Raw genomic sequence first — 131516 nt, 5'->3', positions numbered from 1 at the left:
GAAGGAGAAACTCACCTCTGGCTGTGGTTGACCAGAGGGACTGTGGAGGTCCTCCATCTGAGGCCAGAATTGTTTTACCCTGAGGTTTCCTCATTCATGGGAAGGCTCTATTCTATCCTATTCTATTCTATTCTATTCTATTCTATTCTATTTTCTTTCCCTTTCCTTTTCCCTTTCCTTTTCCTTTTCCTTTTCCTTTTCCTTTTCCTTTTTCTTTGACAGGCAGAGTTAGACCATGAGAGAGAGACAGAGAGAAAGGTCTTCCTTTGCCATTGGTCCACCCCCCAAATGGCCGCTACAGCTGGTGCACTGTGCTGATCCGAAGCCAGGAGCCAGGTGCTTCCTTCTGGCCTCCCATGTAGGTGCAGGGCCCAAGCACTTGGGCCATCCTCCACTGCCTTCCCGGGCCACAGCAGAGAGCCAGACTGGAAGAGAGGCAACCGGGACAGAACCAGAGCCCCAACCGGGACAGGAACCCAGAGTACTGGTGCCGCAGGTGGATATTTTCTTTTTTGCATTAAACTCTCCTGCCACTAGATCTCCCACATACCCACAGAGGGCAGATGATAACGACTTATTGAATGAACAGAATCTTGAGGTGTCAACTAAATAGAAGACTCATCTTATGAGTCAATACTCACCTTATGGGTATACTGCAATAGAAAATTGAGGCAGGGAATTTTGGTCACACTCAATCTAAGAGTCCTTAAAAATCAAAATAAATAGGAGCTAGTGCTGTGGTGCAGCAGGTTAAAGCTCTGGGCTGAAGCACTGGCATTCCATATGGGCACTGGTTCAAGTCCTGGCTGCTCCTCTTCTGATCCAGCTTTCTGCTATGGCCTGGGAAAGCAGTAGAAGATGGGCCAAGTTTTTGGGCTCTTGCACCCATGGGGGAGACCTGGAAGAAGCTCTTGGCTCCTGGCTTCAGATCAGTGCAGCTCCTGCTGGTACAACTCCAGCCATTGAGGCCATCTGGGGAGTGAACCATTGGATGGAAGACCTCTCTCTCTGTTTCTACCTCTCTCTGTAACTCTGTCTTTCAAATAAATTAAATATTTTTTTAAAAAAGCAAAATAAATAAATAAATAATCCCTTTCACAGCTCAGAAGTGCCCAGCTGCCAATCTCCTGAGTATAAGCTCCCAGAAAATGACAAATCCCCTAAGACTAGAGGTGGGCAAGCACTATCTTGACACTTTCAAAACCATGTGAGGAGAAAAAGCCCCACCCCACTAGAACCCATTTGTCCAGGGTACAGCAGAAGCCTCAGAGGCTGGCCTCACTGCACATTTGCCAACAGGCTAGGCAGGGCACAGAAGGCATGAAGATATTTGTGGCCTCATGGTGCTGGCTCTAGCTGTTGACACACAAAGAATGGGTGATAGCAGGAGCTTGAGCTAGCCCTGCCTCTGCCTGGCCAGCACTTCAGTACGCATGGACCAAATCTGCATCTGGAGTGCCTGCTGAGGCCAGGGGATACACAGGGACCTACAGTCAGAGGAAGTCTGAGGCACTAGCTTCAACATTGGAGAGTTGCCATAGCAACAACACTTTCAGGGGTTGATGTGACAGGGACAGCCCTGGGAAAGTGAGCTAGTCTCCTGACCCCATGTCTTTCCCTTTATGCTCCTCTGACCTACAACATGAATGAGGCTTTGACAGAGGGAGAGTGGGGCATGGGATTTGCAAGGCAGACAGGTGAGCAAGTGAAGCAATCTGACTTCTTACCTGGGACTACTAGAGAAGAGGAGAGATTTGCAGGCTAGAAACAGAGCAGAGACAGCAAAATAATACATCCTGTTGCCCCTTCCCCAAGATGCACAATTGACCTCTTCTTAAATCAGAATTGATGGTAGTAGTGATGTTGGAAGTTGCGAATGAAGGGCCCAATGTGGCTAAATTTCTGTTTGTCTTTCCTGAAAAAGGTATAGCAAATGATATTTACTTAAAACATGCACATAGCTTGAGGCCTGAGAGTTCTTGCAAAATATAAGTACACCTGTGAACTTGAAAGATGCTAACTGTGTGACCCCTCACTGGGGATTTGGAGTTCTGTAATTAGAGCTGGGTTTTGTCACTGGTGGTGCACACTGTTGTCTCTACTAGAGTCCACGGCCACTCTTGTGGCATTTACCCTGGCTGGACATTTCCTCAGATTCCCAGCTGAAAGGCACCAAACATGAATGCCTTTAGCTGAAGAGTGAAATCTATCTGAACTGCAGCAGATTGTGATTGGATACATTTTTATTGTAGAATTACTACCGGAAATCACCTTCATCAAAGCATGCTTTGTTCTGACTTTATCATACATGGTGATGGAGCAAGGACAAAGGCCTTGGATCCATGTTGACCTCCTACATAGCAACAAGCAGGCCCCCATTTTTCTGCCTTGCCAATAAGCTTCACCCTACTTTAACCAGGCCTGTTCTGCCTTGACTTTTGGACATCTTACTATCAGAAGACTCCTGCTGTCTGCCTGAGATCTCTCTCACTCCTCTCAAGCTATCTCCCCATATCTCAGCAGCTCAGCCTCACAGTCCAGCCTCAGCCTGAACCTCTCCCAGTTCACACTGTGATCTCAAGTGACCCTGAAATCTAGCCCAAATGCTCCCTCTTTCTCATCAGCCCAGCATTAGCTCACATTTCCAAGCCCTTTAAGTCCACTTTGTTCTATATAAACCACTGTTCTGTAAGGCAGGGGGTCTTCTCACTGCTGTATGCTCACTGGCAACTCTCTCCCATGCACTCACCCATGCATTGTCCTATATGAGGTCTAGAGCACTCTAGGGAGGGATACAGGAGACACCAAGTCTCTGCAGCTGCATGACGTGTTCATTGGGCTTATAAGCTCAGAATAGGGGAACTCAGGTGTGGCCCACTGGATACAATCTGATAGCACAGTAGTAGGAAAAATGGTAAAATAGTGTTCATTGAGTCATTATATGCTAGACATGGCTAGTAGTGTTTTAAAATATGTTGTCCCATTTCATTTTGCTTAAGCACAAGATACTATTATTATCATCATTTTCCAAGTGAAGAAGAATGGAGATTACCCAAGATGCTATTGCTAAGCAGTGGCAAAGCCAGAATTCAAACCTGGAAGCATTTCTTAATGATGATGCTTACTTTTTGGTTGGGTTTGTCAGAGTCTGGTTGATTATACACACTCTATATACTGTCTACACACTCCAGAAGGTTTTTCTTTTTTCTTTTTTCTTTTTTCTTTTTTTTAAATTTTTTGACAGGCAGAGTGGACAGCGAGAGAGAGACAGAGAGAAAGGTCTTCCTTTTCCATTAACTCACCCTCCAATGGCCGCTGTGGCTGGCGCACCACACTGATCTGAAGCCAGGAACCAGGTGCTTCTCCTGATCTCCCATGCGGGTGCAGGGCCCAAGCACTTGGGCCATCCTCCACTGCACTCCCGGGCCACAGCAGAGAGCTAGACTGGAAGAGGAGCAACCTGGACAGAATCTGGTACCTTGACTGGGATTAGAACCTGGTGTGCCGGCACCACAGGCAGAGCATTAACCTATTGAGCCATGGCACTGGCCCAGAAGGTTTTTCTTTAAAAAAGATTTATTTATCTTATTTGAAAGGCAGAGTTAGAGAGCACTTAGACCATCCTTCACAGCCTTCCCAGGTATATCAGTAGGGAGCTGGACCACAAGTGAAGCAGCTGAGACTCAAACTAAAGCCCATAGGGATGCCAAAGCTGCATGCAATGACTTTACCTTCTATGCTACAGTGCTGGGCCAAGATTAAGACCTTCAAAAGTCCTTATATATGACCTAAGTTACAGAGAGGCAGAGGCAGTGAGTGAGGTCTTCCATCTCCTGGTTCACTCTCATATGAATGGCTAGAGCTGTGCCAATCTGAAACCAGGAGACAGGAGCTTCTTTTGGGTCTCCTACACAAGTGCAGGGGCCCAAGGATTTGGACCATCTTCTGTTGCTTTCCCAGGCCACAGCAGAGAGCTGGATCTGAAGCAGAGCAGCTGGGACTCGAACCAGCACCCAATATGGGATGCTGGCATGGCAGGTAGTAGCTTTACCTGCTAAGCCACAATGCCAGATCCAATTGTTCTTAAATACAGGTTTTTGACTAATTTTGATAAAAATTTCCAGAACTCTGAAGGAAAGAAAAACAAACTTTTTTTAAAAAAGCACTAAGGGGCTGGTGCTGTGGCACAGTGGGTTAATGCTATGGTCTGAAGTGCTGGCATCCCATATGGGTGCCAGTTTGAGACCTGGCTGTTCCCTTCCTAACCAACTCTCTGCTATGTCCTGGGAAAGCAGTAGAAGATGGCCAAGTCCTTGGGACCCTGCACCCGTGTGGGACACCTGGAAGAAGCTCCTGGTTCCTGGCTTCAGATCGGGGCAGCTCTGGCTGTTGCAGCCAATTGGGGAGTAAACCATCGGATGGAAGACCTCTCTCTCTCTCTCTCTGCCTCTCCTCTCTCTGTGTAACTCTGACTTTCAAATAAATAAATAAATCTTTTTTTAAAAAACACTAAAATTCTAAAGGAGAGCAATGAAGAATTAGTTACATAATACTGAATAAATCAAACAAGTTTATGGATTTATGTTTTTATTTAAAATATTGTTGGTTCTGTATTTGGATGTTTCATCTAAGTTCTGGAATATTTCTGTACTTTCTATTATTTATTAAGCTTTGATATACTTTTGTATATAGATCGAGTGTTCACCTTTTCCCTAATTAATTCCTCTAAAATGTTAAACTTTTAGGAAGATTTTTGGTTTCTTATGACATTGTGATTGTGTGAGTTCAGTAAGAATCTGTACTCATGATATCATGTTATAACTGAGAACATTAGCATATCACAAATTAAGCACAGAACACATGGCTTCAAGTGTTCCTAGACTTTCAGTGAGTGAATAGAAGTTGTTACTTCTTAGTAGGCCTCCCAAACATCAAAACATTAGATACTGAAGGTAAAAAAGAAAACACAAGGGGCTGGCACTGCAGCAGAGCAGGTAAAGATGCCACTTGTGATGCCAGCCTCCCATTTGGATACCAGTTCAAGTCCTGTCTGTTCACTTCTGGTCCAGCTCCCTGCTAATGCACCTGGGAAAGCAGTGGAATGTGGTCCAAATCTTGTACCCATGTGGGACACCCAGAAGAAGCTCCTGGCTTCTGGCTTCAGATTGGCACATTGTAACCAATAGGAGAGTGATTTAGCAGTTAGAAGACCTCTCTCTCTCTCTCTCTCTCTCTCTCTCTCTCTCTAAGTCTACCTTTCAAATAAACAAAAATATGTAAAAAAGAAAATATAATTCCTTTTTGGATTGGATTTTTAGCTTGGAGAGATTCTGAATCATAGCTCATTATATATGTTTAATGCAAATAAAAAATAGATTATAATGCACTAGCTTTTTAATTGCAACTTTGTTCATTGTTTTTAGATTTGCTGATTTTAAAAGTTTTATGGGGGGCTGGTGCAATGGCATAGTGGGTAAAGCCATTGCCTACACTGCTAACATCCCATTCAGGCACTGGTTCAAGTCTCAGCAGCTCCACTTTTGATCCAGCTCTCTGCTATGGCCTGGGAAAGCAGTGGAAGATGGCCCCTGTGCTTGGGCCCCTGCACCCAGAGGGGAGAACTGGAAGAAGCTCCAAGGCTCCTGGCTTTGGATTGGCCCACCTCTGGCTGTTACGATTATTTGGGGAGTGAACTAGTGGATGGAAGACTTTCTCTCTGCCTTTGCCTCTATGTAACTCTGCTTTTCAAATAAATAAATAAATCCTTTTTAAAAAAATGTTTTATGGGGCTTATTAGTGTATGATTAATCAACATTTCTAGTTTCCTTATATAATGTCAATTATAGTATAATATTCTGCTATTAGCTTTTAACTCTGTTTATTGTTTAGGATGACAACTCAATTTGTTTTCTTCTTTGGTTTTGTTACATATTTTTCTTTTTTAAAAGATTTATTTATTTATTGGTATGTCTGAGTTACATAGAGAGAGAAAGAGAGTCAGAGAGAGCAAGCGAAGTCTTTCACCCACTGGTTCACTCCCCAGTTGGCTGTAATGGTTGGAGCTGTGCCAATCCAAAGCCAGGAACCAGGAGATTCTTCCAGGTCTCCCATGTGGGTGCAGGGTCCCAAGGACTTGGACCATCTTCTACTGCCTTCCCAGGCCATAGCAAAGACCTGGATCAGAAGTGAAGCAGCCAAAACATGAACCAGTGCCTATATGAGATACCTGCATAGCAGGCAGAATCTTTACCCACTACTCCACAGGCCAGCATTGTTATGCTGGGTCTTAGTCCACCCATACAAGGATGGACTGGGTCCGAGGAAAGGTGAGTGCGCCGCTCACCCATTCCCCAGCCTCCCGATCCCGGAGACAATCAGACGCAGCGGGGAGCCAAGTCTAGCAAGAACTCATTTACTTCCTGAGAAACAGAACCTTTTATAGCACAAAACTGCAGAGTCATTGGGGCAGGGCTAAGGACTAACCAATCACTTAAAAAATCACCTTACGGGGGGATTTCTATAGGACTAGCCATATGTCTATACACTTGTTACCAGTTTTGTTACCTCCCCTGATGTTGCGCAGCCAATCAGCTTCAGTGGTAAACAACTTTGGATTCCGCCCACCTCACCTCCCCTGGGCACCATCATGTAACTAATTTCCCCACATATTCCCCCTTTTTTGTTTTAGCACGCGGTCCCTGTCTTAGGTTGCCCCTGGCCGTCCTTGCCCTTACCCGTCATTGGTAACCCAGGCAGCTTGGCCATGAGCCTTGTCTTAGGTTGGTGCAGGACGCTGGGTGCTTTACCCGTCTTTGGGTGTCGCATGACTTGTAATTATGGGAACGTGGTGAGCTTTCTCCACCGCCTGTCTTAGGTTGTTCCGGTCCATCCGGAATCTTACCCGTCGTTGGCAATGTGGAGAGCACCGGGGACACTTCTCCAGTTCAGGGGATCATAGCCCTCTGTGGCTAGCAGCCTCTAGTAATGAACCTCAACCTGTCTTACCCTTGTTGCCTCTATGTGCTGTTGTATAAACTGTATAAGGCTATTCATTATGCATGGGCCAATAGCAAGGATTAAAAGCAGGGTGAGAAGCAGTCCAAAAAGAGGGAGGAGGTAGGGCAAGAGTCCATTAAGGCCCGTCCAAAGGGTGCTTTCTTGGAGTTCTCTTCGTCTTTTTCAGGTCTTCCTGAAGTGTTTTGATGATCACGTTTGGGTCATCGAATCCCCCGTCACTGGGCTGGGCACTTCAGGACCACAGCGAAGAGTAGCATCATCACCTGCCTCTGGATCTCTGTCCGTTTCTGGAAGAGGAAAGACAAGGGGATCTCCCTCAGGGGCAAACCGCTCCCTGGGTGGGTTGTTCTGTTTTTGAGCATCTTCCTGCATAGAGGAAACAGGCAGAAACTTAAGGTTTCTGGCTGGAAGCCAGATTGGGGCTGTCTCCCCTACGGGGAAGACGCATCCAAATCCTCTGCCCATGGTGATTAAGGGGTCTGGTCCCCTCCATTGTTGTGTTAGAGGGTCCTTCCATTTAACCTGAACCTGGGGCCTGGGGTTTAATTGGCCCCAGTGTCTTTGGAATTTTGATTCAGTTGACCCCTTGGAAAAATTAAAAATATTGATAGTGAACAAAGCCATTTGTAATTGGATATGGGGGCTAATTCCCCCTTTTTGTTTTAAGAGTTGTTCTTTTAGGCATTGATGATTTCGTTCTACAATTGCCTGGCCCTGAGGGTTGTAAGGTATTCCTGTGATGTGTTTGATATGCCATCTGCTAAAAAAGTCCGACATTGCTTTGCTAATAAAGCAAGGTCCATTATCCGTTTTAACCTGTGCTGGCAGGCCTAGAGTGGCAAAGCATTGAAGGAAATGTGATTGTGAATGTTTAGCCTTTTCTCCTGTATGTGCTGTGGCCCAACAAGCTCCTGAATAAGTATCGATGGAAACAAAAACATATTTAAGCTTACCAAAGGCTGAAAAATGGGTGACATCAGTTTGCCAGAGAGTGTTGGGTTTGAGGCCTCTAGGATTTACTCCCTGTGTCTGTAATGGGGGCACCTTCAGGAAGGGTTGACACGTTTTGCAAGTGTGGATGATTTTTTTGAGGTCCCATACAGGGACTTGGGGGAACCTGTATTGTAGGCCCCTCCAATTGATATGGGTTAAGTCATGTAATTGAGTGGCTTCCTGTAAAGTTAATGCTTGTGGGCCGGTGGCTAGTTGATCAGCCCAATTATTTCCGACAGACAGAAACCCAGGGAGCTTTGAGTGTCCCCTCAAGTGCTGGACATGAATGGGAGCCCCCCGTCCCTCTAATAAACCTTTGAGGGTAACCATGAGGGGGGAAATAGGGTTACCGTCCAGTCTAATATGTGCTTGGGGGACATGAGGCAGAAGGTTAACCATATACAGGCTATCAGAATATAAGTTAAAGGGCCCTTGAATGTCCTGAAGAACCATAATTACAGCAAGCATTTCTTTATATTGTGCTGACCCTTGGCAGGGTTGGAACCTTTGGTGGCTTGGGGTTTCCTGTTGACCCTCAAAGGCTGCATAGGCAGAGCCTGCTTGACCCCCATCGGTGAAAACATGAGGCGCATGGAGGATGGGTTTGGAAGAGAATAAAGAAAGCATTTTTAAGGGAAGTCGCCATAGCATGACGGTCCATTTGGATGGCCCATAATGGCAATCGATGTGTCCCAAAAACCCCTCGAGGGAAAGGGCAAGATGGGCATTTGCCCTGGTAAGCCATTCAACGTCTGACATCCGAAAGGGGAAAACAATGGAATGGGGGTCAGAGCCATAATGCCTCTGGGCCTGAGTTCTGCCCTTGATTATAGAATCAGCAAGCTGATCAGCCTGAGAGTATACCCAAGGTGTGCCCCCCAAGGGGGTGTGAATCCACTCCATTGGTTCCCCTTCCTGAATCAGGACTGCAGAAATCAGGGTAATCCCTGCAAACAGCCACAGAGAGAAGGGCTTATTGGCAGAATACCTTTTTAAAGAAACTTTGTCTAGGGCTTCTTGAAACTGTAGAAATATCACCCGATGACTATCTGTAAAGGTAATATTATCTTGTGGCGTTTTATTTTTTAGCAGTGTGAACAAGGGCACAAGACTATCCTTGGGGATGGGTACCCAGGGCAGTAGCCAATTAATTTCCCCTAAAAGACTTTGAAGTTGAGTTAGGGTCATGGTGGTTGGGATATCCAACAGAGGTTTAAGGGGACTGACTTGGGTTAGAGTTAAATGGGAACCAAGCACCTTAAAAGGGGGTACCCTCTGAATCTTACTAGGAGCCACCGTAAATCCTCCCTCTGTGAGTGTTGTAAGGACCTGAGTTAAAAGGCCCTCCAGGAGGGCAGGATCTTTGTGTCCAAGGATGATGTCATCCATATAGACATAGGCCAGGGAAACATCTGAACTTAATATGGGCTCCAAAAGTGTGGCCAGGTACTGTTGGCAGAACGCTGGACTATTAGCCATCCCTTGTGGTAATACTGTCCACTCATACCGTTGATCGGGTCGAGAAAAATTAAGGGAAGGGATGGAAAAGGCAAATTTTTCACAGTCATCCGGGTGCAATGGGATAGAAAAGAAACAATCCTTAATATCTATTACAGCCAGGGTATACTCTGAGGGTATGGCGGGGGTCCAGGGCATGCCTCTCAAGGGGGTGCCCACCAATTCCATCCTTTCATTTATTTTACGAAGGTCCTGAAGCATGCGCCAGGCCCCAGATGCCTTTTGGATAACAAACACTGGTGTGTTCCAGGGGCTTGTGGAAGGGCGTAAGTGTCCAAGGGTCATTTGTTCCTCCACCAGAAAGCAGAGCGCCACGAGTTTAGGTTGCGTTAATGGCCACTGCTCCACCCAGACGGGACTTCCCGGCCTCCACCTGATAGGTGGCACCCGGGGGGCAGTGGCCTTTAGGATTGGGGGTATACTCGAGTGGGTTCCTTGGGTTCCTTACAATTGGTGAGACAATCCTTTTGCTTGACCCCTTCCATGCCCCAGTCGTGGCCCTGAGCCTCTCCTTCCTCCGGAATACCCTCATAAAAGCTCTGGTGATCTGTGGTAACCACAGCATCCATTTGCCCTAGCATATCCTGTCCCAATAAATTAACTGTGAGGTTTTTCGCTACCAGGGGCCATATTTTTCCCTGTTCTCCATCAGGACTGACCCATTTCATGAGGGCAACTGTTTCCTTAGATCGAGAATTGCCCCCCACTCCTAATATTGATGGCCCATCTGCTAGCTCCCAGGTGGGTGGCACCTCCTCTTCCCGGAGTACCGTCCTATCCGCCCCAGTGTCGATTAGGCAGTGAAACCTTTTTCCACCTATGACAACACTCATTTTGGGATGGAGCCCCTCCATAAGGGGGGCAGTCCAGTGGGCTTGGATTGTTCTAGTACGGGTTACCCCCGGTTTCCCCTTGGATGGGGTTCCTCCTTGAGTTAACGGGGCTGGAGGATGCCCCCCCTCTAGTTTAAAGGCTTCCCTTCTATATCAAATTTGGACCTGCAATCCTTTTTCCAATGATATCCCTTCCTGCACCTAGGGCAGGGGGTATGGGGCAGCTTTGACCCTCCCAGTCTATTAGTCAGGGAGGCTTGAGGGCACTCCCGTTTAAAATGCCCCTCTTGCCCACACTTGAAGCAGGCTCCCTGAGTGGCCTGCCCGAGTGACTTGGAACTTTGGGTGGCCAGAGCCTGAGTAATAGCCTCTGTCATTGCCAATGTCTGGGCTGAGAGGGCCTGGGTCATGGCCGTCGTCTGAGCCTGTAGGGTCATGGCCAGGGATTGATTTTGATGCTGTTGCGTACCTACATCCTGTGAGGCCACTATCCATCGACTTATCGACACTTCCCTTAGGCCAGCACAGGCTGTCCTATGATCAGCATTCATTCCTTCCCAGACGAGCATCTTAACAAACTGATCCCGAAGGTCCCCAGCTGGCAACTTACGATGGAGACTGTGTTCGACCCTAGCTACAAAATCTGGCAATGACTCTCCTGGCTTTTGTCGCACCCCCGCGATGGGAGATTCAGTGGGCCCCTCATCCAGCTTGTACCAAGCATTAAGTCCTGCCTGCCTCACTTGTTCACGGTACGGAGCAGGTAGCGCAGCTTGCTGGATCCCCGTAGAGAATCCTTCCCCCGTCCCAGCCAGCATAGTGTATGTAATAGGGATAGCTGCCTGGGCTGCTCGGTTAGCTTCGGCTCTCACCCGGCACTCCTCCTTAAAGAAGGCACACCACTTTATGAACTGTGAACTCGTGAGGACTGCTTTGGCCACGTCCAACCAGTCCTTGGGGACGCATGGATGATAGGCTATATCTTGTAGTAATGTTTGGGCCCAGGGGGAGTTTGGGCCATCCTCTGCTACTGCCTTGCGGAGTTCTTTGAGGTCCTTGGCCTCCCACAGGTACCATTCCAAGGGCCTATTAGCCCCCGGAGCTAAATTAACAGGGTAGGCCTGAGGCGGCAAGTTCCCAGGCCCAGAGTTCAATTCCTTACACTGTTTTATGTCCACCAGACAAGCTTTCGCATAGGTTACCTCCCCAAGCCCCTGTCTTTCAGTGGAGGGCTGGTCATTGGGGTTTAGGTCACACAGGTCCCTCTGTGGGGCCACATAGAACGACGCTCCCTCCTTGCTCCCAAGCGCATATGGCGGGGGCCTGGACTCCTCCGAAATGTAGGCGGGGGGAGGAAATTTTACTTTTGTCCTAACCTCCACTGTCTGTGTCTCCTCATCTTTCCTACTGTCGATATCATCCTCTGTCTCTTCTATATCCCAGACTGCCTTAAAAATAGAATTACCCATAATAAGGGTTTCACTCACCCTGAGAGACCGCTTGGCCTCGGCCGAAAAGTAACTGCTCGTGCCCCACGTTGGGCGCCAGATGCTGGGTCTTAGTCCACCCGTACAAGGATGGACTGGGTCCGAGGAAAGGTGAGTGCGCCGCTCGCCCATTCCCCAGCCTCCCAATCCCAGAGACAATCAGATGCAGCGGGGAGCCAAGTCTAGCAAGAACTCATTTACTTCCTGAGAAACAGAACCTTTTATAGCACAAAACTGCAGAGTCATTGGGGCAGGGCTAAGGACTAACCAATCACTTAAAAAATCACCTTACGGGGGGATTTCTATAGGACTAGCCATATGTCTATACACTTGTTACCAGTTTTGTTACCTCCCCTGATGTTGCGCAGCCAATCAGCTTCAGTGGTAAACAACTTTGGATTCCGCCCACCTCACCTCCCCTGGGCACCATCATGTAACTAATTTCCCCACATTGTTATATATTTTTCTTTTGAGCTTTGTGCCTCTTGCCTGGCAGAATTTTTCAGAAGTATAATTCCCAGCAAAATACTCCTGGCCTGGCACTTTGAGATCGTGAATTCTGGCTACATAACAGATATAGCTAAGTTTATTAATGGGCTGTAAGTAAAGTTAGCCTGAAGACCACTCCTTCTAAACCCTCATTGTTGCTCAAAGTTGGCTAAAAATGTGCTCACACTGACCCCTTCTCATCAAATGTTTCTCTCTTACATGGGTCTGGATCAAAAACCAGGTCAAATAAAACCTGGAAAAATTGGAGCATGATCAGCCGCATTTTCAGAAATGGATTTTGTTCACAAGGAGGAAACAAAAATCAAGATGCAATGAGTCATTAGTGTCAATCCTAAATCAGATTCAATGAAGCAGAAAGGGTTTTTTAATGAATGTATTAATGAATTATTGTTTGATAGTAACTATAACAGAACATTCTGTCAGAATTATATCCTCTAGAGAGGGCTCCCATTTTGAAGGAGAGATGCTAACTTGATGTGATACTTAGTGTTCTCATACCTAATGCTAGAAATTTTGCACAGCACCCACAGTGAACTTCTGAGGAAGTTCTTTGACATTGTTGTTCCTGAGAAGCTGGGATTAAGATGCAAAGTACTAATTCAAACTTTGGAAAAATAAAATTACTGATGCTGTAAGATTGATCTGGGCATTGCCACGTGAGGCTGGCTGATATGTCTCAGAATAACAGTCACTTGTGTACTGCAGGACACAGAGTAGCTCACTTTTGGCCAACCCAGCACAATACATACAACTCACTGTGTGTGCTTCCACTCCTGAAGCAAAGGTTACTGGCTCATTTTGGGCTATTTGGAAGATATTAAGACATACTATTTGATAACCAAAATGTTACTCTGAAGCTATAATTTTTTTTGACAAGCAGAGTTAGACAGTGAGAGAGAGACAGAGAGAAAGGTCTTCTTTCCGTTGGTTCATCCCCCAAACGGCTGCCACGGTAGGCACACTGCACGCATCCGAAGCCAGGAGCCAGGTGCTTCCTTTTTGCCTCCCATGTGGGTGCAGGACACAAGCACTTGGGCCATCCTCCACTGCCTTCCCAGGCCACAGCAGAGCTGGACTGGAAGAGGAGCAACCAGGACAGAACCAGTGCCCCAACCAGGACTAGAACCCTGAGTGCCAGTGTTGCAGTAGGAGGATTAGCCCAGTGAGCCATGGCTCCGGCCTGAAGCTATAATGTTTAATCCAGTCACCTTGCCATGAGACCCCTCTGGGACACATATATGTGAATAATTTTATGATATTGAACAGGCTGGATCTGACCAATGTCCCTTTAGCAGAGGGGGGAACACCCATTCCATGTCATGGAAAGCCCATGGGTCTGACCTTGCTAAGGCAACTGCAAATGGGACTTGAAACTCAATAAACCTGTAGCAGGCTAAATCTTTTTTTAAAAAGATTTATTTATTTACTTATTTATTTGAGAAGCAGAGAGAGAGAGAGAGAGAGAGAGAGAGAGAGAGATATCGTCCATCCGTTGTTTCACTCCCCAAATGGCCACAATGGCCAGAGCTGGGCCAATCCAAATCAGGAGCCAGGAACTTCTTCCAGGTGTCCTGAGCAGGTACAGGGCCCCAGAACTTGGGCATCTTCTACTGATTTCCCAGGCCATAGTAGGGAGCTGAATTGGAAGTGGAGCAGCTGCAACATGAACCAGTGCCCATATGGGATGTTAGCACTGTAGGTAGTGGCTTTACCTGCTATGCCACAGTGCCAGCATCCCATATGGGCACTGGTTCAAGTCCTAGCTGCTCCACTTCTAATCCACTCTCTGCCATTGCCTGGGAGAAGAGTGGAAGATGGCCCAAGCACATGGGTTCCTACGCCTGTGTGAGAGACCTGGAAGAAGCTCCAAGGCTCCTGGCTTTGAACCGGCTCAGCTTCTACCATTGAAGCCATCTGGACAGAGAACCAGCAGATGGAAGACTTCTCTCTGCCTCTGCCTCTCTGTAACTCTTCTTTTCAAATAAATAAATAAATCTTAAAAAAAAAAGCTGCCCAGAAACTGGTTGTGCAATCCTTATAATGCAGAGAATCTCTACAGCTAAACCCGAGACTAGAAACTTTATCTGAAGCAATGACTACAGGGGCTGGTGTTGTAGTGTACCAGGTACAACTGCCAACTACTACTCAGCATCCCATATGGGTGCTGGTTTCAGTCACAGCTGCTCCACTTCTGATCCAGCTATCTGCTAATGGCCTTGCAAAAGCAGCAGGAGGTGACTCAAGTACCTGTTCCCCTACCACTCGTGGAACACCCTGAAGAAGCTCCTAGCTTTGTCATGATCAATCCCTGGCTTATGCAACCATCTGAGAATGAACCAGCAATGGAAAATCTCTCTCTTTCTCTGTTAACTTGACTATTAAGTAAATAAATAACTAATAAAAGAAATACCTAAAACTTTGTCTCCTTTCATTCTTACAATACCCCAGTCAGACAGCCATTGTTCCTTTTCCCTGAGGTTTGAGGAATAACAAGAAATAGGGGCAATTGAGACAAAACTTCCATAATACAAAATCAGGGCTCAGCCTCTTGTCTGTGTCTCTTAGCCCAAAGCATTCTTGCCTGTATGGTATCGAAAAAATTTGGGACCAATGCTGTGGCATGGTAGGCTAAGCCTCTACCTGCAGTGCCAGTATCTCATAAGGATGGTTCTAGTCCCAGCTGCTCCACTTTTGATCCAGCTCCCTGCTAATGGCTTTGGAAAGCAACAGAAGATGGCCCATGTCTTTAGGCCTCTGCATCCATGTGGAAAGAATCTCCTGGCACCTGGCTTCAGATCAGCTCAGCTCTGTCCATTGTGGCCATTTGGGGAGTGAACCAACAGATGGAAGACCTCTCTCTCTCTCTCTCTCTCTCCCTTCTTGTCTGTAAACTCTGCCTATGAAGTAAATAAATAAATCTTTTTTTTTAAAAAAGGGAGTGATACAGCTGGCTTGACAAGCTAGTAATCACTGGACAAAAGAAGTCATTTGTTTCTGCAATAGATAAAACCCTGTTAGCCAAACTTGTCTGGAAAGGATTATTTAGGGGAGTTTCAGATCCAGGTAAGAAAAATCCAAGTCTGGGAAGTAAATAACTACCATTTACATGTAAACCCCAGGCCAACTGAAGCCCACCTGGACATCATAAAAATTCCCTAATGAACATGTCATTGCCAACAATAAAAGGAAGATCACAAGCACCACTGAACAATCGGGAACTTGGCCAAAGCTCAACAATCACCTGTCAGCCCCAACTTTAATCTATAAAAAACTTTACTTCTAACTTCTTGGGAAGCCCTGAAATTAAGCAAAAGTTCTCATCTTACTTTGGACTTTGCCATAAATACCTCAATCTACCACCACTCAATGTCAGTGACTGGCTTACTGTGTGTTGTGCAAGCACATATAGGTTAGGGGGTTCTTTTTTTGTTTCTGGTTTAAAGATTTATTTATTTGAGACTCAGAGCTACACAGAGAGAGGAGAGGCAGAGAGAGAGAAAGGTCTTCCATCTGCTGGTTCACTCTAATTGTCTGCAATGGCTGAAGCTGCACTGATCTGAAACCAGGAGCTTCTTCTAGGTCTCACATGTGGGTGCAGAGACCCAAGGACCTAGGCCATTTTACACTGCTTTCCCAGGCCAAAGCAGAGAGCTGGATCAAAAGTGGAGCATCTGGGACTCAAAGTGGTACCCATATAGTATGCCAGCACTGCAGGCAGTGATTTTACCCACTATGCCATGGGGCAGGTCCTGGTTAGGGGGTTCTATAACAACATTGCTAATGAGTTTGGGGGAATTGTTGTGCAATAGGAGCAGCAATGGGACTTGAACTCAGGCATGCTGATATAGAATGTAGGCATCTCAAGCAGTGCTCCAATCACTATGCTGAATACCATTCCCTTAGTTTGTTAAATTAGCTTCCATTTGAATGCCAGAGACTGAGAAGACAGCAGAGATCATCCATCTGATGGTTCACTCCCAAAATGCCCAGAATATCTGGGGCTGAGTGAGGCCAAAGCCAGGAGCTAAGAACTCATTCCAGGTCTCCTTCATGGCTGGCATGGATCTGAGTAGTTTAGCTTCCAAGGGTGCCCATTAGAAAGATGATGAACTTAGGAGAAGAGCCAGGACTCTGTCCTAGACACTCTTGTAGCTGATGTGGGTGTCCCAAATGACAGCTTAATTGTTGTGCCAAATTCCAGCCCAGCTAACTTTGTTGAGATATTTTCCCTCACGAGTCTCTGTCTTTACTTAGAAGAGGGAAAACTGGCTCGGCGCCATGGCTCAATAGGCTAATCCTCCATCTGCTGGTGCTGGCATCCCAGGTTCTAGTCTTAGTCAGGGTGCCAGATTCTGTCCAGGTTGCTTTTCTTCCAGTCCAGCTCTCTGCTGTGGCCCGGGAGTGCAGTGGAGGATGGCCCAGGTCCTTGAAGGTTTGCTTTTAATAAATTCAGGAAAGTAAGAAGATAACAGATTGTGGTTTGGGTACAAATAATATATCTAAACTGAACATAATGTGAGTTTTAACACCTCTGCTTTCAAAGACATTTACAGCTACTTTGAAGTTGTGTAGAAGAGAATGATATAGAATTAATGAAAGCATGACTGCAGGAGGTCAGATTTTTCTTTTCACCTCAGGCTCCAATGCAGGACCATCAATCCTTTCTGCAATGTTCTGATACATTATGTATATTTTCACACTATTTTTGTCTGCCACTCTCTGAATCTATGTTGGGATTTCTTCCCCAAGCCCTCTTGAATCTGTAGAAATATCACACATTGATGTAGCTCCATCCCATTAAAACACTCAATAATGGATACATGACTCTTCCTTAAACTTTATATGAAGAAACACAGAATAACTCACCTGGAAGCATTTCAGAAAATGAGATAACCATTCAGGGAAAAAGCATTTGGCATGGTAGTGAAAAGACCCACATTCCATGTTATGGTACCTGGGCTCAAGTCCCAGTACTGATTCTGATCCAGCTTCCTGTTCATACAAAAGCAGGTGAGCAGCAAGCTCAATAGTTATCTCTCTGTAACCAGCATGGTGGATTCAGAATAAGATTCTGGCTTCTGACTGACCTGGCCAGTCCCAGCAGATGCAAAGTCAATCTCTCTCTCTCTCTCTCTCTCTCTCTATATATATATATATATATATATGTGTGTGTGTGTGTGTGTGTGTGAGTGAGTGTGTGTCTGTCTGTCTCTTAATCTGTATCTCTGCCTTTCAAATGAATTTTTTTAAAGATTTGTTTATTTGAAATGGAGAGTTACAGAAAAGATGCAGAGAGAGTTTGAGAGAGAGGTCTTCCATCCACTGGTTCACTTCCCAGATGACTGCAACAGCTGGAGCCACACCAATCTGAAGCCAGAAGCCAGAACCTATTCCAGGTCTCCCACATGGTTGCAGGGACCTAAGGACTTGGGCCATGTTCTACTGCCTTCCCAGGCCATAGCAGAGAACTGGATCGAAACTGGAGCAGCCAGAACACAAACTGATGCCTATACTGGATGCCAGCACTGCAAGCGGTGGCTTTACCAGTAACACTATGCCACAGTGCTGCCCCATGAAATGTTTTCTAAAAATGAGAAACATCATGGACAAGAAAAATATTTTTTCCTAAGCCACCAGGGTCATGTTCAGCATCTTTACCTACATGTGGAAACTGCCCAAGTCTTCCAGAAGCTGCAACCATATCTTAGCTGAGTCTTGAGGGGAAAATGCTCTTGTTTCCCTGTAGGTGCTGTGCATACATCACTGGTAGTAGCAAGTCTGTGCTTGGCTCCTCCAGGGTGAGTTTTGGTGCAAAGCTCACTGTTTAGCGGTGGCTTGCTGCCCCCTGCTGGCCCTCTGGTGGAACTAATAAAATGGCAGAGACTGATAAATTGTCTACAAACTTTAAAGACCCTACATAATGATGAATAGCAAAGTTAAAGTGCTCACAACTGGGCAGAGAAATACAAGGGTTCATCAAACAGTTAATAGGAAATTGACCCAAATTACTTTTTTATTTGAAGGACCCAAAGCTGGCGGGGTCCTGGGTAGCACCCTGGGGACCCAGAAATTCAGACTCCAGGACACCGGCGATGCAAACACAAGAGGCGGCTTATTTACGATTTGCGCAAAACGGACCCCTCCCTCCTGAGAGAGTGAGGTACTGGATGAGGGTTACAGGCATATTTAAAGGCAAAAACCACAAAATTATCTTAAGCAAGTGAATACAAAGGGGAATGGGGTTTATGTTTACAGCGATTTCACTTATCTTAGTATACAGCAGTTTTACTTATCTTAGTACACATCAGTTTTACTTATCTTAACCATTGCACAAGGGGGGTTTCCAAACTGGTATTCCCTGTTATCTGCTAAGTTGCAGTTTCCCAGAAACTGACCTTTCTTGAAACTTTCTAACTGACCTTTCTTGAAACTTCCTTGTTTTTCAGCAGGTTAGGCTCTGGTAAATTTTCACAATTTTTACAAGTACAAGTCCTTCATATTTTTGTGAAAAAGCATTGCAATCTATGCTTATAAGAAATCTTCAAAAAGTTCATAAAATGTGTAATATTCATGGATTTCAAAGACATCTGACACAAAAATAAATTTATCTCTTAATTTCAAAAAATAAATAAATAAATAAAATGCTCACAACTTCCCATTTTATAAAGCTATAGGAATGGAGAGACTGAGCCTCCTCTAGCCTCTGCTTCAACTGTATCCCATTACGCTTTTATGTGCATTTCACTTCCAATCATTTCACAATGTTTGCTAATGACCCTTATGATTTGTTTCTGTAGTTCCTAGGAGTGTGTTCTTATTTTCCACATATTTGTGCACTTCTCAAATGTTCTTCTGTTACTGATATTCCAGGTGAATCTATTGTGGTCATAGGATGTCCTTTTTTATTTTTAGTCTTTTAATTTTCTTTAGGTTCTTTTGTGATCTAGCAAAAGGTCCTCTGCAGACAATGTTCTGTGAGCACTTGAACAGAATGTGTATTCTTTTGTTCAAGTACATCGTCAAGTTGCTTTATGCTTTCCAATATATTGCAAACCTGTTCTGTTCATTATTAAAAGTGACATATTTATGTCTCCTAATATTAATTTTTTAAGAATTATTATATCTAATGCTGAACAAGAGAGAGAGAGAGAGAGACCTTCTTCTGCTGATTTTCTTTCAAAATTGCTACAAAGCTGGCCAGGGTTATGGCGTAGTAGGTAAAGCCATTGCCTGCAGTGCCAGCATCTCATATGGGTCCCGGTTTGAGTCCTGGCTGTTTCACTTCTGATCCAGCTCTCTGCTATGGCCTGGGAAAGCAGTGGAAGATGGCCCAAGTCCTTGGGCTCCTGCACCCAACTCCAGCCATTTTGGCAATCTGGGGAGTGAACCAGTGGATGGATGACCTCTCTCTCTCTCTGACTCTCTGTAACTCTGTCTTTCACATAAATAAATAAATCTTTTAAAAAGGTGAGCTAGCCAGGAGCTGGATCACTAGAACTGCCAGGACTAGAACAATGCCCCAACTGGTGGCTTTACTCTCTATGCCACAGTGCCCCTTCCTCACACTACTCTTGACCAGTCTTTTCTCTTTGATTGTTGCTGTCCCATCCCGTGGGACATCAACTAGGGCCAAGTACCTAGAATGGGGAATGAAAGGGACAGGAGACACAAAGATGACAGCAAGACAACATGGCTGTTCAAGCTGTGTCTTTATTTTTTTAACCACTCACTTATATATCGTGAAGGCAGGATGTTGGATGGGGGGAGGAGGGTAGTTTACCTTGCAGCTGCAATGCCTGTGCAAGCAGAGGGAGGTCACAAGGTTATCTTGCAACTGCAATGCTTGTGAGGTGGGGGAATGGTCATAAACACTTAAGACACAGGGTGGCGTTATCAGTACTTTCCAGCCTGGGCTGCTTAGTTCTACTTCAGTAGTTTACCGCTAAGAGGCCACATGTTGCTCAGTCCCCGACATGTTGTCATTTTCTTTCATTTATCTTGGGCTTCTTTGTTAGATACATGCATATCTAGAATTAAAATCTTATCCAGGTTGACTGACATTTTTATTACTTTAAAATGTCAGTTATCTGTAGTACCTTTATTTTAGAGTTTATTCTCTTATTAGAATGGTCAGCAAGTATATGCATCTCTTTTATAATTACCTTACATTGCATATCCACATTTCATGCCTCTACACCCATGTTGGATACTCAGAAGGAACTCTTGTTCCTAACTTAGGATTTGCTCAGCTATGGCCATTGTGGCCATTTGAGGAAGACATTTCTCTCTGTCTCTCCCTTTCTCTATAACTCTACAGATGGCCTGAGTGGAGGCTTCTTGGTAAGAGTTCAGTTGTTCACAGTCGATGGTTACATGTTTTCTCATGAGCTGTCAGTGATGTCTGCCTTCTGTCATTGCCTTTCAGTAGGCTCCTGAAACTTCCATGCAAACACCATTATTCATAGGTCACTCAAAACACCAGCAGCCAGTGAGTGTCAGCCAAAATATGAAAATTTTAACTAAGGTTAAAATTATGTTCTGTGTATTAAGTACAATGAATCAGAATCAGCCTTTTGAGTTTTCTTTTATAGGAAAATTGTTCAAAATCATAGCTTTAAGGAGCTGGCACTGAGTCATAGCTGGTAAAACCACTGCCTGCAGTGCCATTATCTCATATGGGCACTGGTTTGAGTCTCAACTGCTCCACTTCTGACCCAGCTCTGCTGTGGCCTGGGAAGTCAGTAGAAGATGGTCCAAGTGCTTGGGCCCCTGCACCCATGGGGGAGACCCCGAAGAAGCTCCTGGCTCCAGGCTTTGGATTGGCCCTGTGCCAGCAGTTGTGACAATTTGGGGGAGGTGAACCAGCCAATTGAAGACCTCTCTCTCTCTTTGCCTCTGCCTTTTTGTAACTCTTCCTTTCAATAAAGAAATAAATACATCTTTTTAAAAAAATGTTGCTGCTGGACACTCCCAAAACTGCCTGGAGGAATTGCTACAGCAACTTCAAATGGGTTCATTTGCCTGAGACATAGCAAGTCATTCACTGACTCTGGGGTAGTGAAAAAAAAATTTATAGCTCTAGTTATACACTATCTCAGTTTCTTAAGACATCCACATATTGCTGTTAAGTATAAACTGGGTAAAGCAAATGGCATAAATTTTTTTTTGACAGGCAGAGTGGACAATGAGAGAGAGACAGAGAGAAAGGTTTACCTTTGCCATTGGTTCACCCTCCAATGGCTGCCGCGGTGGGCGTGCTGCGGCCGGTGCACCACGCGGACCCCAAGGCAGGAGCCAGGTGCTTATCCTGGTCTCCCATGGGGTGCAGGGCCCAAGCACTTGAGCCATCCTCCACTGCACTCCCGGGCCATAGCAGAGAGCTGGCCTGGAAGAGGGGCAACCGGGACAGAATCCGGTGCCCCGACCGGGACTAGAACCTGGTGTGCCGGCGCCACTAGGCGAAGGGTTAGCCTGTTGAGCCAAGGTGCCTGCCCATAAATGTTTCTAAATATAAACTTAAGTGCTCTTTTTGTTTGTTTGTTTGCTGATAGATCAGGGTTTCTCTCATTTGTCAGTTTAAAATGGCTAATCAGAATAAAAAATGAAAAGGACTCTGTGAAGAGGCTGGGGTCTCCCCTCTTTTCCTGCTGGACCAGGAACAGTAAGATCCTCCTTCTTCTACATATCCCTCTGTCATTTTCCCATCCCAGGATAGATATATATTTCTTTCATATTTATACACACACTTGGTAACGCAGAAGAGGAAAAAATGGAATCTATAACAATAATAAAGAAATTGTTTCTGGTTTAAAAATGATCTGGTTTCTGCCAAGGCAAGCAATTGCACAAATGTTCACTGAGTCAGGTCCAGGGATTAGGGAAAGGAAGGTCTTAAAAGGTAAAAGGGGGGAGCTGCTACCCCAGCCTCAGGGCCCCAACTCTCCAACTCCCTAACTCTGTTGCATTTTATAAAACACTCATCCTCTGGGAATCGGGGTTTTAAAAAACATCCATGCAGGGGAGGGGAGCCCCTCAAGGGAAGGAAGGTGGCCACCCGGGGCCCTTTGGTATAGACACAGTGATGGCAGAAGGGGAGGTGCTGACAGTTCACACCATATCTCAGGTGGTACCGCCCGCTCAGGACAGTTTGACTCCTCCCCTTGTGGGGCCAGGGGAGGCTGAGCCGATGCTCTTGGGTTGCTGTTGGATTTTCTGTGGGTGGTATTGAGCTGTACTTCATTTTAGGCATCAATAGTGGCTACAAGGCCACTTCCTCTATCGCAGAGACACCAGGTGGGGATTTTTGGCTGCTGTAAGATGTTGAATGGCCCAGATATGGACCTGGTTCAGAGGACCCTAGTCCCCGGCCCCTTAGCCTTTCTGGCTTCCCCAAATGGGGGACAGCTGGGCATCCAAGTGGAGTCTTGCTCAGTGGTGATCTCTTTGGATCAGCTGAGGAGGAACTCCTACGAGGGCATGGCCTGAGCCAGGTGTTGATTGAATGCCTGAGTCTCCCAAGCCTAGTTTTCCTCATGGACTAGGATGTGGGTGACTGGTAAAGCAGCTTCTCTCATCCCTGGAGGGAGGCCACAATGTGGCACCACAGATTGTCATAATGGACTGATGAGGGCTCTAGTGTTGGACCTGTTGGCACCAAATGTGGATGCCTCTCGGCTTCTTGTTGCTGGGCCAGGCAGGCTGACAGGAAAGGAGAGGTATAGCTGAAAGCTGGGTCTGGCTCTGGCCCTGCTTGTACTAAATCGAAATCAGGACTGTCCAAAGAAGTGAGCCGCCTGTCATAAGACAGGCTGCCATTGCATGTCTGGTTGGCCAGGTTCTTACAGGAGGTGGAAGTGGTGCCCTCTCAATGCATGGACTGCAACTGGTCCAGCACAAAACCTGTTCTCTGGGATGACTTGAGGCTGGAGGAACGAGAGCCACTGGAAAGTGGATCGAAGTGAAAGCTTTTGCCAAAGGTGGGAGAACAGAAGCTGTCTGGTTCCAAGCTGGGCTCTGAGTGGTAACTGGGATGACGGCTGCTCTCTGCAGTTGACGTTGGCTTCCTCAAACTGTCCCCATGACTAACTTGGTACTGGAGGAATGAGGCAGGGCAGCTGATGTACTGCTGCTACTATAACCTGGCCGACACTTGTACATGGTTGGTGTGTGTGTGTGTGTGTGGGGGGCTGTCTTTGCCCAAAAGGCTGCTATCTCCATTAGTAGCCAGGCTAGGGTGTGTTCGCTGTCCCATGCAGCTGCTCAGGTCTGGCATAGGAGGCTGGGATTTGGCATTTGCACACTGGCTCTCTGTTGTTTCCAAGCTTCCCTTAGACTTAGTTCTCCTGAGCTCTCCCTGGATGCCATCATCCATGATCTTCACAGTAATCTGACACTTCTGGCTGAAGGAAGGGAGGTCTGATTACAATTGTCTTCTCTTATTTGGTCTTCCCAAATATCTGGGTGCTGGGGAATTGCAAAGCACATTGTTACAGCAGCCACTGGTGAAGGGGCTCATGCCTCCCCGGAATTTACCCATAACCTGTTCGTTGGCTGTGTGTCCCCAGGCCACCAGCACATGAAACAGTAGTAAATGACAAAATAAATATGCACTCCATGGAAGGCATTTAATTTTGATTATATGGTGTATAAATTAGTAATTTGGCAGAAACAGTCATAATCATATAGAGATGGGCTAACAATTGGATGGTGGAGTAGGGAGGGAGCTTACTGCTCTAGGCCAGGAGAAGATAGTTTTTAAAAAGTGGAAATATAGCTGGCGCCGCAGCTCACTAGGCTAATCCTCCACCTTGCGGCACCGGCACACCGGGTTCTAGTCCTGGTCGGGGCACTGGATTCTGTCCTGGTTGCCCCTCTTCCAGGCCAGCTCTCTGCTGTGGCCAGGGAGTGCAGTGGAGGATGGCCCAAGTGCTTGGGCCCTGCACCCGCATGGGAGACCAGGAGAAGCACCTGGCTCATGCCATCGGATCAGCGCGGTGCACCAGCCACAGCGCACCAGCCACAGCGGCCATTGGAGGTTGAACCAAAGGCAAAGGAAGACCTTTCTCTCTGTCTCTCTCTCACTGTCCACTCTGCCTGTCCAAAAAAAAAAAAAAAAAGTGGAAATAGAGTAGTCTCAGGGAAGAGTTAGGGAAAAAATAAGAGGAAATTCTACTGACATTAGAGGGGCATGGTGGACCCACATGGAGGGTGTGGTGCTCACGGCTCATGACTCGAACAGCTGAGCGCCTATGCACCAGAACTGGAAAGTGAGGTGAGACAAGACCGCAGTAGCCCGAGCCACCGGCAAAAATGTGGCAGGAATCTAGAGGGAATGAGGTTTAAATATCCGAGGGAAAGTGTGCCAGCCAAACTAGAGGAGAGAAAAAAAAAGGGACAGTACAGACACATTTCTCTCTCCAATCACCTCACAAAGGCATGCAAGCTGATAGAGCAGGAGCCATTTTGGACATACATAACATCTGTGCCAGCTTGTGTCTGCACAAGGCAAGCAGCCGAGTGGAGACTCCTGACTCTGGTGGGGAGAAATAAAAGGAAACTAGGAACTCATGACTGTGTGAAACTTCTGAAGCAGGACTGTGAAAAAATAAAAAACTGAGGGTGTGTGGGAAGACTCGTGGTGTGGCTGGGACTTTGAGCACTCTCAGTGGGAGAGGCCACAAGCTTGGGGATTCCTGGTTACCTGATGAGAGACATTTCTGGAGAATCTGAACTTATACTGAGGACTACACAGATCCTTTGTGTGGTTCTTCGGGCAGAGCAGACAAATATTATACCCACTGGGGCTAGTACTCAGGCACTGGTCTCCATTGAGGAGAAGAGCCCAACTGAGCAGAATATACTTCCCTTCTGATTAAAAAAAGGAGAGATAAGACTTAATATGCCAAACTTAGGTGTGTCACCTAAGGCACACCCTTAATCCTGGAGACTGAACAGAGCTCTCTGGCCACACCCACTACAAGCCTCCAGAGATTCAGTGAAAGCAGGAAGTCCATTTATCTAGAGTCATAGTACAAAGATAAAATTCGCCACAGTGGAAAAAAAATTAAAAAGAAATCTTCCTGGTCTGGACAAGTGGTGGCAAATTCTTTCAATTTCTGTTTGTTATGAAAGGTCTTTATTTCACCTTCATTCACAAATGAGAGCTTTGCAGGCTATAATAATCTGGAATGACAGTTTTGTTTTTAAGACTTGGGCTAGATTTTGCCATTTTCTCTTAGCCTGCAGGGTTTCTGATGAGAAGTCTGCTGTGAGTCTAATTGGAGATCCTTTGAAAGTAATCTGGCATTTTTCTTACACATTTTAGAATCTTGTCTTTTTCTTTCACTGTGGCAGTTTGATTACAATGTGTCATGGCAAGGATGTTTTCTGGTCATGTCTATTCAAAGTTCTGTGTGCTTCCTGTACTTGGATGTCTCTTTTTCCAAACCCGGAAAGTTTTCTGCTAGTATTTCACTAAAAAATGCCTTTTAATCCTTTCTCTCTCTCCATGCCTGCAGGAACTCCTAGAACCAGAATGTTGGTTTTATTTTTTTATATAGTATCCTCTAGATTCCGAACAGTCTTTTTTAGATTTCTAATCTCCTGTTCTTGTGTTTGGTTTTACTGTATACTTTCCTGTACTCTGTCTACTTAGTCTGATATTCTCTCTTCTGCCTGATTCTATTCTTAAGGCTCTCCACTGCCTTTTTTATTTGCTCTATTGAATACTTCATTCATTTTGATTTCTTTTTAATATCTCAATTTCATGTTCTGTTGAATTCTTCATTTCATCTTGATTCCTCCTGATAATTTTTATTTCATGGGAGAGATTTTCTTTCATGTCCTTCATGGATTTCAGTAGTTTGTGCATTTGCTTTTGATTACTTCTATGTAATCTTATGACCAAATTTTTGTTTTCTATTTTTTGCATTTCTTCTATCTCATCATCTTCATGATCTAGTATTGAAGTGTCATGTTCTTTTGGGAGCATGATGTTTTCCTTATTCTTGCTTCTTGGATTTGTGAAGATACTCGTCTCCCCCACCCCCCTCCCCAGCAGTTTTTATCATTGTATTATGACTGTAGGTAAATGGACTTTCTGCTTTCAGTCAATCTCTAGAAGCTTGCAGTGGGTGTGGCCAGAGCTCTGTTCAGTTTTCAAGGGTATGCCTAAGGTGACACACCCAGGTTTGGCATGGTAAATCTATCTTTTTTTAATCAGAAGGGAGTTATATATTCTCTTCAGCTGAGTTCTTCTCTTCAATGGAGACCAGTGCCTGACTACTAAATCAAGTGGGTATAATATTCCCTATGTCCCAAGGACCACATAAGGATCTGTGCTCTCCATGTGGGACCTCTGTCCTTAGTGACAATTAACAGTGAATCTTCAAACACCTGTTTACTGGGAGGCTAGGAAAAAGTGCTCAGGTAAGCAATATTGTAAAAAATTAGTTCTAAGTAACATGAAACATAACCCGGACAAAACAGCAGTCTAGCAAACCATTCAACCTCACTGAAACTACCAACAGCTACATCATTCATTTTCTATTAAATATGTTTATAATAAGATTGAATTTGATGAACACTTCTAAGAAGCTTTGGGGACTTAAACAGGGATGAAGAGCTATTTCTCATGGGTAGTAATGGAGGTGGAATGGATTAGTTGCACAGCTATTATATAGATGGGAAATAAAAGAGCTACCGAAGCTAGATGCATCATAAAATTTGTAGCCCTGTTATCATGGGAAGGCCAAGCAACCTAGGAAAAGTGTTCCTCCTGAGGGTATCCTGAGGAATTAACTGAATGTAAATCAGATTTATATAAATCCAGAAAGGACTTTGTATATCAGAAGGAATAAAAACACACATTTTCAATAAAAAGGAGGGCCACCTGCAGGAGCAGGGAATAACACAACAAAAAAAGGTTATTAAAATTATAAGTTAAATTAATACAAAAGTGTACTACAGGGGCCAGCACTGTGTCACAGCAGGTTAATGCCCTGACCTGAAGTGCTGGCATCCCATATGGGTGCTGGTTCAAGACCCAGCTGCTCCACTTCCAATCTAGCTCTCTTCTATGGCCTGAGAAACAGTAGAAGGCCCAAGTGCTTGGGCCCCTGCACCTACATGGGAGATCTGGAGAAAGCTCCTGGCTTTGGATCAGCACAGTCTGGCCATTGTAGCCAATTGTGGAGTGAACCATTGGATGAATGATTCTCTCCCTCTCTGCTTCTGCTCTTTCTGTGTAACTCTTTCAAATAAATTAATCCTTTTTTAAAAAAGTATACATTTATGCTCCTGCTTCTCTGTTGCAATGGGTACCACCTGGATAGACTTCATTCCATGTTGTTATCTCAAGGCAATTAGGAATAGGATGAAAAAGTGTAGAAAAGGGGCATCATGAATGAAAAAGGCATTATGCACTCAGTAATATAGGAAAATTCAGATGAGTGTTGCAACTTATAGGGTTTGAAGTTGTCCCTTTAAAGAATGAGGGTAATGTGTGCAACCTCTACTTCCATATTCAAATAGACCTTAGGTAGTGGAGCCTAATCCAGATGTGCACACAGATAAGTTGAAATTTCTCATGGGTATATAGGTCACCACAAACTCATTCCCTTGTGTTGCACAGAACACTTATGATCCAGGGCTGGGGTACACTATTATAGCTGGAACATGTGTCACTTGATATGCCTATGGTCACATCACGGGTTTGCACTGCAATAATGTGGGGAAAGAATCCTGGGTGGCCAACAAAGCAGCTATAAAACAAATAACTTTGTAATTGATGAAGATGGTATTCCAAATAACTGTTGAAATAACTGTTACTCAACTTTTAAATATTTATTAACAAAATTTACACAAGAGAGCACAGTTCAGTTCAGATACTTGATCCCACTCACAATAATGAGAAACCAAAAGTTCAGGTTGTATAAGAGAAAAATTTGTGAAGAACGGTTAACCACTCTGTCATAATTCATCATGGAAACTTCCCAATACTCACTAAGGTGTGATTCCACCAAAGAATTCTTCCAAACAAATTATATTTCAGGGACTTCTCTCTGTAATCTTCACATGTTTTGTGGAAGTTTGCCTAATAACAAAGGTATTTCCCATTATAATCCACTCATAGGATTTTCTCTTTCTGTGAGTTGTCAGGTAACCATTGAGAGGTGACGTATGGGTACATGACTTTTCTATGCATGTATGTTTTCTCATTTCTGAGTCTCTTCATGTGAATTGATTAATGGCAGAAGAATTTTTTCACATTCATTAAATTGACACTTTGCTATATGAATGCTCTGGTGTTAGTTGATGCTTAATTTCTTGTTTTTTAAGATTTTTATTTGACAGGTAGAGTTACACAGTGAGAAAGACAGAGAGAGGCATTCCTTCTGTTGGTTCACTCCTCAAATGGCCACAATGACCAGAGCTGCACTGATCTGAAGCCAGGAGTCAGGTGCTTCTTCCTGGTCTCCCATGTGGGTGCAGAGGCCCAAGCACATGGGCTGTCTTCTACTATGATATGAGTTTTGTCTTTTGTCCAAAGGCTTTGCCAAAGTCATTATATTCATGAGGTTTCCTCCCTGTGTGAATTCTCTGATGTTTCCAAAGGATTGACTTTTATCCAGAGGCTTTCCCTTGGTCATTACATCCATGGGGATTCTCCCCTGTGTGAATTCTCCAGTGTGATATGAGGTGTGACTTTCATACAAAGGCTTTTCCACAGTCATTACATTCATGAGGTTTCTGCCCTGTGTGATTTCGCCGATGTATCATGAGGCCTAACTTATGCCCAAAGACTTTTCCACAATCATTGCATTCATGAGGTTTCTGTCCTATGTGAATTCTCTAATGTAATATGAGGTATGACTTGTGTCCAAAGGCTTTTCCACGGTCATTTCATTTATGAGGTTGCTCCTCTGTGTGAATTCTCTGGTATATGATGAGGTATGACTTGTGTCCAAAGGCTTTTCCAGTTATTACATTCATGAGATTTTTGCCCCGTGTGAATTCTCTGGTGTATGATGAGGTGTGACTTTATTCCAAATGCACGGTCATTAAATTTATGAGGTTTCTCTCCTGTGTGAATTCGCTGATGTTTCATGAGGTCTGACTTGTGTCCAAAGGCTTTTCCACAGTCATTACATTCATGAGGTTTCTGCCCTGTGTGAATTCTCTGGTGCACGATGAGGTGTGACTTTTGTGTAAACGTTTTTCCATAGTAATATTCATGAGGTTTCTGCCCTGTGGGAATTCGCTGGTGTATCATGAGGTCTGACTTTCATCCAAAGGCTTTTCCACAGTCATTACATTCATGAGGTTTCTGCCCTGTGTGAATTCTCTGGTGCACGATGAGGTGTGACTTTTGTGTAAACGTTTTTCCATAGTAATATTCATGAGGTTTCTGCCCTGTGGGAATTTGCTGGTGTATCATGATGTCTGACTTTCATCCAAAGGCTTTTCCACAGTCATTACATTCATGAGGTTTCTGCCCTGTGTGAATTCGCTGATGTATGATGAGGTCTGACATTCGTCCAAAGTCTTTTCCACAGTCATTACATTCATGAGGTTTCTCCCCTGTGTGAATTCTCTGGTGCACCATGAGGTGTGACTTTCGTCCAAAGGCTTTTCCACAGTCATTACATTCATGAGGTTTCTCTCCTGTGTGAATTCACTGGTGTCTGATGAGGTGTGACTTTCTTCCAAAGGATTTTCCACAGTCATTACATTTATGAGGTTTCTCCCCTGTGTGAATTCGCTGGTGTATGATGAGGTATGGCTTTTCTCCAAAGGCTTTTCCACAGTCAGTACATTTATGAGGTTTCTCCCCTGTGTGAATTCGCTGATGTATGAGGAGGGATGACTTGTGTCCAAAGGTTTTTCCACAGTAATTACATTCATGAGGTTTCTCTCCTGTGTGAATTCGCTGGTGTACGATGAGGCCTGACTTGTTTCGAAAGGTTTTCCCACAGTCATTACATTCATGAGGTTTCTCCCCTGTGTGAATTCGCTGATGACTCATGAGGTTTGACTTGTATCCAAAGGTTTTCCCACAGTCATTACATTCATGAGGTTTCTCCCCTGTGTGAATTCGCTGATGACTCATGAGGTCTGACTTGTGTCTAAAGGCTTTTCCACAGTCATTACATTTATGAGGTTTCTCCCCTGTGTGAATTTGCTGGTGTCTGATGAGGTGTGACTTTCGTCCAAAGGCTTTTCCACAGTCATTACATTTATGAGGTTTCTCCCCTGTGTGAATTTGCTGGTGTACAATGAGGCCTGACTTTCGTCCAAAGGTTTTTCCACAGTCATTACATTCATGAGGTTTCTCCCCTGTGTGAATTCTCTGGTGTACAATGAGGCCTGACTTTTGTCCAAAGGCTTTTCCACAGTCATTACATTTATGAGGTTTCTCCCCTGTGTGAATTCTCTGGTGTAGTATGAGGTTTGACTTTCTTCCAAATGCTTTTCCACAGTCATTACATTTATGAGGTTTCTCCCCTGTGTGAATTCGCTGATGTATGAGGAGGGCTGACTTGTGTCCAAAGCCTTTTCCACAGTAATTACATTTATGAGGTTTCTCCCCTGTGTGATTTCTCTGGTGCAGTACGAGGTGTGACTTTTGTCCAAAGGCTTTTCCACAGTCATTACATTCATAGGGTTTCTCCCCTGTGTGAATTCTCTGGTGTAATATGAGGTATGACTTCCACTGAAAGCCTCTTCCACAATGAAGGCATTTATAAAGTTTCTCCCCTGTGTGAATTTGCTGATGGTTTATAAGGTATGACTTTTCTGTAAAGGCTTTTCCACAGTCACTACATTCATGAGCTTTCTCCCCTGTGTGAATTTGCTGATGTTTCCTGAGGACTGACTTTTGTCCAAAGGCTTTTCCACAGTCATTACATTCATAAGGTGAATTAATACTGACTGATTTTCCACAAGAGTTCCATGTGTAAAGTTTTTCCCTAGTATTTAGTCTCTGATTTATTGCAAGATGTGACTGGTGAATGACAGGTTCAACATACCTAATGTACTTATAAAATTTCTTTCTTGTGTGAGCTTGTTGATGCATATTGAGGCTAGAATTTTCATAGATAGCTTTTTCTATTTGAGTTGCTTTTCCAAAAGTGACAGTTGATTTATTACAGTTTTCTGCCATGTGAACCCTCTCAGATTTACAGAACATCTTTCTTGTGAAGACTTTTGCTTGTCCAGTGGGTCCAAATGGCTGCTTCATGATGTGAATATTGTCATGCTGACCAAGAGGTTCACAGAACTGGAGAGATTTTCCAGGTATCTTAGTATTATCAAATTTCTCTTCAGCCTGTAGTTGACCAGGCCCACTGGGGGGATACACAGTGTGATATTTATTGCATTCCTCAGGCTTCAACCCTGAATAGATTCCCTTTTTAATAATCAGTGTTGGAATATGGCTTGAATTTAAACTAAGGGTTTTTCTTAATTCAACTCTCTTGTGAGCTGATGTCTTGTTATTTTTCATAAAATCCTGATTCAGATTTTTGTCCTGACTTTTCTGGTTGATCCTAATCAGGTCATCCCTTTTCATGACCACTGAAATGAGAAAAAAGCAATCATGTCATGGAATCACATGTATCTGTTTCTCCTGGCATGCTCATGTAAAGGGAATGAAGTTATTTGTTATCCAAGTGGCATAAGATTTTCACAAAATCAGTATGAGGTACTTATTTGTGACCATTATATGGTTTTTCTCCTTAATATATTAATATACCATGAGGTTTCCCAATGTTCAAACTTTTTACTTCCTTTTTACTATAGGAATTTGTCAAGGATGGTAGAATGACATTTGTGCTATGATGTGTGGATGCCTGCATCTCAAAACAGTGTCAGTTTGAGCCCTGGCTACTCTGCTTTCAGTACAGCTCTCTGCCTTTGTAAACTGGAAGGAAGCAGATAATGGTTCATGTGCCTGGGAACCTGTGAGACACCAGGAAGACTAGAGGAATTCTAAGGGTTTTGGCTTCAGACTAGTTAGACCTAAGTGTTCCAGACATCTAGGAAGTGAGCTAATAGAGGACCTCTTTCTCTCTCTTTCTTCTCTCACTATCACTCTACCTTTCACAAAGATGAAATAACTATAAAATATTTTAAAGAATGGACAAATATTTAATAAAAATATTCACCCACTACCTAGCAACCATTTTTTTCCCTGTCCTTTTTCTCCAGTTTATTTTTATAAAAATTGTGTGCTTTTTGCTTCTCTGATATTTCAACCATAAACATGAAAAAGTTTTACTGATCATTTACTTGCAGGTGGAAAAGAGTGAACTGTGCCTGTACTTTAAGCAGGACAACATTTAAGGAGTATGATTTGAATCTATGATTGTCTCATGTCAGTCTTTCTAGGTAAACATCATTTCTGGGATTTTTCAAATGCAAAACTACTTTGTCTCTACTCTATGACAGCTTCCCCAAATTCCTAAGGACACCCAACACCTTCAGCTTCTCAGAAGTACAACAGGTAGAGAAAATTCCCAATATACCACTTTAGTTAAACACTCCCAATCAGTTTGAAGAATTTGTTTCTGCAAACCGGGATGTGCTCACCTTCTTTGAAAAGTGTTTTCTAGCTCATTCAGAAATCATCAGTGTTGGTTACCTCCTCTCAATTCTTTCTATAAACATTCCTGTGTGATAATTAGAATATCTGGAGACTTTTGATCAGTTGTCTCCTATTTTCACTGCAAGCTTCATTTCCTATGTTTTTCTTATCTTTTTATTTGCTTATTTTGCAATGATACTGAAAAATAAGAGAGAAATCATACTTCAAACTCCACCCTTAGAGAAATCTGAGCCACTCAACATAAACCCATGAGGCTACTTGACCTTGGGTCTCAAAAGCTCATTACTTTCTTGGTGAGTCTAGGATCACTTATTTTCATGTTTTATATAAGTTCATGCTTGGTTTATGATTTCTTTTTTTTCAAAGATTTACTTTATTTACTTGAAAGCTAGAATTATAGAGAGAGAGAGAGACAGAGAGAAGTCTTCCATCTGCTGGTTCACTTCCCATATGGGCACAACAACCAATGCTAGGCCAAGATGAAGTTAGGAGGCAGGAGTGTCTTTCTTCTCTCCCACATGGGTACAGGGGACAAAGGACTTGGGCCAACCTCTGCTCCTTTCTCAGGTGCATAAGCAGAGAACTGGATTAGAAGAGGACCAGCTGGGACTTGAACTGGCACCCATATGCGATGCTAGTGCTGCAGGCTGGAGCTTTAACACACCGCACCACAGTGTCATTCCTAGCTTCATAATTTCTGATGTCACAGCACAGAGGCTTACTCATGACCATCTTTTATTTTTAAAGATTTACTTATTTATTTGAAAGTCAGAGTTACACAGAGAGAGGAGAGGCAAAGAGAGTAAGGTCTTCCATTCAATGGTTCACTCCCCAATTGGCCACAATGGCCAGAACTGTGCTGATCTGAAGCCAGGAGCCAGGAGCTTCTTCTGGGTCTCCCACAGGAGCAGGGGTCCAAGGACTTGGATCATCTTCTACTGCTTTCCCAGGGCATAGCAGAGATCTGGATTGGAAGTGGAGCAACTGCTCTTGACTGGTGCCCATATGGGATGCTGGTACTTCACGCGAGGGTGTTCATTCACTGCACCACAGTGCCGGCCACATGACCATCTTTTAGCATTTACTTATTTACTTACTTGAGAGTCAGAGAGACAGAATGAAAGATAAAGACAGACTGATACAGGGGTTTGCCAACTATAGACTCACTCCTCAAATGTTTCCAACAGACTATAATTTTCTTATTTATTTGAGAGGCACAGAGGAAAAAAAAGAAAGAGACTAAAAAAGAGAGAGTTCACATTTATTGATTCAATCCTGAGCAAGTTCTATGCCTGGGCAAAATCATGAGTGGGAACTCAATCTGAGCAATGAGTTAGAAATAAGTTTCCAGGGGCTGACATTGTGGCATGACAGGTAAAGCCACCACCTGCAATGCCAACATCACTTATGGGCACCAGTTTAAGTCCTAGCTACTCCACTTCTGATCCAGCTCTCTGCTATGGCCTGGGAAAGCAGCAGAAGATGGCCCAAGTCCTTGGACCCCTGTACACATGACAGAGACCTGGAAGAAGCTCCTGGCTCCTGGCTTCAGATCAGTACAGCTCCAGCCATGACAGCCAATTGGTAAGTGAACCAGTGGATGGAAGACCTCTCTCTCTCTCTTTCTCTCTCTGCCTCTCCTTCTTCTCTCTCTCTGACTTTCAAATAAATAAACAAATCTTAAAAAAAAAAAAATAGAAACAGGCTGGCGCCACAGCTCAATAGGCTAATCCTCTGCCAGTGGCACTGGCACACCTGGTTCTAGTCCCAGTTGGGCCACCAGATTCTATACCGGTTGCCCCTCTTCCAGGTCAGCTCTCTGAGTGGCCCGGGAGTGCAGTAGAGGATGGCCCAAGTCCTTGGGCCCTACACCCGCATGGGAGACCAGGAGAAACACCTAGCTCCTGGCTTCAGATCACCGCGGTGTGCCAGCCACAGTGCGCTGGCCGTGGCGGCCATTGAAGGGTGAACCAATGGTAAAGGAAGACCTTTCTCTCTGTCTCTCACTGTCCACTCTGCCTGTCAAAAATGAAAAAAAAAAAAAAAAAACAGAAACAATAAGATTAAAAAAAAATAAGTTTCTGTATGTTGCCTAATTAACAAGCACTGAAGGAACTAATAAGTGCATGAAGGAAAAGGTATGAAAGTGTAGAGAAGGACAAGTTAGAATTTGGGCAATGTATCAACCTAGATAAAAGCCTTAGTAACATCAGAAAATGACTGGATTTTGTTTAATCAAAGAACATCTTCACTAAGAACAAAAGTTAGAAAGACACTGGTATCTCTAAATGCCTGTGTCTGATGCACAAAACCAGCTGTCAACAGGAGTAAGACTTGGGAAAAATTCATGGAAACAGCACCAGTCAACATCTGCACACTTTCTGCCTTGGCCTCCCTGTCTCTTATGTGCAGACTGACCTGAAAGGCTCTGATTCAAGCATTCATCCACCATCCATGGCTCTTCTCCTTGCTCCAACTTGAAGATCAAGTCAGGTTTGGTAGTGCAGTGCCCTATTAATGGAAACAATGTAAGACTGTGAAACCACTATCTTGGGTTATTTAAAGGACTACAGCTTGGTCCAGGAGCTATGCAACAAATGTTCCAATTTGAATCTTTTGTTAGATGGTAGATATTCAGATTATTCATGGACTCAAATTCTAATCCTGCCCAATATTAAACATTATAAAGTGTTCCCTTGTTTGTCAAATAGCAAGAAAATGTTATCACTGGGCATGAGATGGGTGTCACTCACCCAAGGAGAAGAGGCTGCTGTAGGTCTCCAGCATCACATCTCTGTACAGGGTTTTCTGAGTGTTGTTCATTTTCTGCCATTCCTCCCACGTAAAGTACACAGCCAGGTCTTCAAATGCTATCATCACCTATAACATTACACTTCCAGTCAACATGTTAACTCTGTCACAAAACAAACACTGACAGTTGTGTGTGGATATGAAGAAAAAGGAAGGATATGGTTTCACATTAGACTTGTTGAGTGTTTAGAAAGCCACACAGAGCATTCAACAGAGCCAAACCCATGGTCTACAGGCTGTGAGAAATGCCCAAGCTGGAGGGAAACAGGAGGTTCAAATCACAAAGGCCACATCTGTCAAGGGGAATTGCACAGCAGGCTAAAAGAGGGGTAATATTGACTCTTGAATGGGCAATGTTAAGGAGAAGTATGTAGAAGCATTGAGAAAAAAAGGCAAGAAACCATCAGAGAAACTACGATGGGAATGAACAGAAAAGAATTTCCAGGAAAACACCATGCATATCATTTCCAATATGTCAGCGAAAAAATATATTAAAAAACAGGGCAGACATTTAGCTTAGTGCTTATGATGCCAGCTCAGAGTGCCTATGTTGGATTTCCAATGCCAGCTCTGGTTCTTAGCTCCCAGATAATGCAGACCTGGGGAAGCAGTGGTGATGTCACCAATGAAGGAGGCCTAGATTCCATTCCTCAGTCCTGGCTTCAGTCCTGCCCCACCTCTGTTTGGTGTGGTTATCTAGGAAGTGAATTAATGTGTCAAAGCTCTCTATCTCAGTCCATCAACTTCTTTCTCTATCAAGCTAATAAATATTTTTAAGTAAGAGAGAAAATACAGGTAAGAAAAAGAATACAAATTAGCTTTTACCCTTGTCCATGATTATTCTACTGATAAACAATTGAAATCACATTATACCTAATTACAGTGAAAGCAATGGAAATACTTGCCCAAAACATTCAAATGATAAACATTTGAAAGAACATTATACATAATTAAAGTGAAAGTAATGGAATTATTTGCCCAAAAAGAGAACCTGGGAATGTCTGCAGTACAATCTGCATTTGTGACTCACTGAGAAAAATGCTTAGAGATTTGTTTCAGAACCTGCAATAGTCACCAGAAGTGTGATCCAGCAGGCTAAGCCTCCACCATCAATGCTGGCATCCCATGAAAACAGAGGATTTGAGTCCTTGCTGCTCCACTTCCAACCTAGTTCCCTGCTAATCTGATTGAAAGAGCAGTGAAAATGACCTGAGTATTTGGACCCTTCCATCAATATGGGAGACCCATGGAGTCCCAGGCTCCTGGCTTTGGCCTGGCCCAGTCCCAGCCATTGTGGGCATTTGGGGAATGAACAATAGATAGAAGATAAATCCTTTTGTCTCCCTGTCTCTCCCAATCTCTGTGAGTCTGCCTTTCAAATAAATAATCTTAAAAAATAATGAGCCTCCAGTAGATTCTTTTCTCCACACATTCCTTATCCTATTCCAGAATCCAATTCAGCTTCTCAAAGGTATTAAGGACTCCATTACTCTAACAATTCAAAAACAAACTTAACTGACTTGTGTTTTAGCACTAGGTAACTCTTCCTCTTGCAGAATGCTAAGTGTTTACTTCATAGGTAGCACTAAAACACTGCTCAGTACATCATCTATGTTTAGACTGTTTCAGACAACATGACCCCAAAAATGTAGCATATTGTGCTTAGTTTCAACTCAATTCATGTAACAAATATATATTTTGCTATAACAACAGAAAGACAAGAGACCAAACTGCATTATTATAGATGACAGTAATGTTTCATAATCATGCCAGATTCATCATTCATTTCTGTATATACCATGAGAACAAATTTTATGTTCATTTTTCTATTTTAAAATTTTTAAAGATTATTTATTTATTTGAAAGTCAGAGTTACACAGAGCGAGGAGAGGCAGAGAGAGAGAGAGAGAGAGAGAGAGAGAGAGAGGTCTTCCATCTGCTGGTTCAGTCCCCAATTGGCTGCAATGGCTGGAACTGCACCAATCTGAAGCCAGGAACCAGGAGCTTCTTCTGGGCCTCCCACATGGGTGAAGGGGCCCAAGGACCTGGGCCATCTTACACTGCTTTCACAGGCCATAGTAGAGAGCTGGAGCAGAAGTGGAACAGCAGGATCTCAAACCGATGCCCATGTGGGATGCCAAAGCTTTAGACCAGGGCATTAACCCACTGAGCCACAGAGCCGGCCCCATATTTTCCATTTTAATTAACTAGTATCCTGGGACCGGCACTGTGGAGTAGCAGGTAAAGCCACTGCCTTCAGTGCTGGCATCCCATATTGGTGCCAGTTCAAGTCCTGGTGGCTTTCCTTCCAATCCAGCTCTCTGCTGAGGCCTGGGAAATCAGTAGAAGATGGCCTAAGTCCTTGGGCCCCTGAACCCATGTGGGAGAACCAGAAGAAGCTCTTCACATCTAGCTTTGGATCAGTGCAACTCCAGCCATTGTGGCAAACTGGGGAGTGAACCAGTGGATGCAAGACTCTCTCTCTCTCTCCCTCTGCCTCTCTGTAACTCTGGCTTTAAAAAAAAAAAAAATCTAAAAAATAATAAATAAATAACCTGGCATTAAACACCTAAAATGAGTACTGACAAGCTGGGGAATAATTTTAAAAAAACACTTACAGGTGATATATTAATTTTCTTTCCTCTTAGAAACATGTGGAGGACCCAGAATCATACCTGGGAGAAAGTGAATGGCAAGAGTTCAAAGAAAACTCTGGAGGCCAACACTGTGGCATAATGGGTAAAGCTGCTGCCTGCAGTGCCAGCATTCCATATGAGTGCTGGCTTGAGTCCTGGCTGCTCAACATACAATCTAGCTCTCTGCTATGTCCTGAGAAAGCAGTGGAACATGGTCCAAGTCCTTGGGCCAGTGCACCTGCATGGGAGACCCAGAAGCCCTTGGGTCTTGGCTTTGGACCAGCTCAGCTCTGGCCTTTGCAGTGATTTGGAGGGTGAGCCAGCAGACAGAAGACTTTCTCTCTGTCTCTGCAACTCTTTCAATAAATAAATGAAATCTTAAAAACAAACAAACAAACAAAACAAAACAAACTCTGCTTTCCTTCTGCACTGAACAGTGGGGAAAAAAAGAATATGATAGAATGAATAAATAACAATACACATTAACCAAGAAAACATCAGCTTTACTGTGGAGGAATAAACCTGCAAAAATGGAAATACATAGGAAAATGCACCCACCTATATTAAGTGGCATTGGTTTAATGAAAGCATTATCTACAAATTTTGTAAAATAATAATGTAAAAGTAAAAAGAAATGTTAAGAGTGTTCAAATAAATGAGGTTATCAGAGATAAACATTACATTGTTATTAAAGTTTATACTAAAGAAAGTTAACAAATACACATAATGTATATCTAATGCAGTGAAATTTACCAAATAATGATTCTAAATAGACCTTTTCCCTTCACAAATCCCTGCATTGGGGCTGACACTGTGGCCTAGCGGGTAAATCTGCCACCTGCAGACTGGCATCCCATATAGGCAATGGTTCAATTCCCAGCTGCTCCACTTGTGATCCAGCTTTCTGCTATGGCCTGGGAAAGCAGTAGAAGATGGCCCAAGTCCTTGGGCCGCTGTACCCGTGTGGGAGCCCCAGAAGCTCCTAGATCCTGGCTTTGGATTGGCACAACTCTGGCCATTGCAGCCAACTGGGGAGTGAACCAGCAGATGGAAGATCTCTCTCTCTCTCTCTCTCTCTGTGTAACTCTTTCAAAAAAAATAAATAAATCTTTTTTAAAAAGACCCTGAATTTCACTTGACTTACCCCATGAGATACCAGTAAATGTGATAGAAATAGACAACTTGTTAGAAGATTTATTTATTTGAAAGTGTTACACAAAGAGAGAAGCAGAGGCAGAGAAAAAGAGAGAGAGGGAGGAAGGGAGGGAGAGAAGCAGAAAGAGAGGTCTTTGAACTGCAGGTTCACTCCCCAGATGGCTGCAATGGCTGGAGCTGAGTAGATCCAAAGATATGAGCCAGGAGCTTCTTCCAGGTCTCCCACAAGGGAGCAGGGGCCAAAGGACTTGGGCCATCTTCTACTGTTTTCCCAGGCCGTAGCAAAGAGCTGGATCAGAAGTGGAGCAGCCTAGTCTCGAACTGATACCCATGAGAAGCTGGCACTGCAGGTGGTGGCTTTACCTGCTATGCCACAGAACCAGCCCCAGAAATAGACAATTTTTAAAGTATTTGCCTTCTCAGATTTTCTTTTTCTGACAGTTATCTTCTGAAAAACCCTGGGGCCTGCCTGTTGAAGAGATAGTATGTAGGCTAGTGCCACAGCTCACTACGCTAATCCTCCACCTGCAGCACTGGTACTGCAGGTTCTAGTCCAGGTTGGGGCACTGATTCTGTCCCAGTTGCTCCTCTTCCAGTCCAGCTCTCAGCTGTGGCCTGGGAAGGCAGTGGAGGATGGCCCAAGTGCTTGGGCCCTGCACCCACATGGGAGACCAGGAGGAAGCACCTGGATCCTAGCTTTGGATCGGCACAGCATGCCGGCCATAGTGGCCATTTGGGGAGTGAACCAATAGAAGGAAGACCTTTCTCTCTGTCTCTCTCTCTCACTAACTATGCCTGTCAAAAAAAAAAAAAAAAGAGAGAGAGAGATATGTAGCCAAGATTCACCACAAACCCCAGACACTTAAGTGAAGCCTCAATCAGTTTCCCAAATGACTAAACTCTCATTTCTGCTCCTGGACTGATCATAGGAACTGCCCAGCTGAGCCAAGCCCATAAATCAGAGTCAGAACTGCAAATCAAATGGCTATTTGCTAAGCCATTGTGTTTTCTGACTTGTCCTACATCAAATGCTGATATGTACCAGAAATATGGCAGAAAGTTGAATTACATGCAAACTACAATGCATACAACTTCAAAATTTCATTTAGAAGTTCCCATAAAACAGGGCCAGCATTGTCACATAGCAAGAAAACCTGCCATCTGCAATACAAGCACCCATGTGGGCACTGGTTCATGTTCTGGCTGTTCTGCTTTTGACGCAGCTGCCCGCTGATGGCCTGAGAAAAGCAATGGAAGATGATTCACTCTCAGAAATAGAAAGATCAACCGGACAGAAGATCAACAAGGAAACAGCAGATTTGATCGACACTATAGCCCAATTGGATCTAACAGATATCTACAGAACTTTCAATCCTACACTTAAAGAATTTACATTAATCTCAGCAGTGCATGGAACCTACTACAGGATTGACCACATGCTACGCCATAAAGCAAGTCTCAGCATATTCAAGAGAATTAGAATCATACGACGCAGCTTCTCAGAGTGCAGTGGAATGAAGGTGAAAATTAGCAACTCGGGAATCCCTAGAGCATATGCAAACACATGGACACTGAAAAGCATGCTCCTGAATGAACACTGGGTCATACAAGAAATCAAAAGAGAAATCAAAAACTTTTTAAAGTAAATGAGGATAACAATACAACATATCAAAAATATGGGACACAGCAAAAGCAGTGTTAAAAGGAAAGTTAATAGCAACAGGTGACTACATCAAGAAATTGGAAAGGCACCAAATAGATGAGCTTTCAGTTCATCTCAAGCATCTAGAAAAACTACAGCAAACTAGACCCAAAACTAGTGGGAGAAGAGAAGTAATTAAAATCAGAGAAGAAATCAACAGGATTAAATCCAAAAAAAAATTACAAAATATCAGCCAAACAAGGAGCTGGTTTTTTGAAAAAATAAACAAAATTGACACACCATTGGCCCAACTAACTAAAAAAAGAAAAGACCCAAATCAATAAAATCAGAGATGAAAAAGGAAACGTAACAACAGAAACCACAGAAATAACAAGAATCATCACAAATTACTACAAGGACTTGTATGCCAGCAAACAGGGAAATCTATCAGAAATGGACAGATTCCAGGACACATACAACCTACCTAAATTGAGCCAGGAAGACATAGAAAACCTAAACAGACCCATAACTGACACAGAAATTGAAACAGTAATAAAGGCCCTCCCAACAAAGAAAAGCCCAGGACCAGAGGGATTCACTGCTGAGTTCTACCAGACATTTAGAGAAGAACTAACTCCAATTCTTCTCAAACTATTCCAAACAATCGAAAAGAGGGAATCCTCACACATTCTTTCTATCAAGCCAGCATCACCTTAATCCCTAAGCCAGAGAAAGATGCAGCATTGAAAGAAAATTACAGACCAATTTCCCTGACGAATACTGATGCAAAATCCTCAACAAAATTCTCACTAATAGAATGCAACAACACATCAGAAATATCATCCACCCAGACCAAGTGGGATTTATACCTGGTATGCAAGGATGGTTCAAAGTTTGCAAATCAGGGGGGCGGAGCCAAGATGGCGGATAGTGAGGACGTGCGCCGTAGTTTGGGAAAATAAAGTTTCATAAAAGTGGAATTACTGTAGCCTCAGGAAAAGATTCAAGAAAAAAACTGCAGAGGAAACGCTTCAGGATCTAGTGGATATGACACAGAGGACCTACAGGGAGCCCACCGCGTGGAAACCCAACCGCGGGAGACCAGCCGCAGAATCTCGCCAGCGCGAGAACGAAAGGGAGGTAAGACAAAGGCATCAGAAACCCGAGACATTGGGGGGGAAAAGCAGAGGCCTCTCTATTCACTCACTGAGCAAAACAAAGAGCAGGCGCCATTTTACATATGTAAAATGCCACCAAGGAGTTCACAAACTCAGTAACTTTGGAACTTTGGTGAAACTTGAGAACACATTGAGGGTTGCATAAACTCTTTGTGTGGTCCCAGGGGTAGATCAAACGAATACTCACAGGGGCCAGATTTCAACTACCCTCAATTCCACTCACCTGTGCCGAATAACTTCCCAACTGAGTCAAAAAAAAAAGAGAGAGCAATCCAGCAAGGAGCAAGGGAGAGAACAATCTGGGTGAGTCGCTTTTTGCACAGCCTTAAAACTAAAGAATCAAGCGGAGCTCTCTGGCCACACCCATCACAGCCTCTAAGGATCCATCAAAGCAGACAGCCCACTTAGAGGCATAATATAACGAGAAAAAAACACCACAGCAAAAAAAAATAATAATAATAAAATAAATTATCTCCAACATGCCAAACAACAAACATAGAAACCGAGGTAACAAGAGCAAGGAAGACACTATGATGCCCCCAAATGAACAAGACACCCCAATCCAAGATTATGAAGATGAAGAGATAGAGGAAATGCAAGAAGCGGATCTCAAAATGATAAGAACATTAAGAAGTTCTCAAAAACAAATTCTTGAACTACAGAAATCCTTAATGGACAAGATAGAAAATCTCTCTTGTGAAAATGAAATATTAAGGAGGAATCAAAATGAAATGAAACAACTAGTAGAACAGGAAACTGTGGTAGTGACAAAAAACCACAATGAAATGAAGAACTCAATAGATCAAATGACAAACACATTAGAGAGTCTTAAAAACAGAATGGGTGAAGCAGAAGAGAGAATATCGGACTTAGAAGACAGAGAACAGTAAAGGAAACAGGCAAACCAAAGACAAGAAGAAGAAATCAGAAATCTAAAAAATACTGTCAGGAATCTACAGGATACTATTAAAAAACCCAACATTCGGGTTCTAGGAGTTCCTGAAGGCATGGAGAGGGAGAAAGGATTAGAAGGCCTTTTTAGTGAGATACTAGCAGAAAATTTCCCAGGTTTGGAGAAGGAAAGAGACATCCTAGTACAGGAAGCTCATAGAACCCCTAATAAACATGATCAAAAGAGATCCTCACCATGACACATTATAATCAAACTCACCACGGTGAAACACAAAGAAAAGATCCTAAAATATGCAAGAGAGAAACGCCAGATTACTCTCAGAGGATCTCCAATTAGACTCACAGCTGACTTCTCATCAGAAACCACACAAGCTAGGAGAGAATGGCGAAGCCCAGGTACTAAGAGAGAAAAACTGCCAGCCCAGAATATTATAACCTGCAAAGCTCTCATTTGTGAATGAAGGTGAAATAAAGACCTTTCACAGCAAACAGAAATTGAAAGAATTTGTCACCACTTGTCCAGCTCTGCAAAAGATGCCTCAAGATGTGTTACATACAAAAACAGAGAAACACGGTAACCAATATGAAAGAAGATAAAGGAAGGAAACCTCACAGCAAAAGATCACAGGAGTCTCAAACCATATATTGGAAAAAATCTTTGGCAAATGACAGGGCAAATTTACTCCTTCTCAATAGTCACATTGAATGTTAATGGCTTGAACTGTCCAGTTAAAAGACACCGATTGGCTGATTGGGTTAAGGAACAAAACCCATCTTTTTGCTGCTTACAAGAAACTCATCTTTCCAACAATGATGCATACAGACTGAAAGTGAAAGGCTGGAAAAAGATATACCGTGCCAACAGAAATGAAAAAAGAGCGGGCGTAGCATTCTTAATATCGGACAACATAAACTTTACCACAAAAACTGTTAGGAGAGACAAAGAGGGGCACTATTTAATGATTAAGGGATCCATTCAACAGGAAGATATAATGATTATCAATGTATATGCACCTAATTACAGGGCACCAGCTTATTTAAAAGACTTGTTAAGGGACTTAAAGGGAGACTTAGACCCCAATACAATAGTACTGGGGGACTTCAATAATCCACTCTCAGAGATAGATCAACAGGACAGAAAATCAACAAGGAGACAGTAGATTTAAATGACACTATAGCCCAAATGGATATAACAGATAGCTACAGAACATTTCACCCTGCATCTAAGGACTTTTCATTCTTCTCAGCAGTACATGGAACCTTCTCTAGGATTGACCACATACTAGGCCATAAAGCAAGTCTCAGCAAATTCAAAAGAATTAGAATCATACCATGCAGCTTCTCAGACCACAAAGGAATGAAATTGGAAATTAGCAACTCGGGAATCCCTAGAGCACGTGCAAACACATGGAGATTGAACAACATGCTCCTGAATGAACAATGGGTCATAGAGGAAATGAAAGGAGAAATCAACAATTTTCTGGAAGTAAATGAGGATAAAAGCACAACATACAAAAACCTATGGGATACAATAAAAGCAGTGTTAAGAGGAAAGTTTATATCAATAGGTACCTACATCAAGAAATTGGAAAGGCACCAAATAGATGAGCTTTCAAGTCATCTCAAGGATCTAGAAAATCTGCAGCAAACCAAACCCAAACCCAGTAGGACAAGAGAAATAATTAAAATCAGAGAAGAAATCAACAGGATTGAATCCTAAAAACATTATAAAAAATCAGCCAAACAAGGAGCTGGTTTTTTGAAAAAATAAACAAAATTGACACACCATTGGCCCAACTAACTAAAAAAAGAAAAGACCCAAATCAACAGGATCAGAGATGAAAATGGAAATATAACAACAGACACCACAGAAATAACAAGAAGAATCAGAAATTACTACATGAACTTGTATGTCAGCAAACAGTGAAATCGATCAGAAATGGACAGATTCCAGGACACATACAACCTACCTAAATTGAGCCAGGAAGACATAGAAAACCTAAACAGACCCATAACTGACACAGAAATTGAAACAGTAATAAAGGCCCTCCCAACAAAGAAAAGCCCAGGACCAGAGGGATTCACTGCTGAGTTCTACCAGACATTTAGAGAAGAACTAACTCCAATTCTCCTCAAACTACTCAGAGCAATCGAAAAAGAGGGAATCCTCGCAAATTCTTTCTATCAAGCCAGCATCACCTTAATTCCTTAAGCCGGAAAAAGATGCAGCATTGAAAGAGAATTACAGACCAATATCCCTGATGAACATAGATGCAAAAATCCTCAATAAAATTCTGGCCAATAGAATGCAACAACACATCAGAAATATCATCCACCCAGACCAAGTGGGATTTATCCCTGGTATGCAGGGATGGTTCAACGTTCGCAAAACAATCAACGTAATACACTACATTAACTGACTGCAGAAGAAAAACCATATGATTCTCTCAATAGATGCAGAGAAAGCATTTGATAAAATACAACACCCTTTCATGATGAAAACCCTAAACAGACTGTGTATAAAAAGAACATTCCTCAATACAATCAAAGCAATATATGAAAAACCCACGGCCAACATCTTATTGAATGGGGAAAATTTAGAAGCATTTCCACTGAGATCGGGTACCAGACAGGGATGCCCACTCTCACCACTGCTCTTCAATATAGTTCTCAAAGTTTTAGCCAGAGCCATTAGGCAAGAAAAAGAAATTAAAGGGATACAAATTGGGAAGGAAGAACTCAAACTATCCCTCTTTGCAGATGATATGATTCTCTATTTAAGGCATCCAAAGGACTCTACTAAGAGTCTATTGGAACTCATAGAGGAGTTTGGCAAAGTAGCAGGATATAAAATCAATGCACAAAAATCAACAGCCTTTGTATACACAAGCAATGCCATGGCTGAGAAAGAACTGCTAAGATCAATCCCATTCACAATAGCTACAAAAACAATCAAATACCTTGGAATAAACTTAACCAAGGACGTTAAAGATCTCTACAATGAAAACTACAAAACCTTAAAGAAAGAAATAGAAGAGGATACCAAAAAATAGAGAAATCTTCAATGCTCATGGATTGGAAGAATCAATATCATCAAAATGTCTATTCTCCCAAAAGCAATTTATACATTCAATGCAATACCAATCAAAATACCGGAGACATTCTTCTCAGATCTGGAAAAAATGATGCTGAAATTCATATGGAGACACAGAAGACCTCGAATAGCCAAAGCAATCTTGTACAACAAAAACAAAGCCGGAGGCATCACAATACCAGATTTCAGGACATACTACAGGGCAGTTGTTATCAAAACAGCATGGTACTGGTACAGAAACAGATGGATAGACCAATGGAACAGAATAGAAACACCAGAAATCAATCCAAACATCTACAGCAACTTATATTTGATCAAAGATCCAAAACTAATCCCTGGAATAAGGACAGCCTATTCAATAAATGGTGCTGGGAAAATTGGATTTCCACATGCAGAAGCTTGAAGCAAGACTCCTACATTTCACCTTACACAAAAATTCACTCAACATGGATTAAAGACTTAAATCTATGACCCGAAACCATCAAATTATTAGAGAGCATTGGAGAAACCCTGCAAAATATAGGTACAGGCAAAGACTTCTTGGAAAAGACCCCAGGAGCACAGGCAGTTAAACCCAAAATTAACTATTGGGATTGCATCAAATTGAGAAGTTTCTGTACTGCAAAAGAAACAGTCAGGAAAGTGAAGAGGCAACCGACAGAATGGGAAAAAATATTTGCAAACTATGCAACAGATAAAGGGTTGATAACCAGAATCTACAAAGAAATCAAGAAACTCCACAACAACAGAACAAACAACCCACTCAAGAGATGGGCCAAGGACCTCAATAGACATTTTTCAGAAGAGGAAATCCAAATGGCCAAGACACATGAAAAAATGATCAAGATCACTAGCCATCAAGGAAATGCAAATCAAAGCCACAATGAGGTTTCACTTCACCCCGGTGAGAATGGCTCACATTCAGAAATCTACCAACAATAGATGCTGGTAAGGATGTGGGGAAAAAGGGACACTAACCCACTGTTCGTGGGAATGCAAACTGGTTAAGCCACTATGGAAGTCAGTCTGGAGATTCCTCAGAAAGCTCAATATAACCCTACCATTCAACCCAGCCATCCCACTCCTTGGAATTTACCCAAAGGAAATTAATTTGTTTAATAAAAAAGCCATCTGCACATTAATGTTTATTGCAGCTCAATTCACAATAGCTAAGACCTGGAACCAACCCAAATGCCCATCAACACTAGACTGGATAAAGAAATTATGGGACATGTACTCCCTCCATAGAATACTATACAGCAGTAAGGAACAATGAAACCCAGTCATTTGCAACAAGATGGAGCAATCTGGAAAACATCATGCTGAGTGAATTAAGCCAGTCCCAAAGAGACAAATATCATTTGTTTTCCCTGATCGGCGACAACTGAGCACCAAAGGGGAAACCTGTTAAGTGAAATGGACACTATAAGAAACAATGAACTGATCAGCTCTTGTCCTGACTCTAGATGTACAATGTAATTTTTAGTATTTGTTGTTGTTTTTGTTGGTGGTGTTCTAGTGCTAGTGGTTGAACTCTGTAATTAACACACAATTATTCTTAGGTGTTTACATTTTAACTGAAAAGTGATCCCTGGTAAATTTAAGAGTGGAAAAAGAGAGTGAGGAGATGTACAATTTGGGACATGCACAATCAGACTTGCCCCAAATGATGGAGTTAGAAATGTGCCAGGGGATTCCAATACAATCCCATCAAGGTGGCATGTACCAATGCCATCTCACTAGTCTAAGTGATCAATTTCAGTTCACATTCGATGGCTCTAATAGGTCTAAGAATCAAAGGGATCACACAAACAAGACTAGTGTCTGCTAATACTAACTGATAGAATCAAAAAGGGAGGGAAAGATCCAACATGGGAAGTGGGATACACAGCAGACTCATAGAATGGCAGATGACCTAAACAACACTCTGGCCTCAGAATCAGCCCTTAAGGCATTTGGATCTGGCTCAAGAGCCCATGAGAGTATTGTAGGCATGGAAAGCCAAGATACCATGGAAAAGAAAAAAAAGAAGACCTAAATGAAAGATCTCTGTGAGTGAGATCCCAGTGGAAAGAACGGGGCCATCAAAGAAGGAGGCACCTTTCTCTGAAGGGAGGAGAGAACTTCCACTTTGACTATGACCCTATCGGAATAAGATCAAAGTCAGCGAACTCTAAAGGCTTCCATAGCCCTGGCAACTCATGACTAGAGCCTAGGGAGATTACTGACGCCATGAACAGGAGTGTCAAATTGTTAAGTCAGCAACAGGAGTCACTGTGTACTTACATCTCATGTGGGATCTGTCCTTAATGTGTTGTCTAATGTGTAGTGATGCTATAACTAGTACTGAAACAGTATTTTTATACTTTGTGTTTCTGCGTGGGTACAAACTGATGAGATCTTTACTAATTATATACTGAATCGATCTTCTGTATATAAAGATAATTGGAAATGGAAAAAAAAAAAACCTGGTGTTAAATTGGAAATGGCATAGAAAATTAATTAATTTTTCAAAAAAACATTATGTAGGATCTCTGTCTTTAATGTGCTGTACACTCTTATTTAATGCTATAACTAGTACTCCAACAGTATTTTTTTTCACTTTGTGTTGCTATATGGGGGCAAACTGTTGAAATCGTTACCTAATATATACTAAACTGATCTTCTGTGTATAAAGAGAATTGAAAATGAATCATGATGTGATTGCAAGGGGAGAGGGAGCGGGAAAGGGGAGGGTTGTGGGTGGGAGGGAAGTTTTGGGAGGGGGAAGCTTTTGTAACCCATAAGCTGCACATTGGAAATTTATATTCATTAAATAAAAGTCTAATTAAAAAAAAAACAAAGTTTGCAAATCAATCAATGTAATACACCACAATAACAAACTGCAGAAGAAAAACCATATGATTCTCTCAATAGATGCAGAGAAAGCATTTGATAAAATACAACACCCTTTCATGATGAAAACCCTAAGCAAACTGGGTATAGAAGGAACATTCCTCAATACAATCAAAGCAATTTATGAAAAACCCACGGCCAACATCTTATTGAATGGGGAAATGTTGGAAGCATTTCCACTGAGATTTGGTACCAGACAGGGATGCCCACTCTCACCACTGCTACTCAATATAGTTCTCAAAGTTTTAGCCAGAGCCATTAGGCAAGAAAAAGAAAGTAAGGGATACAAATTGGGAAGGAAGAACTCAAACTATCCCTCTTTGCAGATGATATGATTCTTTATTTACGGGATCCAAAGGACTCTACTAAGAGTCTATTGGAACTCATAGAGGAGTTTGGCAAAGTAGCAGGATATAAAATCAATGCACAAAAATCAACAGCCTTTGTATACACAGGCAATGCCATGGCTGAGAAAGAACTGCTAAGATCAATCCCATTCACAATAGCTACAAAAACAATCAAATACCTTGGAATAAACTTAACCAAGGATGTTTAAGATCTCTACGATGAGAATTACAAAATCTTAAAGAAAGAAATAGAAGAGGATACCAAAAAAATGGAAAAATCTTCCATGCTCATGGATTGGAAGAATCAACATCATCAAAATGTCCATTCTTCCAAAAGCAATTTATAGATTCAATGCAATATCAATCAAAATACCGAAGACATTCTTCTCAGATCTGGAAAAAATGATGCTGAAATTCATATGGAGACTAGGAGACCTGGAATAGCTAAAGCAATCTTGTACAACAAAAACAAAGCTGGAGGCATCACAATACCAGATTTGAAGACATACTACAGGGCAGTTATAATCAAAACAGCATGGTACTGGTACAGAAACAGATGGATAGACCAATGGAACAGAATAGAAACCCCAGAAATCAATCCAAACATCTACAGCCAACTTATATTTGATCAAGGATCTAAAACCAATTCCTGCATTAAGGACAGTCTATTCAATAAATGGTGCTAGGAAAACTAGACTTCCACATGCAGAAGCATGAAGCAAGGCCCCTACTTTACACCTTACACAAAAATTCACTCAACATGGATTAAAGACTTAAATCTATGACCCGACACCATCAAATTATTAGAGAACATTGGAGAAACCCTGCAAGATATAAGCACAGACAAGGACTTCTTGGAAAAGATCCCGGAGGCACAGGCAGTCAAAGCCAAAACTAACATTTGGGATTGCATCAAATGGAGAAGTTTCTGTACTGCAAAAGAGGCAACTGACAGAATGGGAAAAAATATTTGCAAACTATGCAACAGATAAGGGGCTAGTAACCAGAATCTACAAAGAGATGAAGAAACTCCAAAAGAACAAAACAAACAACCCACTCAAGAGATGGGCCAAGGACCACAATAGACATTTTTCAGAAGAGGAAATCCAAATGGCCAAGACACATGAAAAAATGTTCAGGATCACTAGCCATCAAGGAAATGCAAATCAAAGCCACAATGAGGTTTCACTTCACCCGGGTTAGAATGGTGCATGTACAGAAATCTACCAACATCAGATGCTGGTAAGGATGTGGGGAAAAAGGGACACTAACCCACTGTTCGTGGGAATGCAAACTGGTAAAGCCACTATGGAAGTCAGTCTGGAGATTCCTCATAAACCTGAATATAACCCTACCATTCAACCCAGCCATCCCACTCCTTGGAATTTACCCAGAGGAAATTAAATTGGCAAATAATAAAGCTGTCTGCACCTTAATGTTTATTGCAGCTCAATTCACAATAGCTAAGACCTGGAACCAACCCAAATGCCCATCAACAGTAGACTGGATAAAGAAACTATGGGACATGTACTCTATAGAATACTATACAGCAGTAAAAAACAATGAATTTTTTAAAAGCCATACTATTTAGACAAACAGATCATATTACTTTGCTGTAAAATTCTAAATCTAATAAAAGATTCCAGAATTGGACAGCACCGTGGCTCAACAGGCTAATCCTCCACCTAGCAGCGCCGGCACACTGGATTCTAGTCCTGGTCCGGGCACCGGATTCTGTCCCAGTTGCCCCTCTTCCAGGCCAGCTCTCTGCTGTGGCCCGGGAGTACAGTGGAGGATGGCCCAAGTGCTTGGTCCCTGCACCCCATGGGAGACCAGGAGAAGCACCTGGCTCCTGGCATCGGATCAGCACGGTGCGCTATAAAGCAGGAACAAATGGACAGGAAGGCTGGAGGTCAAGGGGTAAAGACTAGGTTAGGGAAAAAAGCCAGCTTATTAAATCCTTAAAAAGAGAAAGGAGAAGGAAATAGAGAAGTATGGTTATGTTCTTCTGGAATTACATTCTTATGCAATCTGTTCTCTTTGTATTAATAAAAATAAAAATGTTTAACAATTGAAAGTTCATTCCTTTATTGCATCACTACTGCCTCATTCCAACACTCTATAAAAACAGAATCCAAAGGCAGGCACAGGTTGCAGGGAGGGGCACAGTGCAAGTGGCAGTGACAGCCCTATTTCTCTAATATCAAATTCTGCACCCCAACTTCTAATCCAGCAAAGTGCTACACATCACCCAAAATCAATTTCAGAAAATAAAACACTTAGGACAAAAGCTCAGAGAAAATCAATGTCTCCATTATCCTTTGCCTGTGAAGTACTCATAAAAATTAGCATGCTGCTAAAGAAAGTGAGACGATGGCCAAGCTATGTATAAAGAACACAGGGCTGCAAAGTCAGCAGGCAGTTTGGTGTTTTATGAGCACCCAAAGTGAACTGCAGATGATGGAAGGGGATGCATCACAGAATGGGAGCTGAGGAGGCAGCCCAGCCAGCAGTGAACACCAAGCCTTTAACCTGAGATTGATGAGTATTTGTGAAGTGTACAGATGAGGTCTACCTATAACAACAGTAATTACTTTCTCCTTAGGACACAAGGCAAAACACATTTTTTTCCACTTTTTATCTGTTTTTCATTTTATTTGAAAGACAGGGGGATATGGAGTGGAGGAGAGATTTCTTCCATTTTCTGGTACCCACCCAAATGCTCACAACAGCAGGCAATGTTCAGCCTGAAGCAAGGACCCTGGAACTCCATGCAGGCCTGGGTGAGTTCAGTTAATTCTGAGGACACACAGTCTTCAGGGACACCTGTCTTTATAAAGACACATCTCAATACAAAATAAAACTCCCTACTCAGGACTTTGGAGATCCAAGAGAAAACTCAAATATTTTGAAGATGAGTGCAAAACAGAAATCTGGAGACTTCTGTGAGCCAACAAGTTCCCTGCCTACCTGAGAATCAGCCTGGTCACCAGGGAGATCAAGGGAAGAGAACCAAGCAAACCACTTGAGACCTGTGCCCAGAGTCTTATTTCTTGAGTGAGCATAAAGGCAGCCCAGTCATTGGGCACTGGCAGTTTTGGACCACCTTAATCCTGAAGTGGGTACACAAACTAGTCAACTCCAATTTGGGCTGAGTTATCAGACTGGAAGTCTGGACAAAGATTGTCACCCATTAAGGAATCTGGACACAGGAATGGACAAAAAAGAACCATCAGGAGATGCGCACAATAGGAGTCAGAGTACTAAGTGGGTAATAAATGCACAGATCCTAGACCAAGGCAACAGGCAAGGCCAACCTTCTCTTTTGTTACAAAATCTTCTTATTTTATCTTAAAGGCCTTGAGAAACAGATCTGCAGACATCTCATGTGTAAGACAAACATGCATCATTCATAATTGGCCTATAAATATTAGCATTCTTGTCCTGATCAATGAGCCTCAAGAACTAGCTCAGGGAGGGGCAATTAAAGGGAATCACTTCAGTCTCCTTTCTAGGGAAGTATACATCCTCCATGAACTGCTTCTTACAAAACATTTCTCCAATTTTCTAGGAGAAATACATCAACTCTGAAGAGGCTACTTTGTTTTTTTTCCATAGAGCCCAATACCTGTCTTGGGAATCACCTGTGATACCAGGTAGATGGATAAGAAAGCCAATTGGAATAATCTACTAGAAGACAAGATACTTTACCCAAATCACTATATTTCACTCTACAGAAAAATGCAAACTGAATCACAAAGAACTCCAGTCGATCAATCCCCTGGTTTAAGCAAAGGGCATATCTGCGTTACTCCAGATATGCAGGCCTCCCTTTCTGTTGTACCTTCATGTGGACTATCTGCATAGGGATACAGAGTGAGGGGGAGGCTGCAGCTGTAAAAATGGTCAATGTTTCAATTATGAAACTGATTTTTAATTATCTCAAATTCAGTCATAAAAATTCTGCTCTAAGCAAGACACACATAAAGCCAAGCTCATCCCTTTCTCAACAAAAATTTAATGCTAACTGCATATTTAGGAGTGTACTACTGCATTTAATTCCAGTACTTCTCTACATCTAATTTTTTTAGGATTTTATTTATTTATTTGAGAGGTCGAATTATAGACAGTGAGAGGAAGAGACAGAGATAAAGGTCTTCCATCTGCTGGTTCACTCCCCCAAATGGCTATAACAGATGGAGCTGCTCTGATCTGAAGCCAGGAGCCAGGGGTTTCTTCTCTGCCCCTCCTTGGGTAGAGGGGCCTAAGCACTTGAGCCATCTTCTACTGTTTTCCCAGGCCATAGCTGAGAGCTGGATCAGAAGAGGAGCAACTGAGGCTAGAACTGGTGCCCATATGGGGTGCCAGTGCCACACTACCAGCCCTTCTACATCTCATAAGCACATCTTATCTGTAAAAAGAAAACTGAAAAGTAAAGTGAGTCAACTATATCACAAATTATGTTAGAAATTATCTCTAATTTAAACAAAAAAGGAAAACCCTAAAGTAGAAAGGGTTAATTTTGGCAATCTGCACCAAATGTGTTAGAAGATACTGGCTCCTGACTTTAATCCAGTCCAACTGCAGCTGTTGTGGCCACCAGGGGTGTGAACTAATGGATAAATGATTTATGTCTCTCTCTTTGTAACTCTGCCTTTCAAATAAATAAATATTTTTAATTTTTTAAAAAATTTAACAAATGGCCCTGAATATTCTGACTCATCTTGACATGTAACAGGAGCCAAGAAAGTTGCTGCTGACTTTAGTAGTGCCTCCTCAATCCATTCTATAAGAAAAAAAATATGTATTTCTTTTGCTAGCCAAGCACTCAAATCCAAAAGAAATAATACTACCCAGTACAGCTCTGTTTAAGGCTGCTCCTGCACTGAAGAAAAGTAAAGGAGCAAGGGGCCCAAACCCTGGTGGCAGGGTGACAGTCCCCTCCTCACTCTGCATATGTGTTTCTGGTTAGAGATGGAGACAAAGGCAACTCCAGATACTGCAGCGGTACACAAACAGCCTCAATCACAGACACACCTTGTGTGTGTGCAACAGAAGGAGAGCACAGAGCACTATGTAAGGGAGGAATACATTGAACAAAAAGGAAAGGATGTGAATGGATGTAGCAAAGAATTTCCCCACTCTGCTGATCACGATCTCAAGGATGTCCAGACCAGAATTCCATTTCACTTTGGAAAGCCCACTCCATAAAGTTCTCTCCACCTAGGTGTATTCTTCTGTGAGGAATCTGTCTTCCTGTGAGAGAGGGCACTACCACAGACTGAGAACCAGTCAAAAAGCAGAGTGATGGCTTTAATTCTCAGAGGTGAATGGACAACCACATCTATGAATTCTGCCTTGAAAAATAAGCTTCCTTCTGCTCTAGGAAGCTATATAGGTTTGGGCTAAAATGAGAAACACAGAGACCAGCTGGTCTGTTAGGCGAGAAGAAAGGAAGCTTGAGTTCCAGTTGTTACTTTGTAGCATGTTAGTTTTGAGAGGATTTCATTTTCCACTTCTATTTGAAGAAATGGAAAGGTAGAATCAGTGCCAGCCTAACACATGGCAGCTTTAGCCACTGATGACATCACAGCTTGCTACCCAAAAGTGGCAGCCAAAATAAACTCAACAAATGAGCACCAAAATAAAACAGAAGAGTCTAACATAATACCAACAGTTGTTCAGCAGATATCACCAAGATCTTGACACACAAGTCATCAGAAGGACAAAGGGTGGGTCTGGCTTTGTGGCACAGTGGATTAAGCCACCACAAAATAAAATGCTGGGATCCAATATGTGTGTCCACCCTTTAAAAAAGATTGATTTATTTGAAGGTCAGAGTTTTGGGGGCCAGTGCTGTGGCACAGCTGGTTGAGGCACTGGCCTGCATCCCATATGGTCCCTGGTTTGGGTCTTGGCTGCTCCACTTCCAATGCAGCTGCCTGCTAATGTGCTTTGGAAAGTGGCACAGTATGGCCTAAGTCCTTGGCCATATATCCACATGGAGATCTGGAAGAAGCTACTGGCTTCTGGCTTCAGATCAGCTCAGATCTGGCCACTGCAGCCATTTGGGAAGTGAAGTGAACCAGCAGACTGAAGACCTCTCTATCTGTCTCTATCTCTATCGTAACTCGGTCAAATAAATAAAATAAATCTTTAAAAAAAAAATGTCAGAGTTATAGAGAGGAGGGAGAGTCAGATGGGATAGCATTGTGGATTAGCAGGTAAAGCTGCTGCCTGCAGTGCTGGCATCTGGTATAGGCACCAGTTCATGTCCTGGCTGCTCCACTTCTGAACCAGTTCTCTGCTAGTAGCCCTGGAAAAGTACAACCTGGTCCAATACCTGGGTCCTTGCCACCCAAGTGGGAGACTTGAATGAAGCTCTTGGTGCCTGGCTTGGGCCTGGCCCAGTCTTGGCCATTGCAGCCATCTAGGGAGTATACCAGCAGATGGAAAATCTGTTTCTCATTCTCTCCCTTTCTCTATCTCTGCCTTGCAAATAAATAAATAAATGCTAAAAAAGAGAGAGATCTTCCATCTGACATGGCTGCAATGGCCAGGGCTGAAGCACACAGAATCCAGGAGCCAGGCACTTCTTCTGGGTCTCCCACATGGGTTACAATGGCCCAAACACTTGAGTCATCCTCTGCTGCTTTTCTCAGGCCATCAGCAGGGAGCTAGGTTAGAAGTGGAGCAACTGGGACATGAACTGCTGCTCATCTGGGAAGCTGGCATTGCAGATGGTGGCTTTCCCCATTGTGCCACAATGTCAGCCCCATGAGTGCCAGTTTGAGTCACAGCTGTTCCACTTCTGATCCAGCTCCCTGCTAACACAACTGGGGAAGCAGAAACAGATGGCACAAGTACTTGGGTCCTTGCACCAACATGGAACACTGGGTTGGACTTCCAGGCTGGGCCAGCATTATTCATTGCAGTCTCTTGAGTGAACCAGCAGATGCAAGATCCCCATCCTTCTGTCTCTGCCTCTTTCTCTGTAACTCTGCTTTAAAATAAAATTTTTAAATCTTAATAAAATATAGAGAAAGGGTGAGAGAGTAGCCACAGTAAAGTAACAGAGCAAAGCTACAGTTGTGCTGTCCCTCAGCAGCCTTCTGCCTTAAGTGGGAAGTCTCCGGCTTACAGACACTAACATAAAAGACACATTCACAACACATTTCAAAACAAAGATGAGAGGTTTACAAGGCATATTGATTTTATGATGACTTTCATTCATTAGGTACACTGGGTTTAGGTATATGCCTTTTGTGCAGCCAAGTTAACCCAGGGACTAATTCAAAGAGAAACATTGAGGAAGATGTGCTGCTAGGGGAGAGAGCTGCAATGTGCCATTGTTCTTGCAGCATCATAAAGAGAAGGAAAAGGGCTACTCATGTCCATGGTTATAAGGAGAACAGAAGCACAAACATTTCAGAAGGGGGGAGAAAATTTCAAATATAGTTATTTTAAGAACATAAAATGAAGTAAATTTCAGAATATAATGTGGGGTAGAAAAACGCCATCAGTTCATCAATTCTCACAGGGATCCAGGAAAACTGCCCTGCCTACCCATAGACCAAATGTTTCAGATACATTTTCTGATTAAATTCAGAAGATTACAGGAATCAGCACTCTGGGTGTTCAAATGCCAAATTAAGTTTTAGTTCCACTATGGGCAGATGTAGCCAATTACTCAGATCATGAGAAAAATTTTTCCATAAGAAGGAATATGAAATATTCAGTCACACAGAATAACTATGCTTGGTGCTCAAAGTGAACCCCAGGATAAGCACCCAGAAAACCTGTTAGGTCTTGGGGCCAGCTCCATGGTGCAGCAGTAAAAGTTTATTTATTTATTTAAAAGGCAGAGTTACAGAGAGGCAGGGCACAGAGAGGTCTTCTATGCACTGATTCACTCTGAAAATGGCTGCAATGCCAGAGCTGGATCTAGCTGAAGCCAAGAGCCAGAAGCTTCTGTCAGGTCTCCCATGCAGCGCAGAACTCAAGAACTTGGGCCATCTTCCACTGCTTTCCCAGGCCACGGCAGGAAGCTGGATCTCAAACAAGCACCCATACGTGATGGCAGCACTGTAGGTGGCAGCCTCACCTGCCATGTCACACTGCCAGCCCTCAAAATAAACCTATTTTAAAAAGCATTTTAAATGAGGGATGGGAGAGAGTTTGTTTATCCAAAGCAAGGATAACATAACATAACTACTACACAGAAGAAGCTCCTGGCTCCTGGCTTTGGATCGGCATAGCTGCGACCACTGTAGCCAATTGGGGAGTGAACCAGCAGATGAAGACTTCTCTCTCTCTGCCTCTCCTCTCTGTAGCTCTTTCAAGTAAAATAAATAAATCTTTAAAAAAAAAAAAAAGGTAACTACTAGTACTCATTAACTTAAAAAATATAGAAATTTAATGAAACTCAAAATATAACCAAAATCATCATCTACTACAAATTATAATCTTTACTCTGAGAGTCATATTAGACAAAATTTAACCCCTCCCTTCCTTTGAAAAATGCACATGGGACTGGTGTAGTACGTTAAGCAGACCCTGGCAGTGCCAGCACCCCACGTGGGCACTGGTTCAAGACCTGGCTGCTCCATTTCCAATATAGCTCCCTAATTCACCTGGGAAAGCAAAGGATGATGGCCCAAGTGTTTGGGCCCCTGAAATCAAGTGTGAGAACCAGAAGAAGCTCCTAGCTTCTCGTTTTAGCCTGGCCCAGCCCAAGTCATTGTGGCCATTTGAGGAGTGAACCAATGGATGGAAGACCTCTCTCTGTCTCTCCATCTCTCTGTAAATCTGCCTTTCAAGTAAATAAAATGAATTTTTTTTAAAAAAAACCCTATACAATGTAGTGTTTTGGTTATTCCCTCATACAAGGAAGGCTCAGATAAACTGTAGATGAATCCTCCTGGCTTGATGCAATTCAGAAGGAGGATTGCTTTCTGCCACCCTGTGCTAGACAGCAATGAGAGTTATTAATGGGAAGATGAGTGGACACATCAGACTGCTTCCTCACATGGCACCTTTTCTTAAAGACATCACTGCTACATTATCAGATTATGTCTCTCATGTGAAACATGTCTCTCCTAAAAATTTTAAAGAACTTGCCAGAAACTTTAGCAGAGCAGGGGATGATGTCCCAAGGACAGTGAGTTAGCCTGAATAGTCCAAGAAACCTGTTCTTGGCTGTTTTCAAGTTTGTATTAATGTACACACAACATAGTTGCTGAGAAAGTGTCTTACGGTTGTTTCCTGGGTGTGAAGTAACTCTTTTCAGCAGAAACACATAACAGCTTGTCCACTCACAAGCACTGTGATAGGGAGTACATGGGAGAAAAGGTCAAAAACACACTGGGTTTCAGAGGAAGAATGCTGTTACCCTAGCAACCTCTATCCAGGATTCCCTTTCTATTTTTACTTCCTAGGTAACCTCACTATGCTAAATGAGTTTCACAGATTATTAATCTGGTGACAACAGGACTCTAACAGAATCTATGAATCACTCAGTTAATCAAGTGAAAACTTCATTATACTGAAAGTCTATAGCACTAGTTTTTAGGGCCACATTGCTTTTTTTTAAAAGGTGTTTTATTTATTTATTTGAGAGGTAGAATTACAGATAGTGAGATGGATAGACAGAGAGAAAGGTCTTCCTTCTGCTGGTTCACTCCCCAGTTGGCCAAAATGGCCAGAAGAGCCACACTGACCTAAAGCCAGGAGCCAGGAGCTTCTTCGGGATCTCCCACATGGGTGCAGAGGCCCAAGGACTTGGGTCATCTTCTACTGCCTTCCCAGGCCACAGCAGAGAGTTGGATCAGAGGAGCAGCTTGGACTCGAACTGGTACCCATATGGGATGCTGGCACCACAGGCAGAGGATTAACCTACTGAGTTACAGTGCCAGCCCAAAGCCACATCTTTTACCGTACTGTGTGGGCATCTCTGTGGGGGGAGAGGGGCACATTTTCTCTTTTCTTCCTTACCCCTCTTCACATTAACACCTTGTACAAAGGCTTCCACAGACCAGTCATTTTGAAAATCTACCACTAATATCTCCCATGATGAAAATGTCATGGGGTTAAACACAGAACCCAGAATAAGAAAAGTAACTTGAAGCTGGTGTTGTGTCTGAGTGGGTAAAACCATATGGGTGCCGGTTCAAGACCTGGCTGCTCCACTTCTGATCCAGCTCTCTGCTATGGCCTGGGAAAGCAGTGGAAGATGGCCCAAGTGCTTGGGCCCCTGTGCCTGTGTGGGAGACCTGGAAGAAGGTCCTGGCTTCTGGCTTCAGATCCATGCAGTTGTGGCCATTTTGACCATCTGAGGAATGAACCAGCAGATGGGAGATCTCTCTCTCTCTCTCTCTCTCTCTCTCTCTCTCTCTCTCTGTGTGTGTGTGTATTTGCCTATCTGTAACTCTGCCTTTCAAATAAATAAATAAATAAATAAATAAAAAAGTAATGGGCCGGCACTGTGGCTCACTTGGTTAATCCCCTGCCTGCAACGCCGGCATCCCATATGTGCACCAGATTCTGTCCCGGTTGCTCCTCTTCCAGTCCAGCTCTCTGCTGTAGCCTGCAAAGGCAGTGGAGGATGGCCCAAGTGTTTGGGCCCCTGCACCCACGTGGGAGACCAGGAGGAAGCACCTGGCTCCTGGCTTCGGATCAGCACAGCGCACCAACCACAGTGGCCATTTGGGGGGTGAACCAATGGAAGGAAGACCTTCCTCTCTCTCTCTCTCTCTCACTGTCCAACTCTGCCTGTCAAATTAAAAAAAAAAAAAAGTAACTGGCCCTCTTAATTAAAACCATGTGGACTGTAAGATAATCAGCTCGGTGGAGCATTGAGTGACTGTAAAGAACTAGACAAGAAAAATTGATACTTTTCTGTATTTATGTTTTCGTAGCTCTCCACTATGAAAATCCAGATTGAAGTAGCTCATTATTAACTCACACGGTAGACTTGCATTAATTTCAGTTCACTACTCACTTTGCAAAGGGGTTAGCAGCAGGTAATAAAAGTTGACATTCCTAATAACATGAGAAGAAAGAAGGGTTGAAGACAGAAATCGAAAAGCAGGAAAATAAATCAACTACGTTTTCATGGCCTCAAGCTCCAGATTGAAAAAGGGTCTGTTAATTAAGCACGGAGGAGCGATCAATCCACAAAGCTACTGCACGCGCTTCCCGTGCTGCTGGGAACGTCAGCCAGACACAGAGCGCCCCAGCTGTCAGATTGTCCACAGCTCCAGCATGGGGGCCAGGAGCCAGATCCTACTCTGACCTTCCATCCCCACCTCTCCACCGCCTCGGGCTCCAGCTGAGGGCCACCGAGCCCCGCCCAGCTGGAGCTACCCGGGGATATAGCCGGAGGCCCAGCCACAAGGCATTCTCTGACCCACCCAGAGTGAGAACTGGGCTTAGTTAAATATAGGGAATGGGACTCCTTCCTTCCCATGCTCTCAACTGCCCTGCTTGTGCCATTGCTCACCCAGTGTACTTTAAGACTTTGAGCGCGGCAGCCCGTGGGACCGGCCGAGTGTCGGGAGACCGGGAAGCGGCGGTGGGAGACACAACACCTGCGCCCCAGCCTTGACTCTGCCGGAGAAGCTCCCAGGACCACTGAGAAGCAAGTGATCGAGGTCTGGGAGCCGCCACCCGCCATCGCACCCACCCCTCTCCCACACACGCGCAGATGCCCCTGCTGGTCCCCATACTTGCCGTGGAAAATCTCGGGAGCAGGTCCCCTTTCTTCAGGACACACGGGGAGCAGAGCTGAGGGTGGGACAGGAGAAGTCGCTGGAACTGGGGACCCACGGTGGCAGAGGCAGAGGCACAGAAGCGGCGGGCGGCAGGTCTGGGGCTGCGCTCCCGAACCGCCTGCAACTGCACTTGCAGAGCAAGACTCCCCAGTGAATGCGGGAGAAGGAGCAGCGCAGCCTCTCAGGGCCCTCTCTGATCAGGAAATGAGCTTCTGCTCCCAACTCCGAGCCGCGTGGAAAGGCACGCGCATGCGCACGTTCTTCCGCATGCACACGTTCTTCCGCATGCACACGCACAGGCGTCCAGAGAGGAAAACGGTAGAGCCTCGGGTGCCTCTGGGAAATGGAGTCCAGGCCGGGGCATCCCTGGATAGACTGACTGGCCCTCTCCTAGGGCTGCAGTGTGGGGTGGGCGGAGACAGGCTGGGAACCAGAGGGCGTTGGCTGTTGTTGACATCCCTCCTTCCCTTCCTTCCCACCCCAGACCTCAAGGGTCAGCTGCTGTTCTTCCTTTCTTGAACAAAATCTTAAGAAGTGACAGCCACTGCTGGGAGGCCCAAACCCCGGTTCCCTCACACACGCTGTTCCCCTCAGAAAAATCCTACTGGCTGCTTTATTCCTGGACAGCTTCTCTCAAGTAATGAATGACAAGGATTTCAATGTAACTCTTAGCACAGGTGCACACGGCATAGTTTAACATCTAGATTTGAGAACACAATTTTATTTGTGTCTTTTATTTGTGGTTCTTTTCAAAGCATTTTACACCACCCTCTAATTTACCAAGTACAAAAAAAAAAAAAAGAGAGAGAGAGAGAGAGAGAGAGAGAGAGAGAACTGGATACAGGACTAACATTGCCAAGTATCTTCTAGGGGCCAGATTACCAGAGTAAACGCCTTACTTTGTATCAATTATACCTCAGGTTAATTCTGGAGACAGTGTTCTCAACTTACAAAGAGAAAGCTGAGGTGGAAAGAGATTAGAATTAAATTTGCCCATGGAAGTATGGAAAAAAAAAAAAAGCCTAGGTTAAAGGCCAACCAAAGTGAAATATTGGTTTAAGAAATCTTTTGGGACCAGCACTGAGGCATAGTGGGCTAAGCCTCTGCCTTCAGCACCGACATTCTATATGGGGGCTGGTTCAAGTCCCCGCTGCTCCACGTCCAATCCAGCTTTCTACTCTAGCCTGGGAAAGCAGTCGAAGATGGCCCAAATGCCTGGGACCCTGCATCCACATCAGAGACCCAGAATTTCCTGGCTCCTGGCTTTGGATCAGCTTAACTATGGCTATTGCAGCCATTTGGGGAGTGAACAAGTGGATAGAAGACCTCTCTCTCTGCCTCTGCCTCTCTGTAACTCTGCCTTTCAAATAAAAAAAAATCTTCTTTTAAAAAATAAATATTTCTTTTATCTTGGGGCCCAGTTTCTAAAACCCAAATTTCTCATCTCTAAAATAAATGCAGAAATAATAAAAATAAAATAAATGCAGGAAGAGGAAGAGTATCTACAATCCTAGTCTTCACTGTAGAGAAACACATAGGATTATAACTTCTCTAAAAAAGAAAGGAGGTTCAAAGTTGCTATTGCTATATGGTTATTTTTCTCATGTTTAATATCAAGATAGCATATAAATATTATACATTCTTAGGTATATGTGTGGTGTTTGATTTTTAAGATTTTAAGTAGAAATGTAAATGGAAGCAGGATGACATGGAGTTCTGTTTGTGATTACTTCTGTTGATTATAATTCATGGGATTAGAATTGCTGGATTAGGGCCGGCGCCGCGACTCGCTAGGCTAATCCTCCGCCTTGCGGCGCTGGCACACCGGGTTCTAGTCCCGGTCGGGGCGCCGGATTCTGTCCCGGCTGCCCCTCTTCCAGGCCAGCTCTCTGCTGTGGCCAGGGAGTGCAGCGGAGGATGGCTCAAGTGCTTGGGCCCTGCACCCCATGGGAGACCAGGATAGGCACCTGGCTCCTGCCATCGGATCAGTGCGGTGCGCCGGCCGCAGCGCACCAACCGCGGCGGCCATTGGAGGGTGAACCAACGGCAAAAGGAAGACCTTTCTCTCTGTCTCTCTCTCTCACTGTCCACTCTGCCTGTCAAAAAAAAAAAAAAAAAAAAAAAAAAGAATTGCTGGATTAGGAATGCTTAAATATATCCATTCATTTCACACTAATGTTTATTATGTCAGGCAATATTCTTTGTGTAGACTGCTTTTTCTTGCCAGATTGAAAATTCAGGAGGGCAGGAAACATGTTTCCTTTGACATTAAAACTCAGCATCTTGTTAGAGTCATTCTTTTAGTTGAATGAATAAATGAGGCTATAAAAATTAAATAAATACAATTTCTGATCCCCAAGAACTACCTAGTTGAAGAGACAATGAAATAGATATCTATTTGATGACTGCCACAATTAGATGAATGTATAATTTGTTGCTCAGAGACAACTTTGATAATAAAAAAGACATGTTAATAATGACACAGGGCTGAAATATATAAACAGAAACCATCCAGGGCCAAGCAGGTTAAATGTTCACCCTAGCTTTGTAAGGCTTTCCATTCACTATTTAGTAAGCATTTACTGAGCATTCTTTTGTGTGGTGTGTTGAAAGAACTACCAGCCACATGATTTTCCTAGATATTGGAATAAGAGAACCTGAGCAATCAGAAAAAGATTGGGATGAACTAAGAGGCTTTTGAAACAAAGGTAAGAAAAACAAAAAGCAGAGAGGTCAATTAAAAAGTATATCAAAGGTAATTTAGTAGGACCTGAACCAAGGTATGGTGGTAGTGGGAATGAAGAAGAGGCGACATTACAGGGAGATCCAAAAGGCAGAAACAACAGGATTTCAGTGGTAGATGAGGCAGGAGGGAACTCATGTGTAAACCTTCATTTGGATTTTATTATTTAATGGACAAGGTGTTCTCAGTACATTCATGTTCATCAGTAATAAAAGGCTACCTCCAACTGACTTATAAACTTCCCCTAAATCCAGGACACAATCTCATGGGTAACTACGTATCTATAAGCCTTATGTTGATCATCAAGCCAAATATTTTTAACTGCTACAATCTACAATGGTCCTCATTATGATGCAGTTACTTAGAAACTAGAACACATAATCCATGTCTATAAGAAAGGTCTAAATAAAAAAGTAAAATTCAGGAGTTACTGCTGTGGCACAGCAGGTTAACACCCAGGCCTGAAGTACCGGCATCTCATATAGGCCCCTGTTTGAGACCCTGCTGCTCCACTTTCAATCCAGCTCTCTGCTGTGGTCTGGGAAAGCAGTAGAGGATACTTGGTCCCCTGTACCCGCATGGGAGACCCAGAGGAAGCTCCTGGCTGCTGGCTTCAAACCAGCACACCTCTGGCCATTGTGGCCAATTGGGGAGTGAATCATCAGATGGAAGACCTCTCCCTCTCTCTCTCTCTCTCTCTCTCTCTGCCTCCCCTCTCTCTGTATAACTCTGATTTTCAAATAAATAAATAAATGAATGAATAAATATTTGTAAAAAGAGTAGTAATGGTCAATATTTATAAAAAAAGTTAAGTTAAAGCACCCACAAAATCATATAATTCAAAGCTAAATTTGGAATACCTCGCTAACTCACAATTTATATATTCACCAACCTTAGGTAACTAAAGCACAATTAAGCAGAAAAGAAGTAAAAAAAATTTTCCCTGGGGAGGGGCCAGCACTATGGCATAGTGGATAAAGCTGCCACCTGCAGTGCCAGCATGCCATATGGGCATCGGTTCAAGTCCTGGCTGCTCCACTTCTGATCCAGCTCTCTGCTATGGCCTGGGAAAGCAGTAGAAGATGGCCCAAGGCCTTGAGCCCCTGCACCCATGTGGGAGACCTGGAAGAGGCTCCTGGCTCCTGGCTTCAGATTGACACAGCTCTGGCCATTGCAGCCAATTGGAGATGAACCAACAGATGGAGGACTTTTCTCTCTCTTTCTTCCTCTCCTTCTCTCTCTGTGTAACTATTTCAAGTAAATAAATAAATCTTTAAAAAACAATTTCCTGGAATAGCCAAAATGCACATTATAAAGTCCAAGTAAGGTGTCTAGCCACTGGCTCATCATCATGACACATAAAAAACTCACTCTGTCCTGGCTACTCTGATACGAGCGGATGGACACAAGGCAGAAAAGAAAGCAATAGGTTTGAGCAGTGAATAAATGGAAAGGGCTCCAACAACAATGCTGCAGAGCTCTGTGGCTCCTAACTGAATGTGATATGCAGGCAGGCATCTCCTTAATTCCTGCCATGCTCTCAGTTTTCATAGGACCGTAGAACTGAGCACGACAATCAGAGCTTTCAAGGCCAACATCCACAATTCACTTAGTGATAGTGGAGCACTGTAGCTTTGCTTCATGAGTACAACTAAACCTCCACACTTTATATGTCATCCTGTTTGGATCCACTGGAATTGGTGAGCATATGGGGTTAGAGGGAGCAGAGGAGCAGGGTGTGTGAGGGTCTCATGGTGGTGGTAGCTGTGCAGAGGGAGGGGTGGAGGAGGAGGAGAAGAGCAAGAGCCCCTAGCACTGTGGGAATGAGGAGCAGAGGATGAATGGAGACAGGGGTGACTTGTCTGTATTATGCCTGGTACTCTCCTGGGTATAATTGACGCAACACTAATAATGTGAATATCATGATTACCCTAAAGGCAATTTCAGTCCTGGTGGATGGATGACAAGGACATAGATAATTAAAAACAATGTGACAAAAGTTGTAGGTGCACAATACAATCACCTACATCATTTGTGGATGCCATGCCCATCAGGCAGGAACCACCAGGTTAAGGTCAGATCTCAGGGCTGGCATTGTGGTGTAGAGGGTAAAGCCACCCCCCAGCAGTGCCAGCATCCCATATGGACACTGGTTCAATTCCCAGCTGCTCCACTTCTGATCCAGCTCTCTGCTGTGGACTGGGAAAGCAGATGGCACAAGCCCTTGGGCCCCTGTACCCTCATGGGAAGACCAGTGCAGCTCTGGCTATTGCAGCCACCAACTGTGAAGTAAACCAGTGTACGGAAGACCTCTTCTCTCTCTGCCTCTCCTTCTATCTCTGTGTAACTCTGACTTTCAAATAAATAAATAAATAAATCTTTTTTTAAAAAAGAGTCAGATCTCAGAGGTAGCAGAGCCCAGAAATGACACCATTGTATGACATGAAAATAGGCAGATGGTAGGTAGAAGCTTGGTAACTGAAGCTGGGATCAGCACATGGATCTTGACTGGCAGGCTGTCAAACCAATCATTAACCTGGACAAGGCTGGGATCTCCCAACTTCTATCCTAGTGTCCATGTCTTTGCAGAGAGGTATAACCAAGAAAGAGAAAATCATCTCTGGCTTTGGCTGAGGGGACTGTGGGAGCTCCCCACATTTGAAGCCAGAATCTTTTTAATCCTGAGATTCCCTCTTTCATAGGAAGGCTTTTCTGTCCTTGTCTTCTTAGCATAAACCTCTCAAGCCACCAGACCTCCCATAGCCCCACATCACAGGGCACATGTGAATGTGAGTGGCTGAATGAACAGAATCTTGAGGTATCATGTACATGGAAGACTCATGAATCTATTCTCACCTTATGGGTGTACTTGAAGGGGAGAAAACTGAGGCAGGGGACATTGGTCATGTTCAACCATAGAATCCTCCTTACAAAAAAAAAAAAGAAAAAAAAAAGAGAAAAGAAAACCGTATTCACACTTCAGAAATGCACAGTCTCCCACCCTGAGTACATGCTCTAACAATGACAAATCCCCTAAGACCAGAGTTGGGCAGGCACTGTCTTGACAGTGTAGAAAACATTTGGGGGGGGGGAAGCCCTGCCCCTCTAGAGCCCATTGGTCAAAGGAGCCAGCAGAAGACTCAGGGGCTTGCCACATCACACATCTGCCCACAGAGAAGGATGGTCACAGATGTGCTGTGAGCTGTGGCCTCGTGGTACTGGCTGCCGCTGTTGACACATCAGGGATGACTGGTGGCAGTGGTTTGAGCTAATCCTGCCTCTGCCTGGCCAGCACTGCAGTATGCATGGAGCGAGTCTGCTCCCGGACTGCCTGATGAGGCCAAGGGATGTGTGTAGACCTACAGTCAGAGGAAGTGTGAAGCACTGGCCTCAAGGTTGGAAAGTTGCCATAGCAACAATATTTTCAGAAGGTGATGTGGCAGGGGTAGCCCTGAAAGGCAGGGTGGCCTCCTGACTACATGTCCTTCCCCTTATGCTCCTCTGAACTTAGATGAGCCTGAGTTGAGTGCAACAACCTGGGTGGGTGATGCTGAGAGACCACCAGATGAGATTCTGGTTAATGTATGCAGGTTGTGGGTCATAATGACAACCAAATGTGCAAGGTTGGGTGCTGTCCCATGTGTTCACCCACATGCCTGATATGAGTGAGGGTCAGACAGAGGGAGAGTGGGCCATGGGATTTTCAAGAAGGACCTGTGAGCAAGTGAAGCAGGCTGATTTCTTACCTGGGGCTACTAGAGAAGAAGAAAGGTTTGCAGGCTAGAAAATGAGCAAAGAGACAGGAAACGCTGCATCTCCTTTGCCCCTTCCCCAAGATGCACACCCAAGGTTAGCAATTGCACTCCTCTTAAATCTGAATTGGTGCCAGTAATGATGTTGGAACTTGTGAATAAAGGGCCTAAGGTGGCTAATATTCTGTTTGTCTTCCCTACAGATGGCCCAACAAATGATATTTGCTTAAAACAAATATAGGCATGCACATAGCTTGAGACTAGACTGAGAGTTCTTGCAAAATATAGTACCAGAGAAAGGGCCAGAGAAAGATGGCCCACGTACAGGGGTCTCTGCACCTGTATGGGAGACCTGGAAGAATATCCAAGGCTCTTGGCTTTGAATCAGCTCAGCTTTGGCCATTGTAGCCATCTGGGGAGTGAACCAACAGATGGAAGACCTCTCGCTGCTTCTGCCTCTCTATAACTCTGCCTTTCACATAAACAAATAAATCTTTAAAAAAAAAAATCTGTGCAGAAACTGGCAGTGCAACACTTTGGGGTGCTCTGCTATGAGCTGCTGGTGGGAAATCCACCCTTTGAGAGCGTCTCTCACAGAGACATACAGACGCATCCTAAAGGTGGATGTGAAGTTTCCTGTAACAATGTCTTTGGGAGCCCGAGACCTGATATCCAGGCTTCTGAGATAGCAGCCATCAGAGTGGCTGTGACGTCGATGTGGCGTCCGCATCCACCCACTGCCCCTGGCCCAGATCCTGAGGCACCCCTGGGTCCAGGCCCACTACCAGAGGGTGCTGCCTCCTTGTGCTCATCCAGCTTCCTGAATCCTGTCTGCCTCTGTCTGCATTTGTGCAGGGAGCTCTCCTTGCTCTGCTAACTCATCTATTTTTTGTTTGTTTCCTTTTTAAGATGCAAGATATAAATTAACAAAAGCTGAATTGTTTAGTACCAGCTGAAAAAAAAATGCAGAGGATCTCTACAGCTAAACCCAAGACTAGGAACTTTATTTAAAGAAATGCCTACAGGGCTGGTGTTGTGGTGTACCAGGTACAACTGCCATCTGATTCAGCATCCCATATGCTGCTGATTTGAGTCACAACTGTTCCACTTTGATCCAGCTCCCTGCTAATGGCCTCGGAAAGCAATGGAAGATGGCCCAAGTTTTTAGGCTTCTGCATCCATGTGGGAGGAAGCTTTTGGCTCCTGGATTCAGATCAGCACAGCTCTGGTCATTGTGATCAATTGGGGAGTGAACTAGCAAGTGGAAGATTCTCTCTTTGCTTTTTCTTCTCTCTGTGTGTAACTCTTTCAAATAAGTAAATCTTAAAAAAAAAAAAGAGTTGTATATATACTTATTTCAGAATATGTGACTGATCACCTAATGAAGATTTATCAAAGTTATAAAATAAAAATCCTCAGATTTATAATTTATACAATTTATAAAATCATCAGATAAAATAAATCTGGTTTATAACTGGTTGAATCACTCTAAGTGGATGGATGTTATTTCAAAATTAATAGGGAGTTTATTTTGACCAAATATTTTAAGCCCCTTTGGCATCCTTAACAGATTTCTCAGAATCAAGGTTCTAAATTTTTTCACATTGAGATTTCCAACAGGAACCCTTGATGTTTCAAAGGATATATCCTATCTTGTAGAGGTAATAGCTGATTATGCAATTTAGATTGTATGTAAAATACTGTCATGAAATTATGCTCAATTTTAAATTATATTAATATAGATATACCATTGATATATAAATTTCCCAAAAGTTATATAAGTTTTAAAATCTGATAGTTCTGTTGTATTGTTATCAGTCATGATGGTTATCTTGATAAAAAGGAGACCCAGAGGCCTAAGGGAGACAATAGGTTTGTAAAATCATTCCGTTTCTTTCTTTCCTTTTAAAAAGATTTATCTATTTTTTTGAGAGGCAGAATTCCAGAGAAGAAGAGACAGAGGGAGAGAGATCTTCTGTTGGTTCACACCCCAAAGGGACACAATAGCCAAGGATGGGCCAGGCTTCGGTGATCATGTCTGCTTTATTAACAACCATGTATACTTTTTAAAGGGCAGGCAGCAGGAGCATAACTAACTCAGGGCAATACTAATTCTACAGGATGAAGCTGACATTGGCACTGCTATGCTTCTCTGTTCAGCTGGAAGAGTAGATTTCCAGGTGGGCCTGGGCCACACCCAGGAGCAGTTTACCTGATTGGTGGTGGTTAGGGGAAATGCACTCAGGGATCCCATTGCCTGCCAGGAGGGAGGCCGTGGGGTCCCTCCCGGGAGGCATGGTGCACCATGCCCTTTCAACCTCCTGCATGGGCAAGGCAGGCAGTCTGACAGGATCACCCATATCTCCCAAATGGGTGCAGGAGCCCAAACACTTGGCCATCCTCTGCTGCTTTCCCAGGTGCATTAGCAGGGAGCTGGATCAGAGTGGAGCAACCAGGACTTGAAGTGTAACCCATATGGGATGCTGGCATCAGAGGTGGCAGCTTAACATGCTATGCCACAATGCTGGCCGCCTCTTTAGTTGCTTTGTTACATGCTGTATGGGAGGAATGTAAATGGCTCATGTTAATTAATCAATTTCATTTTAACCATGTATATTTAAAGACTTGTGCCATCCATAATTTTGTATTCTCTAAAAACACTTGAAATCAGTTTAACAGAAAATATTCTTAGTATCTTAGGCTACTTTAGACACTAATTTCCAGAATGCTGAGGGAAGGAAATAAACTAAAAACCCCATTAAACTGCTAGTAGGGGGCCATGCTGTGGCACAGTGGGTTAAATCCCAGGCATGAAGCTCCAGCATTCCCTATGGGCACCAGTTTGAGTCCTGGGAGCTCCCAACTAACGTTCCTGAGAAAGCAACAGATGCCTCAGGTCCTTAGGCCTCTACATCCACATGGGAGACCCAGAAGAAGCTCCTGGATCCTAGCCTCAGATCAGCTCAGCTCCAACTCTTTCAGCCACTTGGGGAGTGAACCAGCAAATGGAAGTGCTCGCTCTCTGTCTCTGTCTCTGTCTCTCTCTGTAACTGTCTATCAAATAAATAGAATTAGTTACATGAGATTGAATTAATCATATTTATGGGTTTCTATGCTTTTATTTAAATTTTTTTGGTTCTGCATTTCAGTGTTTCATCTAGATTCAGGAAGATTTCTACAATTTCTACTGGTTACTATACTTTAATATAGTTTTGTAAATAGATGGAAATGTTTACCTTTCCACCTACTTGATTCCTCTAAAATGCAAAACTCTTTTGATTTCTTGTGGCAGCGTTATTGTATGAGCTCAGTAAGAATCCATTATCAGGGCCGGCACTGTGGCACAGCAAGCAAAGTCACTACCTGTGAAGAAATATTAAAGATAGTAGACCCCCCTCTCCCTATTCCGTAAGTTTTACTTTTTGATTTTACCCTTCATTTTTACAGCAACCTTTGACCTGCTTTCTAATTTCTGGCTCAAAGAGGGTCGAGGTCTGCTTCTACTGACCAGGCATAAAGGAGCCAAGGCAGGAAGAGATAACATCGGAATGTGGGAAATGGCCCACCAAAACCTGTTTACCTCTACAGGTGCCCAGTTGGTGAAACACAGGAGCAGCCTCCTCTCTGATCTTCATGTCTGTTCCTAAAATGTTTAACTTAGGATTTATTCAGCCTTGGGAAATGTATGGTGAGAGGGACCCCTGCCCTACCCTGTTGTAAATCTTGTCTTTGCCTGATGTTATCTGTACTTTGCATATGTATACCTTCTCACCTTATGCTTGTAAAACGCCCTTACCTCCTTTGTGAACCAAATGGTTAGCTTGAAAGGCCCAAGTAACTATAAAAAGCTGATGTAAATTGTACTTAGGGTTGCTGGCTCACATTCATGACATGACCCCAGCATGCTGGTGAATAAAATACTCTACTTGCTTTTTGCATAAGCGCCTGTCTCTTGGTGTGTTATCTGCTCGGGCACGGCCATAACACCTGCAGTGCTGGCATCCCATACGGGCAATGATTCAGGTCCCGACTGCTCCACTTCTGATCTGGCTCTCTGCTATGGCCAGGGAAAGCAATGGAAGATGGTCCAAGCCCTTGGGACCCTGCACCAGTGTGGGAGAACCAGAAGAAGCTCCTGGCTTCAGATCAGCCCAGCTCTGGCCATTGTTGCCATTTGGAAGAGTGAACAAGCAGATGGAAGACATCTTTCTCTCCCTCTTGCCTCTGCCTCTTTGTAATTATGGCTTTCAAGTAAAAATAAATGATTTTTAAAAAAGAAGAATATATTATCATCATGCCAAAATATCATTGAAAACATTAGCAAACACAAAAATTATGCACAGAATATCTGGCATCATGAACTCCTAGCCTTGCAATTAGTGAATAGAGTTGTCACTTCTTAGTGAACCCCAAAACTTGAAAATACCAGATATTGCAGTTAAAAAAGAAAACATAAGCCTATCTTGGATTCAATTTTTAACTTTCAGAATTTCTGGACCAGACATTATACGTATTTAATGTAAGTAGTTAGCACACTGTAATACTCCTTCTTTCAGATCACAACTCTGTTCATTGCTCTTGTTTTATTTCAAAGATTTAGTTTTTCATTTATTTGAAAGGCAGAATTACAGACAAAGAGGGAGAGACAGAGAAAGAGAGGTCTTCCATCCGTGGTATACTCCACAAATGGCTGCAATATATGGAATGGGGCAAGGCTGAAGCCAGGAATCAGGAACTTCATCTGAGTCTTCCCCATGGGTGACAGGGGTCCAAGCACTTATATCATCCTCTACTGCTTTCCCAGGTCCATTAGTATGGAGTCAAATCAGAAGTGACTCAAATTGGCACTCACATGGGATGTAGGCATCAAAGATGGCAGCTGAACCACTGGGCCACAATACCAGCCCATGTTCATGGGCCTGAAAACTTTCACTGAGGTTAATAAGCATTTCCTGTGTACTTATATGATGTTAATTATGCTATTCTGCTATTCGCTTGCAACCTTGTTCATTGTTTTAACATATAACTTCTGCATAGCTTATATGCATAGATGTAACTCAATTTGTTATCATCTTGTTGGTTTGGTTAAACACTTTTATTTTGAACTTTGGGCCTATTGAATGGCATACTTCTACAGAAGTACAATTCCCAGCAAAATAATCCTGGCTAGGTACTTCAGGGTGACGACTTCTGTATACAACAGATAGATCTAAGTTTAACAATGGACTACAAATAAAGGTAGCCTGAAGACCACTCCTAAATCGTCATTGTTAATCAAATGTGACTAAAAACATATCTACACTGACATCTTCTCATCAAATGTTTCTATCTTGACATGGGTCTGCATGAAAAACGAGGTCAAATACAACTTTGCAACAAGAGACAGATGGAACATGATTGATCAGCTGTGATTTCAGAAATAGATCTTGATCACAAGGAAGAAACAAAAGTCAAGATGTAGTGAGTCACTGGTGTGAACTCTAAAGCAAATTCGATAAAGCAAAGAAGCTATAAAGATTTTTAATGAATGATGGATAGTAACTGGCACAAAATGACTCTGCTAGAACTATAATCTCTAGAGTGCTCTCCCATTTTGAAAAAGAGATGGGAACTAGATATGATACTTAATATTCTCACATCTGCTACATCTATATGCTATTTAAAATGATTGTCATTCTATGAGTCTGCTGTGTGGACTGCTTCCAGACTCAACATGTCTTAAAATGCAATGTCTGGCCTCATTCTAAGTCTTGTTTATTTTTGCTAAATATTTATTTATTTATTTGAAAGATAGTTTTACAAAGAGAGAGAGGGAGACAGAGAGATCTTCCATCTGCCAGTTCACTCCCCAAATTGCTGCAACAGCCAGAGATGGGCCCACCCAAGTCAAGAGCCAAGAGCTTCTTCCAGGTCTCCCAAGTGGTTGCAGGAGCCCAGGACTTGGACCATCCTCTGCTCATTTCCCAGGTGCATTATCAAAGATGGATCAGAAGTGGAGCATCTGGGACTCAAACCCATGCCCATATGATGCTGCCAAGGCAAGCAGTGGCTTTAACCTCTACACTAAAGTGGAAGCCCATGCACACAAAGTCTTAATCAATGACTCTTCCTGGTTTGAAACTGAAAGTTTTCAGGCAGAAAAATCACTGATTTCTCTGGTTTCATTTGAGGTACAGAAATGCTAGCATGTTGCGTTTATTGCTGCTGTAGAATGGTGATGCACCTGCAAGATAAAGCTATGCAGAAGCTGGCTGTGTAAACCTTCTATTTATGCAGAAGATCACTACAGCTAAACCCAGAACTAGGGAGTTTTTTCTTAAAGAAACACCTACAGCAGCTGCTGTTGTGGTGTAACAGGTGAAATTGCCAACTATGACTCCAGCATCCCATATGAGTACTGGTTTTAGTCTTGGCTGCTGCACTTCCAATCCAACACGTTGCTAATGGCCTTGCAAAAGCAGTGGAAGATGACCCAAGTACTTGTGCCCCAGCCACCCCGTCAGGAGACCATGAAGAAGCTCCTGACTCCTGGATTTGGCATGATCAAGCCCCGGCTGATGCCGCCATCTGGGGAAGTGAAACAGCAGGTGGAAGATCTCTCTCTCTCTCCCTCTCTCTCTCTCTCTCTCTCTCTCTCTGTTAGTTAATAAGTAAGCAAATAAATAAATTAAAGAAATGCCTACAACCTCCTCTCTTTTCATCCTTAAAATACCCTCACATTACCCCATAAATTTCATGAAGCACTCTAGGCTCTCGATGTTATCCGGATAATTTCTCTTCAAATGCAAAAAGAATAGGTTGACTTTTCCAAACACCTTGTATTGAAGAGACTACTCATTTTTCATCTTCTGTTCTAGACACCTTAAAAATCAATTGGCTATAGGTTAATGACTTGTCCTCTATTCTGCCCCATTGCTTAGTGTATCTGCTTTAATGCCAGTGATATGCTATTTTGATTACTATAGCTTTGTAAAATATATTAAGTAGTGTGACCATTCCAGCATTCTTCTTTTACTTCAATATTGACTTGACTATTCATTATCCTTCACAGTTCTGTACAATTCTGGGGACTTTAAAATATTTTGTTAAAGAGGGGCTGGTTGGCACTGTGGTTTAGTGGCTAACACCACCACCTGCAGTACCAGCATCCCATAAGCGTGCCAGTTCAAGTACCGACTACTCCACTTATGATTCAGCCCTCTGCTACGGTCTAGGATAGCAGTGGAAGATGGCCCAAGTCCTTGGATACCTGGAAGAAATCCTGTTTCCTGGCTTTGGATCAGCACCCTGCCCCAGCCTTTGTGGCCCTCTGTGGAGTGAACCAGTGGATGGAACACTTCATTCTCTGTCTCCGTCTCTCTGCAATTCTTTCAAATAAATAAATCTTTAAAAAAGTTTTGTTAAAGAATAACACTGAAACTTTGCAATTGCATTGAGTCTGTATATTGCTTTGGATAGTAAGAATATCCTAATACTATTCTAATTGATGAACTTGAGTAATATTTCAATTATTTCTGTTGTATTCAATTTCTTTTATCAATATTATAAAATTTTCAGCATTCAGGTAATTATCTTCCTAGATTAAATTCACTCCTATATATTTATTTTTTTCTGCTAGAATGTTTTTCAAAAATTGGTTCTTAGGTTATATAAATTCTTAATTTTGAATCTATAACAGTTGCAAAGAAAAAAGCATCTGGCAAAACCAACCCAGATTCATTATTTAAAAAATTCAAGAGACAGGGCCAGGGGCTGATGCTGTGGTACAGCAGATTAACGCCCTGGCCTGAAGCTCCAGCATCCCATATGGGTGCCAGTTCTAGACCCAGCTGCTCCACTTCCTATTGCTATGGCCTGGGAAAGCAATAGAAGATGGCCCAAGTCCTTGGGCCCCTGCACCCAAGTGGGGACCTGGAAGAAGCTCCTGGCTCCTGGCTTCGGATCATCAAAGCCAGAACTGTTGTGGCCATCTGGGGAGTGAAGCATTGGATGGAAGACCTCTTTCTCTCTCTCTCTCTCTCTCTCTCTCTCTCTCTCTCTCTCTCCTTCTCTTCTGTGTAACTCTGACTATCAAATAATTAAATCTTTAAAAAAGAGAAAGAGACAGGGTCAGTGTTGCAGTACAGATGGTTAGGCCACTGTCTAGAGCATCAGCATCCCATATGGTCACTGATTCAAGTCCCAGCTGCTCCACTTCTGATCCAGGCCTCTGCTACTTGCCAGGAAAAGTAGCAGTGGGTGGCCCAACTGCTTGCACCTATGTTGGAGACTTGGATGAAGCTCCTGGCTCCTGGCTTTGACCTGGCCCAGCCCTGCCATCAGTTGGGCCTTCATTTGGGGAGTTGAACCAGTGAATGGAAGATCTCTGTCTCTCCCTCTCTCTGTAATTCTGCCTTGTAAATGAAGTATATAAACTTTTTTTTTAAAGGCTATAAAAACTGCAAGAGGGGTCAGCATCGTACAAAGCAGTTAAAACTGCTGCCTGTGATGCCAGATTCCCACATGGTGCTGATTCACATCCCGACTGCAACACTTCAGCTACCACCTTCATGGGACACAACAAAGAACCTCCTGGCTTCAGCCTTTAGCCTGGCCTAGCCCTGACCGTTGTGGCCACTGGGGAGTGAACCAGTGGATGGAAGGTTTCTTTTTCTCTCTGTCTCTCTCTGCTTCTCTTTCTGTAACCTTGCCTTTCAAATAATTAAATAGATCATTAAGAAAGGAAATTAGGTATAGAAAAAAAATACCTTATTATACTAGGAGTCAGAAACGACAAGGCTAAAGATGACACTATTCTTGGTGAAAAGTATCCCTCAAAGTTCAAGAACAAGATAAAGATACGCACTCTCACATCTGCTGAATCTAACACTTAGATTCACATCAAAGCAATTGGATAACAAAGTAAAAACTTGCAAATAAAAGGGCTAATTTTCTGCTTACTGATAATATGATCTTAAACATATGAAAAATAAAAGGATCATTTACCACAACTTTTATTCACAAAACACAAGCACATTTCAAGATATACAAATCAATAAGTGTGACATGGGCTGGTGCTATGGCACAGCAGGTTATAGCCCTGGCCTGAAGTGTCGGCATCCCATATGGGTGTGAGTTCTAGTCCCGGCTGCTCCTCTTCTGATCCAGCTCTCTGCTATGGCCTGAGATACCAGTGGAAGATGGCCCAAGTCTGTGGGGAATCCCACAGGAGTCTCAAAACAAGTCACAGATCACCGCTGCCTGGAAAGGAGGTGAACTGTGGAAACTCCACAGTAAAAAGTAAAAAGTTACCACTAGCCACACAAGAAAAGTGGAGTTGTTCATAATAAGTCAGGAGCTGAGGCAATACCTAACGGCTGTTAGGGAGACGCTCCTAATCATACCAAGCAGACATCTCTGGTCAGTCAGGTAACAGTGAGCTACAGGCAATACCCTCCTACCCACGCAGACTGCACTGTTCAAACATAAGCAAGGAGGAAACAGCATTGATTGGACAACAAGTCAGAGGATGGCAAGCTGGAGGACTGCCAGAAAATGGGGATAAAAAGGGGAGCCCTTGCACTGCTCTCCATCCTTTCAAGGACCATGGCCTGGTGCGTGTAAACCACCGAGAGCAGAAGAAAGAAGAGCGGAGCGGAGCAGAGCGGAGCTGTCACTGATCTGTCACTGACAAGTTCCTGACCCGTTCCTGACCTGTCCCAGCCATAGCTTCCTGAGCTGTACCCGTTCCTGAGCCATTCCAGCCACAGCTTCCTGAGTGGCCTTAGCCACATGAGCTGCCCTGTTCCTGTCTAATAAAAGTTGCTGTAACACTTTCGGCTTTGCCACCAAACCAAGGGCCTGGTGTGTGTGAGCCTCTGGATCTCCTCACATCCGCAGCTGATGAGGCAGCCCACTACTGTGCATGGAGCAGGTAGCAGCACATGCCGACCTGCAGAGCTGTCCTTGAGCTGTAGCCCCACTGTCTGTGTGAGTGTGTGTGTGTGCACATGGCCCAGTGCATGCGAACCTCTGGATCTCCTTGCACTAGGAGCCAAAGAGCCAGCCCGCTAGCTTTCTAGCTACGCGGTACAAGGCGACAATGGGATCAAGAGGCCAGCGGAGCTGCTGTGTTGTCACCATGCTGCCCTGCCTGACCAGTGAAGCTGCCACCTCACCACCTCACTGCCTTGCCACTGTGCACTAGTAGCAGGGCTGTCACTGTGCTACCCGAGTCATCACCTCACCTCACCACCTCACCATCTCATCACCTACCCATCGCCTCACACTTGCCCATTTGGCTGAGGACTCCAGGCCTGCTGCCTGGAAGTGACTGATCCAAGGTCCATCCCTGCTGGGATGTTGAACCCTGGACACTGCACACTCCCCACAGGAGAAACACATTCGTGACAGTGATGCAAGCCTAGGTACGTAGCAAACCAATGTCATGTATTGAATCTTTTGCTGTGCTTGTGTTGTTCATTGTGATAGTACTTGAGATTACTTTAATAGTGTTTGTTGTTGATAGAATCATAAAGGGAAAAAATGATCCAACATGGGATGCGGGATACACAGCAGACACATAGAATGGCAGATGTCCTAAATAGCACTCTGGCCTCAGAATTGGCCCTTAAGGCATTCAGATCTGGCTCAAGAGTCCATGAGAGTATTGTAGGCATGGAAAGCCAAGACACTCTGGGGAAAAAAAAAAAAAAGACCTAAATGAAAGATCTCTGCGAGTGAGATCCCAGTGGAAAGAACGGGGCCATCAAAGAAGGAGGTACCTTTCTCTGAAGGGAGGAGAGAACTTCCACTTTGACTATGACCCTATCAGAATAAGATCAAAGCCAGTGAACCCTAAAGGCTTCCATAGCCTCTACAACTCATGACTAGAGCCTAGGGAGATTACTGACATCATAAACATGAGTGTCAAATTGTTAAATCAACAACAGGAGTCACTGTGTACTTACACCCCATGTGGGATCTGTCCTTAATGTGTTGTCCAATGTGAAGTGAAACTATAACTAGTACTAAAACAGTATTTTTACACTTTGTGTGTTTGTGTGGGTGCAAACTGATGAAATCTTCACTTAGCATATACTGAATTGATCTTCTGTATATAAAGATCATTGAAAATGAAAAAAAAAAAAAAACCCTGGCGTTAAATTGAAAATTGCATACAAAATTAATCAATTTTTTAAAAATATCATGTAGGATCTCTGTCTTTAATGTGATGTACACTGTTATTTAATGCTGTAACTAGTACTCCAACAGTATTTTTTCACTTTGTGTTGCTATGTGGGGGCAAACTGTTGAAATCTTTACTTAATATATACTAAACTGATCTTCTGTATATAAAGAGAATTGAAAATGAAAAAAAAATAGTTTTTGTTGTGACTTGTGGTATAAGAATATTGATTTTCTGGCCAATAAGTGATATTGTTAAGTTAGGTATATATTAAGATAAGTAGTTATGTTAAGCTAAGTAATTCAGCAAGTATGTTAAGTCAGCTATAAGTTATACTAAGTGATATTAATGATATTACTGATAGTGATATTAGTGATATTGATAAGTGTGTTAAGTAGTTATGTTAAGTTAAGTGATCAGGCCAAGTAGTTATGTTAAATAGTTATATTAAGAATGTTAAATGGAAAAATCGATAAGCACATTAATATAGATGAGTATATTGATCCTAATAACTTAGCAGTGGAATAATGTAATAAACCCCTGGTGTGTTCCTAGTGTGTAAATAATAAAAATCATTCATAGGAAAGCAAATCTTGTGTCTGTGTGTTCCTTTCTTCCCCGTTAAATGACAAGTCATATGTTGCACTTGCTACTGTCAAGCTACGTGACAATATGCACTTGTGACAAAGTCCTTGGGCCCCCAAACCTGCATGGGAGACCCAGAAGAGGCTCCTGGTTCCTGGCTTCAGATCTACGCAGCTCTGGCCATTGTGGCTATCTGGAGAGTGAACCAGTGAATGGAAGACCTCTTTCTCTATATCTACCTCTCTCTGTAACTCTTTCAAATAAATAAAATAAATCTTTTTTAAAAAGTGTGATGACACATGAATGTATTACAATGACATATGAACTGCATATAGCAAAGTGTTAAAAATTATTAAATCTTGGGGCCAGTTGCCAACTGCAGTGACAGCATTCCTATAGGGCCTGCTGCATCACTTCTGACACAGCTCTCTACTATGGCCTGGGAAAGCAGCAAAAGATGGCCCAACCTCTTGGGCCCCTGCACCTATGTGGGACACCTAGAAGAAGGTTCTGGCTCCTAGCCTCAAATCAGTCCAGCAATGGTCATTATGGCCATTTAGGGGATGAACCAGTGGATGGACAGTCCCTCTCTATTTTTCTCTCTGTCTCTGTCTCTTTGTAAATCTGCTTTTCAAATAAATAAATATTTTTAAAAATTAATTGAAAATAAATTTTTAAATGGAAAAAAAACATGTGATAATGCCAGTTGATGCAAAAATAGCATTTGGTGAAATTCCTGTTTTCATGATAAAAAAAAAAAAACTGTCAAGAGATTAAGTGTACAAGAAATGTATCTCAGGGGCCAGCGCTGTGGCGCAGCAGGTTAACACCATGCCCTGAAGCACTCGCATCTCATATGGGTGTTGGTTCAAGACCCAGCTGCTCCACTTTCTATCCAGCTCTCTGCTATGGCCTGGGAAAGCAGTAGAAGATGGCCCAAGTCCTTAGGCCCTTGCACCCATGTGGGAGACTTAGAAAAAGCTCCTGGCTGCTGGCTTTGGATCGGCACAGCTCAGGCCATTGCGGCCATCTGGGGAGTGAATCATTGGATGGAAGACCTCTCCCTCCCTCCCTACTTCTCTCCCTCTCTCTCTCTCTCTCTCTCTCTCTCTCTCTCTCTCTGCCTCTCCTCTCTCTGTGTAACTCTGTCTTTCAAATACTAAATAAATATTTTAAAAAAAGAAATGTATCTCAATAAAATAAAGGCCATAAATGACAAGCTCAGCGCTAACACCACAGTCAACAGTGAAAATCTGAAAACTTTTCCTCTCAGGCAGACATCGTGGAATACTGGGTAAAGTCACCATCTAATGCCAACCTCTCATATGGCATTGGTTTGTGTCCCAAATGCTCCACTTCTGATGAAACTCCCTTTTAATAACCAGGAAAAGTCAGCAGAAGATTCTCCAAATGCTTGGGCCCCTGTAACCCATGTGAGACCCCAAAGAAGCTCCTGTCTTTGGGCTGGCCCAAGGCTGGCCATTGCAGCCATCAGGAAAGTGAATGAACCAGAGCATGGAAGATTTCTCTCTGTCTCTCCTGACTCCTTGAAAATATAAACATTCCCAGGGCCAGCACTTGGTGCAATGGATTAAAGCCCTGGCCTGAAGTGTTGGCATCCCATATGGGTGCTGGTTCTAGTCCAGCTGCTTCTCTTCTTATCCAGCTCTCTGCTGTGGCCTGGGAAAGCAGTAGAAGATGGCCCAAGTCCTTGGGCCCCTGCACCCATGTGGAAGGCCCAGAGGAAGCTCCTGGCTCCTGGCCTCTGATGGCACAGCTCCAGCTGTTGCAGCCACCTGGGGAGTGAACCAGCAGATGGAAGACCCCTCTATCTCTCTGCCTCTCCTCTTTCTGTGTAGCTCAAACTTTGAAATAAATAAATAAATAAATCTTTAAAAAAAGAAAAGAAAAAACATTTCCTGTAACAACAAAAAATACAAGGATGTCTACTCTCATCACCTCAATTGTGTATAGGACTGAAACACCTAGTGGGAGCAATTAGTGACAAAAAGAAATAAAACTGGAACTTAGCTATTTAGAAACCCTAATGATTGCATGAGAGGCTATTCATTGTCCTGAATTGTGCAGCATGTCAAGCCATTGTTTGTGTTGCCAGCATCCCATATCAGAGCACCAGCTCTAATCCCAGCTACTTTGCTTCTGATCCAGTTTCTTGCTAATATGCCTGGGAAAGCAGCAGAGGATGGTCCAAGCCTTATGTGCCTGTTACCCAGTGTAAGAGACAATGATGTATTTTCTGGCTGCTGGCTTCAGCCTGCCAAAGATCTGGCTGTTGTAGACATTTAAGAAATAAACTCACATTCTTAACTCTCTCCCCATCTGTCTCTGCCTATCTCACAGTCTCCTGCTTTTAAGACAAATAGGGACCAGCACTGTGGCAGAGGAGGTTAAGTGGCCTCCTGTAATGACAGCATCTCATATGGATACCAATGTGGGCTCCATCTGCTCAACTTCCATTCCAGTTCTCAGGTAATGCACCTGGGTCCAAGGTCCAAGTGTCTGGGCCCCTGCAACCTCATGGGAGACTTGGAAGAAGCTCCTGGCTCCTGGTTTTGGCCTGTCCCAGCCCTGGTTATTGCAGAAGTGAACCAGCAGATGGAAAAACCGATTCATTCTCTCTCTCTCTCTCTCTCTCCCCCCTCTCTCTGTAACTGCCTTTCAAGTAAATAAATGTTATAGCAAGCAAACAACATAGCAAATAAATATCTTTCAAGATTTATTTCATTTATTTGAAAGGCAGAGTTACAGGGAGATAGAGAGAGAGATCTTAGATTCTGGTTCACTGCCCAAATGTCTACAGTGGCATGGCTGGGGAGCCAGTGGAGTTCAATTCCATGATATATGTATGAAAGACTGCGTGGGCACTGGTATAGGATGTTGAGATTGGGAAAAAATATCGACAAGAATATGATGAAAAGATGTGAGCCTGAAATTGGACACATTGTGTTTGAAGTTTCTGTTGTTAATTATGTCAGGATCAACAAAGGACAACTAGAAATAGGAGGTAGAGCTCAGGGTAGAGATTAAGTAGCAGAATATCTGTGATCAGAGTGAATGAAATATCATAAAGAACAGGATAACATAATGTGAAAAGGAATGTGAACAGGATCTGAGGAAACTCTAAACCTACTGGTAGAGAAGGACATAATACAAAAAAGACAGGAGAGAAGAAATTTTAATGTTTATTCCAGGGATAATGAAAATCTCAATATTAAAAAATCTGGGGCCAGCTATGTGGCATAGTGGGTAAAGCCACGGCCTGCAGTGCCAGCATCCCCTGTGGGTGCTGGTTCAAGTCCTGACTGCTCCACTTCCAATAGAGCTCTCTGATGTGGACTGGGAAAGCAGTGGAAGATGGTCAAGTCTTTGGGGCCCAGCACCCACATGGGACAGCTGGAAAATTTCCTAGCCCCTGAGTTCAGATTGATCCAGGCCTTGCCCTTGAGGTCATTTGGGGACTGAACCAGTGGATGGAAGACTTCTCTTCCCTCTGCCTCTGCCTCTCTGTAACTCTTGTCTTTCAAATAAATAAATTTTTTTAAAAAAATTTTATTGAGTATATATGGTTTCAAGATTTACAGCACCAAAAATAACTTACATCTCAATTCTATTTCCCAAACATTTGTGAAGTACCCCTGTCATATTTCATGATATTCAGAGGTTTACTGAAACAAATTTCATGATCATCAACAAAGGCATTGAGAAAATACATTTTAATATATTTCTTTTGTAAAAAAATATTTATTTAATTGAAAGTCAGGGTGAGAGAGAGGAAGTGAGACACAGAGAGAGATCTTCCATCTGCTAGCTCACTCCCAAAACACTTGCAAAAGCCAGGGCTGGAACCAACTGAAGCCAGGAGTCAGGAGGCTCTGCTGAGTTTCCCACATGGCTACATGGGCCCAGGGAGTTGGACAATCTTCCATTGCTTTCCCAGGTGTATTAGGAGAGCTGGATCAGAAGTGGAGCAGCCAGACTCAATCTGGTACCCATAGTGGATTCAGGCTATAGCTTAACCTTTAAATCTTGAAAAAAATTATTATTTGCACACAGTTTATATCTGCAAGACTCAAAGAATTCCCATGAAAACTCCTATTTGGGTGGTTCAATAAAATAAAATAATATTGGAGCCAACACTGTGGTATAGAAGGTTAACCCACTGCCAGCAACACTGGAATCCCATATAGGTGCCAGTTCACAGCCTCTCTGCACCACTTCCAATCCAGGTCCCTGCTGAGGTATCTCAGAAAGCAGAAGATGAGCCAAGGGCATGGTCCCCTGCATGCATATAGGAGATGTGGAAGATGCTTCCAGAACCCTGGCTTCAGACTGTCATAGCAGCAGTCATTGCAGCCATTTGTGTAATGAATCAGCAGATAGAATCTCTCGCCTCTTTCTGTAACTCTTCCTTTCAAATTAATAAATAAATCATTGAAAAAAGATGAAACATGACCACTGCTGGACAAGTAACAGGAGTCAGAGAGTCTTCTTATTTTATATATTATTGTTTAAGGTTGCCTCCTCCAGTTCTTATAAAAAGTACAAGCAATCTTTGGGAATCAAGAGCAATCTGTCATCACTCAAGTAACTGATAACTGAAGGTTATGGCAATGACAACACTGTTAAATATGTGAACGGGTTAAACAGATCCCAAGTAAATGCTTCCAAATGCTCAAAATTGGCCAAAGGAAAGGAGAATGAAATATACATAAAACATGGTTTTCAAAAATCATAAAAGGCAAGATTAAAACATCATGTCTCAAAAAGTTGACCCCATCTAAAATTATGCAAACATATATCTAAGTCTTTTTTATTTTGTCAGAAGCAACGTTACTGACAAAAAAGTATGCAGGGTTTAAGCTGTAGAGAGGCCAAGAGTGACACAGAGGAAACACAACACCTAAGCAGTCTAACCCTGAGAGTCCTTGCCAATGGGTACAGTGGGATTGCAGAGGAAGGACGCTGCCGAGGGCAGAGACATGTGCAGCAAGGCTGCATAATCAAGGCCTCCGTGAAGAGTGTCTCGTGTGAACTCAGAGGTCTCTCCCTACTTCTGCCCCCAAAATGGGCAGATTGCTATGATTCCCCTCATGCTCTAAGCCTCTACATGGGGTACACAGAAAGCACATAACTTATTTCTCTGTGAAAGGGTCTAGGGGCCAAGGGTAGCTACCCCTGGGGAGAACAAGGGGGCCTGGCATTATTCAAGATTCTGGATTTGAGTGCAACATGGAACATTATGACTATTGAATTACACCATAAAATATGAGTATCATTTGGATTACCACGAGAAAAAAGGAAAGTTGGGAAGCCTATGAATGTCCAAAGAAAGCAAAAAAGACAGGTCTGAAGGTTAAGTTCTACCAAAATCAGTGCCACGCTGAGAAATACAGATGAAAAAGATTATCAGGGTCGGTGCTGTGGCGTAGTGGGTAAAGTGGCTGCCTGCAGTGCTAGCATCCCATATGGGCACTGGTTTGGTGAGTCTTGGATGCTCCACTTCCAGTCCAGCTCTTTGCTATGGCCTGGGAAAGCAGTAGAAGATGGCCCAAGTCCTTGGGCCCCTGCACCCACATCGGAGACCTGGAAGAAGCTCCTGGTCCCTGGCTTCAGATCAGTGCAGCTCTGGCTGTTGCGGCCAACTGGGGAGTGAACCATCAGATGGAAGACTCTCTCTCTCTCTCTCTCTCTCTCTCTCTCTCTCTCTCTCTGCCTCTCCTGTGTAACTCTGACTTTCAAATAAATAATAAATAAATCATTTTTTAAAAGGAACTTATGGGATATGTACTCCATGGAATACTGACAGAGGTTAAAAAATCATTTAATTTGCAACAAAATGGATAAAACTGCAAAACATCATACTTAGTGAAATAAGCCAGTCCAAAAAGGACAAATAGCATATGTTCTCCCTGATCTGTGATAACTAATAGAGCACCTAAGGTAATCTATAAAAATGAAATTTACACTTTGAGAAGCAATGACTGAACAGCCCTTCTCTCAACTATTGAGGAAGAGTTTTTTTTTTTTTCATATTATTTGCTGAAATCTTTAATTAGTATAGTTAATCATATGTATAAAGTTATTTGCAAATAGATCTCAGTGAAAAATAAGAATGCAAATAGGAGGAGAAAGAAAGAGTGTAGGAGTGTGGGTGGGAGGGTGGGTATGGTTGGAAGAATCACTATGTTCTTAAAGTTTTAATTATGAAATGCATGAAGTTTGTATTCCTTAACTAAAAGGTTTCTGGGGAAAAAAAGATAGAAGAGCATTCCAGGAAAATTTTCATTTTGATGATTTGGGTCAAGGCTACTTGGTATCAATATTTAAAAAGAAAATAAATTATGTGTTTTTCATCTTATTTATGTTTAATGATTAACTGATTTGTTTTGAAAGACATAGTTTTGGAGAGAGGAGAAGACAGAGAAAGATCTTCCAGCTGTTGCTCCACTCCCCAAATAGCTGTAACAGCCGGAGCTGGGCCACACTGAAACCAGGAGCCAGAAGCTTCATCTGGGTCTCAAACATGGGTGGCAGGTGTCGAAGCACTTGGACCATCTTCTGTTGCTTTCACAGGGGCCCTATCTAAAATACAGAGTTACACAGAGAAAGGAGAGGCAGAGAGAAAGAGAGAGAGGTCTTCCATCCACTGGTTCACTCCCCAGTTGGCTGCAATGGCTGGAGCTGTGCCAATCCAAAGCCAGAAGACAGCAGCTTCTTCCGGGTCTCCCACATAGGCACAGGGGCCATAGGACGTGGGTGATCTTCTACTTTCTCAGGCCATAGCAGAGAGCTGGATTAGAAGTGGGCAGCCAGGACTCCAACTGATGCCCATATGGGATTCCAGCACTGCAGGTGGTGACTTTACCCACCACACCACAACACTGCTCCCGTGAGTGTTCTTTTGAGTCCACAGCTCATGGCTCAAAAACTTGGTTTCCTGCCATCTGCATGGGATACCCACATGGCATTCCTACCTCCCTCACTGTTGTGGGCTTTTGTAGAGTTATCCAGCAGAAGGAGGGTCTTTCTCTGCCTTTCAAATGAATAAATTAGTAAAACAGTATTGATATGTGATATGGAACCATGGGTTGCTACCACCACTGGTTAAAACCCTGTTGCTCCAATTCTGATCCAGCTCCCTATTAATACACCTGGGAAAATATCTGAAGGCAGTCCAATTACTTACACTCTTTCTATGCACTTGGATGGAGTTCCTTGCACTTGAACCTGAGATGCCAGCATTGTGAGCAGCTGCTTAATCTGCACCAAATGCTGGCCCCTGTTTTTGATTCTTAAAGGAAGGACACAGTAATGTCTAGCTGAAGAGAGATATGTACCAGACTTGAGTTTTACTATGGACAGATGACCGACACTGTAGACTTAGCTGAGTTTATGCCCAAGGGGTAGGACTCATTTAAGTTTCTTTTTTAAAGATGTATTTTATTTGCTTGAAAAACAGAGTTACAGAGAGAGGTAGAGCCAGAACCACAGCCAGAGCCAGAATGAGAGCGAGAGTGAGAGCGAGAAGATGTCTTCCATTCCACTTGTTCTCTCCCCAATGACCGCAATGCCCAGAGCTGAACTGATCCAATCCAGGAGCCAGGAGCCAGGAGCTTCTTCCATTTGTCCCATATGGGTGCAGGGGCCCAAGGACTTGGATCATCTTACACTGCTTTCCCAGGCCATAGCAGAGAGCTGGATCAGAAGAGGAGTAGCCAAGACTCGAACTGGTGCCCATAATGGATGCCGGTGCTGCAGGCTAGGGCTTTAACCTGTTGTATCATAGCACTGACCCCTATTTAGGTCTTTTAACAAATGCTAGTGTTAGCTTGACTTGTAAATAGAGACAATTAATAAACTGCACAATAATCTTGGTAAATAATAGAGATATCTTTTGTTTATTTAGAAGGAGACTTTTAAAAGTAATTTTATAAAGAATATAAGGAGGGGCTATCATTTAAGCCACCATTTGGGAGAATAAAATCCTATATGGGTGCCAGTTCAAGTTCTGGCTGCTATACTTCTGATCCAGCCCGCTTATAATGGCCTGGGGAAACATCAGAGAATTGTCCAAGTGCTTGGGCTCCTTCATCCATGTGGCAGGCCTGGAAGAAGCTCCTGGTTTGACCTAACCCAACCCCTGCCTTTGTAGCCATTTGGGGAATGAACCAGATGATGGAAGATCTCTCTGTCTTTCCCTCTTCTCTGTAACTTTGACTTTCAAATAAACAAAAAAGTCTTTTATAAAAAGACTATGAATAAAAATAGACTCTTTAGAAATAGCTGATTTTAGGAGCTCATCAATGTGGCTGAGGAGGTTATGTCCTATCTGCAATGCTGGCATCCTTTATCAGCACCTGCTCAAGTCCTGGATGCTCTACATCCCATCCAGCTCACAGCCAATGGCCTGGGAAAGCAGCTGAAATGACCCACATGATTGGGTCCCTGCCATCTACGTGGAAGACCAGGATGAAGCTTTTTCTCCTGGCTTTGGTTTTACCCAGCTCTGGCCATTGCAGCCATCTGGGGAGTGAAGCAGCAGATGGAAAGTCTCTGACTCTGTTTCTCCATCCTTACAAATCTGCCTTTCAAATGAGTACAATATGTCTTTAAAAAGAGGAAAAAAAAGTGATTTCATCCAATGTTAAAATGAATTATTTAGGCTGGCATCACGGCTCAATAGGCTAATTCTCCACCTGCGGCGCCGGCACACCGGGTTCTAGTCCTGATCAAGGCACCGGATTCTGTCCCAGTTGCCCCTCTTCCAGGCCAGCTCTCTGCTGTGGCCGGGAGTGCAGTGGAGGATGGCCCAAGAGCTTGGGCCCTGCACCCCATGGGAGACCAGGAGAAGCACCTGGCTCCTGGCTTTGGATCAGCGTGATGCGCCGGCTGTGGCGGCCATTGGAGGGTGAACCACTGGCAAAAAGGAAGCCCTTTCTCTGTCTCTCTCTCTCTCTCACTATCCACTCTGCCTGTCAAAAAAAAAAATAATTCTTTAATGTTTCTTCAAAGCTCCTTTATTCTTCTGTATTGTAAGAAATAGCTGAAAATATTTAAACCCATTTTGATAGAGATTTTTAGAATTTATTTGAAAGAATTATAGAGATAGCTATAGAGATAGAGTATAGAGAAATATATATATATATATATATATATATAGAGAGAGAGAGAGAGAGAGAGAGAGAGAGAGATTGGTTCCATTTGTTGGTTCACATCCCAAATGGCCACAATGGCCAGGGCTGGGTTAATACATACCCAGAAGCCAGGTGCTCCTTCTGGGTTGCCCACATAGGTGCAAAACCCCAAATACTTGGACCATCTGGGATTTGAACCGGTGACCATATGGATGCCAGCACCATAGTTGCTGGCTTTACCCACTATTTTCACAGTGCTGGGCCTAATTTTATTTTTTAAATAATAAAAAAAAAAACAAGTTTAGGCCGGCGCCGCGGCTCACTAGGCTAATCCTCCGCCTTGCGGCGCCGGCACACCGGGTTCTAGTCCCGGTCGGGGCACCGATCCTGTCCCGGTTGCCCCTCTTCCAGGCCAGCTCTCTGCTGTGGCCAGGGAGTGCAGTGGAGGATGGCCCAAGTGCTTGGGCCCTGCACCCCATGGGAGACCAGGAGAAGCACCTGGCTCCTGCCATCGGATCAGCGCAGTGCGCCGGCCGCAGCGCGCCTACCGCGGCGGCCATTGGAGGGTGAACCAACGGCAAAAGGAAGACCTTTCTCTCTGTCTCTCTCTCTCACTGTCCACTCTGCCTGTCAAAAAAAAAAAAAAATACAAAAAAAAAAAAACAAGTTTAATATTTTACTTAAAATCAAATAGATTAAAAATAGGCACATTTGTTTTGGAACCTCTAAAATTTTCAATCATTATACCAAATTAAAAGTCTTAGTACATCACCTTGAACAGATATGGAGGTCCAGGTGGGTAGATTTTTCTCTTCTGTGGAATTAACATACATACATTCTATAATCCTAATGATTATTAGTTCTGTAACAATGCTTTATATAAAAGCACATAAAATTTCATGGTTATAAAATTAAATGATACTGCATATTGTCCATGAACCTTCTGAAATAACTTATAAAATAAAGGGGCTGGCACTGTTGCATAGTGAGTAAAGCCACCACCTGCAGTGCCAGCACCCTATATGGGCACTGGTTTGATACATGCTGCTCCACTTCTTACCCAGCTCCCTGATATAGCCTGGGAAAGCTGAAGATGGCCCAGGTCCTTGGGCCCCTGTACCCTTGGGGAAACCCAGAGGAAGCTCATGGCTCCTGGCTTCAGATCAGCTCAGCTCTGGCCATTGCAGACATTTGAGGAGTGAAGCAGCCGATGGAAGACCTCTTTCTCTCTCTCTCTCTCTGCCTCTCCTTCTCTCTCTGTGTAACTCTTTCAAATTAAAAATACATCTTGAAAGGAACAAAGGAAGGAAGGAAGGAAGGAAGGAAGGAAGGAAGGAAGGAAACAGAAGAATCTGAAATGAATGAATGAATGAAAGGGAGGAAGGAAGGAAGAAAGAAAGAAAACAGAAGGGGTAACAAGAACCTGAAATGACTGAGGCTTATGTCCTTGTTCCATCAGTCCTGACCCTGAGTATAGATAAGGACATGGGGTGCCAGTTTCTTTCTGGCTACTTCTTGCTGATATGCACCATTGACATGGGGTGGGTATCTATACTCTGGATTGGATTGATTGAAGAGCAGTCTTGGGTTTTTCCTGCATAATTGCTGGGGATATAGTAGTCATGTGCTCCTGTAAAGATTTTGAAATATGTTAATTGTACATGGTAATAATGGAAGCATTATGATTATGAGGATAAAAGGAGAAATTAGAAACATTGCCCATGGTGGGAAAGATGGCCAAAATGAGGAGAACAGAGGGATATAGGAGAGCAAAAGAGTCTTGCCCAGTTAATGTGAAGACAGATGTACGCCTGAGTGCTCCTGTTTTGTTTAGTGTGTATGTGCAGTCAAGGAGCTGTGGGGTAGTTAGGCTGGCCTGCTTCTAGTCCTGGGGCCCCTCATTTCCTCCCTCTGTGTATGGAACCCTGGCTGCTGTCAGGGGTTAAGGTGAAGACTGTTCTGCTTTCTTCCAGCTGAGCAGGGGTGAAGCAGGGACCTGTATCAAGACAGCGTTCCAGCAGAAGCTGGCCTCTCAAGGGGGTTGCAGTGCCAGCTCACAGAAACTGTCTCCATTCAAGGTTTCCTGTGCATGACCATCTAGAATTTCTCTGCTTAAGTCTGGAGAAAACGAATCTAACAAGCAAATTAGATACACAGAGACCACAACAGTCAGTATTAGAGTATCTAAGAAAGGTGCTGTCCAAACCAAGAGGGAGTTTTTCCATTGAGAGATAAAAGGAAACTGACAAGAAGGGCTTGATCATTATCAGGTTGATGTTAAGGCCTGGCCAGGCATAAGTGAGGCCCAGACCTATCTATATCTATCTCTTCACATGGGGTACTGGAAGTGACATCATAAATGAGGTGGGAACCTCCTTAGGGAAGACACCCTGTTGACTTCCATTACCCAGCTGGCCTGGGAGGAGAGCTGGCCTGAACAGATTAGTTTTAATAGGTGGCATCTCTAAAAGAAATTTAAAGCTCTGCCTGCAATGTTACTGATCCTAGGTCATCCCTTCAACCATGCTGGTTACTTTGGAAGTTGGGAAGAGTGAAGGGCTTTTTCAGTTTAGGGAGGGCCAACAGGGTCTGCAGCTCTGACCCTGGAGTCCTTCAACCTCCAGGGCAGTTCCATTTCCAGTAGTGTTGCTCTTGGTAGAGTTGTCAGGCCCCTTCAGGAGCCATCTTCTAGCATGACTGCTGCTTGCCCAATGCCCAGACTGCTCATATTGCCAATCAGTGCCATTTGAGGTAGACCGGCTTTGTTGGGTCTCCTTGGTGGAAGATTCCTATGTAAGGTAGCCAGTAATTGGCCTGCCATCTATCCTTACATTGATCCTGCTGCCTAAATAACTCTTCTTCCTCCTAGTCTCTGTTAAAGTGGACTACAGAGGCAGCCTTTGGGAAGGTCAGCCAAGGGGGTGCTCAATCCCATCCCTAATCCTTGGTGGCCAGAGCTAGAAATCTCTGGTCACAGGCATGTTATCACAGTGTTTTCCAGGGCTGGTACTGTGGCACAGCAGGTTAAAGCCCCAGCGTGCAATGCTGGCTCACCATATGGATGCCAGTTCAAGTCCCAGATGCTTCACTTTTGATCCAGCTCCGTGCTAATGCACCTGGGAAAGCAGCAGAGGATGGCACAATTCCTTGGGCCCCTGGATCCATGTGGGAGAACTAGGAAGAAGCTCCTGGCTCCTGGCTTTGGAATGGTTCTGCTCATGTGGCCATTTGCAGAGTGAACCAGCAGATGGGAGACTTCTCTTTCTCTTTGTAATTATTTCAGATAAATAAAATAAGAATAAACCTTTAGAATAAATAAAAATAACAAAAGAAAGATAAGATTATGCCCATAAGGAAAGGTATGTCCCTCTAGGTAAGATCAAACATCAAGACCATCTTATCTAAACTGTCATGCATTATGAAGTAATTATTAAGATCCTCTCTCCCTTGTGGGAGACCAGGAGAAGCACCTGGCTCCTGCCATCGGATCAGCGCAGTGGGCCGGCCGCAGCGCACCAGCCGCAGCAGCCATTGGAGGGTGACCCAATGGCAAAGGAAGAACTTTCTCTCTGTCTCTGTCTCTCACTGTCCACCCTGCCTGTCAAAAAATAATAAAAATAAAAAATTAAAAAATTAAAAACATCAATTCTTTCAAATAAATAAAATTTTTTAAAAGGGAAAATAAATAAATAAATAATCCTTTCACAGCTCAGAAGTGCCCAGCTGCCAATCTCCTGAGTATAAGCTCCCAGAAAATGACAAACGCCCTAAGACTAGAGGTGGGCAAGCACTATCTTGACACTTTCAAAACCATGTGAGGAGAAAAAGCCCCACCCCACTAGAACCCATTTGTCCAGGGTACAGCAGAAGCCTCAGAGGCTGGCCTCACTGCACATTTGCCAACAGGCTAGGCAGGGCGCAGAAGGCATGAAGATATTTGTGGCCTCATGGTGCTGGCTCTAGCTGTTGACACACAAAGAATGGGTGATAGCAGGAGCTTGAGCTAGCCCTGCCTCTGCCTGGCCAGCACTTCAGTACACATGGACCAAATCTGCATCTGGAGTGCCTGCTGAGGCCAGGGGATACACAGGGACCTACAGTCAGAGGAAGTCTGAGGCACTAGCTTCAACATTGGAGAGTTGCCATAGCAACAACACTTTCAGGGGTTGATGTGACAGGGACAGCCCTGGGAAGGTGAGCTGGTCTCCTGACCCCATGTCTTTCCCTTTATGCTCCTCTGACCTACAATGTGGGAGGGGGGTGATAGTGTGAAGCTGCCAGATGAGATTCTGGTTAATGTAGGTAGGTTGTTGGTCCTAGCGCCAACAGTATCTGCAATGTTGGATGCTGGCCAATGTGGTCACCCTAGTGCATGATCTGAATGAGGGTCTGACGGGGGAGAGTGGGGCATGGGATTTGCAAGGCAGACTGGTGAGCAAGTGAAACAATCTGACATCTTACCTGGGACTACTAGAAAAGAAGAGAGATTAAAAAAAAATTTGTATCTTATTTGAAAGGCAGAGTTAGAGAGAGAGAGAGAGAGAGATAGATTCAATCCACTTGTTCACTCCTCAAATGGCTGCAATGGCTGGAGCTGGGCTGATTCAAAGCCATGAGTTTCTTCTGGGTCTCCCACTTGGTCGCAGGGGCTCAAGCATTTAGAACATCCTTCACAACCTTCCCAGGTATATCAGTAGGGAGCTGGACCACAAGTGAAGCAGCTGAGACTCAAACCAAAGCCCATGGGGATGCCAAAGCTGCAGGTGATGGCTTTACCTGCTGTGCTACAGTGCTGGCTCAAGATTAAGACTTTCAAAAGTCCTTATATATGACCTAAGTTACAGAGAGGCAGAGGCAGTGAGCGAGGTCTTCCATCTGCTGGCTCACTCCCAGATGAATGGCCAGAGCTGTGCCAATCTGAAACCAGGAGCCAGGAGATTCTTTTGAGTCACCCACACACGTGCAGGGGCCCAAGGATTTGGACCATCTTCTGCTGCTTTCCCAGGCCACAGCAGAGAGCTGGATCTGAAGCAGAGCAGCTGGGACTCGAACCAGCACCCAATATGGGATGCTGGCATGGCAGGCAGTAGCTTTACCTGCTAAGCCACAGTGCCAGACCCAAATGTTCTTAATTACAGGTTTTTGACTAATTTTGATAAAAATTTCCAGAACTCTGAGGGAAAGAAAAAACTTTTTTAAAAAAAAGCACTAAGGAGCTGGCGCCGCGGCTCACTAGGCTAATCCTCCGCCTTGCGGCGCCGGCACATGGGGTTCTAGTCCTGGTCGGGGCACCGGATTCTGTCCCGGTTGCCCCTCTTCCAGGCCAGCTCTCTGCTGGGGCCAGGGAGTGCAGTGGAAGATGGCCCAAGTGCTTGGGCCCTGCACCCCATGGGAGACCAGGAGAAGCACCTGGCTCCTGCCATCGGATCAGCGCGGTGCGCCGGCCACGGCGGCCATTGGAGGGGTGAACCAACGGCAAAAGGAAGACCTTTCTCTCTGTCTCTCTCTCACTGTCCACTTTGCCTGTCAAAAATTAAAAAAAAAAAAAAAGCACTAAGGGGCTGGCGCTGTGGTACAGTGGGTTAGTGCCATGGCCTGAAGTACCAGCACCCCATATGGGCACTGGTTCTAGTCCCGGCTGCTCCACTTCCAATCCAGCTCTCTGTTGTGGCCTGGGAAAGCAGAAGCAGAAGACGGCCCAAGTCCTTGGGACCCTGCACCCACATGGGAGACCTGTAAGAAGCTCCTGGCTCCTGGCTCCTGATGAGCACAGCTCCAGCCATTACAGCCAATTGGGGAGTGAACTATCAGGTGGAAGACCTCTCTTTCTCTCTCTCTCTCTCTCTCTCTCTCTCTCTCTCTCTCTCTGCCTCTCCTCTCTCTGTGTAACTCTGACTTGCAAATAAATAAATAAATCTTAAAAAAAAAGAACTAAAATTCTAAAGGAGAGTAATCAAAAATTAGTTACATAAGACTGATGCCAGTATCCCATTTGGATATCAGCTCAACTCCTGTCTGTTCATCTGTGGTCCAACTCCCTGCTAATGCACCTGGGAAAGCAGTGGAATATGCTCCAAACCCTGTACCCATGTGGGACACCCAGAAGCTCCTGGCTCCTGGCTTCAGATTGGCACAGCCCTGATCATTGTAACCAATTGGGGAGTGAACTAGCAGTTGGAAGACCTCTCTCTTTATAAATCTGTCTTTCAAATAGAAATCTGTAAAAAAGAAAATATAATTCCCTCTTGGAGAGATTCTGAATCATAGCTCATTATATGTGTTTAATGCAAATAAAAATAGATTACAATGCACTTGCTTTTTAATTGCAACTTTGTTCATTGTTTCTAGATTTGATAATTTTAAGTTTTATGGGGGGCTGGTGTGATGGAATAGTGGGTAAACCATTGCCTGCAGTGCTAGCATCCCATTCAGGCACTGGTCCAAGTCTCAGCAGCTCCACTTCTGATCTAGCTATGGCCTGGGAAAGCAGTGGAAGATGGCCCAAGTGCTTAGAACCCTGTACCCACAGGGGAGAACTGGAAGAAGCTCCAAGGTTTCTGCCTTTGGATTGGCCCATCTCTGGCTGTTACAATTATTTGGGGAGTGAACAGTGGATGGAAGACTTTCTCTCTGCTTTTGCCTCTATGTAACTCTGCTTTTCAAAAAAATAAATCTTTTTTTAAAAAATGTTTTATGGGGCTTATTAATGTATGATTAATCAACATTTCCAGTTTCTTATATAATGTCAATTATAGTATAATATTCTGCTATTACCTTATAACTGTTTATTATTTAGGATGACAACTCAGCACCAGCCATGATTATATTAATTTCAACACCTCTGCTTTTGAAGATATTTAGAAAGATTTTGAAGTTGTAAATTAGTGATTTGGCTTGTGCTGTGGCACACCAGCCTGTAGCATTTGCATCCCATATGGGAGCCTGGCTGCTCCCTTCCAATCCAGCTCCCTGGCAAGGCACCTTGGAAAGTAGCGGGGGATGGCCAAGTCTTTGGGCCCCTGCACTGATGTAGGAGACCCAGGAGAAGCCCTTGGCTATGGATTAGCTCAACTCTGACAACTGTCATTTCGTTAGTGACCCAGTGCATAGAAGACACATCTATCTTTCTAGCTATCGATCTCCCTACCTCTTTCTGTACCTATTTCCAATAAAATAAGTCTAAAAAAACAGTGTGGCTTTGGGGGGCAACTACTCAATACTCCCTCCCCTCTCGAAGAGGCTTTTAAATGTTCTCACCATAAAATATGAGGTGAAGAATGTGGATAATTCTCATTTGAAAATCCCAGAATTAACATTCATCAAATGATCACATCGTACCCTACAAGTATCTACAACTATTTCTCAGTAGAATATTTTAAAAAGGCAAAGATTATCAGGGTACACTAAAAAACCAAACAACATAATGTGTATAGGATTAAAATCTTTTTTAAAACTTTTTTGTATTAATACAAAGAGAAATGTTCCATGCAATCCGTAGCAGGATAAAACTTGACAGGCCAGCATGGCAGCATAGGGGGTAAAGCTACTGCCTGCAGTGTTGGCATCCTGTATGAGTGCTGGGTTGAGTTCCAGCTGCCCACTTCTGATCCAGTTCTCTGCCATGGCCTGGGAAAGCAATGGAAGTTGGCCCAAGTGTGTGGAAGCCTGTACCTGTGTGGCTGACCAGGAAGAAGCTCCTACTCCTGGCTTCAGACTGACTCAGCTCCAGCCTTTGCAGCCATTTGGGGAGTAAACTACTGGATGGAAGACCTTTCCCCCTACCTTTTCTTTCTCTGTGACTCTGCCTTTCAAATAAATAAATCATCCCATATGAGCTCTGCTTTGAGTCCTGGCTGCTCCACTTCTGGTCCAGCTCTCTGCTATGGCCTGGAAAAGCAGTGGAAGATGGCACCTGGCTCCTGGCTTTGGCTCAATGCAGCTCCCACCACTGCAGGCATCTGGGGATTGAACCAGTGGATGGAAGACCTTTCTTTCTCTCTCACTCCCTCTCTCTCTCTGTCTCTCAGCTATGCCTAACCCTTGGGCATAAATAAATAGATAAATCTTAAAAAAAAATAAGTTGTCTTGCCTACCTGAAGTTGTGCTGAACATTGGACTGTTTCAGAAGAAACCCTAAGTTTAGTGTTGGCACTGGTGGACATCTTACTAACCTATTACAGGCTGTGCTTTCCAATGCCACTGCACTCTCTCTCTCTGCTTCTCTGCAACTCTGCCTTTCATGAATTATTATTATTTTAAAAAACAGAATGGTGATAAGAGAACTAGCTATACTATCTGGACAATCCAATACTGGACAGAATGGACTTGAAAACAAAAGATATTAATGGAGACAAATAAGACATATTTTCTCTAGCAAGAGCATCAATGAATCTAGTCAAAATGACAATTATATGAACACACATTTCTAAGGAAACATGTTGAACAGTTCATGAAAAATGAATAAAAATAGAGTAGACTGGTCAAGAGCAGCACCTGAACATGACAATATACTACTTGGAATAAGAGACAGGACAACTAAAACACACTGAAAAACCATGGAACATTTTGATTTAATTGATTACACACACACACACACACCCATACACACTCACCTCGCTTCATTCAGAAAGAGAACGCATAGTCTCTGCAAGTATATATGCAGTATTTTCCAGAGAAATGATATGTTGGGTCATAAGATAGCCTCAACAATTGTCATAGAATTGAACTATTATATGATATTTTCTGCCCACAATGTATCTCACAGGAAAATCAGGGATGCATTTGGTCTAGTGCTTATGATGCCTCTGTAAAACAGACTAGATCCCAGCACTTGGACCATCTTCTGCTGTTCCAGGCACATTAGCAGGGTGCTGGATTAGAAGTGGAGCAGCTTGGACTCAAAGAAGCACTCATAGGGGAGGCAGGTATGATAGACTGCATTTAACTGATGACGCTGCCCCCACTTTGAAAATTTTTAATGTCAGGGCCAGTGTTGTGATGTATGGGTAGGCCACCACCTGTGATGCTGGCATCCCATATGGACACTGGTTCATATCGCAGCTGCTCTACTTCAGATCAAGCTCCCTGCTAATGGCCTGGGAAGAGCAGAGGAAAATGGCACAAGTGTTTAAGCCCCTGCTACTGATGTAGGAGACCTGAATGGAGCTCCAGGCTCCTGCCTTCAGTCTGGCCCAGTGCTTGCTTATTGCAGACATCTGGGGTTGAACCAGTAGATGGAAGATGTTGGTCTCTGTCTCTCTGTTTCTCTCACTCAGCCTTTCAAATACATAAGTAAATCTTTCAAAAATTCTAAACTTTGGGATGTTGACTTAGAATTATTTCTTATTGGGGCCGGTGCTGTGGCATAGTAGGTTAAGCCTCCACCCGCAGTGTTGCAGCTCTGGCATCCCATAAGTGCACTGGTTAAAGTCCTGGTTGCTCCACTCCAATCCAGCTCCCTGCTAATGATCTAGGAAAGCAGTGGAAGGTGGCCCAAAGTCCTTTAGCCCCTGCACCCATGTGGGAAAGTGGGAGGAGGCTCCTGGCTTCTGGCTTGAGATCTGCAAGGTCCAGCAATGGCAGCCCTCTGGGGAGTGAACCAGTGGATGGAGGACCTCTCTTCTCTCTCTCTCTCTCTCTCTCTCTCTCTCTCCTTCCCCCTCTCTCTGTAATTCTGCTTTGCAAATATTAAAATAAATAAATCTTAAAAAATTATTTCTTATCCTTGGTAACTTACTGTTTAGTGAAACCTTGGCAGGTAATTTTGAACAGCTATATGTTAACAACTTATGAGAACATTTACCAAAAGGCCCAATGCCTTCTATATATTTTAAGAAGCCAAGAGTACATGTATTTAGAAAAATCTATCTTTTACGTTTAGCAATTCAAAAAAAAGTCATCCTACTGTGGAGTAGCCCTTGGTCTCTCTAGCTGCTACACTGCTTTATCTCTCTGCAGCCACTGTAAGTCAGAGATGCTCTTATCCCTGGGCAGGAAAACCTGAGGTCTATTACCTCATGTCAAATTGGATAGGGGCCCCAAATCAGTAATCCATCCCATGATCACCTTGAGGAGAGGATCTGGGTTGCACATGGCACAAGTATCATGAGCCATCAGGGGTGGGATTCCCTTTGTACCCAGTCATCCTCCTGCCCTTGCACAGCTTGTACTGGGCATTCTCTTCAGTGTGTGTTCAGTTTGTATACCACCTCCAGATCATGTCTGCCACCACGTGGCTTCTGCTGTGATGTAGTGAACAGGAAGATGGCCCCGTGGTGTCAAAGATCAGGCAGAAATGCTCACCTGTCAGCCTGATGCTGATGTTTGCTCCATCTCACACATATCCATGAGTACAGCAAGGTTGCAGCATCTGTTTGAATCTTGCTGTGGATTCTGACCCAGCACTGCATACATTATCTTCTCTACCTCCTTTCCAGTCAGTGTATACTTGAGTCTTTCTCGGGAAGATGAGGAGAGGGAGACATTCCTTAGGTTGCAGGGACCTGATGATGCACAAGGTGCTACAGCAAAGACCACCAATTCATTTTTTAGCAATTATACTTACATTGCCTGAGAAACTAAAATATTAGATAAGTATGGTTATTTTGTTAAGTCATGATCTTGCCAAAGAACAACTTGAAATTGGACTTCATAGGAAGCAATGAACACTGCATCATTCTTCTCATCTATTGTTTGTGCTTACGTGAAAATTACGTTTTGATTTTAAATAACACAAATAAGCACAACAAACTTACACATCCAACAGTACACACATATAATGCATAGCATACATTATGACACAGAAAAATACAGAAATCTCTGCAACAGTTTTTAGATCTTTTAATCAGGCCCTATGGCTCGCCATGTGGGTAGCCAACTGCACAGGGATGAATGTTGGTAAGAGGAACGAAAGAGCTGATTTCTAGAAGCTGGCATCTTGAGGAAAGAAATTTCTCTCTTTGTTTTAAGTATTCATTTGAGAGACAGAGCCACAGAGAGTGGGAGACCCAGAGAGAAAGGTCCTCCACCAGCTGGACCACCCCCAAAATGGCCACAATGCTGAGGCTGGGCTGATCCAAAGCCAGGAGCCAGGGCCTTCCCCATATCTCCCACCTGGGTACTGGGTCCCAAGCCCCCCTGGGCATCTCCCACCACATTCCCAGGCCACAGAGCAGAGAGCCAGATCAGGAGAGGACCAACAGGGACATGAAACGGTGCCCACATGGGATGGCAGCACTACAGGTAGAGGTCCAGCTCTATATGCCACAGTACAGCCCCAAGAGAGAGCTCTTGATATAAAATGTTCTATCTCTGCTAAGGGTTAATTTTTTTTAAGATTTATTTATTTATTTATTTGAGAGTCAGAGTTACACAGAGAGAGAAGGAGAGGTAGAGAGAGAGAGAAAGAGAGAGAGAGAGAGAGAGGTCTTCCATCCAAAGGTTCACTCCCCAATTTGCTGCGATGGCCAGAGCTGTGTCAATCCGAGGCCAGGAGCCAGAGATTATTCTGGGTCTCCCACTTGGGTGCAGGGGCCCAAGGACTTGGGCCATCTTCTACTGCTATCCCAGGCCATAACTGCTAAGGGGTTTCCTAAAGGACAAGGGTAGCTTCAGGGGGAGGTAAATAAAACAATGAGTCACCTGAAGTGACAATATGTAAATGCCCAAGGTTTTTTCTGATGAGACCTCTTAACCAGGGGGCTCAACAGCAGTTGGGTGAAGGCTTCTTTGTTAGCGGGGTCAAAAGTCCCCCATTATACAAATGTTACTATTCACCAGAGTACTTCAGGCAATATACAATATCAGTAATTGGTTTTTGCTATATAAAATGTGAAAAGGAAAAGGGAAGGAGGATGGCTTTAGTATGGTTAAAATTCCTTTGTAAAAGTTCCAATCAACTGAATGTAATTACTTTATGCTGTTAGTAACCTCAATTAACGCTATTGTTCCTCAGTGGAAACCTGAAAAATTTACTTGAGCATTTAACTCTCAAAGCAACTCTAGTCCCAGTGATGGTACTGGACACTAACATACATAAAGATAATTATATCTTCATTTCAGATTCAGTAGGCACTCTGTTAGAGAAACATCTTTTATTGCTTTAACTCTTGCTCCTCACAGTCAATTTTATCAGAGGCATCTGTGGAAATTTACAATAGATTTTTTTTTTTAATTTTTTAAATTTATTTGACAGATGGTGAGAGAGAGAGACAGAGAGAAAGGTCTTCTTTCCATTGGTTCACCCCCCCAAATGCCCACTATGGACAGTGCTGTGCAGATCCGAAGCCAGGAGCCAGGTGCTTCCTCCTAGTCTCCCATGCAGGTGCAGGTGTCTAAGCACTTGGGCCATCCTCCACTGCCTTCCTGGGCCACAGCAGAGTTGGACTGGAAGAGGAGCAACCGGGACTAGAACTTGGTGCCCATATGGGATGCTGGTGCTGCAGGTGGAGGATTAACCCAGTGAGCCATGGCGCTGACCCATACAATAGATGTTTTAAGAGATCAGGGAGCCCCAGGGTCTCCGCTCTACTATTGGGTTGAGGTAGAGCTGAAGCTTGGGCAGCCATTCTCCTGCATTGCCCAAAAGAGATAAACATTGGAATGTATTCTTTGCCCTTGAAACAATTGGAGGGCCTGCGTTGTGGCATAGCAGGTAAAGCCACTGCCCGCAGTGCAAGAATCTCATATGGGCACTGGTTTGAGTTCTGGTGAAATCGGAGAAGACCCCCTAAATTTTACACTAAAATGTGGCCCCTTAAAGTTGCCTAGAAATGCCATCCGGGGTGCCACATGTGCTACCGGAATTTGGGGTGCCTTACGATTTCACCACGGGCTTATTACTAAATCCCCAACATTAATAAGCCCAAGAGGGTTCTTGCCTAATATTTAGAGAAGAATTCTAAATACGGGTACAGATAAATGAGGCAGCATGGTACGTTTTAAGCTTTTGTTTAGTGAGAAAAATACATAGGAGACTGAGAGCTTTATTTAAGAGAGAGGTAAATAGGGGTTCATACCAAGCACCAGGAACCAGCCATGTGGATGAGCATCTAGGCCAGGAAGCCTAGAGCACATGGCCCAAAGGCCATGCACCCTGGAGGCTTGGGGCTACAGCAAGTCCCCTTCCTAGCAAGAGGCCAGGGAAAAAGCTGGCCGGGCCAAGGGGTGGCCCGGCTTTTAACCCACTTCCAAAGGGGTGTGGTTAATTAACCTGATTGGCTGGTGTGCACCCAGGTGTGGCCAGGTAGGGTGATGAGGTCACACAGGCCCGTGGTAAAGGCGTGGTCTTCCAGTCCACAAATCTGACCAATTTTAACCTGTATGTATGCCTGCCTACTTCACTGGCTGCTCCATTTCTAATCCAGCTCTCTTCTATGGCCTGGGAAAGCAGTGGAAGATGGCCCAAGTCCTTGAGCCCCTGCATCCATGTGGGAGACCCAGAAGAAGCTCCTGGCTCCTGGCTTCAGATCGATGTATCTCTCTCTGGCCATTGTGGCCATCTGGCTAGTGAACCAGAGGATGGAAGCCTTCTCTCTCCCTCTCTGCCTCTCCTCTCTCTGCTTAACTCTGACTTTCAAGTAAATAAATAAATCTTAAAAAAAAAAAAAAAAAAAACACCTCAATTGGGTCTCACACTCTTTTGTCTTCATATTCCACCCCTTACAGCCACCTGAAAGACCAGTTCCAGGAATTCCCCTCTGCTTGCTGCCCCCTACCTCACCCCCATTGCCAGCCTTCCCTGGGGGTCAGGGCCTTCTGTCAGGTCATGGGTACTTGGACAGTTACAGTTGGTCACCCATCTCTATGGATTTATTTTCTCTGAATAAATTTGGTCTGGATATAAATTCGTACACTGCCTCCTCTCTATGCTGTGCTTCTTTTCCTAACAGGACACACACACCCCAGCCCCTGCCTCTCTGTAATTCTGCTTTTCAAATAAAATAAACATTTAAAAATCCCACTTAACAACCACCTTCTCTTAAATTTAACACATATGCAGGCCATGCAATATTACACTAGAACACCATTTTTTTCTTAGTCATAGGATCATGACTTTATCTTGCCCAATCAGCCACGATGCAACTCAAGGTGATTTTGAATAGAAATTAAATTGAACCACTCATACTTCACCAAAGAGGAAGAAATTCTCATACAAACAACCAAATGAATACTCTTCCAAAAAAATCCAAATTTCCTCACAGGGAGGCTGAAGTAAAAATTTTAGAATCCATCTCCTACACACCAGTACCACAAAAAATGATCTAAACCAGGTCCAAATGCCATGAACCCAAAGAGCAGAGACAGAAATTTCAGGTATGCCCAGTCTCAGAGCTGTTGACTCCGAACACAAAGGGGAGCCATTGACTCCCCGCAAGGTAGCTAATGTCACAGCAGGAAGAGAAAGGAAAGTCCCAGAGAGAAAGTGCTCTCAGAAGCTGCAGGGATGTCCCCAGAGTCCCAGCCAAAATGTTAGCTCAAAAGCAGCTCTGGGGTGGAGGTACAAGTGACCATTGCCTCCTTACTGCAAGGTGTCTGGTGCGTAACAAATCTTCCCAGGCAGACGAATCAATTAATTCACAGGCTTTTATTGGGATTCCGCTCCCGGGCGAGGTTCCCCGGTCCCAACAGAGCAACAGAGCAGGAGCTGGGGAAGTCGCCCATCAGAGATTGGGAGAGCTCCTTTTATAGATTCAGCCATGCGGATCCCAAAGCTACCACTTACTAGTGTGAAAGGGTTAAGCCACTTGAAAAATACACCCAAGGGGCCGGCACTGTGGCTCAGTAGGTTAGTGCCGGCATCCCATACGGGCACCAGTTCTAGTCCCAGCTGCTCCTCTTTGCATCCAGCTCTGTGCTATGGCCTGGGAAAGCAGTAGAAGATGGCCCAAGTCCTTGGGCCCCTAACCTGCGTGGGAGACCTGGAAGAAGCTCCTGGCTCCTGGCTTCAGATCGGTGCAGCTCTGGCCGTTGTGGCCAATTGAGGAGTGAATCATTGGATGGAAGGCCTCTCTCTCTCTCTCTCTCTCTCTCTCTCTCTCTCTCTCTCTCTCTCTCTCTCTGCCTCTCCTCTCTGTGTAACTCTGATTTTTGAATAAATAAAATTAAAAAAAAAAAAAAAGAAAAATACCTCGCAGACTTCTGGGCTAGCTCACCAATGTTGTTTCCAGACAATAATCCGGCTCCTGACGCTCACCGCTTCAATTCGCCACAGCTGAGTGCTGGCCAGAGGAAAGGCTGTATTTCCAGAAGGCAGCTGCAGTCTCGGGAAAGAAAGTCCTCCGAACCAAAGAAGCCTTTTGCTACCAAACCACGCAGCACAGAGGGTGTTCAAAGGGACAGCGGTAACTGGAGCACCAGGCTTCACATAAAACAATGAGGCTATTCAATTGACAGTTATGCAGATTTTCAGGCTTTGTACTGAGGAAGGTCCCACCAGCCAGTCAGGGGAGTCCAGGGTGTCAGGTGGGAGGTGCTTTCTGCCTCAGCTGGGGGAGGGTTCTCTGTCGCCTGGGGCAAAAGCCTGCCCTTCCAAATCATCTCATTTTTTTCAGTAGGCTTCTGAAATTCTTCTGCAAACATTACTCACAAGATTAGGGGAAGGTAGGGTGCCTTCATTAGGACTACCATGCTGTTGGAGGAGGGTGATTGGGGGTTTATAAAGAGGTTCTAAGGCAGGGGGTGCTGGTGTGAGGACTAGATGACCTAATGGGGGGTCCTTGTAAGAGTGGACAAGATGCTTGCTTCTCCCCAGAACCTGTCTATTAGCAAGACAGAAGTGGTGATCCCACTCCCCCAGTTTCTAGCTTTATCATGAGAATAGCAAGGAAGCAATGATCCACCCTTCTGAGCTTCTAGTTTTATCAGGAGAATAGAAAGAATTGGCCTATCCTACTATTTGGCTGGGTTTTTCTTTTAACGAGAGCAAGCTAGACAGGATTATTGATGGGTTTTGTCTCCAGCCTCTGACTAATTGTTAGCTGTGATTATTCTGCTCATCCAAATTGCAGTTAAAAAACTCCACTCCATTTTTCAGGTCTCCCTCTCTTGGAGAGCCCCTAGTGGCTGCTGTGGCAAGAGGTTTCTGACTTAAATAAATCTTGCTTTGCTCACCTCATGACCACATGGAAATTCCTTGTGAGACAAACACCCCAGGCACCTTCCTTCATCACCATTTTCCCCCATTACTTTGGTGAAGTCATGGAAGAGTTGACAGTCTCTGGTTTCAGATGTCATGGCTTGTCGCTAGACTGATGACAGGCTTAAGATCTCTGATTCCTCCTGGTGGTCAGCACCTGTGTCCTTCAGCTCTGCCTCAGCCTAATGGTAGAACAGAGACCTGGGGCCCCCCTGCTCTCTTAAAAACCTACTGTAAATTTCCACAGATGCCCCTGATGATGGGATTTCTTTCTTTCTTTCTTTCTTTTTTTTTTTTTTTTTTTTTGGACAGGCAGAGTTAGTGAGAGCGAGAGACTGAGAGAAAAGTCTTCCTTTTTCCATTGGTTCACCCCCAAGTGGCTGCTCCAGCTAGCATGTTGTGGCCAGTGTGCTGTGCCAATCCTAAGCCAGGAGCCAGATGCTTCCTCCTGGTCTCCCATGTGGGTGCAGGGCCTAAGCACTTAGACCATCCTCTACTGCCTTCCCAGGCCACAGCAGAGAGCTGGACTGGAAGAGGAGCAACTGGGACAGAATCTGGTGCCCCAACTGGGACTAGAACCCAGTGTGCCGGTGCCACAAGGTGGAGGATTAGCCTATTGAGCCACGGCGCTGGCCCAATAATGGGATTTCTAAGAGCTGGGTTTCTACTTCTCAGTGTTTCTACACATACACACACACACACACTCCTCTCCTGGACAAAAGATTTCCCAGGTACAAAATTAGATTATGTTATCAGACTCAGTAGCCTTCTTTGCACCAAGCAAACAGTGTTTTCTGGGTGTGTGTTTATTGGAGGGAAAGACTAGGACCACCTACAAAGTTATTGGGATAAGGCAGGACTTTGTAGGATAAAATACTGGGCTGTTTCCCAAGGCCTGCTTCTGTAGGCAGCCCATAAAGAAGTCATAGACAAGTCAAGGTCCATCTCGGCTTGTGGAGTTCCTGGGATTAAAAAGTCTCATACTCCCATGTTGAAGGGGAATGACCAAACAAGAACACTCTGCTAAAATTAACTGTGTTATGACTGTGTTGTAGAAAGCCCAATAAGTTGCTTATGTATGCTGTTATCCTCTGTGTTGCCTTGAGCTATTGCTGGTTATGTATAAATATCTCTGAGACACTGGAATAAACGAGCCTTGTCTTGGCTCCATTCTCTGCACTCTTGTCCCTCTTTTCATTCCCACGCCCCCCTTCAGGTTCTATTTGACTGGTGAGGCTGGCCCCCTCATGCTTTTAAGACTACTGCATTCCTTCTGCAGAGCACGTGTTTTGTTTCCCATGGCTGCTTTCACACACATAGGCTAACTTCTATCTTCCTATCTAAAAATATTATTGAAGAACATGAAAGCCTTGGATAGAATACCCTTAGAAACAAAAGCTGAAGGAATTGTCTGATTACATGGGAAAAATTAAACACATTAAGGAAATGTCACTGGAGAAGAAGCTAAGGGTCCTTGTATTTATGCAAGAAAGAATTCAGGTGTGAGACAGAGAGCAGTGGAAAGCAACGTAGCAAAGTTTATTAGGGTTGGGACGTACATAAGAATGGATGGGCACCTCTCCAGACAAAGCAGAGAGAGTGCGTAGTTCACATTTAGGCTGGGGTTTTTAAGGGGCTGAGTCTTGCCTTTCCACCTTTTTGCTGTCTCCTTCTCCAGAACAAAGGACTTCTTGGGTGTAAATACAAAAAATTCCTTTCTGAGTTTCCCACTGAAGTCAGACAGGGGAAGCCTGGCTAGCTTGGCCAAGGGGCTTCTCTCTAGGGTGCCCACCTTAGAGGAAGGATGCTTATCAGGCCAGGTAGAAGGGGCAGGGCCCCCTGGAAGGTTGTCAGGGTCTGAGGGCAGGACTTGGAAGTGCAGACACTGGACAGCACCTGGAATGTTTTTGGGTGACTTTGAAATGCGAATGCTGGACTGCTGTAGATGTCCCTTCCTTTAGGCCCTTGTCACACACACAGGTTAATTTCTGACTTCTTACCTAACAACAAGACAGAAGAATCAAGTTATCCTATTGAAGTAGGCATAACCTTAGGTTTCTAAATAAAATAGTGTTAATGTCAGGTCACAACAGTCAGAACCAAGGAGGAAGAAATAACTTACAGGAGATGCCTAGAAATTTGACAAAGAAAATCATCAATTAAGTAGAAACTACTAAAAGGGGAATTGCATTAAAAATAGATTTCAAAATGAAACATTAAGACTTATATGTATATATATATACATATATGTATACATAAAGTATATATGACTTATTACAGATATGTATACATATATACACATATATGTATATATACACATATGTTTCTTATTAACTTTATTGCTTTAGCATGTTGCCCAAATCCATAGTTCTGTCTTTGTACTTATATAACATGAGAAACTCATAGAAATAATTTCCTTCTAATCTCAGCCAAAGCAACCTCACACAAAATTATCTGCTACAAATCTGTAACATTCTTATATTCCCTTATATTCCTTAAGTTATTTGTTCTGCTTTGTTCTTCTCTCTCCTTGCCAAACACCAGTTTCATTTCATGTTAGGACAAAGATCACCTGCATTCTTTGTGCAAGGTGTCCAGTGTGTACCAAATCTTCCCAGCCAAATGAATCAGTTTACAGGTTTTTATTGGGATTCCCCTCCTGGCAAGGTGCACCAGTTCCAACAGAGTGGGGGCCAGGGAAGTCTCGTTTCAGAGGTTGGGAGGGCTCCTTTTATAAATACAGGGCATGGGGGTTGAAGGTTGAGGTGCCTCTGATCCTCATTGGTTGACCTTTAGGTGCACGCGGGACCTTGGCAAGGACTTTTTGTTCCTGGAAGAGTGGGCCTTCTCTCTTGTGGATCCCAAAGCTACCACTTTGTTATTTGGAACACATCTTGGGTGCCAAGACACATTCTCATTCTCATTTTTCCCTTCCCTATCTATTGGTTGCTTAATTTGCATTTTGAAATAATCCTAAAAAGCCTCTAAAATAAGAGCAAGTATTTTAATAAAAGAATATGTAGAATTTCAAATTATTTTAAAGCAGTCTAAAATGGTTTGTCTTATATCAATGATTTATGTAAACCAAAAAGTCCTTTGTCTTTTACAATTTTTAAAAAACAAACAGTACAGGGGCCAGTGCTGTGGCACAGCAGATTAAAGCCCTGGCCTGAAGCGCCAGCATCCCATATGAGCACCGGTTTGAGACCTGGCTGCTCCACTTCTAATCCAGCTCTCTGCCCCAGGGTCAGCTCATATCCAGTAACCACAATATGAGAGCCTCACTCCCTTAGGAAGACCTGTGCCAAGAGGACTGGGTTGTGGATTTAGTGACCTGTTTCCTAACTGAGGGGAATTACATTATCCAGGAGGAAAAACAAGGGACAGGGGATCCCACAAATCATGGGTTCTCCCCCAAATTTCATGCATGAAATCTGGATTCTCCCTGAGAACCTGTGCATCCTAACCACACAATTTGGAAAAATACAGAGCTCTAGGGCTGAGCCAAAGTCACAACATTCAGGAATGAGAAGATATCCAGTGTCCCATGCCAGATACCATCCTGCAAGCAGGAGGCAACTAACCCCACAAACTCACCATATTCCAGATTCCAGGCATCCTTCTGATGGCTTTTGTAGTGAGAGAACTTCACAGATGACGAAGACTGAGCCTCGTGGAACCCCTATAAGCAGCAGACTGGAGAAGCTGTATTTAGCAGCATGAAGAAAAAGACCCCATGTTGCTCTTCATTGTTGATCCGGTGTGTCTAATTGGACAGTTTGCTGAGCCAGTGAGAAGGCATCATGTCAGAGAAGATGCAGCCAATCAGAGTCACACCTACTAGATTTCTGTGAGGGGTGGGGAGAAGGGGTGCCATTCATCCAGGCCATGGCTGATGGGGGTAGTGTGGGCTGAGTCTTGGGCTCAGGTCTGGAGGAGCTCACCCTCCTGGGGCCTCGCTCTCCTAAGAGCAGGGGCTGCTGTCACCTTCCTGACGACTCAACCTCATGAGATTGGGGATCTCTCCCACCCTCCAATGTCTGTGATTCTGCTGGGATCTTATGACCTAGAGCTTCCAATAAACTCTTTTACAAGAGATGAAATGTACTCAAAATTTAATGAATTCTGAGCTTTTCATTTTCTTCATGTTTTTGACTTAATTTTGTTTTAGGTCATTTTGCTTTTTTAATGATTTGAAAAATATTTAAAGATACTCTATAGAAGTTTTCTAGTCTGTATTTTGTCCTTTAAAATGGCTTTTTATTTTTTCCTGCTGCTACATGGAAAGCCACTTGATATATATTGATCTTATACTCACTAATATCACTTAATTCTCTTGTCAGTTGATAGTTTGTTTTGGATTACCTCTGTAGATTGTAGAGTCCACCACATATATTGAAAATTTTGTTGTTTAATTGGGTGTAGAAGGGACATTCCTCAAGACAATCAAGGCAATTTATGAAAAAGCCACAGGCAGCATCATAGCGAATGGGGAAAGGTTGGAAGCATTTCCACTTGTGAGAGGCCAGGGCCACGCCGTGACAGGCTTCTCACAAGACAAAAAAACTGACTAGGCCCAGGATGCCCCTGGTATGAGAAGATGAAACCTGACACCGGTCAGTCCTTGGTCCTGTCCACAGGACCAGGTGGAGGCAACCAATAAGGTGGGCCATCCTTGCTCCTGCAGGGCCAGGGGAAGGAAGGAATGCAGGTGTAATACTTGTTTGCCTGGGAACTATAAAAACCCTGAGAACAAAGAGAAGGGCCCTTGGTCTCCCAGCACTGCATTGCATGGGAGGCTGGGGCCCCAGCATGCTGGACCTACAAATAAAGTCCCTTCCTTCTTTGCATTACAGTGAGTCTCTTTCTGGTTCTTTCTGGATAAATAAATGATGGGATATGCACTCTATAGAATACTACACAGCAATTTAAAAAAAAATCTGGTCATTTGCAAAAAAATGGAGGAATCTGGAAAACATCATGCTGAGTTTAATAAGCCAGTCCCAAAGGGACAAATATCATTTGTTCTCCCTGATCTGTGACAACTAACTGAGCACCTAAAAGGAAGCCTGTAGAAGTGAAACTGACACAATGAGAAACAATGACTTGATCAGCCCTTGTCCTGACTGTTGAGGAATAGCTTACTGTTTTATTCTTTTTAGTATTTCATTTTTCTACTTAATACCATTGATTGAACTCTTTAATTAACATAGGTGTTTAAATTCAACTGAAAATGATCCCTGTTAAAAACAAGAGTGGGAATAAGAGAGGGAGGAGAGGTACAGTTTGGCACATGCTCACTTGGACTTACCTCTAATGGTAGAGCTAGAAACATGCCATGGGGCTCCAAATCCCATTAAGTTGGCAAGTACCAATGCCATCTTACTAGTCATAATGACCAGTTTAAGTTCATAACTGATCATAAAGATAGGATTAATTGTTAAAGGGATCACATAAATAAGATCAGTGCCTGCTAATAATATTTGAAAAAATTAAAAAGGAGAGAATGATCCAATATGGGAAGCAGGATACACAGAAGACTCATAGAATCACAAATGCCCTAAACAGCACTCTGGCCTCAGAATCAGCCCTTAAGGCATTCAGATCTGGCTAAAAAGCCCATGAGAGTTTCTCAGGCATGGAAAGCCAAGAGACTGTGGCAAAAAATGACCTAAATGAACGATCTCTGTGAGTGAGATTCCTGTGGAAAGAAGGGGCCATCAAAAAAGGAGGTACTATTCTCTGAAGGGAGGAGGAAACTTCCACTTTGATTATGGCCTTGTCTAAATAAGGTCAGAGTTTGTGAACTCAAGAGCCTTCCATAGCCTTGGCAGCTCATGACAAGAGCCTCGGGTGATAACTGACATCAGAAATAAGAGTGTCAATTGTTAAACAACAACAGGAATCATCCTGCACTTACTTCCCATGTAAGATCTGTGTCAATGTTTTGTACTATGTGAATTAATGGTAAAACTAGTATTCAAACAATACTTTACACTTTGTGTGTCTGTGCAGGTGCAATCTATTTAAATCTTTCCTTAGTATATACTAAGTTGACCTTCTGTATATAAAGATAATTAAAAATTAATCTTAATGAAGAATGGGATGGGAGAGGGAGTAGGAGATGGGATGTTTTGCAGGTGGGAGGGTGGTTATGGGGAGAAAAACTGCTATAATCCAAAAGTTGTATTTTCAAAATTTGTATTTATTAAATAAAATTTTTCTAAAAACAAAATAAAATTTTGTTGTTTAAATTTTGATCCATTTATCTAATGCTTCCATTTTGCTGTTTCCTTTTCCTGACTACACTTCTAATACAGTGTTGCAGAAATAGAATAGAAGGAGGTAGCTTTGTCAGGGTAAACTCCCAGGAAAAGAGTTTTCATTGTCTTATCTTAATGGTCTTATCTAACTGGTTGTTATAGGCTCCTCAAAGACAATTTTAATTATAATAAAAATTCTGATATTTTACTTCTCTGCTAACAATTTCTTTAAAGCTTAGATGCTGAATTTAACCAAATGCTTTCTAGCATTAAGCTTAAATATTTATGCATTTTATTCTTTTATTTTTAATGATTTATTTGAAAGGCATACTGATAGAGAACTTTCATCCATTGGTTCACATCTCATATGATGACAACAACCAAGCTGGACTTAGCTGAAGCCATCAGACAGGAATACTAACTGGATCTCACACATGAGTGTCAGAGACTCAAGTATTTGGGCCATTTTCTGCTGCTTTCCCAGGTGGAACAGCAGGGAACTGGGCAAAATGTCAATCATTCAGAATTTAATCTAGCACTCTGATATGGGACTCCAGCATCACAGCTGGTGGGTTAACCCACTGTGCCACAAAGGTAGCCACTGATTTTGAGTGTTTTTCTTTTTCTTTTCTTTTTTTTTTTTTAGGCAGTAGCTTGATGTACTATATATATATACATACATACATATATATATTTGAAAGGCAGAGTTACAAACATACACACATACACACACACACACAGAATCTATCAGTGATGGCTAGGTCTGGGACAGATTGAAGCAGGAGGCTTGAACTCCATCTGGGTCTTCCACAAGGGTGCAGAGGTCCAAAGCTTTGTGTCATCTTTCACTGCATTCTTAGGCCTATTAGCAGGGAACTAGATCAGAAGTGCAGAAGGGGCTGGTGCTGTGGTGTAGCAGGTAAAGCCACCACCTACAGTGCCAGCATCCCATATGGATGCCAGTTTGAGTCCCGGTTGCTCCACTTCTGATCCCGCTCTCTGACTGGGAAAGCAGTAGAAGATGGCCCAAGTCATCAGGCAGCTAGCCTTGAGTGGGAGATCCAGAGAGAGTTCCTAGCTCCTGGCTTTGGATCAGCTCAGCTCCATCCATTGCAGCCATCTGGAGAGTGAATCAATGGGTGGAAGACCTCTTTTTCTCTCTGTTTCTACCTCTCGGTAGCTCTGCCTTTCAAATAAGTAAATAAATCTTTAAAAAAAAGAAAGAAGTGTAGCAGTTAGTACATGAAGCAGTCCCTATATAGGGTGTCACCATTGCAGACAGTGGACCCAAGAGATATTTTTAATAACTGTAATGCTTGATATCTTGGGGATATTTGAATAGGTCAGCACACACATAAATGGCATACATCCAGGGTTCATCCTTACCTTTTGGGTAGGGCTAAACATCAATGGCTCCTCAGCACTCCAATTCAGAACCACTCTCAGAGGGCTTATACACTGCACTGATGAGTAAACTTGCTTCGAGTGTTCCACAAAGAGAAATTACTGAAATGTGTCAACTGGACTCTCTAGGGAGCAATAGTTATGTTAAGTAAAACTCCAAATCCAGTGAATTGTTGGCACCTGTCTGTTGGGTCTTGCGCCTACTCATGTGGGTTAAGGGAGCCACAGGAAGGCTGCAAAGACTGCAGCTGACAAACCTGTCATTTGGAGGTTCAGAAAAGGGAGCAGCAGCATCTTTCTGTAACTTGGGGTCCCAGCAGGGAAATCTTGTGATGTTTCCTCCCAGTAGCACAGAGGCTGCTTCGCTCCTCTGGAGTCAGGCCCCAGATTTCAGGTCTCTACAAAATTTAAATGTTCATTTGCACCCCCAGCCAGTGCTGAAGTCTTCTATGACCCCTTGCTAGCTGACAGCTGCTGTCATCTCAGCATCCCTGGTGACCTGGAGGATGGATGGGCTCTTGTGGCAACAGTGTCCTGTTCAGAAACTCAATCTCAGAGGAAACAGGTTTGGAGGAGTTGTGACACGGTTTCAGAATATGAGGGACACTCATAACATGTTGAGGTACTGTAGATTCTGACACATACAAACCCCTTGACAAATACTTGCCATCCCAGAACACTCTCAAAACATTGGGGGAAGGACACTGTTGTGGCATAGTGGCTTAAGCCACTTCCAGTGATTCTAGCATCCCATATGGGTGCCAGTTTGAGACTTGGCTACTCCATTTCTGATCCAGTTCAATACTAGTGTGCCTTGGAAAGCATCAGAAGATGGCCCAGGGGCCAGTGCTGTGGCATAGCAGGTGAAGCCACAGCCTGTAGTGCTGGCATCCCACATACGCACCAGTTCGAGTCCTGGAAGCTCCACTTCTGCTCCAGCTCTTTGCTATGGCCCGGAAAAGCAGTGGAAAATGACTTAAGTCCTTGGGCTCCTGAACTCACATGGGAAGACCTGCAGGAAGCTCCTGGCTCCTGGCTTCAGATGTGTGCAGCTCCAGCCATTGTGGCCAACTGGGGAGTGAACCAGTGGATGGAAGACATTTTTCTTTTCTCTCTCTCTCTGCCTCTTCTTTTCTCTCTGTGTAGCCCTGACTTCCAAATAAGCAAAATAAATCTTAAAAAAAAGAAGATGGCATGCCGGCGCCACGGCTCACTAGGCTAATCCTCCGCCTTGCGGCACCGGCACACCGGTTTCTATTCCCAGTCGGGGCACCGATCCTGTCCCGGTTGCCCCTCTTCCAGGCCAGCTCTCTGCTGTGGCCAGGGAGTGCAGCGGAGGATGGCCCAAGTCCTTGGGCCCTGCACCCCATGGGAGACCAGGAGAAGCACCTGGCTCCTGCCATCGGATCAGCGCGGTGCGCTGGCCACAGTGCGCTACCGCGGCGGCCATTGGAGGGTGAACCAACAGCAAAAGGAAGACCTTTCTCTCTGTCTCTCACTGTCCACTCTGCTTGTCAAAAATAAAAAAAAAGAAGAAGAAGAAGATGGCCCAAGGACTTGGGCCCCTGCCTGCCATGTGGGAGACCAGGATGAAGCTCCCAGCTTCTGGCTTCAGCTCAGCCCATCCCTGGATATTGCAGGCATTTGTGGAGTGAACCAGTGGAAGGAAGGTCTCTCTCTCTCTCTCTCTCTCTCTCTCTCTCTCTCTCTTCTCTCTCTCTCTCTCTCTGCAGCTCTATTTCAAATAAATAGATTTTTAAAAAGACTTAGAAAAAAACCTACCAAACATTCTACATGCTGGGCACAGGATCAGTTCCCAGTGTCTGGGTCCCCATTCATTGTAGTGTTGTTATCACACCATTGCATTCATTGGCTAGATGATTTCACAGACACAACCAGGAAAATAATCAAAGATTTATTTTTTAAAAATAGATTTATTTATTTATTTGAAAGGCAGAAGGGCTGGCTTTGAGGGGTAATGGGTAAAGTTAGCACCTACGATGCTGACATCTTATATGTTTATGTTCTGGCTGCTCCATTTCCAGTCCAGCTCCCTGCTAATGGCCTGGGAAAGAGAGCAACAGAGGATGGCACAAGTGTTTGAGCTCCAGCCACTCGCATGGAGACTGGAAGAATCTCCTGACTCGTGGCTTTAGCCTGAACCAACACCAGCCAGTGTAGCCATCTGGAGGGAGTGAACAAGCAGATGGAAGATTTCTCCCTCTGTCTCTGTCTCTTCCTCTCTCTGTGTAACTCTGGCTTTAAAAAGAAACAAATAGGCCGGCGCCGTGGCTCACTAGGCTAATCCTCTGCCTTGCGGCACCCGCACACAGGGTTCTAGACCCGGTTAGGGCGCTGGATTCTGTCCCAGTAGCCCCTCTTCCAGGCCAGCTCTCTGCTGTGGCCAGGGAGTGCAGTGGAGGATGGCCCAAGTCCTTGGGCCCTGCACCCCATGGGAGTCCAGGAGAAGCACCTGGCTCCTGCCATTGGATCAGCGCGGTGCACCGGCAGCAGCGCACCAGCCGCAGCAGCCATTGGAGGGTGAACCAACTGCAAAGACAGACCTTTTTCTCTGTCTCTCTCTCTCACTGTCCACTCTGCCTGTCAAAAAAAATTTTTTTAAAGAGTTTTAAAAAAGAAACAAATCTTTAACATGTAGAAGGCTGAGTGACAGAGAAGGAGAAAGATAGATAGTTGAAAGATTGAGAGAGAGAGAGAGATCTTCCATCTATTGGTCTACTCTCCAAATGGCCACAATAGCTGAGGCTGAACCAGAACAAATCCAGGAGCCGGGAACTCCGTTCAGGTCTCCATGTGGGTGTAGGGGCCCAAGTAGTTGGGTGATGACTCCACTGCTTTCCAACATGTATTTATAGGGTGTTGGATTGGAAGAGGAGCAGTGAGGACTCAAATGAATACTCATACAAGATGCTGGCATGCAGGTTGAGGCCTCATATTTGCACCATAGTGCTGGCCCTGACTTTCACAGATTTCTATTGGTCACGATGGATGTCACATAGAATGCTTGTTTTCTTGGAAATAAGCAGTTAGACAGTCACTCCAGAGACACCATGCTAATCTGTCATACAGATCTAGATGTACTAGAAATCTCACATCAAGTATGCCCACTGTTACAGAATTTCAGACAATAGTAACATTTACTATGACACTACAATGGATGTTAAGCAATTTAGAGTGTAAACCAAGCTTTGAAAAGTTGATGAATGTTGGTGAAGAATGAAGACCTGGATAGTAGAAATTCCTGTAATTTTAGTATTTGTCTAAGAAAGATACATGCTTTCAACAGCTTGAATTAGAGCACAACATTAGTCTTTTTTTTTTTTTTTTGACAGGCAGAATGGACAGTGAGAGAGAGAGACAGAGAGAAAGGTCTTCCTTTTGCCATTGGTTCACCCTCCAATGGCCGCCGCGGCCAGCGCGTGTGGCCGGCGCACTGCGCTGATCTGAAGCCAGGAGCCAGGTGCTTATCCTGGTCTTCCATGGGGTGCAGGGCCCAAGCACCTGGGCCATCCTCCACTGCACTCCCGGGCCATTGCAGAGAGCTGGCCTGGAAGAGGGGCAGCTGGGACAGAATCTGGCACCCCAACCGGGACTAGAACCCGGTGTGCCGGTGCCACAAGGCAGAGGATTAGCCTGTTGAGCCACAGGCTGGCCCTCCCTTAGTCTTATCTTTCTGTTGAAAGGATTCTGGGATGCAACAGTGACATCACTGCTGAGGGTTTGTGATATACTTAGAGTCTTGATCCACAAATCTGCACATCTCAGCTGAATGGTGTGTGACTTGTCTGTGGGCTTTTTGTTGGGTCAGTCCATGTTGGGCTGTTTTGTGGCACTGGAGCTTACCCATGTCATGCAAAAGCTGGAAGTGATAAGTGATATCACATGGAGACTGCTAAGGTGGCATGTGTGGCACTTTTCCTGCACCAAGTCAAAATCCTATGCCCTCATTTACACAATGAGGAGAGTTAGAGACAGTGGGAGGATGTTAATAGGTGAGGAAACAAGAGCCCTTGGAACAGACAATCCAGAGAGGGGAGCACAAGGAGACTAATACATCAAAGACCCTGAGACACTGGAACATCTAGAAGAGAAGTCAACCAAAGAAACAACCGGAGATGTGTTAAATATCCTCCAGGAACAAGTCTGAGTGAAACCTACATTTGTTCTAGGAAAATAAACTTTTCTCTGCCTTCCACTGCAGTTTAGTTCACAGGTTCCAATGCAAAAATGGAATAGGAAATAATCATCAAGAACATGAACATAAAACTCAGTTGCTGGGACTGGCATTGTGGCACAGCACATTAAACTATCACTTATGATGCCTGCATCCCCTATCAGAGCGCCAACTTGAATCCTAGCTGTGTCCTTTCTGATCCAATCCTCTAAACCTGTGCCTAGGAATTAGCAGATAATGGCTCAATTACTTGACTCCTTGCCACCCACATGAAATACTCAGATGTGGTTCCTGACTGCTAGCTTCAGTCTGGCCCAGGCCCAACTGTTGCAGCCATTTAGGGGAGGGAACAAGTGAATGGAAGTTTCTCTCTCTCTCTCTCTGCACTCCTCCTTCATGTATGTGAATCTCCTTCCCTGTCACTCTGCCTTTCAGCAAAATAAAATCTCCCGTCATGATCAAGCATTTGGGGATACTGCACTTTAGGAGGAAATGGATTGATTTGTTCAGAGTGCTCAAAGCAGCTCTTTTATATCCCACACCTATGTTTTTATAGCACTTATTATGGCATCAGTGTGTTTTATTCATTTTTTCGTATCTAGTCTGTGACCTATTAAAAAGCAGCCTTTCTGATTGTGTCTTTTTGCTGCTCCATCCCAAATACTTAGAATAGTGTCTAGTGCCTGACATGTAAAGAACATTTGTTGAGTGAGCAATCTGAGCTATTTACTAAGTGTTATGGGGGAGCTCATGTATAATCAATCCATTTATAAAGTAAAGCTCAGCAGACTATGGAATGTTATATTGTGTATAAAATATATGTGACTTCGCAGTCTGCCTTTGAGCTTGGTCATAAGCATCAGCATCCTGGTCTCCTTAATTTGTTGTGGGCAGGCCGGCGCCGCGGCTCACTAGGCTAATCCTCCGCCTTGCGGCACCGGCACACCGGGTTCTAGTCCCGGTCGGGGCACCGATCCTGTCCCGGTTGCCCCTCTTCCAGGCCAGCTCTCTGCTGTGGCCAGGGAGTGCAGTGGAGGATAGCCCAGGTGCTTGGGCCCTGCACCCCATGGGAGACCAGGAGAAGCACCTGGCTCCTGCCATCGGATCAGCGCAGTGCGCCAGCCGCAGTGCGCCTACCGCGGTGGCCATTGGAGGGTGAACCAACGGCAAAAGGAAGACCTTTCTCTCTGTCTCTCTCTCTCACTGTCCACTCTGTCTGTCAACCAATTAAAATTACTTTCTGTTCTTGGTAACCTTGATTAACCATACTTTCTTCCAGTTGGAACCTGTAGTGCGTTATTGACTTCATCTGTTTACAGAACAATTCAAAACTACTGAACTCAATAGAAGTGGCTGGAAAAAGTCCATCAGAACCTATAGGAGGGCAGCTAAACACAGAACCAACAATATTTTAGTTTAGAGCAGCAAATCTGATATAGTAAACTGTGGATGAGGAAAGACTTTAAATAGCTATGTTTAAAATGATAAACTCATTAACCAACAAGAGGCATTTGCTTACTTCACACAGTATTTTCAAAAGCACCTGTAGGATTTTACAAAACATTTAATTCTTTTAGGCCTCTGGGCTTTTCTCATTAAGAGTAACACAAGATTGTCTAGTAACACAAGATCATTAAACTTCTTAACTTTCAGACATTTGTATCAGTGGCATTTTATATTATCAAAACTGAAAATTTAGCATGACTTCACATTTTAACAATACCTGTAATATAACCCAAATAGCCTGATTGATTAGCTGGTATCTCACCAAGATGAGAGACATATATCCTTTGACATTTCCAGGAACCCAACTGGAAATATCAAAGTCCAAATTCTTTGGAACTTTGATTTTTTTGAATGCCTGTAAAAGATGACAAGAAGGCTTAAAATATCTGGTTGAGAGAGGACCAAGATGGAAGAATAGGAAGGGAGCACATTGATAGTCCGGGGAGAGACAGTTTAATAAAAGTGGAGTTACTTCAGGTTCAAGGAAGAGTAGGGGAAGAATCAGCAGAGGAAACTCTTCTGGAACTAGTGATTCACAGTGGACCTGTGTGAAGAGTGTGGGAGCCCAAGTTTGGGACACCAGCGGCAGACTCAACACACCAGCGCTGGAACGCGAGGTGAGCCAAACCTCAATAGCCTGAGACACAAGCAGGCAAGTGGAAAGAGGAGACTAGAGGAAATGAGGATTGAAACCCCGTGGGGGAAAGTTCATCAAGCTAACTAGAAGAGAGAGAGGGGAAAAAAAGTGACCCATTCGGACACGAGTTTCTCTCTGCTCACCTCTCAAAGGCGAGCAAGACAAAGGGCAGGCGCCTTTTTGGACATACATCATAAGCAGGGTGACCTCAGGTCTGCACCAGCCCTGAGCCTAGCAGCTCTGGGGGAGCTGTGTGTGTGTGAAATAACAGGAGATTAGGATATAATGAATGTGTGGTGCTAGTGAACTGAGACTGAGAAAAAAGAGACGATGGGGGAGAGAACTCACCAAATTCATGTGAGTACTCTCCAGAGATGCTACAATTCGGTAACCTTGGCAACCCAGTGGGAGACTGCAAGAGAATTGCAGCCCACACTGAGGGCAGCACAGATTCCCTGTGTAGTCCTTGGGAAAGAGCTTCTGATCTCTGGCTCCTGTGGGTATATCATTTGCCTGCTAACTACCTCCAATTCCATTCAGCTGTGTGGAATTACTTCACTTTTGAATAGAAAGAAAGAAAGAAAGAAAGAAAGAAAGAAAGAAAGAAAGAAAGAAAGAAAGAAAGAAAGAGGGAGATTTACCACACCTAACCTGGGAGTGTCACCTTTGGCACACCCTCAAACCTGAGGAACCAACAGAGCTCTCAGGCCACACCCATCTCAAGCCTCTAAGGCTCCATCAAAAGCAGACAGTCACTTAATCTAGACTCATAGTATAAAAAGAAAAAACACCACAGTGAAGAAACAAAAGAATATCTCCAACATGCCAAACAACAAACATAGAAACTGAGGTAACAAGAACAAATAAGACACTATGACACCCCCAAACGAACAAGACACCCCAATTCAAGATTATGAAGATGAAGAGATAGAAGAAATGCAAGAAGCGGATCTCAAAAAATTGATAAGAACATTAAGAAGTTCTCAAAAACAAATTCTTGAACTACAGAAATCCTTAATGGACAAGATAGAAAATCTCTCTCGCGAAAATGAAATATTAAGGAGGAATCAAAATGAAATGAAACAACTAGTAGAACAAGAAACTGTGATAGTGATGAGAAATCATAATGAAATGAAGAATTCAATAGATCAAATGACAAACACATTAGAGAGCCTTAAAAACAGAATGGGTGAAGCAGAAGAGAGAATATCGGAATTAGAAGACAGAGAACAGGAAAGGAAACAGGCAAACCAAAGAAAAGAAGAGGAAATTAGAAATCTAAAAAATATGGTTGGGAATCTACAAGATACTATTAAAAAACCTAACATTCAGGTTCTAGGCGTTCCTGAAGGCATGGAGAGGGAGAAAGGATTAGAAGGCCTTTTTAGTGAGATACTAGCAGAGAACTTCCTGGGTTTGGAGAAGGACAGAGACATCCTAGTACAGGAAGCTCATAGAACCCCTAGTAAACATGACTAAAAGAGATCCTCACCATGACACATTGCAATCAAACTCACCACAGTGAAACATAAAGAAAAGATTCTAAAATGTGCAAGAGAGAAACATCAGATTACTCTCAGAGGATCCCCAATTAGACTCACAGCAGACTTCTCATCAGAAACCCTACAAGCTAGAAGGGAATGGTGAGACATAGCCCAGGTAGTAAGAGAGAAAAACTGCCAGCCCAGAATATTATATCCTGCAAAGCTCTCATTTGTGAATGAAGGTGAAATAAAGACCTTTCACAGCAAACAGAAATTGAAAAAATTTGTTGCCACTCGTCCAGCCCTACAAAAGATGCTTAAAGATGTGTTACACACAGAAACACAGAAACATGGTCATCAATATGAAAGAAGGTAAAGGAAGGAAACCTCACAACAAAAGATCACAGGAAGCTCAATTTCTCTTTGACATAGAATTTAAATCTGATTCTCTGTTAAAGCAATGTGTTAAAGTTCTCTTGATGTCTGTTAAATTCTAATTGTTCAAAAACAGCTGAATTTTTATTAAGAGCTATGGGTTATTTAAATATGTGCTTATTTTCAAAGATTTGAATAATCACCTTGGAACAATGATCAGATTTGGTCTATATTATGTCATGATTTTAAGGAATCTTATTTCAACCAGATATTTTGGATTTTGAGCCTTCTTGGCATTCTTGACAGGGATTCAAAAAATCAAAGTTTCAAACAATCTGGACTCTAAAATTTCCAGTAAATCTTGGACTTCAGTTTTTCCAGTTTGGGCCCAACTGAAAAAATTGAAGGACCTATGTCTCTCATCTTATAGAGACACCAGCTAATCGGGCTATTTGGATTATATTAGAAGTACTGTCAAGATGTGACGTGGTACTAAATTTTAAGTTTCTATAATGGAAAATGCTATTAATACAAACGTTTGAGAATTAAAAAGTCTAATGATCTTGTGTTACTAGACATGATAGTTATCTTAATGAGAAAGCCCCAGAGGCCTAAAGGGTTAAATACTTGTAAAATCCTACAGGTGCTTTCAAAAATACTGTGAAGTAAGCAAGTGCCTCTTGTTGGTTGATGAGTTTATAATTTTAAACATGGCGACTTAAAGTGTTTTGTCATCCACAGTTATATATGATTTGCTGCTCATAAAACTAAAGCGTTGATCTCTCGAGACCCCTGTGTCCTAGTCGCGTCCAGACTACAGCGGGAAGAGCATCCCCGCGGTGGCTCGGCCTTCTCTGCTCTGAGAAGAGGAAGCTGGAGGCTTCGCGAGCGGGAAGTGGTCCAGAAACTGCTCAGGTGTGGATGTAGGTGGTTGAGCAACAGACAGTCCTGCCTTCTTGATTTCACAAAGATACAGCCTCAGAAAAGATTCAAGAAAAAACTGCAGAGGAAACGCTTCCGGATCTAGTGGATGTGACACAGAGGACCTACAGGGAGCCCACCGCATGGAAGCCCAGCCGCGGGGGCCCAGCCGCAGAATCTCGCCAGCGTGGGAATGAGCAGGAGGTAAGACAAAGGCGTCAGAAACCCGAGACATTGGGGGGGGGGAGCAGAGGCCTCTCTATTTACTCACTGAGCAAAACAAAGAACAGGCGCCATTTTACATATGTAAAGCGCCAACAACGAGTTCACAAACTCAGTAACTTTGGAACTTTGGTGAAACTTGAGAACACATTGAGGGCTGCATAAACTCTTTGTGTGGTCCCAGGGGTAGATCAAACGAATACTCACAGAGGCCAGATTTCAACTACCCTCAATTCCACTCACCTGTGCCGAATAACTTCCCAACTGAGTCAAAAAAAAAAAAAAAAAAGAGAGAGAGAGAGAGAGAGAGAGCAATCCAGCAAGGAGCAAGGGAGAGAACAATCTGGGTGAGTCGCTTTTTGCACAGCCTTAAACCTGAAGAATCAAGCAGAGCTCTCTGGCCACACCCATCACAGCCTCTAAGGATCCATCAAAGCAGACAGCCCACTTAGAGGCATAGTATAATGAGAAAAAAACACCCCAGCCAAAAAAAAACAACAACAAAAACAACAACAAAACCATAAATTATCTCCAACATACCAAACAACAAACATAGAAACCGAGGTAACAAGAGCAAGGAAGACACTATGATGCACCCAAATGAACAAGACACCCCAATCCAAGATTATGAAGATGAAGAGATAGAGGAAATGCAAGAAGCGGATCTCAAAAAATTGATAAGGACATTAAGAAGTTCTCAAAAACAAATTCTTGAACTACAGAAATCCTTAATGGACAAGATAGAAAATCTCTCTCATGAAAAGGAAATATTAAGGAGGAATCAAAATGAAACGAAACAACTAGTAGAACATGAAACTGTGATAGTGACAAAAAACCACAATGAAATGAAGAACTCAATAGATCAAATGACAAACACATTAGAGAGCCTTAAAAACAGAATGGGTGAAGCAGAAGAGAGAATATCAGAATTAGAAGACAGAGAACAGGAAAGGAAACAGGCAAAGAAAAGAAGAAGAAATCAGAAATCTAAAAAATATTCTCGGGAATCTGCAGGATACTATTAAAAAACCCAACATTCGGGTCCTAGGAGTTCCTGAAGGCATGGAGAGGGAGAAAGGATTAGAAGGCCTTTTTAGTGAGATACTAGCAGAAAATTTCCCAGGTATGGAGAAGGACAGAGACATCCTAGTACAGGAAGCTCATAGAACCCCTAATAAACATGACCAAAAAAGATCCTCACCATGACACGACGTAATCAAACTCACCACAGTGAAACATAAAGAAAAGATCCTAAAATATGCAAGAGAGAACCATCAGACCACTCTCAGAGGATCCCCAATTAGACTCACAGCTGACTTCTCATCAGAAACCCTACAAGCTAGGAGAGAATGGTGAGATATAGCCCAGGTAGTAAGAGAGAAAAACTGCCAGCCCAGAATATTATATCCTGCAAAGCTCTCATTTGTGAATGAAGGTGAAATAAAGACCTTTCACAGCAAACAGAAATTGAAAGAATTTGTCGCCACTCGTCCAGCCCTGCAAAAGATGCTTAAAGATGTGTTACATACAGAAACACAGAAACACGGTAACCAATATGAAAGAAGATAAAGGAAGGAAAACTCACAGCAAAAGATCACAGGAAACTAAAGCATATATTAGAAAAAATCTGTGGCAAATGGTAGGGCAAAGTTACTCCTTCTCAATAGTCACATTAAACGTTAAAGGCCTGAACAGTCCAGAAAAAAGACACGGATTGGCTGATTGGGTTAAGGAACAAAACCCATCTTTTCGCTGCTTACAAGAAACTCATCTTTCCAACAATTATGATTACAGACTGAAATTGAAAGGCTGGAAAAAGATATACCATGCCACCAGAAATGAAAAAAGAGCGGGCGTAGCCATCTTAATATCGGACAACATAAACTTTACCACAAAAACTGTTAGGAGAGACAAAGAGGGGCACTATTTAATGATTAAGGGATCCATTCAACAGGAAGATATAGTGATTATCAATGTATATGCACGTAATTATGGGGCACCAGCTTATTTAAAAGACTTGTTAAGGGACTTAAAGGGAGACTTAGACCCAATACAATAGTACTGGGGGACTTCAATAATCCACTCTCAGAGATAGACAGATCAACAGGACAGAAGATCAACAAGGAGACAGTAGATTTAAATGACACTATAGTCCAAATGGATCTAACAGATAGCTACAGAACATTTCACCCTGCATCTAAAGACTTTACATTCTTCTCAGCAGTACATGGAACCTTCTCTAGGATTGACCACATACTAGGCCATAAAGCAAGTCTCAGCAAATTCAAAAGAATTAGAATCATACCATGCAGCTTCTCAGACCACAAAGGAATGAAATTGGAAATTAGCAACTCGGGAATCCCTAGAGCACGTGCAAACACATGGAGATTGAACAACATGCTCCTGAATGAACAATGGGTCATAGAAGAAATTAAAAGAGAAATCAAAAATTTTCTGGAAGTAAATGAGGATAACAGCACAACATACCAAAACCTATGGGATACAATAAAAGCAGTGTTAAGAGGAAAGTTTATATCAATAGGTGCCTACATCAAGAAATTGGAAAGGCACCAAATAGATGAGCTTTCAAGTCATCTCAAGCATCTAGAAAATCTGCAGCAAACCATACCCAAACCCAGTAGAAGAAGGGAAATAATTAAAATCAAAGAAGAAATCAGCAGGATTGAATCCAAAAAAACATTACAAAAAATCAGCCAAACAAGGAGCTGGTTTTTTGAAAAAATAAACAAAATTGACACACCATTGGCCCAACTAACTAAAAAAAGAAGAGAAAAGACCCAAATCAATAAAATCAGAGATGAAAAAGGAAACGTAACAACAGACACCACAGAAATAACAAGAATCATCAGAAATTACTACAAGGACTTGTATGTCAGCAAACAGGGAAATCTATCCGAAATGCATAGATTCCTGAACACATGCAACCTACCTAAATTGAGCCAGGAAGACATAGAAAACCTAAACAGACCCATAACTGACACAGAAATTGAAACAGTAATAAAGGCCCTCCCAACAAAGAAAAGCCCAGGACCAGAGGGATTCACTGCTGAGTTCTACCAGACATTTAAAGAAGAATTAACTCCAATTCTCCTCAAACTATTCAGACCAATTGAAAAAGAGGGAATCCTCCCAAATTCTTTCTATGAAGCCAGCATCACCTTATTCCTAAGCCGGAAAAAGATGCAGCATTGAAAGAGAATTACAGACCAATATCCCTGATGAACATAGATGCAAAAATCCTCAATAAAATTCTGGCCAATAGAATGCAACAACACATCAGAAAGATCATCCACCCAGACCAAGTGGGATTTGTCCCTGGTATGCAGGGATGGTTCAACGTTCACAAAACAATCAAAGTAATACACTACATTAACAGACTGCAGAAGATAAACCATATGATTCTCTCAATAGATGCAGAGAAAGCATTTGAAAAAATACAACACCCTTTCATGATGAAAACTCTAAGCAAACTGGGTATGGAAGGAACATTCCTCAATACAATCAAAGCAATTTATGAAAAACCCATGGCCAACATCCTATTGAATGGGGAAAAGTTGGAAGCATTTCCGCTGAGATCGGGTACCAGACAGGGATGCCCACTCTCACCACTGCTCTTCAATATAGTTCTGGAAGTTTTAGCCAGAGGTATTAGGCAAGAAAAAGAAATTAAAGGGATACAAATTGGGAAGGAAGAACTCAAACTATCCCTCTTTGCAGATGATATGATTCTTTATTTAGGGGACCCAAAGAACTCTACTAAGAGACTACTGGAACTCATAGCGGAGTTTGGCAAAGTAGCAGGATATAAAATCAATGCACAAAAATCAACAGCCTTTCTATACACAGGCAATGCCACAGCTGAGGAAGAACTTCTAAGATCAATCCCATTCACAATAGCTACAAAAACAATCAAATGCCTTGGAATAATCTTAACCAAGGACGTTAAAGATCTCTACAATGAAAACTACAAAACCTTAAAGAAAGAAATAGAAGAGGATACCAAAAAATGGAGAAATCTTCCATGCTCATGGATTGGAAGAATCAACATCATCAAAATGTCTATTCTCCCAAAAGCAATTTACAGATTCAATGCAATACCAATCAAAATACCAAAGGCATTCTTCTCAGATCTGGAAAAAATGATGCTGAAATTCATATGGAGACACAGAAGACCTCGAATAGCCAAAGCAATCTTGTACAACAAAAGCAAAGCGGGAGGCATCACAATACCAGATTTCAGGACATACTACAGGGCAGTTGTTATCAAAACAGCATGGTACTGGTACAAAACAGGCGGATAGACCAATGGAACAGAATAGAAACCCCAGAAATCAACCCAAACATCTACAGCCAACTTATATTTGATCAAAGATCCAAAACTAATCCCTGGAATAAGGACAGCCTATTCAATAAATGGTGCTGGGAAAATTGGATTTCTACGTGCAGAAGCTTGAAGCAAGACTCCTACATTTCACCTTACACAAAAATTCACTCAACGTGGATTAAAGACTTAAATCTACGACCCAAAACCATCAAATTATTAGAGAGCATTGGAGAAACCCTGCAAAATATAGGTACAGGCAGAGACTTCTTGGAAAAGACCCCAGGAGCACAGGCAGTCAAAACCAAAATTAACATTTGGGATTGCATCAAATTGAGAAGTTTCTGTACTTCAAAAGAAACAGTCAGGAAAGTGAAGAGGCAACCGACAGCATGGGAAAAAATATTTGCAAACTATACTACAGATAAAGGGTTGATAACCAGAATCTACAAAGAAATCAAGAAAATCCACAACAACAGAACAAACAACCCACTTAAGAGATGGGCCAAGGACCTCAATAGACATTTTTCGAAAGAGGAAATCCAAATGGCCAACAGACACGTGAAAAAATGTTCAAGATCACTAGCAATCAGAGAAATGCAAATCAAAACCACAATGAGGTTTCACCTCACCCCGGTGAGAATGGCTCACATTCAGAAATCTACCAACAACTGATGCTGGAGAGGATGTGGGGGAAAAGGGACACTAACCCACTGTTGGTGGGAATGCAAACTGGTTAAGCCACTATGGAAGTCAGTCTGGAGATTCCTCAGAAAGCTCAATATAACCCTACCATTCAACCCAGCCATCCCACTCCTTGGAATTTACCCAAAGGAAATTAATTTGGCTAATAAAAAAGCCATCTGCACATTAATGTTTATTGCAGCTCAATTCACAATAGCTAAGACCTGGAACCAACCCAAATGCCCATCAACACTAGACTGGATAAAGAAATTATGGGACATGTACTCCATAGAATACTATACAGCAGTAAGGAACAATGAAACCCAGTCATTTGCAACAAGATGGAGGAATCTGGAAAACATCATGCTGAGTGAATTAAGCCAGTCCCAAAGAGACAAATATCATTTATTTTCCCTGATCGGTGACAACTGAGCACCAAAGGGGAAACCTGTTGAAGTGAAATGGACACTATAAGAAACAATGACCTGATTAGCTCTTGTCCTGACTCTAGATGTACAATGTAATACTTTATCCTTTTTAGTATTTGTTGTTGTTGTTCTTGTTGTTTAGTACTAGTGGTTGAACTCTGTAATTAACACACAATTATTCTTAGGTGTTTACATTTTAACTGAAAAGTGATCCCTGTTAAATTTAAGAGTGGAAAAAGAGGGGGAGGAGATGTACAATTTGGGACATGCACAATCGGACTTGCCCCAAATGATGGAGTTAGAAATGTGCCAGGGGATTCCAATACAATCCCATCAGGGTGGCATGTACCAATGCCATCTCACTAGTCTAAGTGATCAATTTCAGTTCACATTCGATGGCTCTGATAGGTCTAAGAATCAAAGGGATCACACAAACAAGACTAGTGTCTGCTAATACTAACTGATAGAATCAAAAAGGGAGAGAAAGATCCAACATGGGAAGTGGGATACACAGCAGACTCATAGAATGGCAGACGTCCTAAACAACAGTCTGGCCTCAGAATCAGCCCTTAAGGCATTCGGATCTGGCTGAAGAGCCCATGAGAGTATTGTAGGCATGGAAAGCCAAGATACCATGGAAAAGAAAAAAAGCAGACCTAAATGAAAGATCTCTGTGAGTGAGATCCCAGTGGAAAGAACGGGGCCATCAAAGAAGGAGGCACCTTTCTCTGAAGGGAGGAGAGAACTTCCACTTTGACTATGACCCTATCGGAATAAGATCAAAGTCAGCGAACTCTAAAGGCTTCCATAGCCCTGGCAACTCATGACTAGAGCCTAGGGAGATTACTGACGCCATGAACAGGACTGTCAAATTGTTAAGTCAGCAACAGGAGTCACTGTGTACTTACACCCCATGTGGGATCTGTCCTTAATGTGTTGTCTAATGTGCAGTGATGCTATAACTAGTACTGAAACAGTATTTTTACACTTTGTGTTTCTGCGTGGGTACAAACTGATGAGATCTTTACTAATTATATACTGAATCGATCTTCTGTATATAAAGATAATTGGAAATGAAAAAAAAAAACCTGGTGTTAAATTGGAAATGGCATAGAAAACTAATTAATTTTTTTTAAAAAATATTTTGTAGGATCTCTGTTTTTAATGTGCTGTACACTCTTATTTAATGCTATAACTAGTACTCCAACAGTATTTTTTTTCACTTTGTGTTGCTATATGGGGGCAAACTGTTGAAATCTTTACCTAATATATACTAAACTGATCTTCTGTATATAAAGAGAATTGAAAATCACATCATGATGTGATTGGAAGGGGAGAGGGAGTGGGAAAGGGGAGGGTTGTGAATGGGAGGGAAGTTTTGGGAGGGGGAAGTCATTGTAACCCATAAGTTGTACTTTGGAAATTTATATTCATTAAATAAAAGTTTAATAAAAAAAAAAGTTAGCCAAAAAAAAACAAAAAAAAAACTAAAGCATTGTTGGTTCTCTGTTTAGCTGTCCTCTTATAGGTTCCTATGGACTTTTTCCAGCCACTTCTATTGTATTCAGCACTTTGGGATGGCTCTGTAAACAGATGAAGCGAATAATGTATTAACAGTACCAACTGAGAGAAAGTATGGTTAACTGAGGTTACTAAAAACAAAAAGCAATTCAAATCAATGGGCAATTTACAAAAAGAGTTAAAGATTTTAAAAGCTATTATTAAAATTGCTATATTGGTCTATTATGTTATGTTATATGTGTGTACATATTGTATGTCCACATGGGAAAATTTTATTAAGAATTTTATTTTAATTGGCTTATAGATAAGATTGTCCATGAATTTAAGCTGCTAAAATCAATCAAAGATACATTTCAATTTGTGTGACCTGAATCTCTGTATCATATGTTTTAAACGTGTTGGTAGAAAGAAACTAAAAACATTTTATATGGTTGTGCTTAAGTTTACTGGTTAAACAAACTACACCATGTTAGATATTTAAGAGGTGTTTCCAAATACATGATTCTTAAAATTTATAGAAGGCATTGGACCTTCTGGTAAATGTTTTCTTAAGTTGTTATCTAATGGTTGAAACTGTTTGCTAAATATTCATATGATATTGCTATTGTCAGCAAGCGATCTAGGACTTGCTCCCTCATCTCTCTATTCTAAGCCCAACTTGTTCTTTCATTTCTCTATTCTCCTCAAGGTAGGAAACTAATTCTATTATGAAGGAATCTGTAGGATGCACAATTTAATCTTTAGACATTATAAAAGAGATGCCTAACATTTTTCTGTAATAACATAGCCAAAATAAGAGCTTAAATTATAATCTCACAGCTAGATTTACTTCACCATCAGCGAAGTAAACAGTAAGTAAAAAAACCTCCCTTTCAGACCAAAGGGAAAGAAAGTTTTAAAAGGAGAATATAATTTTCCTCATGGGCATTGTCTACTTGATAAAAACTACTACAGAACATGCCTGTGACTATAGACTTGCAGTTCAGGCCACCGAAGATTAGAGATGGGACTTGGGCACTCCCTTGACTTGCATCCTCTGGTCTGCTTTAACAAAAACCAGGAGGAAAAGAAAGCTAGGTATCAGAAGCAATGGGTGGCAGGCCTGTTAATGGCTGATCTGTACAGTGATCTGCCCTCAAGGAGACCCAACAGGCCAGTCCACTGCAGTGGCTTTCAATGTGGTAAGCCTGGGCTTCAGCAGAGGTCAGCTTATGAAGAGCCCTGGCAGCTCTGCCAAGAGTTGGATCACTGACTGGAAATGGACCTGCCCTGAGTCGAAGGATGCCCAGGTCAGAGCCACAGATCTTATTGGCTCTAAGCTGAAAAGCCCTTCACTTGGCCCAGCTTCCAAAGTGACCACTGCAGCTGAGGGGACAGCCAAGTAGGGTCAGCAACAAAGCAGGCAGAACTATAAATTTCTTGTTAGAGATGCCACCTGCCTTTACCTTGCCAGCTCACCTCCCAGGCCAGCCAAGTAATGAAAGTCAACAGGGTGCCTTCCCCCAGGAGGTTCACACCTCCCTTAGGATGTACCCCATGTGAAGAGATAGATAGGTCTGGGCCTCTGAATTTACAAGGCTTTAAAGCCCACCTGATTATTATCAAGCCCCTTCTGTCAGGTTCTATTTGCCTCTCAATCAGAAAACTTAATTGTAGCTTAGACTGCACCTTTCTTAGCTCCTCTTACAATGATTCTGTCCTTTGTTCTAGACCCTGTCTAGCGCACTTGGGCCTCATTCCTTCGTAATCATAACCTCTACTCTACCACCAATGGCTCTACTCCCAACTTGTGTGTACTGATGGTCCTCTTCCCCACTTAATGCTGTATAATTGTTCAGACCTGGTTAATGCCACTCTTAGGATCATTGGTTACTATCCTCACCCTGTCTTTTATGACCTTGTCTAAATATGATCAGAGTCAGCGAACTTGGAAGGCTTCCATAGCCTTGGCAACTCATGATGACAGCCTAGGGTGGTTACTGGTGCCATAAACTAGAGTGTCAATTTGTTGGGTCAACAACAGGAGTCACTGTGCACTTGCTCCTCATGTGGGATCTCTGTCCTTAATGTGCTGTCCATTTTGATTTAATGCTATAACTAGTACTCAAACAGTATGTTTCACTTTGTGTTTCTATGTGGGTGCAAACTGTTGAAATCTTTACTTAATATATACTAAATTGATTCTGTATATAAAGAGAATTGAAAATGAACCTTGATGTGAATGCAAGGGGAAAGGGAGCGGGGAAGGGGAGGGTGCGGGTGGGAGGGAAGTTATGGGAGGGGGAAGCCACTGTAATCCATAAGCTGTACTTTGGAAATTTATATTCATTAAATAAAAGTTAAAAAATCAACATCAAGAGTCACTGTTTACTAACTTCTCATGCAGGGCTTCTGTCCTTAATGAGTTATGAGAGTTAACTGTAAAGCTAATTCTCAAACAGTCCTTTATATTTTATTTGTGTTTGTGTCGGTGCAAATTGTGGAAATCTGTACTTAATATAGAGTTGGTCTTCTGTATATGAAGTTAATTAAAAATGAATCTTAATAAAGAATGGGATGGGGGAAGGGAGTAGGAGGTGGGACAGGAGTGGGC

The 131516-nt window shown here is 43.4% G+C and overlaps 1 protein-coding gene and 1 pseudogene across 1 annotated transcript; both read right to left on the bottom strand.

Annotated features, from left to right (window-relative positions):
* Positions 1-22465: 22465 nt before the first annotated feature.
* Positions 22466-25072, bottom strand: LOC133750569 (palmitoyltransferase ZDHHC5-like; annotated as a pseudogene).
* A 4190-nt stretch (positions 25073-29262) lies between these two features.
* Positions 29263-108836, bottom strand: LOC133750582 (zinc finger protein ZFP2-like). Its single transcript, XM_062180162.1, has 4 exons — positions 108539-108836; positions 35717-35843; positions 35382-35474; positions 29263-31933 (listed from the first exon to the last, which is right to left on the bottom strand). Exons 1-4 carry the CDS (start codon positions 108557-108559, stop codon positions 30033-30035), a joined length of 2142 nt encoding a protein of 713 aa, XP_062036146.1. The 5' UTR covers positions 108560-108836; the 3' UTR covers positions 29263-30032.
* Positions 108837-131516: the final 22680 nt, after the last annotated feature.

The sequence above is a fragment of the Lepus europaeus genome, chromosome 21 (genome assembly GCF_033115175.1).
Source record: "Lepus europaeus isolate LE1 chromosome 21, mLepTim1.pri, whole genome shotgun sequence".
NCBI classification, from domain to species: Eukaryota; Metazoa; Chordata; class Mammalia; order Lagomorpha; family Leporidae; genus Lepus; species Lepus europaeus.
The sequence above is the reverse complement of the archived record's forward strand: the minus strand, read 5'-3'. Positions and strand labels throughout refer to the sequence as shown.

Bases quoted from the DNA above. Each gene is read 5' to 3' on its own strand.
- LOC133750582 (XM_062180162.1), bottom strand. From the start codon at position 108,559: ATGCCTGGAATCTGGAATATG. The intron at 35,475-35,716 runs GTGAGTGACACC...TTCCATTAATAG, and splicing joins CAGCAGCCTCTTCTCCTTGG to GGCACTGCACTACCAAACCT. The intron at 31,934-35,381 runs GTCAGTCTGCAC...TTCTCATTTCAG, and splicing joins CTTGAATCAGAGCCTTTCAG to TGGTCATGAAAAGGGATGAC.